Consider the following 144179-nt stretch of genomic DNA (forward strand, 5'->3'; position numbering starts at 1 on the left):
GGCAGCTTCGTAACCCAGCGCTCAACCGCTGCGCCACCGGGGAGGCCCTGTTTACCCACTCTTACTTTGTGACCCCTCCATGTTGTGATTCCTCCACCTGACCGTTAATTACCTCTTCTTTTTTCCTTCATAGGAGCTCCCGACCTGGGTATCTCCTCAGGACATGCATGGGGTTTCAAAGCAGAACCTGTGCTCCCTGAAATGCAGTACTTTGCCTTTTCAATAAACAGTGCATTGCCTTTTCAATGACTTCCTGAATTTTCAGGTTAACAAGCTTTTTAGGAAATTTTGTACTGTAGTAGACAACAGATGACTGTGGAGTCATACAGACTTAGAGTTAACCTTAGCTGCATTGTTTCAGAAATAACGGACCGTGAATAATGGTTTACATCACTCAGTCTCAGTTTCTTCTCTTTCAAAAAGAGAATAACAGGGCCTCCCCAGTGGCGCAGCGGTTGAGCGCTGGGTTACGAAGCTGCCCGCAGCCTCCGCAGCGCCGGTTCGATCCCCGGCTGCTCCCCGGCCACCGGAGGAGGGTCCCGCATGGCGCGCAGACCTCTCCTGCCGCCCGCTGCTCCCCTCAGCAGTGTACTTCGGTCCTTCTGCCTGCTCTGCTCCCCGCTCTGCCTCTGGTGAATTCTCTCACCCTCCCGCACTTCTGACTGTACCCAGTGCATGTATAAGCAAAAACAAACAAACAAACAAATAAATAAATAAATAAAACATGCCTCTATTAAAAAAAAAAAAGAGAGAGAGAATAACAGCTGCACACAAAGCAGGCTCCTTTTATCTTCCTGTTCTGCCATTATTCGTGTGTAGTTTTCACTTCTTAGGTTACATGGTGCTTATAGCGTCTATAATCATTGCTTCTGTGTTCTAGACAGGAAGAAGGGAAGAGAGTAGAGGTTTAAAGGCACTTGTCAGGTGAGTATGTCCTTTATCAAAATTCAATAGCTTTCCTAGAAGTCATACCTACTAGATTTTTGCTTATTGGTCATATTAACCATCCTTGACTGTGAGGCAACTTGGGAAATATTTTTTTTTTTTTAGCTGAACACATTCCATTCCATCTACTGATATACTACTGTGAATGGAACATTGACTACAGGGTTTTTTAAAAAGCGGCAATATCTGCCAAAATGTTTAATAATCCTAGATATTATGCTTTTATCTTAGCTGTTTTTTTCTTAGCTGTTTTTTTCCTGTATGTATCAATGTATGTATGTGTGTGTGGTTTGTGTGCATGTGAATATGTGGGCAATCTGATTTCTTGCCCACTTAAATGGTATATCAGAAGTATACTCTGCCTTGGTAGAGTTCATGAAAGGCTAAATTTTTTAAAAAGTATACAAAAAAAGTATCTTTGGTTTTGCTTTTTGCTGAAATTTGCTACAATAACAATACTATTATAATTATAATAATAGCTAAAACATTTACTGAGCATTTACCTTGTGTCAGACACTGGACAAAGTATATCGTTATACTCACCATAAAAATACTACAAGACAGGGCCTCCCCAGTGGCGCAGCGGTTGAGCGCTGGATTGCAAAGCTGCCCGCAGCCTCTGCAGTGCTGGTTGGATCCCCGGCTGCTCCCCAGCCACCGAAGGAGGGTCCCACATGGCGCGCAGACCTCTCCTGCCACCCGCTGCTCCCCTCAGCAGTGTACTTCGGTCCTTCTGCCTGCTCTGCTCCCCGCTCTGGCTCTGGTGAATTCTCTCACCCTCCTGCGCTTCTGACTGTACCCAGTGCTTGTATAAATAATAAATAAATCTAAAAAAAAAAAAATACTACAAGACAGACTCTATACTCCCTACTTTATCATCATATGGAAGAGAACTGATGCTGAAAGAAAATAATATGTTTAAGATTGCAAAATAAATACAGAGTGGGGTCAACATTTGGATTTTGATCTGATTGTTAGGGGAGGTGTCATTTTCGCCACCCCAACTTTACTGGACTTCCTAAGCTGGGAAACTACTGGGAATCAGTGGTGGAGCTAAGAGGCCAGGTGAAGCTATTCAATCTATAACACAGAAGGCAGGTGAGCCCTCCCTGGTGGCAGAAGGGGTTAAGTACTGCACTGTGAAGCTATCCGCAGTCACTGCACCACAAGTTTGATCCCCAGCCAATGAGGTAACCGATATGGCGCAGCAGACCTCTCCTGTCTCGCCCACTGCTCCCCTCAGCAGTATATTTCAGTCAATCAGCCTGTTCTGCTCCCCACTCTATCTCTGGTGAATCCTCTCTCCCTCTCTCTCTCTCACACACACACACACACACACACACACACACACACACACACCCATACACACACACACACCCCCCTACCTCTGGCCTGTACCCCAGTTCTTGTATGCATAAATAAATAAATTTTAAAAAAAAGAAGGCAGATGGGTTCTAAAAAGATAGGACTTTTGTTTTTCTGGTTTTGACTTAAGAGACACATAAGGGACACATGAAAGAGACATGTGGGTGACAGATACGTGGGGAAGTTGATAATAGCCGCCATTATCTTGATTTTTATTTTTGTGTCTCTCCTCTGTCCCGTACTTGCCTGGTCCTTTTCACCTGCTTCGTTCTGTTCCCCTCCATAAGGTATCTGAGACTTGGGCAAGATTTCAGGCCTCAGCAGCCCCACTGCAGACAGACCCTGTTTAGCTGGATATTTGCCCATGAAGGGATGTGTAAACTTTGGAAATTTTTAATTTTATTTTTTTTTTTTTTTTTTTTTTAATGTCACAGTTTTTCTTTTTTTTAAAGATTTATTTTTATTTATTTATACAAGCACTGGGTACAGTCAGAAGCGCGGGAGGGTGAGAGAATTTACCAGAGCCAGAGCGGGGAGCAGAGCAGGCAGAAGGACCCAAGTACACTGCTGAGGGGAGCAGCGGGCGGCAGGAGAGGTCTGCGCGCCATGTGGGACCTTCCTTTGGTGGCCAGGGAGCAGCCGGGGATCGAACCGGCGCTGCAGAGGCTGCGGGCAGCTTCGCAACCCAGCGCTCAACCGCTGCGCCACCGGGGAGGCCCTGAAATTTTTAATTTTATCAGAAAACTCTTATTAGGAAAATTCTCTCTTGTCTTCCCTCCATATGCACACCACTCTATTGAAGATATTTCATACTAAGAATCTGCTCTCTTTGTCTTTATGTGGCAAGTTGTAGGATCCCGTTTAAGATTGTGCACTTCTTAAGTTTGGGGTCCCTGTGTGCCCTCAGTCGTGTGCTAACACGATTGCAAAACTGCTCTTAGTCACCAGGTGTACTGTCAGATTGTCAAACATTTCACACCTGCTTCTGAGGATTCTTTCCAAATTTTATTTTAGAGTTCAAATCTCAGTCTCACTGTTTGGCTAGTGCCAAATGAGGGTAATTGCTGTTGATAAAAATTATGGATAGTAAAACTGTTAGGGGGAAAAGGATGTCCCAAAGCTAATTCCATATAGGCTTTGTGGACTCCACCCCCACCCCAGGTCAAAGTCAAAGACACTGGGAACTCCAAATCCCATCACCACCAAAGGGAAGGTGGCTGGGACCTGAGGGTGGGGTTAAGCAGCCAGGTGGATAGAAAAGGCAGACACGTGGGCTTTGGGAATCCCCCATTTTGGCTCTCTGCCAGCTCGCAGCTTCTGGCCAGCTCCGAGAGTGCCTTTGGGTTTCCAGGTCGGCGGATCGGGTAGGACGCATTAAAGACTTTATTTCCCTATTTTCTCCCTGAGTTGTACATTTTCCTTATTTCCTTTTCCCTTGTAAATAAACCTTTTATTAACCTTTTGTGTGTGCCTGTAGTGGAATATTAATAAGTCCTTTTTAAGCGCGCGGGTGAGGACCCACAGCCAGGAACCCGTTCAAGATCAGGGCTGCTCCGTAACAAAACTAGTGAGACAGTTTGATATGAAACAAGGTATATGCATATGTTCAAAGTATCTTCACGTGATACTTAATAACTATAAAGAGAATAAAGGTAACTTTATAGTGGAGACACTAGGCAATTATGGCCATAACCAAGAAATCAAAGTCAGCATCATTAACAAACAAACATCACATCACATGACTCTCGAAATGATGCACTGAGAAGGCCACAGTGTCGTTTCTGTACTGTTTTTGCCAAAAATGCATAATCTGAATTTATTTTTTTTAATTTTTTTAACACCGATTTTTTTAAAAGATTTATTTATTTATGCACACAAGGACTGGGGAACAGGCCAGAGATGCAGGGGGGTGAGAGGATTCACAGCAGTCTGACTGTTCTGCTCCACCCTCTGTCTCTGGTGAATCCTCTCACCCCCCCGCATCTCTGGCCTGGATTCTCTCACCCTCCCGCGCTTCTGACTGTACCCAGTGCTGGTATAAATAAACAAATAAATCTTTAAAAGAAATAAAAAATAATAATAAAGGGGGCCTCCTGGTGGGGAGGGGCAGAAGCCTCTAGAACCGTCCACTATTTGCAATGAGCTTAATTAAATATTTGTTAATAGGGTAGCTGCAATGACCAAGCTTTCCGTATGCCTTGTGGTTTTGTTATAGGACAGGGAGAGGGGCAGCCCAAACCCCGCAAACCTGCCTATTCTACATGGGTTCTGCCATCCGCCGCATCAACACAAAACATAGGAGACTTTAATGGGAAGGAACTTTAATTAAACTAGGAAACAGTACAGGTGAGGCAAAGAGTCTAGTTTCTAAATGAAGCACCCAAAGTTACCCATCCCCTCGTGGGTAAAACTCCATCCATATGGGGTCGGCCCAGAGCAAGGCCCCAAAGCCTGCCACAAGTCTAAAACATCTTCCAGTGGGGACCCACAGAAAAGGGTCACAAACAACCGGACAATCCCAGAAGGAAAAGAGCAAAATCAACATCAAGATAAAAGCTGCCATTGTCACCTCCCCACAGGTCTCACCCACATCTGTGTCACCCAGTCCACGACCAAAAGACAAGCGCAGTTTCTTCACGTGTCTCTAGGCTCCATGCGCCTCCTCCAGGTCTCCTTGCTCCATCCTGCTTCCTTCCTCTGTCTCTTCCTGCAGCTTCTTCTCTTGCTGCTCAGCTCCACCCTCCCTTGGGTGGGGCAGGGAACCTCCCCCTTTCCTGGGGACCACCCTGTTACAGTTTTATCATATAAAAGTAACAGAGCAGGGCCTCCCCCGTGGCGCAGCGGTTGAGCCCTGGGTTGCAAAGCTGCCCGCAGCCTCTGCAGCACCGGTTCGATCCCCAGCTGCTCCCCGGCCACCGGAGGAGGGTCCCACATGGCGCGCAGACCTCTCCTGCCTGCCGCCCGCTGCTCCCCTCAGCAGTGTACTTCGGTCCTTCTGCCTGCTCTGCTCCCCGCTCTGGTGAATTCTCTCGCTCTCCCGTGCTTCTGACTGTACCCAGTGCTTGTATAAATAAATAAATAAATCTTTAAAAAATAAAAGTAAAGTAATAATAAAAAAAAAACCTACCACATTCCTTGGGCCAGATGGCACCATGCTCAGTGGTGCCAGATCTAACAGCTATTTACAACCTAAAAAGCTTACATTTGTATTTTCATTATAATTTTCTGGCGAATGAAAGAAAGATGTTTTGTGCAAATAAAACCAATGTACTATGACATTTACCATCATATAGAATTATCTTGGGAAGGGCTTTTTTTTCTAATTCACACAAACTACACGCCGAAGCCATAGCACTATTCCATACCCTCCAAAGCCACTATCAAGGTACAACTTCTCTAGATTAGATCTATTCCCAGGCCATTTCTGGAAGTGTTGTAGAGCAACCCCGATACAAAACGGGGTGCCTGACTGTGGGTCCTCACCCGCGCGCTTAAAAGGACTTATCAATGCTCTACTGCAGGCACACGTGAAAGGTTAATAAAAGGTTTATTTACAACGGAAAGGGAAATGAGGAAATGTACAGCTCTGGGAGAAAAGTGGGAGACAAAGTTTTAAATGAGTCCTACCCGATCCGCCGATCAGGAATCCCAAAATGGCGCTCTCAGAGTTGGCCGCCAGCCAGGAGCGGTGAAGCCAGGAGGCAAGCGATCGCGAGCCAGAGAGAGAGCAAGGCCCACGTGTTTGGTTTTTATATCCAACCTGGCTGCCCAACTCCACCCTCAGGTCCCAGCCACCCTCCCCTTGGTGGTGATGGGATTTGTCTTTCCCAATGTCCTGATGGCTTTAGTCTGGAGTGGGGGTGGAGTCCACAAAGCCTGTATGAGATTATCTCAGGACTTCCTTTCCCCCTAACAGAAGGACGGATAACTCCTCCTCATCCCTCTTCCAGCAACAGAATGGAAACTTTATTTTAGATGTTCAAATGTTCTAAGAGCTACGTCCAACATGGCTGTAGGAAAATTACATTATGAGACAATGTATAATGAGGAATTATAGCAGGAGCAGTTTTTAGATTAAAAAGATAGGGGATTCTCAAAATTTCGCCCAAAGGGAAAGTCATTTCGTTTTTCCTCTCCCTTACATAACACATATAAAATGATTTGCGGTGTCTTGTTTTTTTCCATTTAAAAATTCTTTAATCGTGTTCTCATTCTGTTTCTGACACGCGGTGGCTTATGTAAGCATAAACCATGTGAAAATTCCAAGTTTAATTCAGATTCTGGCCTTGAGACACACTGTTTATCTCATTGACGTTAATGGACTGTCCTTCTGTAGGTGAAAGTTCTGGATTTGAATTATAAACTCGGTTAAGACTAAAGTCCCTGGATATCATCCACTTGGGGCCCAGGAGAAGAGTAACATCAGGTAGGATATTTGAGTTTTCAGTAACAGAAAACCCAGATTAAAGTAGCTTAAACAATGAGCAAGCTTATTAACAAGCAACCCAGAGCTCAGAAGTGCTCTGGACCTAATGCCATAAAGGCTGCGCATGGAGTCTCTGATATTCTCTTGGTCCAGCCTTCCTCTGTGTATCAGATTGTTTCCATGTAAGTGAAGACGCATTCTTTGTTCATGTTCTACAGGATTAAAAGAAAACCATTCACCCAGCCCCAGCTCTCAGCTGGAATCTGCAGCTGCCCCTCTCCCCTGCCCAGGGAAACCTGCCCCACAACATTTGGAGCTTGATCTAGCTCATGTGTTCTATTTGGGCGGTACACATGCAAGAAGAGTGTGAATCCTTGCTCCGCCTCTTACTACTGTGGTCTTTGGCTCTATGGTTATTTCATTTGGATCAAATGGTTATTTCATTTTTGTGGCAGAACAATGTATTGAGAAGTTTTCATATTCTCCATATCTTGTGTTCACCACTCCCTTTCTAGGAAGGAGACTCTCACCCTGGAATTCTCTTGCCTTGAAGTTTTTTGCACAAGGACAACAAATTTCCATTCCACTGAGCAGCTTTATTTTTGTAAAAGTTCACTCTGCCAGATTCTGCTAAGTGTTCCTAGAAGGAGAGGAGAAAGGGATACTCTTCAAGGGCATCAAGAAGGAAGAGAGAAAAATCTCCCTGTCACAAAAGTGGGGGGTACTAAGGTGAGAGGATTCCTGTGAGTTGAGAATTCTGGGTGTGCTGGCCAGAGAGGAGGGAGCCAGAACTAGAGAGCATGGCTGTGTGGTGAGATGGACTTGAGATACTGAATCATAGGGACAGGGACCTCATCCTCTCAAAGATGCTTGTTGTTAGACAAAGGAAGCTTTTCTGTTGCAGAAAATCCAGCAGATACTTGTGCAGGTGGAAGAGATGAAAGGACAGACTGTCTCCGAGCTTTAGCACCAGGCAAGACCAAGACCCCTGGACCAAGTCCTGGGACGGAAGCCCCCTGTGACTAAGATGACATTTCCTGACAATCAAGTAGAATCACAGAGGAGTTATTTTTAGTTACATTTAAGAAAATAAAATAACTGGACATTTCTCTCTTTTTTTAATTAAAGATTTATTTTTGTTTATGCATACAAGAACTGGGGGGTAGGCCAGAGGTGAGGAGGGTGAGAGGATTCACCAGAAACAGAGTGGGGACCAAAACAGGCAGATCTACTGAAATACATTGCTGAAGGGAGCAGCGGGCGAGACAGAAGAGGTCTGCTGTGCCATATGTGGGTAGCTCCCTGGCCGGGGATTGAACTCATGCTGCAATGGCTGGGGGTAGCTTGATAGCATTGAGACTTTAACCCCTGCAACACCAAGGAGACCCACTGGACTTTTCTTACACATTTAAATTTGTGCACATTCCTGCTATGTCTATCTGACCCTTGAATTTTTCACCATATTCTAGAGACCCAAACTCTTGACTCCTAAGGTCACATGAAGATTGAGTGAGGTTAATATGAGTGCCACGAAAAGTGCTTAGGCATATTTAATAGATGCTCAGTTGCTGCTAATTCTCTTTAAGTTACTTTTTTTTTTACTTCTTTCTCTCTAAGATGGGATTGTCAGAATAGCACAGCTGGTATCAGGACTTGAATTAGAGAAGGTCAACAGGCAATGTTGTCAATAGCAGTGATGATGATAGCTACCATTTAAAAGAATCTATTATGGGCCAGACACTCCTAAACTATAATCAGGTCAGTGGTTTTTTGGGTTTTTTTTTTAAAGATTTATTTATTTATACAAGAACTGGGGTATAGGCCAGAGGCACGGGAGGGTGAGAGAATCCACCAGAGACAGAGTGGGGAGCAGAACAGGCAGATGGACTGAAGACACTACTGAAGGGAGCAGCGGGCGAGGCAGGAGAGGTCTGCCAAGCCATGTGGGTTGCTCCCCAGCCAGCCGGGAATCAAACCGGCTCTGCAGAGGCTGCGGACAGCTTCACAGTGCTGTGCTCAACCCAGTTTTTATTCTGACTCTGGTCTCAGAGCCTGAAGAACGGAAACAGAAAGACTAAAAGTTCTCAGCTTCTGCTAGCTCCCATGGGCTGTTTGTTATAGGGAAAGACTGGAATGGTATTTTCTTTCAACATATAACATCCCCTCAGGTAACAGGGAGAGAGAAAGAGGTCATTTTGCACCTTAACTTGAGAAGGATGAGGATAGAAAAGGATGAAGTGAGCTAGACCTAGGCATCAGGGTTAAAAATTAGACCATATACTGAAGAATTTTGTATTTTTTTAAAATTGAGATACTACTGGGGTACCCCCATCAGGTATTGCCATTGTAGTGCACCCCACCAACTCACCCATATTCCACCACCATAGACCATTGTGCTTCCTCCCTTCTTTATAGGATTTTATATTTTTTTAAAAACTGGTTTTTGCTGACTACAAAACTAAAGGGGGTCAGGGGGGAGGGGTAAGAAGAAAGTCTCCAAGTATTCATTGTTTTTCCTGTTTCTTCTATTTGATTTCTAACTTTATGGAATTATGGTCAGAGAGACCATTTGGTATAATTTCCATTTTTGTAGTTTTATTGATGATTGACCTGTGTCCCCATAAATGGGCTATTCTTGAACTTGTTCATGTGCAGGGATTATGCTGTGAAATAAGTCAGAAAGAAAAAGAAAACTATCAGATGGTTTCACTTGTATGTGGAATCTAGAGAAACCTTACAAAGTGCCAGAAAAACATAAAATATGCAAGATCTGAGGCCTATAGCAGGGGAGAGGGAGGACAAGGGGTCATAAAAGGGAAAGGAAGAGCACAAGGAACTATGGTGATGGGTCTTGGGGCTGTGAAGGTGAGAACTACACACCCAAGGGAGAAATCAAATACTGTACAAAAATGAACAACGATGTAAGAAAATAAATTTAATTATGAATTTATTTATAAATTTATATGTGTGCATAATTTTTGGGTGAAGTGTTCTGCAGATGTCAGTCAAAGCTTTTTGGTCTAGCTCCTCATTTAAGGCTATTGTTTCCTTATTTTTTGTCTTCTTGATTTGTCTGTTGTTGTAAATGGGTTCTTAAGGTCCCTTAGTATCATTCTGTTGTTATCAATACCTCTCTTTAGTTCTGTTAATTTTTTTATGTATCTCAGTGTGTTATCATTTGGTCCATATTTATGTTACTTCTCATTTTATTAGACCCTTAATCAGAATATATGTCCATCTTGATCGCTTCCTACCTTTTTTCCTTTGAAAGTCTACATTATCTGTATAAGTATAGCTGTTCCTAAATTTTAGTGTTTGTACTTTTTTTACTTTTCATTTGCTTATAGGACTGTCTTCCAGTCTTGCATTCTTAAGCCTGTGCTTATCTTTGTTGGTAAGATAAGTTTCTTGTAAATAGGAGAAGGTTGGACTTTGTTTAAAAATCCCATTCAACCTCCCTGGTGGTGCAAGGGGTTAAGATGCAACCTATGAAGCTATCTGCAGCCACTTCAGCACGAGTTTGATCCCTGGTCAGGGAGAAACCCACATGGCTAAGCAGACCTCTCCTGACTCGCCCACTGCTCCCCTTAGCAGTGTATTTCGATCAATCTGCCTGTTCGGTTCCCCACTCTGTCTCTGGTGAATCCTCTCACCCACCCTCTGTCCTGTACCACAGCTCTTGTACACATAAATAAATAAATCTTTAAAAAATAAATAAAAATTAAAAAAAATAAAAATCCCATTCAGGCACTCTACACCTTTTGACTGATGAATTCAGACAATTCATGTGTAAGGTGATAACTGAGATATAAATGCTCATTGCTATTTTGTTATTTTTTGGTTTGGGGGCGGTTGTGGGTTTTTGGTTTTTCTTGTCTTTTTTCATTTTATTAAGTCTTCCTATTATGTTTTATTTAGGTTCCATTTCCATTGTCTTATGTGTTATACTTTTAAATTTTTGTTTGAAGGGTCTATAGAGGCTGGTATATGATGGACCATTTGTGGACCAGTAGCATGGCCTAGTCTCCAGCTTGTTCTGATGGGCTGCAATGTCACTCTCCTCTGTGTTAAGTAATTTGGTGTCCTTTACCTCTATATTTATTGTTCTCTTGCTTTATAATAACCCCTTTAAGACTTCTTTTGTTATAGGACAGGGAGAGGGGTAGCCCAAGCCCCGCAAACCTGCCTATTCTAAATGGGTTCTGCCATCCGCCGCATCAACACAAAACATATGAGACTTTAATGGGAAGGAACTTTAATAAAACTAGGAAACAATACAGGAAAGGCAAAGAGTCTAGTTTCTAAATGAAGCACCCAAAGTTACCCGTCCCCTCGTGGGTAAAAGTCCATCCATATGGGATCGGCCCAGAACAAGGCCCCAAAGCCCGCCACAAGTCTAAAGCATCTTCCAGTGGGGACCCACAGAAAAGGGTCACAAACAACTGGACAAGCCCGGAAGGAAAAGAGCAAAATCAACATCAAGATAAAAGCTGCCATTGTCACCTCCCCACGGGTCTCACCCACATCTGTGTCACCCAGTCCACGACCAAAAGACAAGCGCAGTTTCTTCACGTGTCTCTAGGCTCCATGCGCCTCCTCCAGGTCTCCTGGCTCCATCCTGCTTCCTTCCTCAGTCTCTTCTGCAGCTTCTTCTTTTGCTGCTCAGCTCCACCCTCCCTTGGGTGGGGCAGGGAACCTCCCCCTTTCCTGGGGACCACCCTGTTGCACTTTCTCATGTCAGTTTGTTTTTGAGTAAGTGATTCAAAGCTGGAAATGATTTTTTTTAAGAACTTTATAAATATCTCCTGTCAATCCCTCTAGGCTTACAATGGTTCTACTGAAAAGTCCACTGAGAGTCTGATTCATGTTCCCTTATAGGTTATCCTTTTATCTCTTGCTATTTTTAATGTTCTGTTTTTGTCACTGGCTCTCAACAGCTTTATAATAATGTCTCTTAGTATGTGTCTGGCTGATATAATTTTGTTTGGCACTCCTTAGGCCTCTGAATGATGATATCTGATATGGTTTTCAGTGATTATTTTTTTAAAGATTTATTTATTTATGCATACAAGAACTGGGGTACAGGCCAGAGGTGTGGGCGGTGAGAGCATTCACCAGAGACAGAGTGGGGAATAGAACAGGTGAATTGACTGAAATACACTGCTGAGGGGAGCAGCAGGCAAGTCAGAAGAGGTCTGCTGCACCATGTGGGTCACCTCCCTGGCCAGGGAGCAAACTTGTGCTGCAGTGGCTGCAGATAGCTTCATAGTGCTGTATGTTAACCCCTTGCGCCACCAGGGAGGCCCCTCAGTGATTATTTTTTAAACAAAATTTCTATGTCTTTCCCTTTCTGTTCTTTCTGGAACCACCTGATATGGCAGTTGTTTCTCATTAGGTTATTCCAAAGGGCTCTTATCTATTTTCAGGTTTTGATTGTTTTTTCTGTATGTTGTTCTATTTATGTGTTCTTTGACACTGTGCCTTTGAGGCTACTAATTCTCTCCATGGCTTGCATTTAAGCCCTCCACTGTATTTTTTTAATTTGACCATAGTATTTTTTAGCTCCACTACTTATAATTATTACCACCTAATATTTTCTGCCTTTATTCTGTTGCTGTATATCCTCCATTGTTTTTGTATTTTTTAAATTCCACAAGTGTTATCATAGCTGTTACCTTGAACTTCTTGGGCCTCTTGAATCATATTTGCTCCAGTGTTTTTGGTATGTACGTCTGTCCCTATATTTTTAGTTGATGGGTTGTAATAGGGATAGACTGTTGCCTTTGCTTCTATTGAAGTAATCGGAGAACTATTACCCACAACAGGTAGTAGGTAACAAAGAACCACGGCTGCAGGGCACCAAAGGATCACCTCAGAGAAGCATCAGGGCTACAAGCTTCCTCTTGGGCTGTGGGTACCAGAATTGTGCGGTGGGATTCAAAGATATCCCCTCCTCTGGGTAGCTCTTCAGTCTAAGTGTTTTTTTTTTTTTTTAAGATTTACTTATTTATACAAGAACTGGGGTACACGCCAGATGCGCGGGAGGGTGAGAGGATTCACCAGAGACAGAGTGGGGAGCAGAACAGGCAGACTGATGAAACACACTGCTGAGGGAAGCAGCGGGCGAGACAGGAGAGGTCTGCTACGCCACGTGGGATTCTCACCGGCTGGCTGGGATCGAAGCCACACTGCAGAGGCTGCGGACAGCTTCACAGTGAGGCGCTCAACCGCCTGAGCCACCAGGGAGGCCCCAGTCTAAGTGTTTCTTGTATTTATTCTCCTGTTAGCTTCCAGCTCTAGGCTATTTTTGAACACTCCATGCAGCACTGGGCACGGATTATAGCTGATATGGTGTCACATTCCAGAAGTTGTTCTCTTTTCTTTTCCAGCCCATTGCCTTTTTCTGTGGTGTTTGTGCTCCTTGTTAACAGGTGCTTAAACTGTAGTTTATTATGCAAATATTTCTTTATCTTGGCTTTAACCCAGAGGGAGGAGGGAAGGAGGGTTGGGGGGAAATGGTGTGTGGCATTGTTTTGAATATCTAGTCCCAAGTGTTGAGTAGTAGTTACCACTTCTATGAGGAGACACAGTTGACTCAGCCTTCCCCCTACCAGTTCATGCTCCAGCTGTTCTACACTGAAAGCCTTCTGTTCAAACCAGTAATCCTTACCTGCTCCCACAGTTCTCCAAAGTACACCCTCTGTCCTGGGAGCCAACTCTGTCATAGTGCCACCCTGTCATAGTGCCGCTCTTCAGGGTCCCCTCATGTTGGTGTGTGCCCCTGTGTCTGCAACTGCAGTGGCCTCCCTCAGTATCACTATGAACACAGTTACAGTTTCTCCTGCCACTTTGACTGGTACGTTACTCCTAGTTTGTGGTACGTTACTCCTAGTTTGTGCTGTGCTCATTTGTTTTTCATTCAGGGCAGTTTGACTTTGTAATGCGGCACCTAGATTCATCCAGATGCAAGCTTGGAGTCTTAAATCTGCCACCATCGTGCCAGGCTCCATAGGTCGACTTACTCATCGTCAAAAAGACCTTGACCCACATTTTATTGTTAAGAATATATCAGATAGGGGCCTCCCCAGTGGTGCAGCAGGTTGAGCGCAGTGCTGTGAAGCTGTCTGCAGCCTCTGCAGTGACGGTTCAATCCCCAGCAGGCCAGGGAGTTAACCCACATGGCGAAGTAGACCTCTCCTGTCTCGCCCACTGCTCCCCTCAGCAGTGCCTTCAGTCCGTGTTGAGGCAGGAACTGGACACTGAGCAGGTTTTCTATGATCCCATGCAGACTGGGTAAAGGAGGAGTCAGAGTCCTCAGTGGCTTTTGCAGGTCTTTTTTTTTTTTTAATGATTTTATTTATTTATTTATATAAGCACTGGGTACAGTCAGAAGCGCGAGAGGGTGAGAGAATTCACCAGAGCCAGAGGGGAGAGCAGAGCAGGCAGACTGATGAAGTACACTGCTGAGGGGAGCAGCGGGCGGTAAGGAGAGGTCTTCGCGCCATGTGGGACCCTCGCTTGGAGGCCGGGGATCGAACCGGCGCTGCAGAGGCTGTGGGCAGCTTCGCAACCCAGCGCTCAACCACTGCGCCACCGGGGAGGCCCCTGCAAGTCTTTTATTTAGATTTACCACGCAAATGGCAGGCAGGGGTGCTGGGGGGCCAGGAGGCTGGCAGTCCTCCCAGGCCCCAGCAAATCCTCACTCTATCTGGGCTCTCTGGCGTTCTCTTTGCTTCTCTTCTTCTCTCGGTTCTCTGCTTCTACCAGCGTCCCCATGATGACGCCATCCTTAAAAGCCCAGTCTTAGCCCAGGAGAATCCCATCTACCTATGCCCACACCCTACTCCAGGTGCCCGCCATCAGGCATGCATTCAGGACCACAGGGTACTGTCATCTATCCTAATGGCGGGAGGGCAGAAAAACCTGATACTTTTTACCTTACCCTACAGTCTGTCTGCCTGTTCTGCTCCCCACTCTGTCTCTGGTGAATTCTCTCACCTTCCCGCATCTCTGGCCTATACCCCAGTTCTTGTATAAATAAATAAATCTTCTTTTAAAAAAGAATATATCAGGGCCTCCCAGGTGGCGCAGCGGTTGAGCGCTGGGTTGCGAAGCTGCCCGCGGCTGCAGCGCCGGTTCGATCCCCGGCTGCTCCCCGGCCACCGGAGGAGGGTCCCACATGGCGCGCAGACCTCTCCTGCCGCCGGCTGCTCCCCTCAGCAGTGTGCCTTGGTCCTTCTGCCTTCTCTACTCCCTGCTCTGGCTCTGGTGAATTCTCTCACCCTCCCGCGCTTCTGACTGTACCCAGTGCATGTATAAACAAAACAAACAAACAAACAAAATAAATAAATAAATGAAAAACATGCCTCTATTAAAAAAAAAAAAAAAGAATATATCAGATAACCTCACTTATAAGGGGAATACAGGGAAACCTAACAGAGGATCAGAAGAAAGATAAAATTTGCAGGCAAACCATAGATGGGAGGCCTATAGCAGGGGATGGCTAGAGAGAGGAATTAAAATAGGCAAGAGGAGAGCACAAGGACTATGGTGACAGTTCATGCATGCTATGGTGGGGAGGTAGAGGAGGGAAGAATTATGGGGACTACACCTGAGTGGAGAAATTTTACAAAAATGAACAATGTTGTCAGAAAATTAAAAAATTATTAAAAATAGATAAATCATACTCCAGATATTGAAGTGAGTTGGTTTAAAACTCATTTTAACCAGTAACTTCGAACATGGTTGTTCTGCAACCATTCCAGGCCAGGTAGGTTCACTGTAGGTTCAGGCAGCTTTAAAGAGAATCTTGGAGTCCATGGCATCATCCCCACAGGTAAGGGGAAAATAAGCCAGCAGGGAGACAGCAACTTGGGCCCCCCTGTGAATCTCCATACGGTCTTTCCTCTTGTAGCTGCTCTCCACCACACTCCCTCTGTCATACAATCCACTGTGACACCGCCCTTACAGGCTACATCTCTCTGCTCAGGTGTGCCCACTTACACATGCCCACACCGTACTCCAGGTGTCCACCATCAAGCATTCATTACCCAAGTCCATGCTCCCAAGCGCCTGCTGCATTCAATACTGCAGGTGATAGCCACAGGCCAATGGCACAAAAGCCTGAGCAATCTTCATTTACCCTACAGTGGTATACATATAAACTCTCATTTAGAATGGTGCTTTGGTGGTGGGTGTGGTGTGGTAACATACATCTATACCTCTAAATCATAACAGTGTTTTAAACCAACATTATATCGATAAATACAATTGAAAACAAAATATAAAACAAACTGTAACCGTGTTAGTGGTGGCATTATAAAAATTTTAAAATGATAATAATATTGATAGAGGGGCTCATTGGTGGTGCAAAGGGTTAAGTCGCAGCATTATGTAGCTATCCACAGCCACTGCAGATTGAGTTTGATGCCCAGGGCTGGCCAGGGAGCTAACTCACATGGTGCAGCAGACCTCACCTGTTTCGCCCGCTACTCCCCTCAGCAGTATATTTCAATTTGCCTGTACACCAGTTCTTGTATGCATAAATAAATAAATCTTTTTTTTTTAATTTTTTTTAATAGAGGCATGTTTTATTTTATTTATTTGTTTGTTTGTTTGTTTGTTTTGTTTATACATGCACTGGGTACAGTCAGAAGCGCGGGAGGGTGAGAGAATTCACCAGGTTGGGGTCTTGCAGAAAGGGCAATAATCCTCCACGTGCTGGCAGCTCTATTCCAAGCGACTGTCCAGGTGTGACCCGTCCCTAAGGAAGTCACAGGCCTGGGTGGTGGGCCTGCGGCCTGCTCTGGGTCTTTTTTGTTTCTCAGATAGAATCCGAGCCCGCCAACGACCCCCCCCACTCCCCACCCCCTACCCCCCGAAAAAGCTACACACCGCGGCCGCGAGGAGAACCCTAACCAGCCCAGAGCTAAGAAAGCCCAGGTTCTCGCCCCGCCCACCCGTCCGCCTCCTCCCATTGGCCGCCGGCGATCCGAGACCCGCCCTCCCCAGATTTGAAAGCTTCTTCCGGGAGCGGGTGGGAAGCCCGCAGCTCAAGCCAGCTCGGCTCCCGAGCGTCGCCGCGGAGGCTCCGCCCACTCCCAGCGTTCAATGCGGCACCCGGGCCGCCATTGTTTGAATTTGAAAAAGACAACGCCGCTCTGCCGCTCGCTGGTCGGGCTGGCCGGGCAGCCTTCGCAGGTGAGGAGGTACCTTGGGTGCGGGTACGACGAAAGACGTGGGTGACAGTGCACTTTACCAGGTCCGAGGCTGGGAAACGAGTCCGGCTTGCGAACACCATCCTGTGGGACTGAGACGCTGCTGAGAGTCCCCGCAGGAACTGGGTCGCGGGGCGATCGCGGCGCCTGGCCTGGCCCCCGGCGCTCGAGGCAGGGTTAAGCCGGAGGCTTGGTTAAGGTGGAAATTACCTCTCCACCACTTTTAGCCGAATGACACAAGGCGACGGATTTAATCTCTGGGCCTCCGTTCCCTTGTCTGTTAAAAGAGGATAATAAATAATAGTACCTACCTCTTCCGGCTCTTGCAAAGATAAAATGACTATGTAAAGTCTTAGAAATAAGTGTCGGGATATGGTAAGCACTAAGTGTTTGCAATGTTTTTATTATTGTTGCTGCTGTTATTTTGTTGGGGTGCAGGCCTTTTGTCAAACCTAGGCTCCCGAGTCTTGGAGGTGAACAGTTTTCGCAGGTGACAAGCCCGCAGTTGGGAAGGGGACCCCTGTTCGGGCCATCTGTGCTTTTATTTACAGGCCGCTGCCAGTGACTGGCTCAGGAAGGTAGTAATGCCCTTCTTGGACTTCACGGTGCCAAGCGGAATGGGATTGGGGGTGGCAGGACTGCAGTAATTGCTGTCATAGTTTAGGAGGTGCACCCCCACCCCCCGCGCCCTCTCGTTTTACTCCCGGTTCAGCAATTCCTGCCTTACACAATTCTGTAATATTTATAATGTCTTGCTGAAGGATTGGTTGACTCAAGTTCATGCCTTATAAGTTAGCTTGTTTTTAGCCCTTATGGTGATCACATTCAGGTTCATTTTTGTTTTAAAATAAGGTAACATGCTTACCAACGTAGAATGCATCTTTGACTCATTTATATATCACCTGTGGATGCCCATTACTATCTTACTGAGCCCGGTGTAGGGGTCATTGATATGAGCATTTTATGATTTTGTCAAAAAACAGCAGCGTCCTCTTTTTCCCTGATACTATCCACCTGGTAGATGCTTGTAAATTATTTGAATGTTAGTATTTTTTCAGTTAAGGTTACCCCTAAGTTTTCCTTTAAGTTTGATGGCCTGATATTTAATTCAGTTGTAATATTTCATTGCAATATTCTGTATTCACCTTAGTTTAAAACCTTCAGTGTGTCAGGTACTGTATTGTGATAGTTTGGAAGAAACCAGTTGAAAGTCATCATTTATACAATTGAGTTTAATTATTAAATGCTAAAATATTGCATACAAAATAAGTAATATTCTTTTTTTTTTTTAATAGAGGCATGCTTTATTTATTTATTTGTTTGTTTGTTTGTTTTATACATGCACTGGGTACAGTCAGAAGCACGGGAGGGTGAGAGAATTCACCAGAGCCAGAGCGGGGAGCAGAGCAGGCAGAAGGACCGAAGTACACTGCTGAGGGGAGCAGCGGGCGGCAGGAGAGGTCTGCGCGCCAATGTGGGACCCTCCTCCGGTGGCCGGGGAGCAGCCGGGGATCGAACCGGCTCCTCGGGCGCGGGCAGCTTCGCAACCCAGCGCTCAACCGCTGCGCCACCGGGGAGGCCCAATAAGTAATATTCTTCAGAAACATGAAATAAGTAAAATAATACAAGCTTCTAATTTACTCCCCAATTTCTTTGCTATTTTATTTCAAACAGATCTATGTTTTCTACTGTCTGTATCTACAGATTGTCTTTACTCATGAAAATCCTGGATGAATGTACCCATAGGTTAGGTCATATGAGCAGTGGTAGTAGACTATAGTCAACATTTAATTCAGATTCTTTAAATAATTTAATATTTTGTCCTTTCCATGGATCATCAAATTACAAATGAAGCAGTCTACTGGTATTTCCCCCCTCTGGAAATCTGGTTATTGTATATGGTGGGAAGTAATGGGCTAGACTCAGACTTTTTAAACTGTAGGTGACTTATATGCTGATTTATTATATTTCTAAAGAAGTTGCTATTATTCTTGCAGAATGGAGTCTAATTTAAATCAGGATGGGGTGCCTAGACCATCTTACGTTTTTAGTGCTGACCCAATTGCAAGGCCTTTGGAAATAAATTTTGATGGCGTTAAGCTTGATCTCTCTCGTGAGTTTTCTTTAGTTGCTTCAAACACTGAGGTAAGTACAAGATAAGTTTGTTAATTTTCATGACTGAGTAGAAATGTGTACTTGTAGATACATACAGCGTTTGTCACACTGGGTTTAAGGCAACCGTCTGTCTTTTCTTGGCTCCCTGAATACATAACTGTCCCTTTTCAAGTAGTAGGTCCAAACAACTATTTGTGCCCTAACTTAGTAGTCATGTGGGGGAAAATTTTACTTAAAAGAAAAAATAAGTTTAAAATTTTGTTCTTCAATAAGTATAGCTGCTAATGGAATATGTGTGCCTTTTGGACACTGCATAAGTTCTTAAGCTTTAGGATCAGATTAGACATTGCCATCCTTATTTCCTGTTTCTCATTGTTTTCAGTGTAGTACTTTCTTAACACAGTAACCACAGAAAAATGCAACTTTACAAAGATACAACATCATCAAAAGAAATGATGTGACTGGGCCTCCCCGGTGGCGCAGCAGTTGATTGCTGAGTTGCAAAGCTGCCCGCAGCCTCTGCAGTGCCGGTTTGATCGCTGGCCACCGGGTGAGCAGACCTCTCCTGCGCGCTGCTCCCCTCAGCAGTGTATTTCATCGGTCTGTCTTTTCTGCTCCCTGCTCTGGCTCTGGTGAATTCTCTCAACCTCCCGCACTTCTGACTGTACCCAGTGCTAGTATAAATAAATAAATAAATATTAAAAAAAAGAAGAAGAAATAATGTGACCTAATGTTGAAACTATGAACTACTTGGAGCTAAAAGTTAATGGTGTTGAACATATATCAAGTACTGCTGTGTTTACCTTGAAAATGTAGACTACTCCATTATAACTCTTGGATTTTGCAGCCTTAGTTTAAAAACTAATAAATTTTCAAAAATTAAGATAACTCAGTCATGTTTAAGAAGTAAAAGTCCTTCCACCACCCTGTCTACCGCCACTATACTGTTAGGTGTCTTTTAGATTTTTTCTTATACATTTACTTTTTAGTTCATCAATATTAGTTTTGATGTCTTAGAGGGATAAATCTACTTTGTAAAGAATGATGGAAGAGGGCCTCCCCAGTGGCGCAGCGGTTGAGTGCTGGGTTGTGAAGCTGCCCGCAGCCTCTGCAGCACTGGTTTGATTCCCGGCTGCTCCCCGGCCACCGGGGAGGGTCCCACATGGTGTGCAGACTTCTCCTGCCGCCTGCTGCTCCCCTCAGCAGTGTGCTTCGGTCCTTCTGCCTGCTCTGCTCCCCGCTCTGGCTCTGGTGAATTCTCTCACCCTCCCGCGCTTGTGACTGTACCCCAGTGCTTGTATGAATAAATAAATCTTAAAAAAAAAAAAAAAAAAGAATGATGGAAGAGAACATGGGATTGGAAACCTACATAAAAGAATAATATTTATAACCAGCATTTGCTCCCAAACCTGGGAAAGGGCTCTTGAGACCCTCTGGTCGAGAGTGAAAAGAGGAGCCCGTAGACACCAGTGAGGGCAAGCAGGAGTCAGCATTTATTGTCAAAAGAGCAAGGAAAGAGCACTTCCGGGAGACCTCTCTGGGCATGAGAGATGTTTTAAGGTGCCTAAAGTAGGGATCTATTTAGGATTTAGGAATGGGGCTGAGAACAAAGGAATTAACCTTTACTGACTGAGAAAACAAGGACAGTGGATGTGGCTCTAGTCCATTCATCACTGCTGATTGTGGGTTTTAATCAGCTTCAGCTCAGCAGTCATGCAGGACAGATGACCACCTCCATGGTGTCTATCTCACAGAGGCTGTGTGCCTTCAGCTTCGTTTTGAACTGGTCTCAAGGTCTGTAACTTTTCTTCCATAGTAGCTAACTTGATAAGTTATAAAGAGATGACTCAGAAATGCTCAGACTAGGGAAAAATTAGTAATAAGAAGAATGACCCAAGGAAATTTATGGCAGCTGGTGTTCAGGCCTAGATTCCTCGGGACTGTTATACCACAGCAAAGTTTTGTCCTTGAGTCCTGTCCTGGTCCCAGGATTCTCCTTGTCTCAAATAGGTCTTTTTTAAGAAACTATCAAACTTTTCCAAAATGATAATAGCATTTTATATTCCCAGCAGCAATGTATGAGATCTTCAATACTTGAGCTAGTCATAAACTGTTTTAGAGCAGTTCTATGTTCACAGCAAAATTGAGAAAGTGTAGGATTTCACACGTACTTTCACACGTGAGGCCTCCCCTATTATCCACATTCCCCATCAGAGTGATACATTTGTTAGAATTGATGAACCCATATTGATGTGTTGTTATAACCCAGAGTCCATAATGTATAATAGGGTTCACTCTTAGTGTTGTACATTGTATGGGTTTGAACAAACACTATGACATGTATACAGAGTATTTTTCACTACCCAGAAAATCTGTGCTCCACCTGTTTATCCTTTTACCCCCACCAATCACTCATCTTTCAACTGTCTCTCTAGCTTTGCCTTTTCTAAAATGTGATATGTTTGGAATCATGTAGATCATAGCCTTTTCACATTGGCTCCTTTCACTTAGTCTCATAGGTGCTTAAGATTCCTCCATGTCTTTCAGAGGCTTGATAACATATTTCTTCTAAGTGATAAAAATTATTCCACTCTCTGAATGTACCAGTTTATCCATTTTGAGGTAATTTTTGTGAGGAGTCTGTCCGGATTAATTTTTTTTTTTAAAGATTTATTTATTTATTTATTTATTTATTTATACAAGCACTGGGTACAGTCAGATGCGCAGGAGGGTGAGAGTATTCACCAGAGCCAGAGCGGGGAACAGAACAGGCAGACTGATGAAATACACTGCTGAGGGGAGCAGCGGGCATGGCAGGAGAGGTCTGCCCGTCATGTGGGACCCTTGCTGGTGGCCAGGGATCGAACAGGCACAGCAGAGGCTTCGGGCAGCTTCACAGCCCACAGCCTAGCACTCAACCGCTGAGTCACCAGGGGAGGCCCTAGATTAATCTTTTTGCATGTGAATGTCCACTATTTCAGCACCATTTGTTGAGAAAACTGTTGTTACTCCATTGTCTTCTTTTCCTTCTCTGACACAGATCATCTGACTGTAGTCTTAGGGAGCTATTTCAGGACTTTGTTCTGTTCCATTGATGATTTTGTTCTTTTGCCAATACCACATTGTTGATTACTATTAGCTTTACAGTGTATCTTGAAGTCAGGTAGTGTCAGTCCTCTCACAATTTTATGTTGGATAGTCTTTTTATTTTTAGTCTTTCTAATAAGATTGTGTTGGTATCCAAATGGTATTTACATTTACCTGATGACTAAAAATGTTGAATGTATTTTCACGTCCTTATTTGTCATTTGTGTGTCTTCAGTGAAGTTTCTATTTAAGTCTTTTGCCCATTTAAAATTTTCAGTTTGTTTTCTTAGTGAATTTGAAGTATTCTTTATATTGCTCAGAAACATATTTATCAAAAATTCTTCGCAGATATTTTCTAACAGTCTGATTTCTCTTCATTCATTTTGAAGAGCATAAGTTTGTTTTGTTTTTTTTTTTCCCATGACTTGTGGCACGCCATTCTTTATGTGGTGTTCTCCGTGTGTGTGTGTCTTCATATGGTTTTTCTTTTCTTTTATGTATTTTTTACATCATTTTTCATTTTTGTACAATGTATGCATTTTCATCTTGATAATAGTCTCTGTGAAATTCCCATCACCCATTCACCCGTGTACCATCACCATAGTCCCTTGTGCTCTTCCCACCCTTGTTTTGATCCTACTCCCTTCTCCCTCCCTGCAGTATGTCTCTGGTTTATAGTTGCCTGTTGATTTTGATTTTTACTTTATCATAATTGTTTTTTTCCCCCTAATCCCTTATTTGGATCCTCTACATTCATGCTATAAGTGAGACCATCCGGTATTTTTCTTTTTCTTTCTGGCTTATTTCTCTGAGCATGATCCCTTCCAGTTCCATCCATGTTGCTGCAGATGGCATGAGTTTATCTTTTTTGATTGCTGAGTAATATTCCATTGTGTATATATACCACATCTTCTTGATCCAGTCATCTATTGGGCATTTGGGTTGTTCCCATAGCTTACCTATTGTAAGTAGTGCTGTAGTAAACATAGGTGTGCAGGTGTCCTTTTGAATTAATGTTTTTGTGTCCTTTGGGTAAATACCCAGGAGTGGAATTGCTGGATCATATGGAAGCTCCATTTTTAGCAGATTGAGGAACCTCTATACAGCTTTCTATAGTGGTTGGACCAGTCTGCACTCCCACCAGCAGTGCAGGAGAGTTCCTTTTTCTCCACATCCTCACCAACATTTGTTGTTGCTAGTTTTTTTGATATGTGCCCTTCTCACTGGTGTTAAGATGGTATCTCATTGTGGTTTTGATTTGCATTTCCCTGATAACAAGTGATGTTGAACATTTTTTCATATACCTCTTGGCCATGAGAGCATAAGTTTTTTAATGTCTCCATGAAGTCCATTGTATCCGTTTGTTCTATTGTAGAATGTTATTTTGGTGTCATAACAAAGAAATCTTTGCCCGACTCAAGACCACAGAGATTTTCTTCCACGCTTTCATTTAAAGTTATGTGGTTTTTACATTTGCATATAGGTCTATGATTCATTAATTCTTATATACAATGTGAAGTTTCTATCCAAATTACTTTTTTATTGTTACATATAGATATCCAATTGTTCTACTATAAGTTGTTTAAAAAACTATTCCACCTCCTGCATCTCCTTGCACCTGTGTAAGACAAAGCCCCCCTTTTTGTGGGGGCTCATTTCTGTATATTCTGTTTCATTGTTCTATTTATCCTGCCAATATCCCACTGTTTTTGTTTACTGTAGCTTTAAAGTACCTCTTGAAATCAATAGTATTAGCCCACCAAATCTCTTCTTTTTCAAAGTTGTTTTGACTCTTCTAGGCACTTTTCATTCTATGTTAATTTATGAGCTTGTTATTTTCTACCCAAAAAATAAGGGGATTTTGATTATAATTGCATAGAATATGCATCAGTTTGGAAGAACTGCTATCTTAATAATATTGAGTCTAACAAATGATGAACAATGTGAATCTCCATTTCTTTTGATGTCCTTTATTTTCTCTGAGTAATGTTTTCTAGTTTTCAGTGTATAGGTCTTTCACATCTTTTGTCATATTTAATCTGTATTTCATAGTTTTTTATCTATTGTAAATGGTATTGGTTTTGAAAATCAATTTTTGACTGTGCCCTTCTAATATATAGAAAAACAACTGATTTTACGTATTAATTTTGTATCAGGCTTCATAGCTAAATTCATTTAATAATTCCAGTAACCTGTTCTGTCTGATTTTTGTATACAGATGTTCAGTTGTCTGTGAATAAAGATAACTTTATTTTTTCCTCTTAATTCAGATGCCTTTTCTTTCGTACTTACTCTCTGCCTGGTTATATTAACTAGAACTTGTGGTCCAGTATAAATAGAGTGAGAGCAAAAATCCCTGTCTTGTTACTCCTCTCGCTACTCATCTTAGATTTGCTCTTTCACCGTTAAGTATAATGTTAACTGTGGGGGTTTTTTTGTAAATATATGCATATAATAGTATTTTGTGATTCTTTGTATTTCTCTGGCTGTTATAATTTTGCCTCTTTCGTTGCTGAGTCTTTTTATTTGTGTTTTTTCTTTGTGAGCCTTACTAAGAGTTTATCATTTTGGTTTATCCTTTCAGAGAACCAGCTCTTGGTTTCATTGATTTTTTTTTTTTTCAACATTTATTTTATTTATACAAGAGCTGGGGCACAGGCCAGAGTCGCAGGAGGGTGAGAGGATTCACCAGAGACAGAACGGGGAGCAGAATAGGCAGACAGACCGAAAGCACTGCTGAGAGGAGCAGTGGGTAAGACAGGCGAGGTCTGCCTCGCCATGTGTGATTTTCCCTGGCCGGCTGGGAATTGAACCAGTGCTGCAGAGGCTGCGGACAGCTTTACAACACTGCGCTCAACCAGCTGCACCACTTAGGCGGCCCTGGTTTCATTGATCTTTTTTCTTTCTCTTTGTTTTGTATTTCATTTACTTTCATTCTAATTTTTATTTCCTTCTTGTTTATTTCCTTGTTTTATTTCCTTCCTTGTTTATTTCCAGATTTTTTACATTGTGTGTTCTTATTTTTCTAGTTCCTTCAGCTGTAAAGTTAGATGGTTTATTTAAGACTTTCCTTGTTTATTGATGTGAACCTGTGGTGTTACATATTTTCCTAAGATGGAAGTAATATTACGAATATAACTTTTGCTGCATCCCATGGGATCTGGTAGATTGTCTATATTTGATTGTCTATATTGTCTATATTTGCTTATCTCCAGATACTTTATTATTTCTCCTTTGATTTTTTTGTTTATCTGGGAGCAATTTGCTTAGTTTCCACAGGTTTAGAGATTTTTCCCTCTTTTCTTATTATGATTGATTTCTAGCTTTATACTATTTTGGCTAACAAAACAAAACATGTTTGATATAATTTTGACTTTCACAGGCATTTTGAGGCTTGTTTTGTGTCCCTGCATATGATCTAGCCTGCACTTGAGAAGCATGTGTATTCATTTCTTTTTTCTTTTGCTTTGTTTTGTTTTTATTTCCTTTGTATATGTCTATTAAGTCTTTTCCACTTTTTCATTTAAGGCCATTATTTTCTTGTTTATTTCCTGTCTGGATTATCTATTCAGTGATGTAAGTGTTATATTGAGATCCCCTACTATTATTGTGTCGCTGTTGTTGTGTTGTGTTAGGGTTGTTAACAGTTGTTTTATGTGTTTGCATACAACTGTTGCTGGGTACATAACTTTTGATGACAGTTACATTTTTTGATGATTGTCCCCTTGATATTTATATTCTACCGGTCTTTGTCACTAATTAAGCTAATTAATTTAAACTTATACAAGAACCTGGGATACAGGTCAGAGGCACCGGAGGGTGAGAGAATTCACCAGAGACAGAGTGGGGAGCAGAACAGGCAGATGGACCAAATCACTGCTGAGGGGAGCAGCAGGCGAGGCAGGAGAGGTCTGCCGTGCCATGTGGGTTTTTCCCTGGCCAGCCGGGAATCGAACCAGCGCTACAAAGGTTGTGGACAGCTTCACAGCGCAGCGCTCAACCCACTGTGCCACCGGGGAGGCCCTAGTCTATATCTTTACATCTGATGTGAAACTCTTATAGCATAATGTAAATGAATGATTTTTTTTTTAATTCAACCTATCATTATATGTCTTTTAATTGGTGAGTTCAGACCATTAAAGTTTAAGGTGATTGCTGATATATGAGATTTACTTAGTGCCATTCTGTCTTTTGGAGTTTTGTTTTATCTTTCTATTGTTGTTTTTTAATGTATTTCTGCCTTATCATTTGTATGGCTTTCCCTATGGTTTTCTCATTTTTTTGATTTCTTAAGTGTGTCTATTCCAGGTTTTTGTTTTATGGTTACCATGAAGGTTATATTTAACTTTGTCTATCTAAAATGCTTTTTTGTACTGATATTGACTCATCATCATTTGAGTACATATAGAGTCTGTCTTTCCCATTTGTTTTGTTGTTTTCTCCTATTATTCTTGTTTATGCTTCTGATTCTGTATTACTGTTTATCATCTTGCTCAGAATTTTTTGTTCCTTTGCTGAGCATTTTTTGTAGGGTAGGTCTAGTCATGGTAAACTCCATTAGCTTTTGTTTTTCTGGGAAAGCTTTTATTCCTTCTCATATATGAATGATAATTTTGTAAGATAATTTCTGGCTGGCAGTTTTTATTTTTTAGAGTTGTAAATATGTTATTCCACTCCTTTTTAGATACCTTGAAGGGTGTCTGCTGAGAAGTCTGATGAAAAATTGACCGAGGTTTTTTCCCTAGCATCCCTTAATTTTTTTTCTTCATTGTTGACTTTTGATATTTAACAATGATGTGTCTTTGTTGGTGTGGTCATTTTTCTTTTTTTTTTTTAAGATTCTTTTTTTTTTTTATAGAGGCATGTTTTTTTTTGGTTTTTTTTTTTTATTTGTTTGTTTCTTTGTTTATACATGCACTGGGTACAGTCAGAAGCGCGGGAGGGTGAGAGAATTCACCAGAGCCAGAGCAGGGAGCAGAGCAGGCAGAAGGACCGAAGTACACTGCTGAGGGGAGCAGCGGGCGGCAGGAGAGGTCTGCGCGCCATGTGGGACCCTCCTCCGGTGGCCGGGGAGCAGCCGGGGATCGAACGGCGCCACAGAGGTCGCCGGCAGCTTCGCAACCCAGCGCTCAACCGCTGCGCCACCGGGGAGGCCCTGGTGTGGTCATTTTTCATTTAGAAATTTGGGTGTTGTTTTGACTTCCTATATATTCATGGTTAATTCTTTTCTTAGATTAGGGGAGTTTTTAGCCAGTTTCTTTGAGTAAGGTCTCTGCTGCCTTCTCTCTCTTTCTTTACAAAACTTTTGAAATATCCAGAGCCAGAGGGGAGAGCAGAAGGCAGATTGACGAAGTACACTGCTGAGGAGAACAGCGGGTGGCAGGAGAGGTCTGCGTGCCATGTTGGACCCTTGCCGGTGGCTGGGGATCAAACCGGTGCTGCAGAGGCTGATGGCAGCTTCGCAACCCAGCACTCAACCGCTGCGCCACTGGGGAGGCCCTATTTTGTTTTTTTTTTTTTTTTTTTTTTTAATTTTAATAGAGGCATGTTTATTTTATTTATTTATTTGTTTGTTTGTTTTTTGTTTATACATGCACTGGGTACAGTCAGAAGCGGGAGGGTGAGAGAATTCACCAGAGCCAGAGCGGGGAGCAGAGCAGGCAGAAAGACCGAAGCACACTGCTGAGGGGAGCAGCGGGCGGCAGGAGAGGTCTGAGCACCATGTGGGACCCTCCTCAGGTGGCCGGGGAGCAGCCGGGGATCGAACCGGCGCCGCAGAGGCCGCGGGCAGCTTCGCAACCCAGCGCTCAACCGCTGCGCCACCGGGGAGGCCCATCTATTTTGTTATTTTTTAATAGATATGTTTTTCTTTAAAAATAAAGTGGTTAAAAACAAAAGAATCACTGCTTCGAGATTCTCTATAATCTGATATTGTCGTGCAATAATTAGTTAATTAAAAAAAAGATGATTGGTGAAAACCTTTTTTTTTTAACATCCTTGTTTATTTTTTCTGCAATATAGGATTTTTCCTCTCCGGTGTGGTCACCACCAAAACCTCCCCTTTCTGATAGGTTTCCCACCACCAAAGTGCCCACAGTCATTCACCAACTCTCCTCCTCTTCCCCCAACCCCTCTGTGTTTCCCTTTCACCTCCCCTCCTGAGTCTCTCAGATCTACAGTCTGGAAAAGCCCTATTCTGTTTTTTTTAAGTACATTTTTTTTTTTTAAAGATTTATTTATTTATTTATACAAGCACTGGGTACAGTCAGAAGCACGGGAGGGTGAGAGAATCCACCAGAGTCAGAGCGGGGAGCAGAACAGGCAGACTGATGAAGTACACTGCTGAGGGGAGCAGCGGGCGCTGCAGGAGAGGTCTGCGAGCCATGTGGGACCCTTAAGTACACTGCTGAGGGGAGCAGTGGGCGCTGGAGGAGAGGTCTGCGCGCCATGTGGGACCCTTGCCGAGGGCCGGGGATCGGACCTGTGCTGCAGAGACTGCGGGCGGCTTCGCAGCCCAGCACTCAACCGCTGCACCACCAGGGAGGCCCCAAAGTACAATTATTTTTTTCTCCTTTTTAAGGCAAACAATTTGGAATCCAAAGATTATCTCCAGGTTTGTCTTCGAATAAGACCCTTCACACAATCAGAAAAGGAACATGATCCTGAGGTTTGTGTTGAATTTAATTGGGCTTTAATATTTTACCTTTTACATTTTGTGGGCAAAATGCCATTGTTTTTTAATTTACTTATTATGTGTTTATTTTTACTAATGTATGTGTTCTAGGGCTGTGTGTGTATTCTGGACTCACAAACTGTGCTGTTGAAAGATCCTCAAAGCATTCTTGGTCGAATAAGTGAGAAAAACTCTGGGCAGATGGCACAGAAATTCAGTTTTTCTAAGGTAAATACTTCGGAAAATATAACTGAATGAGTTTTTTTTCCCTTTTGAGAAAAAGAGACTTAGTTTAGGCTAAATTGCTGCATGATCATATATGATGAACATGTATATGTAGATATGTATGTATATCTTGTGCTTATGGAACTAGGAGGATAAGGCACTGGTATATTTTCCTCAAGCATAGGGCTCAAATTTTAAGCCTTTTAATGTATAATTGTTAGTGAATAATCACTAATAATTTTGTTCCCCTACATATTACTTCTATAATTAAAAAAAGAATATTTTTATAATTTAATTTTATATATATTTTACATCATTCTTCCTTTTTGTACAATGCATTTTTTTTTTAAGATTTATTTATTTATGCATACAAGAGCTGGGGTGTAGGCCAGAGGTATAGGACAGGTGAGATTTCACCAGAGACAGAGTGGGTAGCAGAATGGGCATAATGACTGAAATACACTGCTGAGGGGAGCAGCGGGCGAGACAGGAGAGGTCTGCTGTGCCATGTGGGTTAGCTCTCTGGCTGGGGATTGAACTAGTGCTACAGTGGCTGCTGATAGCTTAATAGTGCTGAGACTTAACCCTTTGTGCCACCAGGGAGGCCCAAAATTGAATCTTATAAAACAAATATTTTTTAGTTTAAACCATAAGAGGGTAGAATTCATTGTATGAACTTGAATTTTCTAAAAAGATTTGTTTTTAAAATGCCTATTTAGGTTTTTGGCCCAGAAACTACACAGAGGGAATTCTTCCAAGGTTGCGTTAGACAGCCTATAAAAGACCTCTTAAAAGGACAGAGTCGGCTGATTTTTACATATGGGCTGACCAACTCAGGAAAGACATATACATTTCAAGGTAAGTTGCTTTATTTTTTCTGGAAAGGAAAAAGCACTGTGACATTTAGTCACTTGTATAATAGTTGCATGTAGTTATGTTTCTATTACTTACTATTTTTACTGCACAATTTAATAATAAGTATTTTCTGCCAATGGCTTTTAAATCAGATTGGTTTAATTCATTTATGAGACTACCCATCTGACAGAAATAAATGATAAAAATTTAGAAAAATGATTGATATGACATAGTGTATTAAGTATGGATAACCAGGGAAACACTTTATTTCATTTTCCTTTTTTTTTTTTTTTTAAATAGAGGCATGATTTATTTATTTATTAATTTATTTGTTTGTTCGTTTATACAAGCACTGGGTACAGTCAGAAGCGCAGGAGGGTGAGAGAATTCACCAGAGCCAGAGTAGGGAGCAGAGCAGGCAGAAGGACAGAAGTACACTGCTGAGGGGAGCAGCGGGCGGCAGGAGAGGTCTGCGCGCCATGTGGGACCCTCCTCTGGTGGCCGGGGAGCAGCCGGGGATCGAACCGGTGCCGCAGAGGCCACGGGCAGCTTCGCAACCCAGCGCTCAACCACTGTGCCACCGGGGAGGCCCTCATTTTCCTTTTTTAATTTGTGATTATGGGTAAATGCATATCCTATGGCCTGGTCTGAGTGTAAAATTTCAGGTTTTGCATTAGAATAATAGTTGATAAAATGTCAGTGGTAACATGCAGACCAACATGATGGAAAAGTGAGTATTCCTTTAACTTCTCTCACTTTTGTCTTAGGTGTTTACCTTTTGGTGGTATAAAAGATGGCTTGGTTAGTCCAGGGATAGTTCATCTTTCCTAATACTCAGAGTATAAAACAAAAATTCTTTTCTCAGGCACAGAAGAAAATATTGGCGTTCTGCCTCGAACTTTGAACATAATATTTGATAGTTTTCGGGATAGACTATATACGAAGATGAACCTTAAACCACATAGATCCAGAGAATACTTACGGTTATCACCAGACCAAGAGAAAGAAGAAGTTGCTAACAAAAGTGCTTTGCTTCGGCAAATTAAAGAGGTATTTTAGAGTGTGTGTGAGTGTGTGTATGTGTGTATATATATAGATATAGATATATTTTGACCTTTATGAGCTCTTTCATTTATTGCAGCCTGTGTTGGTATGTTTTGTGGTAATAAGGGTTCTTTTCTTTTTGAGAAAAGTATTAAAAGCTATGTGAAGTCATCTTTTCTCTATATTGTACAAATAGCAGAAATGGTTAAAGCAAAAGGGTCCTGATTTTTTTTGTTGTTGTTGTACAAAGAAAGTTGTAGTTTGTATGTAATGGTTTTTAAAAATTCTTTTTTTAATTTTAGAACTAATATGTAGGGGAACTAAATAAGGGACCAGGAAAAAAATAATTATAATAAATTAAAAAAGAAAATTAACAGGTAACTGTTAATCACAGACACTCTTCAGGGGAGGAGAAAGGAGAGGGATCAAAATAGGTGAGAGAATTTTCGTAAACAAGGGACTATTGTGCACAGGTGAATTGGTGATAGGAATTTAGTGGGAACTACACCTGAAAGGAGAAAACCTGCATCATACAAAAAGGAAGAACAATGTAAAGTATATATAAAATTAAATTAAATTATTAAAAAAAAAGTAGTATGTATACACAAAATCTAAACAAGGGACTATGAAAAGTAAAAATTGAAAATTTCTGGTATTCCCATTCCCAAAGAAAAAAGTACTGGTACTGGGCCTCCCCTGGTGGTGCAGGCGGTTGAGCACAGCGCTGTGAAGCTGTACACAGCCTCTCCAGCTCCGGTTCGATCCCGGCCTGCTGGCGAAGGTCCCATGGCAGACCTCTCCTGTCTCACCCGCTGCGCCCCTCAGCAGTGTATTTCAGTCAGTCTGCCTGTTCTGTTCCCCACTCTGTCTCTGGTGAATCTTCTCGCCCTCCCTCACATCTGGCCCGTACTCCGGTTCTTGTATAAATAAAAAATAAATCTTTTAAAAAAAAAATACTAGTACCATATTGGAATGTATCCTTTTTGATCTCTATATGTAAAATCTATATATAAAGAACTTTCCATATGTTTGCATATATACACACATAATTATATATAGTTGCACATAGCTATACATTTTTTCTTTATATGTAGAATATAGTTTTTTAAAGCAAAATTAGATTTTACTATACATGTTTTGTTACTTGCTCTTTTAAAATATCTTAAGTCTCTGACTGCTTTAATTTTCTTGTCTGTAATCTACTGTTATGTATTTCCCTCTTCTCTTTTTTTAATTATTTTTCCATGAAAAAATGTTCTGTAAAGTCTATTTATTCTTCCTGTGCCTTATGAATTTTGTGTTACTTTTAGACATTCATTTGCTTTCAGACATAATTTGTTAATATTTTTAATAAATATCTTCAAAATATTGAGGTTTTTCTTTTATTAAGACATTTGAAGTCAGGGTTTTAAGGTAATAAAAGCTAATGTTTAGTAGAGTTGAAGGTTCAGAGCCCATGATTATGGTCTCTAAAATAGTGGCTATTTTAAAAAAAATTTTGAAGGTTTGGAGAATAATTGCATATTTAATTCATGGAGGAAATCATTAATAATGAAAAAAAATTCCCTAACAAGTTATCTACTTAACACAAGATATTTTTTTGCCTATGAAATTGATAAGATCCTTTTTTAAAAGTGAGATGAGTATTTTCATCAATTGTAAAATATGTTCCTAGAGAGCAATTTGGCAGTACAATATTAAGAGTAAGAACTTCAGTTTTTTTGCTTTTGTTTTCATCTACCAATTCAGAGTTAGGTTTTTATCCTAAGGAAATGAATAGGATATAGAAGAAAAAAAAAATAAGATGTTTGTTTTAGTAGTACTTTTGTTGACAGCATTTTGTAAATAAATAATAATAATAGAGGAATAATCAAGTGATATCACATCTGTTCAGTTAGGCTGTCATTAAGTGATTATAAAACAAGTTTATATAGAAAAAATATATAAAATGTAATAAATGGGGAAAAGAATATGCTGAAATATTAATCATTATTGCCTCTGAATGGCTGGGATTTCATATGATCTTTTAATACTCTGTAGTGTCCCAAATTTTCTATTATAAGTACTTTTTTTTTTTCCCCCTAAGATTGACTTATTTATTTATTTATTTATACAAGCACTGGGTACAGTCAGAAGCGCAGGAGAGTGAGAGAATTCACCAGAGCCAGAGCGGGGAGCAGAGCAGGCAGAAGGACCGAAGTACACTGCTGAGGGGAGCAGCGGGCGGCAGGAGAGGTCTGCGTGCCATGTGGGACCCTCCTCTGGTGGCCGGGGAGCAGCTGGGGATCGAACTGGTGCCGCAGAGGCCGCTGGCAGCTTCGTAACCCAGCGCTCAACTGCTGCGCCACCGGGGAGGCCCTAGGAGTGCACTTTTAATTATAAAAAAATAATAATAGGCAAGGTCACCGAATTGAATAAATTAAAGTTGTGATTTGGTTGGTGACTGATATGGGTAAGTAATTAATATACTAGCTATTTAACCTTAACTAAAAGTGGTTTTTAACTTTGTTTCAATGTTTCTTTTTTTAGGTGGTTATGTATAATGACAGTTACGATACTCTTTGTGGTAAGGTTTTCTTTCGCACCTTTAAAGTATTGATTATGTGAAATATATTTCAAATACTTTTGATTTTTAATCACTCCTAGTGTTTTGATTTCGTTAGTGACATGGTGTTTAAAAAATATAATTAATGTAAGAGGCTCCCTAGTGGTGCAAGGGGTTAGGCACCACACTACGAAGCAATCCGCATGCAGCCTCTGCATCACAAGTTCAATCCCTGGCCGGCCAGGGAGCAACCTACATGGCGAGGCAGACCTCTCCTATCTCGTCCGCTGCTCCCCTCAGCAGTGTATTTCAGTCAGTCCTTCTGTTTTCCTTCCAACTCTGTCTCTAGTGAATCCTCTCACCCCCTGCATCTCTGGCCTGTACCCCAGCTCTTGTATGCATAAATAAATAAATATTTTTTTAAAAGCATTGAGAAATCCAGAAATAAAGAAAACCTTTAAAATATATATATATATATAATTAATGTGAAATGTTAGTGTTTGTAAAGTATTTATATTTAATGTAGATATTCCTCTCACTACTTATAATTTTCATGTTGTATTCAGGAGAGCCACTTCCTTTTCTTTGTCCTTTACATTCAATTTCAGTTTGAGTTCTGGCATATTTTCTTTTTTTTTTAATTTTCTTTATCATTTTTTTTTAAGATTTATTTATTTATTTATGCAAGCACTGGGTACAGTCAGAAGCGCGGGAAGGTGAGAGAATTCACCAGAGCCGGAGCGGGGAGCAGAGCAGGCAGAAGGACCGAAGTACAGTGCTGAGGGGAGCAGCGGGCGGCAGGAGAGGTCTGCGCGCCATGTGGGACCCTCCTCCGGTGGCCAGGGAGCAGCCGGGGATCGAACCGGCGCCTCAGAGGCCGTGGGCAGCTTCGCAACCCAGTGCTCAACCGCTGTGCCACCAGGGAGGCCCTCTGGCATATTTTCAAAGAGAAAAGAAAGATAACAGCCAAATTTTGCTTAATACAGATATTATTTACATCTGTTTTGATCTAAAATATATTTGACATTGCTAGTCAAAGGATTAAGAATACTTAGTTTTACAGGTCCAGGAGTCTTGATCTATTCTGTTGTCTCATTTTTAGTCATTTGCTTAATTTTGTAATTATCCTTCTCTCTTTTTTTCTTTTTCTTTTTTTGTTAGGAAGTTCATCAAGCTCCTTAAATATTTCAGAATTTGAAGAATCCCTGAAAGATTGTGAACAAGCTAGCTCAAACATGGACAATAATACGAAATTTTCTGTATGGGTTTCTTTTTTTGAGATTTACAATGAATGTATTTATGACTTATTTGTTCCTGTATCATCTAAGTTCCAAAAGAGAAAGATGCTGCGCCTTTCTCAAGATATAAAGGGCTATTCTTTTATAAAAGGTATACAAATAAGTTTTTTTTTTATTTTATTCTCCAAAATCTCTTTCTAGGTTTTGTTATTGCTATAAAAAAGCAAACTGTAAGTTGAATTTTTTTATTCTCATTATTGACATTAAGATTATTAATAACAAGATGAGACAAGTTTGTGCTTTGGAAGTATGGTTTTCTGTATAAATTAAATCTGAATATTAAGGGTTTAGTTTTTCTTGAGTATCTTTGATTAAAGTCTTGAGTATCATTTATTAGATTTTTGGATGTAGGAAATCTATATGTATTGATATTCACATTGTACTGCTGCTTTGTAAGTTTCCGAACTTAGGAATGTTTCTGTTCTGCCGGTGGCAGAACTTTTAATACTACTCCTGCCAACCTTTTAATATTACTACTCACAGTAGGAAATAGAAATACTTATAACATCATGACCTAATACCTGAATGTATATACATGTATATATGTATTCATATTTGTGCATTAAGTACACTTAACCTTTACTACAAGGTATGTGTTTGGATGTTTTCTCCGTTCTACTTTATTTTTATAAAATGTGATTATACCTTAATACACTTGATTTAATTATTCACTGATAAATTGTAATCTATAATGTCTCACAGTTAGGTAATTTTATAAGTTTAATCTGTACTGTATTATGTCTTTTTTCTGGATATCAACTTTTAAGGAGTCTTACCTGTTTTTGTTTAACTTATACTGACATTATTATAATGGCCTCTTCTTGTGTATGCGTTTTCTAGTGGAATATGGAATAGCTATTAAAAGGAAAATTATTATAAGGAAAATTTCTGTTTGTGGCTTTGGGAAAAGAGATTGTGAGATATAATCTTTAGCGATTGCATTGTTATAACAAATGCTGTGTTTTTATAAATCAATATGTCCTCTATTTTTTAAAGACCTACAGTGGATTCAAGTGTCTGATTCCAAAGAAGCATATCGACTTTTAAAACTAGGAATAAAGCACCAAAGTGTTGCCTTCACAAAATTGAACAATGCTTCCAGTAGAAGGTAAGGAGTAAACTTATGGTATAAGCCTGAAGCACCAGAGTATTTTGTACTAATTTAAATACTAATTAAGATTAAAATGTCAGTAAGTTCTGGTATATTAAATGAATTCATAGGCATAAAACCATTGTAATATGAAGAACACTATTAATAAGATCATGAGGACTGTTTCTTTGTTTTACTTTGGATTTACTGCAAAGTCCCGGAAGTGTTTTTACTCTTTTTTTTTTTTTTAGTGAGGATATTAGTATCTTCAGAGATGTCTGTAATGGTGGACTTCTATGTGTCATCATCATTCACCCAAAGACAGACATTTTATGCATATTGAGCTAAGCCAAAATTTCAAGAGGTTAAAGAAGGATGATGTTACTGATGGAAGGGATTGTGGATAAGACACTAAAGGAAATAAATTTAAGCTGCAGAGTATTTAAAATAGGTTTATCTTACGGGAGAAAGATCCCTGTCCCTCATACTTAAGTATGAGAAGAGGATAAAATATGATCCAAATAAGCCTATATTTAAAGCAGATGTGAGCTTTGTTATAGACATATATCGAGAGATTAGCAACATATAATGCCATTTTATTATTCTTTTTTTTTTAAAAAAAAATAAGGGTTTTTTTGGTTTTGTTTTTGCTTAAGATTTATTTATTTATTTATACATACAAGCGCTGGGTACAGTCAGAAGCGCGGGAGGGTGAGAGAATTCGCCAGAGCCAGAGCGGGGAGCAGAGCAGGCAGAAGGACCGAAGTACACTGCTGAGAGGAGCAGCGGACGGCAGGAGAGGTCTGCGCGCCATGCGAGACCCTCCTCTGGTGGCCGGGTAGCAGCCGGGGATCATACCGGCGCCGCAGAGGCCGCGGGCAGCTTCGCAACCCAGCGCTCAACTGCTGCGCCACCGGGGAGGCCCCACTTTATTATTCTTGCAAGCAAGTTGAGATTTTATTATAAATGGCTCCATTAACAGAAGCAGTAATGTTAAGAGGAAGGAGTAGGTTCAATTGATTTGGGCTAAGTGAAAGGTGTTTGATTTTAAGCAATTGGGTATGTGGCACTGGAACAGTGGGTTAAAATATGGCTAGTATTAGCATATGAATAGATGTCAATTTTATCCTTGCTTCTATTGAGAAGAAATTAAAAATGAAAGATAACAATTGATCTTGGTATATTTCTTTTAGTCACAGCATATTCAGTATTAGAATATTACAGATTGAAGATTCTGAAATGCCTCGTGTGATGCGAGTCAGTGAGTAAGTTGAGCATTCTTTAAATTGTAATTATTTGGAATTGTTTATTTTGAAGAACTTTTAAAGTTCTGTTGTTGTTGTTAATTCAGATTGTCTTTATGTGATCTGGCTGGTTCAGAACGAAGTGTGAAGACACAGAATGAAGGTGAAAGGTTAAGAGAGACTGGGAATATCAACACTTCTTTATTGACTCTGGGAAAGTGTATTAATGTTTTGAAGAACAGTGAAAAGTCAAGGTAAGTCTGATTGAAATCATTATTAACATTAAGGATTATTACTTTTTTGTTTTACCTATTTCTTGTGTAATTGTTATGTATGGATTATGATTAAAATGCTTAGCGATCTTGGATTTTTAAAAATTCATAGAAATAAAAGACAATGTCAGTTGATGCTAGTGACTCATCAAGTGAAACCCAGCATGTTCCATTGCAAGTACATATCAACAGATTCTTAAAATAATCTTCTCATAATGCTGGTTTAGCATCTAAAACTACTTTATTGGGCTCCCCCGGTGGTGCAGCTGTTGAGCGCTGGGCTGCGAAGCTGCCTGCAGCCTCTGAAGCACCTGTTCGATCCCCGGCCGCCTGTGATGGTCCCACATTGCACGCAGACCTCTCCTGCCATGCCCGCTGCTCCCTGCTCTGGCTCTGGTGAATTCTCTCACCTTCCTGTGCTTCTGACTGTACCCAGTGCTTGTATAAATAAATTTTTTTAATAAAACTACTTTATTATTTATTTATTTGTTTATTTTTAAGATTGGTTTGTTTATACAAGCACTGGGTACAGTCAGAAGCGCAGGAGGCTGAGAGAATTCACCAGAGCCAGAGCAGGGAGCAAAACAGGCAGAAGGACCGAAGTACACTGCTAAGGGGAGCAGTGGGCAAGGCAGGAGAAGTCTGCAGCACCATGTGGGTTTCTCCCTGGCTGGTGGGGAATCAAACCTGCGGTACAGAGGCTGCGGACAGCTTCACAGTGCTGTGCTCAACGCGCTGCGCCACCGGGGAGGCCCTACTTTATACTTATTAATGCATGTGTTTTTCTAGATGTGATAGATTTTTGCTTTAATTAGCATTTTTGACTGAATAAATTATAAATCATGCTTCATCACTGATAGTTAAGGTGTTTCATGGCTTCTGTTGTATAATAGCTCCATATTAGAGAACTCAACCCTATCCAGTGTGATTTTCTTTACATTTTGCCTAATGGATTTATTGGTGGTGGTGGTGGTGGTGGAGGTATTTAGCAGCAGCAGCAGCAGCAGTAGTAGTATTTAAAGAAAACATAAGGAAAATTATTACAATTGGAATTAGTCACTAACCTAGAATTTAAGGTTGTGATGGTAGGTTAATAATTTCTTTGTACATCTATCAGCATTCTGACTTCATGGGATTTGTTTTAACTTAATGTTTGAAATTTTTTCCCATAGGTTTCAACAGCATGTGCCTTTCCGAGAAAGTAAACTGACCCACTATTTTCAAAGTTTTTTTAACGGTAAAGGAAAAATATGTATGATTGTCAACATCAGTCAGTGTTGTTTTGCCTATGATGAAACACTCAATGTGTTGAAGTTCTCAGCCATTGCACAAAAAGTAAATATATTCAAATTTCTATAGCATTTATTAAGCCTTTATTAGAATATTAGTGATTATCTTCCCTGGTAGTAAATACTAGATTTAGTTTCATTTTTTAAAGAAAAACAAAAACCGTAAACACCACTCATTAGACTCCATCCACCCTTCTCCCACCATCCCTTCCCACCCCTTTCACTTTTGGTGACTTCATTTTGGTTTTTAATGTCTACTGGATTATTTTGTTTTGTCCATTTATGTGCATAGTGGTTTGTTTGTTTTTAAGATTTATTTATTTATTTATTTATTTATTTATTTATTTATTTATGCAAGCACTGGGTACAGTCAGAAGCGCGGGAGGGTGAGAGAATTCACCAGAGCCAGGAACAGAACAGTCAGACTGATGAAGAAATACACTGCTGAGGGGAGCAGCGAGCACGGCAGGAGAGGTCTGTTGCACCATGTGGGACCCTCCTAGCGGCCATGGATTGAACCAGCGCTGCAGAGGCTGCGGGCAGCTTCGCAGCCCAGCGCTCAACCGCTGCACCACCAGGGGAGGCCCCATAGTGTTTTTTTTTTAATACTACACATGTAGATGAAATCATTCAGTATTTTTCTAACTAATTCACTTGACATACTCATTCTCCTTAAGTGTCTTCTATTTTGATGCAGATGGCAAACTTTCATCTTTTTTTATGTTCTTGAATAGTATTCTATTTTGTATGCATGCCACACTTTATCCAATCATCTAGCAGTGGGTTGCCTCCATATCTTAGCTATTGTAAGTAATGCTGCAATAAACATGATGGTGCATTTAACTGAGTTGATGCTATCCTATTCTTTGGATTGATACCTACAAGAGAGATTGCTGGATCATATGGTAGCTATATTTTTAGTATTTTTGAAAAAGACCCTTACTATCAAAAACAGCTGTGCAAATTTGCATACTCACCATTGATGTAGAAGGGTGCCTCTTTCTTCACATCCTCACCAACACATGTTATTAGCAGTCCTTTTGATGTAAGCCATTTTTCACAAGTGTGAGATATAAGTTTTTCACATTAAACTATAGTTTGGGGGAAGTAATTGAAAATTAAAACGGTCAATATTTGACAAGGGAGTATATGGAAAAGATTGAAAGTCATCTCTGCTTGGATTAAGATTACTTCAGTTAAAAGTGTTAATAATAAATCCCCCTTATAAATTATAAGTATTCTTGCAATATATTGTCAGCTCTGCCATCCATTTGGTTCATTTAGTGGCTAATTGGGCAACTCCCTACTTGGAATAGCACTAAGAACTGAACCCAGGAAAGTAAAATTTCCTGTGGAATACATAAATAATTAGCTCTTTCTTTCAGAAATACTTATTTGAGGATGCTAATTCTTGTATGTTTCTTTGCTTAGATTCTTTAAAAGCGCTCGTATTATCATTGGACTTAAATTTATAAGATTTATTTCATGGACAGTTCATGCTCTTTTCTATTTTAAAAGTCACATTGGATATCTTAACAGGTTTGTGTTCCAGAAACTTTAAATACCTCGCAAGAGAAATCATTTGAACCTACCAAATCATCTCAAGATGTATCACTGGATAATAATTCAGATAATAAAATATTAAATATAAAAAGATCCACAATTTCATGGGAAAGTAGTCTAGAAGATCTGGTAGAAGATGAAGATTTGGTCGACGATCTAGAAAACACTGAAGAAAACCAAAATGTGCAAACTGAACTTAATGATGAAGATCTGGATAAAACATTAGAGGATGATAAGTCTTTCATAAGCCACGAGGGAAAGAAAGTACGTATAAGAACTCACACTTCTAAACTTGTTTTATTATTCTGACATAAGGGTTAACAATTCTGAGAGCTTCCGGGAAAGAAAGTATGTATTGAGAACTCATACTTCTAAACTTGGTTTATTATTCTGACATAAGGGTTAACAATTCTGAGAGCTTCCATTTTTTCCAACAGTTAAATGTTTTATTTCTCGACTTCATATTTAATACAATGAGCACCCACTTACACTTCACCTGGATTTGCCAATTTTACCATATTACTTTTCTTTCTTTGGGTATGTGAATATAATTTTTTTTTTTTTTTGGCTTGTACCATTTAAAAACAAGATGCAGAAATGATACCTTACAACTGCATCCTATTATGTAATTGTTTCTTCAGTATAAATTGTTAGAAGTTAAATTCCTAAGTCACAATAGCTATAGAAATACTTCAGATATGATATTGAACATTGAAAGAGCTGTACTTTTGAGAATTGATTAATTTATTATTGAGAAACTTAACAGAAACCTTTAAAAAAAAACACTGACTGTGGGTGCTGGGGTAGTGGGTGTGGTATAGTAACAACAGCTGAAGGGGAAGATTCTATACCTCTAAAACACAAACAACTCTGTAAAATGATATTACTTCGAAAAAAATGAGTTTCAAGCTGTTTTCTTAATGCTGTAATTTATTTTATTGCAAGTCTGTGCTGTTATTTATTATATCTGTATCAAGTGTTATTTAAAAGCCCTTTAGGATAAGATAGTTCTGTACCATTTTGGATAGTGTTTAGGGATTCTTATTAACTACTCTGTTTAACACTTGGACTTTAGATTTTGACAGTTATTTTATTTTGTTATTTTTATTAGGGTAACTGGTTTATAACACTGTATGATCCAGAGATATAGGATCACATGTCCTCAAATGCATGTCACCACACTATACCTACAACCAAGGAACCCTTAGTCCTCCACCATAGTCCATTGGGTCAAACTTTGCTTTGCACCCCCTCACCTTCTGGTAATTTTAATTCTACAGACACTTTTCTAGTATTTTTTTTAATTGGTTTTGATCGATCTTTGTTTTCTTTCTGTCTCATGTATCAGTGAAACCATACAATATTTGTCTTTTTCCTTCTGATTTCTCTTCGCATGAGGTCTTTCAGTTCTGTTGCTGAAAATGGCAACTGTTTATTTTTATTGCTCAATAGTAGTCCATTGTGCATATATGACAGATGTTAATTCATTCACCTATTCTTAGGTACTTAGATTATTTTCATAACTTGATTATTGTATATGGTGCTACATTGAACATAAGCATGCATATATCCTTTCTAACTAGTGTTTTTGCATTCTTTTTTTATATCCCTAGGACTAGAATTGCTGGCCTGGATGATAGATTTGTTTTTATTATTTTGAGAAACCACCACACTGTAATATTTTCCATAAGGGCATTCCCAATTTACATTCCCACCAACAGTGTATGAGGTTTCCTTTTTCTCCACATGCTTGCCAACATTTACTGTTTGGGGGCTTTTTGATTTGATTTCACGTGTGTGAGATTGTATCTCATTGGGGTTTTGATTTGTAGCAAATCATGATAAATGATAATGAGCAATTTTCATGTTCCTGTTGACCATCTATGTATGTTCTTTGGATAGGAACCATTAGCTGGGGCCTCCCCTGGTGGCGCAGCGGTTGAGCGCTGGGCTGCAAAGCTGCCCGCAGCCTCCGCAGCGCCGATTCGATCCCCGGCCACCGGCAAGGGTCCCACATGGTATGCAGACCTCTCCTGCCATACCCGCTGCTCCCCTCAGCAGTGTACTTCTGTCCTTCTGCCTGTTCTGCTCCCCACTCTGGCTCTGGTGAATTCTCTCACCCTCCCATGCTTCTGACTGTAGCCAGTGCTTGTATAAATAAATAAATAAATCTTTAAAAAAAAAAAAAGAACCATTAGCTGTTCTGCCCATTTTTTCAAATTGAGTTTTTGTTATCTTCGTTGAATTGCGTGAGTTCTTCATAGATCTTTCATATCAGCCCTGGTCAGATATATGATGCACAAATATTTTCTGCCATTCCGTAGGGTGTCTTTTTTGTCTTCATGATAGTTTCATTTGCTATAAAAAAAAGTTTTTCGTAGTGCCATTTTTTTTATTTTTTTATTTTTTTTTTTAAAGAAATGCTTTTTTATTTTTTTTTTAAGATTTATTTATGCATACAAGAACTGGGGTGCAGGCCAGAAATGTGGGGAGTGAGAGGATTCACCAGAGACAGAGTGGGGAACAGAACAGGCAGATCACTGCTGAGGGGAGCAGCTGGTGAGACTGGAGAGGTCTGCTGTGCCAGTGGGTAGCTCCGTGGCCAGGGATTGAACTTGTGCTCCAGTGGCTGTGGATAGCTTCGTAAGTTGCTTCTTAACCCCTTAGTGCCATTTTTTTTTTTTATATTCACTTTTGTTTCTCTTACTGATGGGAGCAAATCCACAAAGATGAAGCCAACATCATGGAGTATTTTAGCTATTTTTTTCTTCATTGCTATTTATGATTTTGGGTCTTATGTTCTTGTCTTTAATGCATTTTGAGCTAATTTTTTTAATAAGGTATGAGATGGTGATCTAGTTTCATTCTTTTATATGTGGCTGACCACTTCTCCCAACACCACTTATTGAAGAGACTTTCTTTTCTCCAGTGTATATTCCTGTCTCCTTTTTGTAGGTTATCTGTGTTTATTTGTGGGGTTTTAATCCTATCCCATTGGTCTGTGTGTCTTTTTTTGTTCTGGTATCATACTGTTTTAATTTCTATGGCTTTGTAGTATAGTTGAAGTCTGGAATTGTGTTACTATCTCTTGTTTTTTTTTGTCAGGATTGTTTTGATTGTTCTGGGGCTCTTGTGGGTCCATATGAATTTCAATAATGCTTGTGCTATTTCTTTGAAGAATGCCTTTAGAGTCTTGATAGGGTTTGCATTGAATCTATACATTGCTTTAGGTGAGATCACCATTTTAATGTTAATTCTTCCAGTCCATGAGCAGGGACCATCTTTCCATATTTTTGTCTTCTATTTCTTTTACCAGTGTCTTACGATTTTTATCATACAGGTTCTTCACCTCATTTGTTAAGTTTACTACTAGTTATTTAATTATTTTTGATGCAATTGATGAGATTGTTTTCTTGATTTCTTTCTCTTCTAGCTTGTTTGCATATAGAAGCACAACTGGTTTTTGTAAATTTTGTAGACTGACGCTTTACTGTATTAATTTATTCAATTTTTATTTTAGAGAATTTTTTAAGTTTTCTATCTATATTGTCATGTCATCTGTAAATAGTGATAGTAGTACTTCTTTCCCAATTTGAATTCCTTTGTGTCTTTCCCTGATTACTTCCAATAATGTGTTGAATAGTAGTGGTGAAAGTGATCATCCTTGTCTTATGCCAGGTCTTAGAGTAAAGGCTTTCAGACTTACACCATTGAGTATTATGTTAGCCACACATTTGTCATATAGGGCCTTTATTATGTGGAGGTATGTTCCATCTTTCAGATTTTTTTTGAGTGTTTCTTATATAAATGGATGTTGATTCATATCAAATGCTTTCTCTGCATCTATTGATCTTGCCATACAATTTTCTTTCCTTTTGTTAATGTGAATTACATTGATTAAATTTCTGCTCTTGAACCATCTGTGTGTCCCTGGAATACCTCCAGTGTGGTTATGATGTATGATCCTTCTGATATTTTGTTGAATTCACTTTCCCAAGATCTTGAGGATTTTTATATCTGTGTTCATCAGGGATATTGGTCTATAATTTTTTTCTTTCTGATGTGTTTAGTTTTGTTATCAGAGTGTTGTTGGCCTCATAGACTATGTTTGAAAGCATTCCCTCTTAATATATTGAAAGTTTTATGAGACGAGTAGGGATTAGTTTGTCCTTGGAGGTTTGGTAAAACTCACTAGTGAAACCATCTGGTACTGGGCTTTTGTTTGTTGGAAACTTGATTACTACTTTTGTTTCCTCCCGTATAATTATTTCTACTTATTCCTTGGCAGATTAACTTTAGACCCAACTATAAGTAAAGACCTGGTCCTTACCTTCCCCACCTCTGAAATTGGATGTAGTAGTAACTAACCTCACAGAATATTATGTGAATTAAATAAAATGAAATATGAACTCAAAATAATTCCCAGTGGATAATATATGTTCAAATTTTCTTTTTCTTTCTTAATGTGACTAGCTTAGACATATGAATTTTATGTCCATTTCAAAAATTTAGAGTGGTTTTTTCCACCTGAGTTTTCAGATTAGTGAATGTCTACAAATTCAAAATTGTCAGTGAGACTATTGTTAGCTGCTATTAAGAGCAGATATAATTGCCTAAATAAACAGAGTTTTGCTTTTGAACATTTGGGCAGTATTTCTCTTGAGATATACTTGTTCTGTTACTAGAATTTGCATATGTATATATTATAGAAACTGCTGGACTTAATAGAAGACTTGAAAAAAAGGTTAATAAATGAAAGAAAAGAAAAATTAACATTAGAATTTAAAATTCGTGAAGAAGTTACAGAGGAGTTTACTCGATTTTTGGCTCAACGGGAAGCTGACTTCAAGTAAGTGATTTCTTTTATGTAGTGGCAAAGATTGAAATTTTCATTTACTTAAATATTTTTTAGCTTATTTATTTTAAATTAGATGGCTTGTGTATCTTATTTGTGATCTCTTATTCATGCATACCTGAAAATAGCTGTTACTAACTCCTGTGGTGATTCTGAATTATATGTGAATGACTACTTAAACCTGCTTTTAATTTATAATAGAATTGCTTCTTCAGCCTTTTGGCTAAGATCAAGTGTAATTTATAATGTACTTAATTATAGCCATTTAAAACAAATACAACCTGTACTTTCTCTGTTTCTTAATGGGATTGATTTGTGTTATGAAGGGAAACTCTCCTTCAGGAACGAGAGCTATTAGAAGAAAATGCTGAATGTCGTTTGGCTATTTTCAAGGAGTTGGTTGGTAATTTTGACATTCAAGAAGAACCATCCAATGAAGATCAGGCCATGAAAGTTGAAACCAAAGTATGTTAAAACCAATCCAGCATTTTGTATCAGGAGTTAGTTTACCACAACAATGATAAGAAACATGTAGTTTTATTGTAATTAAGCATGCTTTTCAGGAATGAACTTTAGATAGTTTAAATATAGCTGTTGGACTTGGGAAAAATTAATATTTGTTACTTTTATAGCATTTTTATGTTGCTTGAATCGTTATATTGCTTATCGGTAGGTAAATTTCTGTTTGTCTGATTATAAGGAACCTGAAGAGCAATTAACTTAATACTCTAATTAAAGCAAACTATTTATATGAAATGGGTTGCTCTTGTTGGCCAATTATCATTCCCTACTGTTGAGAACCGGTCCTTCTTTGCTACCTCACTGAAGTTGAAATTGACTATGTCTTTGGGAGGCGGATGTTCCTTGTTTTTGTTTTGTTTTATAATTACTCTGCAAGAGCCTGGAATGGATGATGCCCAGGTTCTTCCTATGTCCATCATTATGTGCCTGACAGGTTTGGGTCTTGTACTGAGTTTAAAAATAGAGGTTTGTTTCTTTGGTTATCCCAACAAAACCTTTTAAGACTCATTATATAACAAAATGTACCTGAACTAGAGAATCATAGTTGTTTGATAACCACTTAATACCATTTATGACATTTTTGTAGGAAAAAATTAAAAAGCAAATATCTTTCCCATAATAGTAGATTTAGACATGTTATTTTTTAATTGCAAATTATGAATTATTTTGTTAGGTGTTCTTAAAAATGTCTATAAATCATGATATACCATAGAGAAGTAGTAAAAGCCACTGTTAACATTAGTCATGTGGTTTTTGCTATTTTTAGGAGAAACATAATTATATAGGAATTGAAGATATTATTGAGTCTCTTCAAGATGATGTCACTGATATTAAGAAACAGGCTGAAATTGCTCACTCATATATTGCATCTCTTGCTGACCCCCAGGAAGCTATTGCTTATTTAGAACTAAAGTATAATCATGTTAAAACTGAATTAACTCAAACCAAAGAGGAATTAATCAAAGCCCAGGAAGAGTTAAAAAAGAGAAAAAATGGTAAGTAGATAATTTTACCTCTATCCAATTGTTACAAATGCATAAAAAACAGTTGGTGAGTATAAGAGATTCATGCAGCTTGTTAGGCCAGGAAATAGTGACCATAAAATTCTTTGTAGCTAACAATTTTAATATTTTACAGTTTCTATGAATTTGTAGTAATTTACTATTATAAGTATTTTTCCTTTAATTTGGTTTTAGACTAATATGAGGAAATGGATTTCTCAAAAAAGAAAACCACTATTAGTTTTTATCAGCAAATTTTAATATCTCACAGAAAATCATAAATCTGCAAGTTTTGTTCTATATCATATACAAACTCTCCTGGTATAGGAATTCTGGTTTAGTAGCTACTACTTGAGGTTTGCAAGTTTGGGAGACAGTGACTACTATAGGGTGGTCTTACAAACTGTTAGATTAGTGCCTCATTATAGCTCTGTGTGTGTATGTGTGTGTGTGTGTGTGGGTATATGTACAATTAGACGAAATGTGATGCCCTTTTCTGTTTTAAATAAGATGGTGGGAAGTAGCAGTTACTGTGCCTCTACATTTTTGAAAGTGAATTTTTTTCATGATCATTAAGCGATAAATGTTTTTGAATGTTTAAATCATTTCAATATTCCTACTTTTTCAGATTCAGAAATTAACTTAAATTCATTGACTGAAGAGCTTGAGAAATCTAATAAGGTAATTTTAAGCTTTATTTGTCTTGAAAAGGGACTTAATAAGTATTAAAGGGGCATGCATTATGACTGCATTTATTTTTAAAATAATTTAAGAAAAACTAATAAATGAAAGTGATTTAAAAACTGAAAAGTAAGTGCCTGTACCCTCATACATCTTTTCAAGGATGGCCATGAAAGTTTTTTCAGGGGCCTTCCCTGGTGACCTAGGGGTTAAGTCTCATCAGTATCACCACTACAGCCTAAGTTCAATCCCCGACCAGGAAGCTAACCCACATGGCACAGCAGACCTCTCCTGTCTCACCCCCTGCTCCCCTTAGCAGTGTATTTCAGTTAATCTGCCTATTCTGCTTCCCACTCTGTCTCTGGTGAATCCTCTCTCTCCCCCACTCCCCACCTCTGTCCTGTACCCCATTTCTTCTATGCAAATGAAGGAATGAATTAATTAATGTGTTTGGAACTTAAAAAACAAAAATTTTTCAATGAATGTGAAAATGAAATTTTATAAAATTGAAACATCTATTACCAAAAAAGTTTTTACATTTATTATTGCTTTATATATGTGAATAATCTAATTTTATTTTACTTTAGGATGAGGCTGGTATATCTTCTTTAATAATAAACAGTAAATTGGAATGTAATGAAACACTTGAAATGCCTAAGGACAATAAAACTGAAAATTGTTCAGGAAGAAAAAGATTAAGTGAAAATGATCTTCGACATGATGAACCACCTCCAAAGAAAGGTACTACTTCAGCCAACAGGAGGTTTCTAAGAAAGCTAATTACTAAACCAGTAAACAGAAAAGTTGTAAGTAGGATGAAATTTACTCGTCTGAGGAAAAAAACAGAAATCTAAGTGTCACAAAAATTTTGTGTCTAGAGGATAGTTATATTTAAAACTGCCCTTATTTTAATAATTTTTTTAGATATTGTACTTTTATCACTTTTGTATGCTGTTATCCTTTTACCAATGTGTTTACAATATTTAAAACTCAACACTTTCATTTTCATAATTGTAGTACCTTTTTCTGCCAAAATCTCTCCATATTGTTTTATTTCCTTTGCATTCTTTATATATCTCAAGAAAAGGGTACGGTCCAAATTGTATTAACTGTAGAACTACTGAAAAGGGCAGAGAAATACATGCTTATTTGATACTATATCTTCCTATTTATGTGAAAGAACATGTCACCTTTTGTGTTTTCACAAAGTTATTATTTCTTTTAGAAAACATTTGTAATACACTGGGAGATAAGGATTTCTATAGAAAAAATATATCAATTGGTTTTATAAAACCTCACTTGCTGCTTAAGAAAAATTGATGTCTTACTTTTCATCATTAGTGAAATAAAAATGCTTTCTGATTCCTGAATTTCTCAAGAATTGAGTAGTACACCAACATAATAAATCCTCATAGAACCCCAGTGAAATGAATGTTTTCAAAAGCAGATGCCTTCAAGAATAATATAGTGGAGACATGCATTTGAAGAGGTGTGAATCTGCCCTCCTAAAACACATACAGTATTGCAAACTGATGTTATCGCTACCAACACACGCATACACACACGATGTGTCATTTGCATGCTTGGTTTGTAGGATATACAGTGTATGTGCATGCTAACAAACTAATATGCATAATCAGCTTTTAGTTACCATTGAAGAAGGTACTTCAGCTACGGGAAGAATAACTTTGCTGTGATTTCCAGAGCACTGTTCCTCTCTTTCACATTGGTTAGTGCCATAAAGTAATTGGGAATGTAAAATCAATGAAAAGGAAGCAGAAGTCATCAGAAATAAGTGATCTACACATTATGACTAATCCCAAGGGTAACCCATTCAAAAGAAGTTGACTATGTTAGAACTATAGTTTTTAATACCATGAATAATTTGGATATGGGTAGCTTTAAGTAAATTTAAGTAACTTAATAAAATAGTTTTTCTCCTTAAATTTATAACGTTTGTGGTTATTTCTAAAATCTGTTTTTAGAGATTATAGAGATTACATAAATGATCATATAAAAATTATAAATATCACCACCCTCTTTCCCCTCTATCTGCTACAAAAAAATCTCCAGAACTAGATAGGAACTTCTGTATAATCACTGAAGTAGAGATGAGAGAGTTGTTAGTTTTATAAGATACCTGTTCTCTGTTCCCTATGAAAGTGAATTTACTTGTTTGAAGTCACTGTACTGTAGTTTGGGGAAGCTGGTAATCATGTAAACAGTATAAGAAAAAGCCTTCAGAGAGAAGACAGACCAGAGTTATGACATAATCTGAATACCTGTGATTTTTTTCAATCAAAATTATTTTCTTAAAACAAATATCGATAAGGAATATAAGTATAGGTTGAATGTAGTATAAATATTTAATCAACTTTTTACCATTCATTTCTACTGTTTATGTTTGCTCTTTGTAAATTAACATTGTAGATACTTAGAGTCTTTCGCCCATCTTTACTTGAATATGTTCTATAAATCTTAAGATGTAAAACATTAAATGAAAAGGAAAATGCAGTGCAAATTAATTTGATTTACCTTACATTATGTAGTCATCCTAGTGTTTAACATATAGCAGAATTAAGAGAACAGCATTATTTGATCACAAAATTGAATTTTCTTTATTCGATTCAGGATTTTAGGATTAGATTCATATAGTGCACAGAGAATTACATTAAATGGAAAGTAGAACAAAAGTCTGAATCAGTGGAGAAGACTTATTCTACTTTGAGATGACTTGCCTTTGTTAAGATGTTATGATGTTAGGAGACAATCTGATGAAGTTTGTTGTAAAAGTTAAATAAGGGTAAATCTTCAAGATTCCAGATTAGCTAGAATCCTTAGAATAATAAACCAAAAATCTTGAGGAAATAAGTTAAGAAAATAAAGCTACAAACAAAAGTCTCAAAAATAAATCAGCAATTTTTAAGAAAGTGAAACTTTAGAGCAGGGGTAACACGATGCTTCTTTCCTCCTCTTAGAGGCAAAAGACAACATGTACGTTACACATAATAAAAACTTACATAGTAAGTAATCCTACTCCAGAAGCTATCATTTTTTTATCTCTTTGCTCTTCTCATTAACTTTGGGGGCTTTAATTTATATATACAAAGCTTTATACCATCTTAGTTTTGCAACCTTTCTTTTTCACTCAATAAACTTATTTCTGTTTTTCATTTAAAAAAATTTTTTTCTTTAATTTTTTTTTTTAGCAGTTGCTACTTTTTTTTTTTTTTAAAGATTTATTTATACAAGCACTGGGCACAGTCAGAAGCACGGGAGGGTGAGAGAATTCACCAGAGCCATAGTGGGGAGCAGGGCAGACAGAAGGACCAAAGTACACTGCTGAGGGGGGCAGCGGGCGGCAGGAGAGGTCTGCGCGCCAATGTGGGACCCTCCTCTGGTGGCCGGGGAGCAGCTGGGGAACGAACCGGCGCTGCAGAAGCTGCGGGCAGCTTCGCAACCCAGCGCTCAACCGCTGCGCCACCAGGGAGGCCCTAAAAAAAAAAAAAAAAAAAAAAAAAAATTTGAGAGAGAGAAATCTTTTTTAAAAAAAATGTTTATATATTTCCTATGTATTAATGTTGGCTAGTATGGTAACTTTTTGGTTTTTTTTTTTTTTTTTTTTTTTAAATAGAGGCATGTTTTATTTATTTATTTTGTTTGTTTGCTTGTTTTGTTTATACATGCACTGGGTACAGTCAGAAGCGCGGGAAGGTGAGAGAATTCACCAGAGCCAGAGCGGGGAGCAGAGCAGGCAGAAGGACCGAAGCACACTGCTGAGGGGAGCAGCGGGCGGCAGGAGAGGTCTGCGCGCCATGTGGGACCCTCCTCTGGTGGCCGGGGAGCAGCCGGGGATCGAACCAGCGCCGCAGAGGCCGCGGGCAGCTTCGCAACCCAGCGCTCAACCGCTGCGCCACCGGGGAGGCCCAACTTTTTGGTTTTATTAAGATTTGTCAGATTAATACAAATTTTCTTATTTTTTTAAGGACCTATACATGTTAGTCCAACTATAACAGAAGAGCAAAGGAGTGAAGAAATACAACAGAGTATTTCAGAAGATAGGGAAGATATTAGAGTTTTACAAGAAGATAATGAAGAGCTGAAAACACGTTTACTCGTTGTTGAGAATGAACTTAAAAATGAAAAGGGAGAAAAAGCAGAATTAAACAGACAAATCATTCGATTGCAGCAGGAACTTTCTTTTTCTGAAAAAAAGAATCTTACTTTTAGTTTAGAGGTCCAGCACATTCAGTCAAATTATGACAATGCAGTTTCTGAATTACATATACAGAAGGGTATAAATCAAGAACAGGAGGAAAAGATCATGAAATTGTCAGAGGAGATAGAAGGCGCTAAAAGAAACATTACAAATAATGTTTCACAAATAAAATTAATGCAAGCAAAAATAGATGAACTACGTAAGCTGGATTCAGTTTCTCAAATTTCAAACATAGATTTGCTCCATCTTAGAGAACGGTCAAGTGGTTCTCAAGAGAGTAATTCCCCCAAAGCACACTTATACCTTGTAGATAACGATTATTTGGCAAATAAGCAGATTAAAGACGATCATATTCAAGAACTCGGTAGGGAAAGTTCTTTCCACTCTAGTATTGAAGCCATTTGGGAGGAGTGCAAAGAAATTGTAAAGACCTCCTCCAAAAAAACTCAGCAGATCCAAGAACTAGAACAACAAATTGAAATATTACAATCCGAATTAAAAGACTCTAAGGATGAAAACAATAGACTAAAAACAGAGGAGAGGAAGAATAAAAATCAAGATGACCTACTAAAAGAAAAAGAAAATCATATAAAACAGCTGAAGGAAGAATTGCAAGAAAAAATCGTTAGTCTTGAAGTTCAAGCACAGCTTGTAGTTGAAGGAAAGAGAGAACTTTCAGAACTTTCACAAGATGTCACTTGCTACAAGGTGAAAATAAAAGAACTTGAAGCAATCTTAGAAACTCAGAAAGATGAATGTAGTTTCTTACCCAAGTTAGAAAAAGAAATTTTGGAAAAGGAGTCAATAATTGTAAAGCTAGAAAGAAATCTGAAGGAATTACAAGCAGATCTTCAAGATTCTATCAAAAACACCAAAGATTTAAGTGAAAGGAAAGTCCAAATGAGAGAAGAAATCACACAATTGACAGCTAATTTGCAAGATGCAAAGCATTTGCTTCAATTAAAGGAAGAAGAAAAAGAAACCAACTGGCGGGAAACAGAAAAGTAAGCTAAATGTTTTTAAAATATGCAAAACATTGATTTTTTTTTTTATTTCCTATCTTTAAATTATTTAGATTGGCATAATTTAATATTTTGATGTATGTCACGTGTCTTTGGAACCAAAAATTTGATGCAAAAACCTGTTTATAAAATCTTGTGAATTCCTCTCTCATTCATGGTTTGACTAAGTTATAAAAGGATATAATTTATAGATTGATACTAGCTCAGACACATAAATCCTAAATGCGTAGTCATGTGTCAATATAGAAAAATAATTTGTGTTTTTTAGATTAAAGGAGGAACTCGCAGCAAGCTCTGCTCTGACCCAGAATCTAAAAGCAGATCTTCAGAGCAAGGAAGAAGAATATGCTGAACTGAAAGAGAAGTTGGCTGATGCCAAAAAGCAAATTGAGCAAGTACAGAGAGAGGTAGGTTTTTCAACAAGTTGTATGATCTGTTTAAATGATAAAAGCTATTTTCCTTTATGTATAAAATTTAACTGCTAACGTTAGGATTGGACAGAACGTTTCTCCACTCAACTTTTCTTAAAATGATGAGATCAGTTATTTCACAAAAGAAAATTTAGCCAGTGTAAACAAACCGAAACTTTTCCAACTTTAAGAAAAATATTCCGGGGCCTCCCTGGTGGCGCAGCGGTTGAGCGCTGGGTTGCGAAGCTGCCCGCTGCCTCTGCAGCGCCGGTTCGATCCCCGGCTGCTCCCCGGCCACCGGAGGAGGGTCCCACATGGCACGCAGACCTCTCCTGCCGCCCGCTGCTCCCCTCAGCAGTGTACTTCGGTCCTTCTGCCTGCTCTGCTCCCCGCTCTGGCTCTGGTGAATTCTCTCACCCTCCCGTGCTTCTGACTGTACCCAGTGCTTGTATAAATAAATAAAATAAATCTTTAAAAAAAAAAAAAAAAAAAAAAAAATATTCGGGATTTCATTCATAGCAGAGCAACTCCCTCACTGCGATCTATTGAAAGTCAGTCCTTGACATAAGTGTTTGAAAAGAAACAAACAAAAAAATAATGAAAAGAATAAAAAATACAAAAAAGGAAAAATATTGATATTTGCCTCATACAGTATTACTGTTGTTTTTTTTTCCCCTCTTCTAAGGACTGCTAAATTCAAGTCCCCACTCTCCCACCCCCAAAGGTAGAAAGCATGCTTTTGTTTGTGCATAGTGTTTAAGACTATGCAAGGAAATTGTAACAAGGTTTTATTACAATTTCTTTTTAAAATAGGAAACTCAATCAATCTCTTTAGTCCAAATTCAAACTATACAAAATTATACACAATGAGACAAAAACTCCTTCCCAGCCATCAAGTTTCTCTCAAAGGCATCAGATGTTACTAATTTCTTACTCTTCACTTTCCTCCTAACTTCTCTTCTATAAAAAATGGACAAATCCTATAAATGTTCTTTTTGTGTTTTTTTTTTGAATGTGAGTTTTTTTTACCCACTAGTATGTATTCACTGTCATTCTATATCAGGATATAAAGCATCTCCAAATGAGCTTTTTTATAAGTATATAACACACATATTTACTGTTAATCAGACCCATTGTTGGATAATTCAGGGTAGTTTACAGTCCTCTGCTGATTCCAATTATCAGTAGTGTCATTTTGAACATTTGCAAGTCTTTCTGTGGTACAGATTCCTAAAAGTGGAATTTATGGATCACTGGGTTTATACATTTGTAAGTTTTGTATTTATTGTACGCGTTAAAGATTATGCCTATTTTGGGCCTCCCCTGGTGGTGCAGCAGTTAAGCGCTGGACTTCGAAGCTGCCCGCAGCCTCTGTAGCACCAGTTTGATCCCCGGCCACCGGGAGAGGGTCCCACATGGTGCGTAGACGTCTCCTGCCATGCCCGCTGCTCCCCTCAGCAGTGTATTTTGTCAGTCTGCCTGTTCTGTTCCCCGCTCTGGCTCTCGTGAATTCTCTCACCCTCCCGCGCTTCCGACTGTACCCAGTGCTTGTATAAATAAATTAATTAATTTTTTAAAAAAAGATTATGCCAATTTACATGCTGGAACTAATGTCTGAAAGTAGGAAAGTATCTTTCTGTACACCTTTATAAAGTAGTAATCATACTTCTTTGAGATTTATTTATTTGATATTAAAATAGTATGGATCACTGTAATTCTAACTTGCGTTTCCCTATTTATGATTGAGCATCACTTTGTTTAAAAGACATTTTTTCCTGCATTCATTTTTTATTCTGCATTCATATTCTTTGCTTTTTTGGTTTTTTTTCCCCCCAAGAACTGCTTTAAGGGAACTTATTGCATATTCTTATGACTGCTTAATTTTTTAATCATATTCAGACTTTTTTAAAAACTGAAAGCTTTTTTATTACTTTGCATTAGTTACAGAAGGGTACTTAAATGTTTATGGTCTGAAAAATAATCATATGACAAATGCTTGTTTTCTTATCCCTACTCCAAATTCCATAACCCCCAAAGAAGTTACCATACTGAATGTTTTGTATTTATCTTTTTCTTTATAACTTTTAAAAAATGAAATTTTTATTTTGTTTTCCACATATTCCTGACATTCAGTTGTGTTTGCTTCCAATTAATTACTTTCACTGCTGTATTTAATTGTGTGACTATACTGCACTGCAGTTTATCCATTCTAGTGACTGTTTAGATTGTTTCCATTTTTTGATTATAGAAACAGTCTACCTATCTTATACATGCACAAAGGTTTGTATTCCCATGGGTGGAATTAATGAATCAGAGTATGTGAAGGAGGTATCTCTTTGTGGTCTTAAATTATATTCCTCTGATTATTAATGAAATGCATTGTTTATTCATGTTTTAATTAGCCATTAGTATATTCTAATTTCCACTGTGTAAAATCCATTTTTTTATGTTTTCTTTTGATTATACTGTGTGTCTCTCGATTCTTGTTCTTTGTTATTTAAATATATTGTAGATACTTTCTAATTGACTTGCTTTCGATGGTTGAAGTTCTTTATTGTGATTGCATTTATTTTTTACCATTCTTTTGAAGAATCACACTGCCTCATTCTGTGAATGTCCTCAAAACATAAACCAGCATGAGTCAGGGCTCCACTTCTTTTTTTTTTTTCCATTTAATTTTTTAGATTCTTTTTTCACTTAGTTTATTATCTCAGTATTTCTTACTTTCATGCCCAATTCCTTAGTACATTTAAAAAGTTAAAAAAATTTTAATCCAGTATTTTCTATTGTTTCCAGAAGAGAATTGCTTAGTTTGTTCTCAACTACTGAAGTTGACTTTGTGGAAAGAGTTTTTATTTAACATGAGAAAATTCCCACAATAATGTATGTAATGGTGGAGAAGGGTCTAAGAGAAACTCTTGTGTACCTGGTGCTCTCTGTCCCTCTCCTTTTTTTGTGACCAAGAGGTTCTTTGGTACATTTTTTTCTTCTGCCAGCTTAAGCACTCTAATATTTGGAAGCTTTGGACTCAGTTCTGTTGCTTCATTTATGGTGATTTGTAGAAATGTGCAAATTGCAAATCCCTTTATTTTATCCATGGTTCTCAGATTCATTCTTAATATATTTGGCAGGATTCTGATTTAAGTACTGTGATAAATACTAAACGTTAATACTTGCATTATAATGTTGATAGCCTATACCCACTTTTTTATATATATAATAATAGGGTTAAAGTTTTACTTGTTGCATTTATTAATTTCTTATAATGAATATGTATTTATTTATAATAAAGCAAATGTGATTAACTTTTTCTCAGTGGTATCTTGCCCCTGAATAGTTGTTACTTGTTTTTCTTGTGAAGGGAAGCTAAGTAAGGAATATCTGTGTCACATCTTCATGAACATACCTATTTAAAGTTTTTAATCAATGGGAGAAAAAATACTACCATAGAAAAAATGTAAATCTTATGTTGTTTCTGATAATTGTATGAAAAAAAGTTTCCAGACAATATGGCAAGTGCTTCAAAGTAGATTAGGTTAGAAATGTAAGACAGTAAGAATAACCTAAACTGTAATCAGGCAATAGGGAAATTTTTAGTCAAATCAGCAAGTTAAAAGCAGTGAACAGGGCCTCCCCGGTGGCGCAGCGGTTGAACGCTGGGTTGCGAAGCTGCCCGCAGCCTCTGCAGTGCCAGTTCGATCCCTGGCTGCTCCCCAGCCACCAGAGGAGGGACCCACATGGCGCGCAGACCTCTCCTGCCGCCTGCTGCTCCTCTCAGCAGTGTATTTTGGTCCTTCTGCCTGCTCTGCTCCCCGCTCTGGCTCTGGTGAATTCTCTCACCCTCCTGCGCTTCTGACTGTGCCCAGTGCTTGTATAAACAAAACAAACAAACAAGTAAATAAATAAAACATGCCTCTATTAAAAAAAAAAAGTTTAAAAAAAAAAAAAGCAGTGAACAATTTGGAAAAACACTTTGTCACAAAAAACTTAGATTGTTTGCTTTATAGGCATGTAATTTTGGCCAGTTCATCCTTTGTTTCCCCCTCATAAATTAGTTCCCTGTGGATTTAGTGTAGATCCTAAGCTTGTAAAATAAATGTAAAATAAAATTTAGGTTTTACTACCCCAGGATCAAGATTAGAGTTACTATTGGTAGTAAATAGGTTAAGAAGTTTTATAAATTCTGGGCAAATTACGGGTAAATGCATTTAAATACCTCAGACTATAACTGTAATCCTGGTAGTCTTTCAGTTCATTTCCTTTCATTCTGTGGAATCCTTTCACTTCAGTTTCAAGTAGTTTAGAAGAAATTAACCAATCCTCTATTGAAAACAACAGAAAATGCTGGTTTTAAAAATGTTTAATCCTTACCCTATACATCATTATTGCCTTTTATTATGTTCCTCTCTTCAGCTGTCTAGAAGAAATTTTAGATACATATTCCTATTACCAGTTTATTCATTGCTTATAGCTTCCTAATAGAATAAATTTAAGGACAGCATTAGGCTATATATATAACCTTCAAGCATTTTCCTCATTTCTATTAGGTAAAAATATAATGAGATTTCTGTCATTTCCTTTTGAACCACTGATTCAGAGATTTGGTTCACTTCTTTTCACTTTGCTTATAGGATGGTGAAGGACATAATTCATTAGCCTTATCTGATTATTTTTAATTTTTCATTAATTTTGAATTTTTGACTGATTTTTTTAATTTTAGGTCTTTTTTTCTATGTGATTTCTTAGCTGGAGTTTCTTGAGGTTATAGAAATTTCCTGGTTTAAAATAATGTGGTAGGGCCTCCCCTGGTGGCGCAGAGGTTGAGCGCTGGGCTGCGAAGCTGCCGCAGCCTCTGCAGCGCCAGTTCGATCCCCAGCCGCCGGGGAGGGTCCCAAATGGCACACAGACCTCTCCTGCTGCCCGCTGCTCCCCTTAGCAGTGTACTTCGGTCCTTCTGCCTGTTCTGCTCCCTGCTCTGGCTCTGGTGAATCCTCTCACCCTCCCGCACTTCTGACTGTACCCAGTGTTTGTATGAATAAATAAATAAATCTTTAAAAAAATAAAATAAAATAGTGTGATAATCAAACATGGTTTGATTGATTTCTGTTCACATGGAACCAGTTATTCAGCTCTTAAAAAATAGCTTTGTTTTCCAGTTGAAAGTATTTTATTATAATCCACTATTTGGAAATATTTTTAAGTGAAAAACCTTGTCCGCAATCTTACTTCTTGAATATGATGATTCTTGATATCCATCTCTGTTCTTCTAGGTCTTTCCCCCCACTCCCTCCCCTTTTCTTTCTTTTTTTTTTTTTTTTTTTTTGCATTTTTATTGAGGTTAGCATGGGTTTACAACACTGTATATGATTTGGGGATATAACATACCCTTCTTCAGGTGTATATTACCATGCCCAGCACACACACAAAAAAACAGATCCCCTACCATAAACCATTAGACTTCCGTCCTTGACACTCCCCCTCTTATAGCCCAATTCTATAGCCAAGATTTCCTTCTAGATCACTTATATGCTTTTTACATAATGTTTATAAATAATTGCTAAATCTAACTTGTATGTTTTTATTTTTATAAGTGGCCTCAACTATATATATTGTTTTTCAGTTCTTTTTTTAAAGAGTTTTTCATACTAACATTAATAGAGATATCTCCTAAGTATTATTGTTTTATGGTCTAGATCACCAACATTTTTATAAAGGTGGGTTTTGAGTGCTTTCTGTTTCTCAAACTAAACTATGTATATAAAAAAAAAACAATGTATAGTGCCACACAGTGCTATTTTATAATAGTAATTGCAGTGGTAGAAGCAGCAGATTACTCCAGATCAGTTAAAAACTCAGTTAATAAAACTGGATCAGTTAATAAAACTCAGTTCTGAGTTTTATTCAATTCTCACACAAATATTAGAGGTAGGCACTATTTTATATTTATAGTCTGTGAGTTAAGAATCACATTAAAAGATAAAACTTGTCCAAGTTCACTTATCTACTATATAATGGAAACTGTGACAGTCCTCATGTCCATCTGGGTGCACCAGTCTATTTATTATTGGTTGGTAGTTTATTAAGTCAATGAAGATGGTGTTTATTACTGTAAGTCCATTTTTTTAACAAAATAAGCAAATAAAAATAAATATTAGCATATGATTATAAAAGAAATATGTATGTATTGTTATAAATAATGGAACATAAAGAGAGCCTAAAGGAAGGTAAAATATCCCTGAAAACAAACCACTCATAGCTATTATTATTTATGACATCTCCAGGCTTTCTGTAAGAGGGAACTTTGTTAAGTTTCCATCAGTTTTTGAACTCTATAGAAATGGTATGATGGAAATAGGCTTAAGGATGTATGTGGATTGTGTGTGTGTGAGAGAGAATATTTGCATACTATATAGTTCATAGCACTTTTGCTTTCTCTAACAAGTTAGGTTACTAGTAACACCATAAATCATTTGACCCTTATTTGTGTGCGTGCCTTTTGATCTTGTATTTTCATTTTTACTTCTATATGCCATTATTAGCTTTTAAAGTATTTCTTGTATTACTGGATCACATTACTCAATAAATCTTGGCAATCCAAGTCAGTATTCTCCCCTAAGAATATCTCTTGATTATTCCATGATAATGATTTTGTTGTTGCAGGCAATGCCCTGTATTAATTCTTTTTTTTTAACATTTATTTTATTTATGCATCCAAGAACTGGGGTATAGGACAGGTATGGGGGGCGGGGGTGGTGAGAGGATTCGCCAGAGACAGAGAAGGGAGCAGAACAGGTGGATCTACTGAAATACACTGCTGAGGGAGCAGCGGCTGAGACAGGAGAGGTCTGCTGCGCCATGTGTGTAGCTCCCTGGCCAGGGAACTAACTTGTGCTGCAGTGGCTGCCCATAGCTTCATTATGCTAAAACTTAACCCCTTGCACCACCAGGGTGGGCCCGTCCTGTATTAATTCTTTCTTAAGTATGCATAAATAAATAAATCTTTTTTAAAATAAAAGTACTTGCAGACTTTGAGATTCCATTTATTATTATAAGAAAATCATCTCTATATACATTTTTCTTTAAAATAGTAAGAAATTTTCTGATTTTTTTTTAAAGATTTATTTATTTATACATACAAGAGCTGGGGTACAGGCCAGAGGTATGGGGGGAAGGGGGGGAATATTCACCAGAGACAGAATGGGGTACAGAACAGGCAGACTGACCAAAATACACTGCTGAGGAGAGCAGCGGGAGTGACAGGAGAGGTCTGCTGCACTGTGTGGGCTGCTTGCTAGCTAGCCAGAGATTGAACTCATGCTGCAAAGACTGTGGACAGCTTCACAGCACTGTGCTCATCCCCCTGCACTACCAACGAGGCCCTTCTGATATTTTTATTCTGTCATGTGATAACTTACATCTGTAAATTTTCTAAATGGCCATTAATTTTTAACAAAAAGCAGTTAGTGTTTTTTGAAATATTTAATTTGTTTTATGAACATTGCTTTGTAGGTATCTGTCATGCGTGATGAAGAGAAATTACTGAGGATTAAAATCAATGAACTGGAAAAAAAGAAAAATCAGTGTTCTCAGGAAATTGATATGAAACAGCGAACCATTCAGCAACTCAAGGTAAGTTTTGTTTTTTAAAGATGGTTTAAGTAGATTCTGTTGGATGTATTTTAATGTCTAATGCCAGTTAGGGTTTCCTGCAAGAACTTGATGTCAAATGAAATCCTTGATGCCCGGGATCTCCCTCATATTTTCTGCTTTTTGTCTTCTCCACCTTCAGTATTCTTTCTTTTTCTTGAACTTGGTGTAGGTATCATTGCATTTAGGTAATTAGGTATTTTTAGCTTAATGAACTTGTATATTTATTTTTTTCTCCAAGTTTCAGACGTTTTCCACTATTATTTCTTAGAATAAATTCTCTGCTACCTCCTCTTCCCCTTCTGGGATACCCACACCTTACCTAAAGCCTGTCCTAATGTCCAGATAGATCTCTAAGTGTTTCTTTATTTACTTTCTTCGTATTTTGTCTTCCTCCTGGGTTCTTTGTGTATTATAATCTTCAAAGTCACTGCCTCAGTCTTCCATTTGCTCTGCTTCCATAACTTTAAGCAGAATTTTTGTCTCTGTTGATCTTTTTTTTTTTTTAAATACTTTTTTTTTTTTTTATAGAGGCATGTTTTATTTATTTATTTGTTTGTTTTGTTTATACATGCACTGGGTACAGTCAGAAGCGCGGGAGGGTGAGAGAATTCACCAGAGCGGGGAGCAGAGCAGGCAGAAGGACCGAAGCACACCGCTGAGGGGAGCAGCGGGCGGCAGGAGAGGTCTGCGCGCCATGTGGGACCCTCCTCCAGTGGCCGGGGAGGAGCCAGGGATCGAACCGTCGCCGCAGAGGCTGTGGGCAGCTTCGCAACCCAGCGCTCAACCACTGCGCCACCGGGGAGGCCCTTTTTTTTTTTTTTTTTTAAAGATTTATTTATTTATGCATGCAAGAGCCTGGGGTACAGGCCAGAGGTGTCGGGGGTGAGAGGATTCACCAGAGTGGGGAGCAGAACAGGCATACTGAAATACACTGCTGAAGGGAGCAGCAGGCGAGTCAATAGAGGTCTGCTGCACCATATGGAGATCGAACTCGTGCTGCAGTGGCTGCGGATAGCTTCATAGGTTGCGTCTTAACCCCTTGCACCACCAGGGAGGCCCTGTTGATCTTTTTATATCCTGCAACTCCCTTAGCCTTACCTTTTGCTTAAATCTTCCATTTTTAATTTCTGTTCATTAATTATATCCCTGAAGTCCTTTTTCCCCTACATTGATGCATTTTCTTCCATTTCTTTGAATTTCTTTATCATCACAGTTTTGAGCTCTGTCAGATAGAAAGATAAGATCTTCCGTATCTTTGTGGTTGGACTCTGGAGAGTTGTTACCTCCTTGTGGCAGTGTACTCCCTTGAGGTCTCAAGTTGCTGTTTGTTGTGGGTTTTTTGGTATTAATCTTCTCCCCAGGAGTTCTGTACTCCCCAGCAGTATTGGAAACTTTTTGGGGAAGCCCAAGAGAACAGGCTGCAGTATAGGCAGCTACCACTCCTGACTCCCCTCACTGGACACCTGCAACCAAGCAGCCCTTTGTTTGCAGACTGTTCACCATGGCTACATGTACTTTCTGAGTACACTGGACACAGATTGAGAGGTCTTACCCTATAGTTAGGTGGGTGAGAATTGGGTGTGTACTCAGTCTTTCTGAAGCCCATGGTCTGGAAGCCCACTGCTGAAAAGGCTATGCAGATTCTATGCCTAGAGCTGCTGTGCTCTCCCTCACTATATTGCACCAGGATTACCACCTTTTCCAAGCCATCTGTGTGTCTGCCTCCCCAAGACTGCCACAGAAAAAGCCACTAGGCTGACTGACTTTCCTGTGGCCTCTTATAATTTCTCTAGGCATAGACCAGAAGCTCTCAGGGGGGGTATAGACAATCCTGGGAGCCCAGAGCCTATGCCAGGAACAGCCATGTGGCTCTTCCCACTACTGAGCCCAGTTCCCTACTACCTGGATTTCCTTTGTTGAAATGTATGCTCTTACTGAGATCTCTACATTCTCCTCCCCAGGCCATAGAAGAACCTCGGATCCTGGTTGGGGAGGTACCAGTATCCCTCCCAGTGAACTGGCACCATTCCTGACTTACTGTTTCTCAGACTTTACTACCTTTTCCCATGGTTTCTGGCTCTCCTTGCTAAGACACTGTTCCTAACTTCTCTAACTCCATTCCCAATGTGACCACTCCCTCTGGATGCTTATGCACAATATCAGTAAAGGAAACAAGGACTCAAGAATTCTGACTATCCACCACCTTCTCTCTCTCCTCGTTTCCTCCATATTTCACACTTACACTGAATTAAGACTTCTCTTGAAGTTATTTTGTTATGGCATTTATGATCATTCTTTGGACTCCTCATAATTAATTTTTATGGGTTTTAATAGGGATTTCCTTTTCTTATCTTGATAAATTGGCTTTATACTCCTTCTACAAGAAGCTGGTTATAATCCTAGGGGTTTTACCTTGGACCTTTAGGTATCTTTTATTTTTTTTCTTTTGATTGTTGGTGATTGTACTTTACTCCAGTGTATTTATCTATACTGTTTTACATCCATCCATACATTATATAACATATATCTGATGTGTTACACGTCTATTATCTCACAGGCTGCTTCCTTTACACCTGTTCAGATGGCTGTGGCACTGGTGCCAGTAAGAGGTAATAGGTAGGATGGAACTAGGGCAGTAGGACACCAAAAGATTGCCTACAGTTAGCATCAAGAGTTCAAACTTCCTGCAGTGCTGTGCTATAGGTAACCAAGTTGTGTGATGGGCATCCACAGTGTTTCCCCCCGGTAGGCCAACACTTATTTCAAAACATATCAAACGATATTGTTCCATCCTCAGCCTATAGACTGTGGTCAAGTGTAGCACTGGGTGGGTGCTATTGTTGAAACAGCATCATTAGCTAGGAATTGTTCTCTGCTTTTTGATTGTCCAGCCATATTCTCTGGTGCTTGTTCTTGTTAAGATCTAGGTACTTCAAACTTTGGTTAGTAAAAACATAATTGTCTAGATTTTGACTCTGAGTGGGGTAAGGCAAGTGTATCTCATGTCATAGCCACAGATAGAAAGTATTAAGCCTGTTCTGTGAGGAGATGCATGTGATTGATCTGACTCTCCCTGCTGATTTGGGAACCAACTAGCTTGGGAACCTCAGGCTCAAACCAGTAACCACCACACTGTACCCTTGCACCTACGGTTTTTCCAGTGGTACACCGTCTGACCTACACACTGACTATGCACTCCCTTCTCTATGTACTGCTTGGCTTTTAAAGTCCCTGATAGGGGCCTGTGCCCTTGAACTAACAACAGAGGAGCCCTGAACAGCCATTGTGTTTTCCTGCTCTTGGTTTGTACTCCCCACTGTCATTCTAAAATCACTTTGATTTTCTTCATCCCTATCCTCTGATTTGCTTTTGATGTATGTGTTAGTCCTTCATTTATCTTTCAGGAGTTGTTGTCTTTGTTCAGTTGTAATTTGGTTATGAATATGTGAAGGACGTGAGCCCTAGTAACTTCATTCTGTCACCATCTTACCGGACTCCTCAAGTTTACTTTTAATAAGGCAACTAATCGGGCCTCCCTGGTGGCGCAGGCGGTTGAGCACAGCACTGTGAAGCTGTCCGCAGCCTCTGCAGTGCTGGTTCGATCCCCGCCAGCCACAGAGATACCCACATGGCACAGCAGACCTCTCCTATCTTGCCCCCTGCTCCCCTTGGCAGTGTATTTCGGTCGGTCTGCCTGTTCTGTTCTCCACTCTGTCTCTGGTGAATCCTCTCACCCTCCCGCATATCTGGCCTGTACCCTGGTTTTTGTATAAATAAATAAATCTTTATATATATATATATATATATATATATATATTTTAAAAAGGCAACTAATCAGGTGTGCTTGCTATTTTAATTTTTTTTAAAGTTTTATTTATTTATGCATACAAGAACTGGGGTACAGGCCAGAGGTATGGGGGGTGAGATGATTTACCAGAGATAGAGTGGGGAGCAGAATAGGCAGACTGAAATACACTGCTGAGGGGAGCAGTGGGTGAGTCAGGAGACGTCTGTTGTGCCATGTGGGTCCACCTCCCTGGCTGGGGATCGAACTTGTGCTTCAGTGGCTGTGGATAGCTTCGTAGGCTGTGTCTTAACCCTTTGCGCCATCAGGGAGGCCCTATTTTAATTTTTAACTGAATATAACCCTAATGAAGCAATCTATGTTTTCCTAACAGGATTCAGAGATTTCCAGGTTCTATGACTTCCTTCTAAGATAAAAAGTGAGGATAGCACTGAAGTTAGATGAGATAGGGAGTGAATATTGCTTACCTGTCAGGTGAACTAGAATTGAAGGATTTCCAGTGCCCATGATTTAGTCTTGTCCCTTATAGCTCTTGTTATTTTTTCTTCTTTCTATACTAGCTACTTTCTATATTGGGGGGTTGTGGCGGGTAGTTTCTACAATTTGAGTCTAATGATAGGGAACTTTTTTGTATGCTTTTCTTTGTTCCTTCTATGTTAAATACATAATAAATCTTCATTTTCTCATGTCTACTTTCTGTGACGAGATCTGGGTAGCTTAAAAGCTAGAGTAAGCAAAATGACTAGGCAGTATTTTTGAGGTAGATTTAAGGTATAAAGTTTTATTTTTGTCTTACTGCCATCCTTTCCTACAAGGTGAAAGAAACTAGAAAGTTGGAAGCATAAGACTAGTGGTCATCTTTGAAGGGGACAGACTTCAAACTTAATATTGAACCCTGTTTTCAGGTCTCTATTAAATATTGTTGTATGCTTAAGTTACATCTGCATTTAATTCATATTCTTTCATTTTTCAGGAACAGTTAAATAACCAGAAAATGGAAGAAATCATACAACAGTATGAGAGAGCATGTAAAGGTCAGAAACTTTTTTTTTGAAAATTCTACAGTAGTATAAGGGAAACTTAAGAAATAATTTTATCAAAAGAGAAAAACATTGATTCCTAATGAGTAGCTTAACATAAAGTTTATTCTTGGAAAAATAAAGCATTAGGAAATTTTTAGTCAAAGCAACGCTGATTTGTAGGTAATGGCCAATATTTTGTGAAAAATAAAGTCAGTCATTGTTACTTAGGTCACAGTGAATAGAATAATTTCTAGGCAAATTCATAATGAATATACTTCTAGTAAAATATCTTTAAAATTAAAAAATATTTTTTTAAGTTTTTTAAGACCATTTAATATTTAAGATTCAAATCATATGTGCAGAATTATTTCTCTGCTAAAATTTTGTTGACTTTTTATATTAAAATATAAAATTTTTTTAGATATCATATATATATTTCTGTTTATGCAGATTTCTCTCCTCCCCATCACTTATTCCTTAACTTCTTTGTCAATTAATGTGTTAGAAAAAAGGATGAAACAACCAATTATTACTTATTTAGATGACTCAGACGTTTGAGGTATTGACTTGGCTTAATAACTTGGATTGAAAATATATCTCTTGTTTTTTTAAATTTTTTAAAATTAAGATATAGAATATTTGTTTTTAAATTTATCCTTTAAAATGTGTAACTTAGTAGATTTTTGTATATTCCTATGGTTGCACCATCCCTATCACTGTCTAATTCCAGAGCATTTTATCACTCCAAACAGAAAACCTGTACCCATTAGCAATCACTGCTCAGTGCTTGTCCCTGCTTTGTTTGTATGGATTTGCCTGTTTTAGACATTTTATATGAGTGAATGCCTGCAATTTTTGGCCTTTTGTGTCTACCTTCACGAATTACTTGGCATAATTTTTACAAGTTTCATCCATATTGTAGCATGTATCAGTACTTCATTTCTTTTTTATAGCCAAACAATATTCCATTGTAACTACCACATTTAATGTATGCATGATTTGATAGACAGTGGATTGTTTGCTTTTTCACTTTTATGAATATTTGTGTACAACTTTTTGGGTGAACATGTTTTTAATTCTCCTGGGGGTGTGTAATTAGGAGTAGAACTACTAGATAATCACATAGTAGTTAACTCTATGTTTAACTCTTACAAGAACTATCAAACTTCTCTGCAGGGTCTACGTGATTCTATTTCCCTACATGAATGAGGACTGCAATTTTTCCAAACTTTTGACGATACTTATTTTTTTTTCACTTTTAAAATTAATAGCCATCTATCAATATTGTAGTTTATTTGGGCTGCTGTAACAAGAACAAAGTACCACAAACTAAGTGGATTAAAATAACAAATTCTGTTACTGTTCTGAAAGTGGAGAGTGAAATAACAGAGTCTGATAGGGCCATGTTCCCTCTGAAGACTCTAGGGAAGAATTTTCTCTAATCTGTTTTAGCTTCTAGTGGTTGATGGCAGTTTTTTGTATTGTTCAACAATATAACTATAATCTGACTCTGTCTTAACATGGCCGCCTTCTCTCTCCGTGTGCCTTTATAATTGCTTATCCCTTTATGCCTCTGCCCAAATTTCCTTTTTTTGTTATTTCATTTTGTCTTAAGTCCCAAGTTCCTTTTTTTCTTTTTAATTTTATTTTAATTAAGTACCATTATTTTACATCCCTGTTAATTTTTTGAGAGTACAGGATTTTCTCCTCAGGTATGGTCACCATAGCTCTCCCACAACAAAAGCACCCATAGTCCTCCACCATAGTCCATTGTGACCCCATCTTTCACTCCTCCCCCTTTCTTCCCCCTCCTCTCCTGAATTTCCTTTTTTTTTTTTTTAAGATTTATTTATTCGTGTATACAAGAACTGAGGTACAGGCCAGAGGTGTAGGGGGTGAGAGGATTCACCAGAGACAGAGCGGGAAGCAGAACAGGAGGATCTAGTGAAAAACACTGCTGAGGGGAGCAGCGGGCAAGACAGGAGAGGTCTGCTCGCCATGTGGGATTCTCGCCGGCTGGCGGGCCGGGATTGAACTTGTGCTGCAGTGGCTGCGGACAGCTTCATGGGCTGCATCTTAATCCCTTGCGCTACTGGGGAGGCCCTGTTTTCTTGGTTTTAATGTACAAGTATTACACATCTTTTATTAATTGATTTCTAAGTATTTTATTCTTTGTAATACTACTGAAATGAAATTGTTTCCTTGATACCTCTTTTGGATTGTTGATTGCTATTGTATAGAAGTACAGTTAATTTAATTATGTTGCTCTTCTATCCTGCCACCTTGCTGAACTAATTTATGAACTATAATAAGATTATATCTGGGGCCTCCCTGGTGGCCTGGAGCTTAAGTCTCAGCCTGAGTTCGATCCCCAGCTAGGGAGCTAACCTACATTTGGCGCAGCAGACCTCTCCTGTTTCAACTGCTGCTCTGCTTAGCAGTTATTTCAGTAGATCCACCTTTTCTGCTCCCTACTCTGTCTCTGGTGAATCATCTCATGCCCCAGACCTCCAGCCTACACCCCAGTTCTATGCAAAAATGAAAAAATAAAGATTATATGTTGGTGTATGTGGGTGTGTGTATTTCTTAAGGGTTTTTTTTGTGTATAAGATCAGGCTATCTGCAAAAAGAGAAAACTTATTTCTTCCCTTCCATCTTATTTATCTCACTTAATTCCCCCAGCTAAAACCTACAGAACATTGTTCAGTAGAAATGGTGAGGGGAATGTGTTTTGTTCCTGACTTTAGAAGGGAAATTTTCATTCTTTTACCATTATGTGTAATGTTATGTGTGGGGTACCTGCCTTTTTCCAGGTTGAGAAAGTTCCCTTATGTTCCTAATTTGTTGAGTGTTTTATTATGAAAAGATACTGGATTTGATCAAGTACTTTTTCCAGCATCTGTTGAAATGATATTGTGTCTTTATTCTTTATTAATACAATGTGTTGTCTTGAGTTTAGAACTTGAGTTCCTAGGATAAATCCCACTTGGTCATGGTGTATAATGCTTTATATATGTTGACAGATTCACTTTGCTAGTTATCTATTGAGGACTTTATATATATATATATATATATAAATATATAAATATATATATATTTATTATATTTACAAGAGATACTGGTTTATAGTTTTCTTGTGCTGAGTGGTTTTGGTACCTATTCCATTTTTAAATTTAATGTCTCTTTCTGCCCAAAATATCTCTAATCTCTTTCTACTACAGATCTCTGCTGCTGCCACTATTTTAACCACAAGTTAGCAAGTGATCACCCTTTGACCAAATCTAGTAGCCTGTATTTGAGCTGTACTTTTTTAGGTTTATCACTTCTAACAGACAGTATTATTAAGGACTAGAAGTAAATATTTGGCTTTGACGGTTTTTCTAGAAAAATGCAGTTGTGATTAAAAAAATAACAGATTGGGGGCCTCCTCAGTGGCGCAGCAGTTGAGCGCCGGGTTGCAAAGCTGCCCACAGCCTCTGCGGCGCCAGTTCGATCCCTGGCTGCTCCCCGGCCACCGGAGGAGGGTCTCACATGGCGCGCAGACCTCTCCTGCTGCCCGCTGCTCCCCTCAGCAGTGTGCTTCGGTCCTTCTGCCTGCTCTGCTCCCTGCTCTGGCTCTGGTGAATTCTCTCACCCTCCCATGCTTCTGACTGTACCCAGTGCTTGTATAAATAAATAAATCTTTTTTTAAAAAAAAAGAATATATCAAATTGGGGGCTGAAGCTTTCTTCTTTTTTTTTTTTTTTAAGGAGGTTAAAGTTTTAGTTTTGATTCCAGAATATTAAACACTAAAGTAAATATATGAACAGATTCCTTTTGCATACATCCATTCATTCTTGCTTTTGTCCAAGCATCCATCTGTGTGCATCAAATAAGTACTTGATGCATCAGATGTTTAAGTACTGCTCTAGGAAGGAATGGAGGATAGCATCAGTGAACAAGACCAGATTTCTGCCTATATGGAACTCCTATTATAGTTAATAAAAGTGCACTTTAATTTTAAAAGAATTCAAAAATTGGGATATGGATGTTAGGAATTTCTAAAATGTTCTTCCTTAATTTTTTAGATCTAAATGTTAAAGAGAAGATAATTGAAGACATGCGAATGACACTGGAAGAACAAGAACAAACCCAGGTAGAACAAGAACAAGTGCTGGAGGCTAAATTACAGGAAGTCGAAAGACTGGCCACTGGTAAAATGAGACCGAAGTGTCTCAAGACATATTCTCATTTTCTCTTATTTTTCTACATTTCTTTCCTTTTTAAAGTAGTTTAATAATATAATTTATAATGAAAAGTTATTTGGTGTATTTGGAGAATGTTCTGTCAGTTGTCATTTTCCAGCGTGATGAAAATCGTTCCCGGTAGGTAAAACTGTATTTCATAAAGAAGAAATAAGGACACTGTCATAATAACTGAAAACTTGTGATGCTCCCCAGACACTGAGGATGAGCTTTCAACCGAATTTCACTATCTTAATACTATCTTAGTACTCTCTTGTATGTTTATCTAAATAAGTAATCTGGGGCCTCCCTGGTGGCGCTGTGAAGCTGTCCGCAGCTTCTTCAGCGCCAGTTTGATCCCAGCCAGCAGGCCAGCGAGGGTCCCACATGGCATTACAGACCTTTCCTGTCTCTCCCACTGCTCCCTCAGCAGTGTATTTCGTTAGTCTGTCTGTTCTGTTCCCCGCTATGTCTCTGGTGAATCCTCTCACCCTCCTGCGCATCTTGTATAAAAATCCTCCCAGTTCTTGTATAAAAATAAATCTTAAAAATAAATAAATACTCCGATTCCATTCTTCAAAATACTATCAGAGGGTTTTTGTTTTGCTTTGGGATTTTTTGAGAATTACATGAAGTTTCCTTTATAATTAATATTGATATGCATTTATATAGTATACTGTAAATGCTATAGTGGGTTTTCTTGGAAGGTCCTTAGAGTTAGTTCCCTCTTCTGTAAAAATTTGGTAAGGATCTTTAAATGAGTGCAGCTCTTAGAATAGTCTCATTTATATCTTAGTCTTCGTTCTTCTGGGATTTGCTGATTCTTGACTGTATTCTATGCCATGTGCTCTACATAGTATAACTTTTTACATTTTCTTTTAAAAATAATTTTGTTTTTAAATCAGAATTGGAAAAATGGAAGGAAAAATGCAAAGATCTGGAAACCAGAAGTAATCAAAGGTCAAATAAAGAACTTGAAGACAACGAAGATGTCCTTACTAAAAAGCTCAGTAAGCTTCAAGATGAGTTACAGGTATGATTTTATCTATGACTGCATATATGTATGCATTATATTTGTGATAAGCAAAGAACTCAGTAAATATTTAATAATTTAGATATGGGTAAAATAGTACCATGGAAATGCTAATATATAGATATAATTTTTCAATACACATTGAAATGATATGAAGAGGGAATTCCTTTGCAAACTATTAGTTGCCCCCAAAATGCAGTGTTTTCAAAGTTTAATTAAGTTGGAAAAGAATTCAGTTAATATGTCTGAATACTATCATATAATTGAAACCATACTATATAGAAGATACTGTTTTGTGTTTATAATTTTTTCTCAAGTTCAGCTCTAACATCCTATATATAGAAGACAACATATGAAGGAAATTTTTTTGTGGAACTTACCAAATAATTAAAATTTTGTGCCTTTTATTAAGTTGCATTCATTGCAAATCAAAACTACAATGAGATACCATCTTACACCAGTGAGAATGGCACATATTAAAAAAAACTAGCAACAACAAATGTTGGCGAGGTTGTGGAGAAAAAGGAACTCTCCTGCACTGTTGGTGGGAATGCAAACTGGTCCAACCACTATGGAGAGCTGTATGGAGATTTCTTGACCTACTAAACATAGAGCTTCCATATGATCCAGCAATTCCACTGCTAGGTATTTACCCAAAGGACACAGAAACATCAATTCCAAAGAGCACCTGCATCCCTATGTTTATAGCAGCACTATTTACAATAGCTAAGATTTGGAAACAACCCAAATGCCCAAAAAATAGATGACTGGATCAAGAAGATGTGGTACATATACACCATGGAATATTACTCAGCATTCAAAAAAGATAAACACATGCAATGTGCAGCAACATGGATGGCTCTGGAAGGGATCATGCTCAGTGAAATAAGCCAGAAAGAAAAAGAAAAATACCAGATGGTCTCACTTGAAAACTTAAATAAGGGACCAGGAAAAAGAATAACTATAAGAAAGAAAATATCAAAATCAATAAATAACTATGAACAAGAGACTCTCTATGGGGGGCGGGGGGCAGGGAAAGGAGGGCTTGGGGTAAAAATAAGGGGGTTGTAATTGTATGGGGAATATAAAAATAAATTTTAAATTAAAAATAAATTTTAAAAAAGAGAAAAAATAAAATTTCACCTTAAAAAAAAAAGAAGTTGCATTCATAACTAATTCTGAAATTGAAGAAAATATAATAATGATTTTTGAAAATTGGCTGCCTCTAAATTTTCTTAAATTCAGGCTGCATGTAATCAAATTACACCTATTAAAAATTTAGTTATTTTCTTTTTTTTAACTATTATATATTATAGGATTTCTTTTCTATTGTGAAAACCTAAAAGCCTCTAGAGAATAGTAAATACTCAGTTAATTATGAGATAATAAATGAACTCTAATGAAATGTTCATATTAAGGAGTATTAGTGTGCTTTGTGTTAATACAAAATGATATAATCACGTATCTTAGGTCATACATTTTGTAATCTTGGAATGGACTGCTGTAGTTTAAACAGTACAGTGGTTTTAGAACTTTTTTTAAATAGTGGGAGATAACTATATTCTCGGTCCAGCTGTACTTTAATAAATATTTGTCCTGTTGCACAAGTTATTCTATATTTGACATCTTGTATACCCAGAAGTATTTTATTTTTGGAAACATGTGATTAGTAATGACCACCATAAACCAAGTTACTTTTTCCTGGCATTTAAGAAGACTTGGGTCTCTATAATTCTTTTACAAATTTTAATATTAATTTCTTCTTAGCAAAATTCACTGATGAAGGAAAGTCCATAAGTGAACGTAGCGACAAAATTAAGTTTATAAAGGAAATACTGTTTAGGAAAGCAAGCAAGCAGTGGTCTTTTTATTACCTGAAATAAACTCTTGGTCTTGTCATTATATAAAGAAAAACACTTAGGTTTTTTTAAAAGGTAAAAAGTGATGGGTTGAATGAAAGTGTTATAAAAAGATTTATTCTTTCTTAAGCATGTGATAATTGTACTATTTATGCATCCAGGAATCTGAACAGATATATAAAACTGATAGAAAGAAATGGATAGAAGAAAAAATGGTGCTTATCGCTCAAGCACAAGAAGCTGAGAATCTACGAAACAAAGAGATGAAAAAATATGTGGAAGACAGAGAGCGTTGTTTGAAACAGCAAAATGAAATGGTTGGTAACAATTATACCTTATCTTTGATGTATTTTATCTGCTTTTTGGGTTTGTTCAAGTTACCCCTGCAATTCCTAGTCTCTACATGGTTGAGAAAAGAAAACTTTTTTAAGGCAATCTGTTTATTTGTAAGATGGACTTTTCTGTTTATCTTGAAGTTCACTTACGTTCTTATTTAACTTTTTTCATTCATTTAGCAATTTGGAAAATACCTAATTACATCTCAATGTCTAGATATAGAACTTAAAATATTTTCCTTTTGACTGCCATATTACTACAATATTAGTAAAACTTCATATTTTGAACTATATATTCTACTAATGTGTATAAGGTCATTTTATTAGGAATTGTTTTCCTCCGCCCCTTCCCCAGGAATTGTTTTCTTAGGTCAACTAAATAGTTTCTAGATTACAGATAGACATAACCTTTAGGTTTACTAACTGTAGCTCTTACAATGAGCTTGGAAATCATATGTTTTCAGTAATAACTTGGCACTATCACATTGTCATCTGTTAGCATTTCCGATGTTTATGACAGAACTTTACTAATATCTTATTAAAAAGAGATATGTCAGTTTTTTCAGTAAGTAAAGGATGTTTTTCCCATTGATTTTTTTTTTTTTTTAATAGAGGCATGTTTTTTATTTGTTTGTTTGTTTGTTTGTTTTGTTTATACATACACTGGGTGTAGTCAGAAGCGCGGGAGGGTGAGAGAATTCTCCAGAGCCAGAGCGAGGAGCAGAGCAGGCAGAAGGACCAAAGTACACTGCTGAGGGGAGCAGCGGGCGGCAGGAGAGGTCTGCGCGCCATGTGGGACCCTTCTCCGGTGGCCGGGGAGAAGCCAGGGATCGAACCGGCGCCGCAGAGGCCACGGGCAGCTTCGCAACCCGACGCTCAACTGCTGCGCCACCGGGGAGGCCCCTTCCATTGATTTTTAAATACATTTTTGCCTTTTATTTTTTAAATATTTTATTTTATATAATTCTTACATCATTTTTCATTTTTGCACAATATATGTATGCATTTTGGTTATATTGTTGATTTTGATTTTTACTTTGTATTAATTAGTCTTTTTCCTGGTCCCTTATTTAGATTTTCTAAATTCCTGCTAGGAGTGAGACCATCCGGTATTTTTATTTTTCTTTCTGACTTATTTCGCTGAGCATGATCCCTTCTAGCTCCATCCATGTTGCTGCAAACTGCATGTGTTTATCTTTTTTGATTGCTGAGTAATATTCCATTGTGTATATGTACCACATCTTCTTGATCTAGTCGTCTATTTTAGGGCATTTGGGTTGTTTCCATAGCTTAGCTATTGTAAATAGTGCTGCTATAAACATAGGCGTGCAGATGCCCTTTGGAATTACTGTTTCTGTGTCATTTGGGTAAATACCTCGGAGTGGAATTGCTGGATCATATGGAAGCTCTATGTTTAGTAGGTCAGAAAATCTCCACACAGCTCTCCATAGTGGTTGGACCAGTTTGCACTCCCACCAGCAGTGCAAGCGAGTTCCTTTTTCTCCACATCCTCGCCCACATTTGTTGTTGCTAGTTTTTTTAATATGTGCCATTCTCACTGGTGTAAGATGGTATCTCATGGTAGTTTTGATTTGCATTTTCCCTGATTACAAGCGATGTTGAACATTTTTTCATATGCTGCTTGGCTATTTGCATTTCCTCTTTGGAGAAGTTTCTTTTTAGCTTTTCTGCCCATTTTTTGACTGGATTCTTTTCTTTGTTTTTATTGAGTCTCATCAGCTCTTTGTTGATTTTTGTGATCAATCCTTTATTATTAGTGTTGTGTGTGAAAATTTTCTTCCAGTCGGTGGTGTTTCTCTTTGTTTTGGTTATTATCTGTTTTGCTGTGCAGAAGCTCTTTAATTTGATGTAGTCCCAGCTGTTTATCTTTGCCTTCACTATCACTGCTTTGGGTGATGTGTCTCACCTCTCAAAGATGTCTTTGAGGTTTAGCCTTTTTATTTTAATTACTGAAAAGTTGCAAAACTAGTAGACAGTTCCTGTATATTAGCATCTTATGTAATAGTATGGTGATCAGAACCAAGTTAATGTTATTTTAGTAGTCTTAGCTAAATTATAGACCATATTAGAATTTCACCAGTTTCCTCACTAATGTCTTTTAGGTCCAGGATCTTGGCATTTTATTCAGTTGTTTTGTTTCTTTAAAGTCTTGACTCTTCCTGTCATGTGCCAACTCATGTGAGACTAATTCTTGTCATTACAACATTTCCAAGGGGAGAGTATCTTTCATTTCATGTGTCAATTCTAAGTGCATGAGAGATACCATCAGGAAGTGTTGGGTTGAAAAGAATACTGAAGCTGCATCTCTCTTAATAGAAAAGGTTGCAGCTGGTTCCCTGATCCTGTTCCATAGCCCATCAAATTTTCTGGGGCAGTAGTAAGGGGCAAGAAGTGAAATCTAGGACTCTGGCAGATTATCCGTGCTTTGGGGGTGGGTGTGGTGGTAACATACTTATGAAGAGGTATAAACCTACACCCCTGAATCATATACTGTGTTGTAAAGCAATGTTACTTCCACTCAAAAAAAGATACAGTTTGAAAAGAAAGAAGTGAAATCAGTACTGTTGGTTGCCACAGTCACTCCAGTTCTATACTAAGAATGAGGTTGGGGTCTGAAGGGGAAGGGGAAAGAAAAGGAGAAGGGGAAAAAAATGAGGTTATTTTCTTTTCCTAGTCCCTCTAATAGCAATGCCTGCAAATAAACCTATTTTGAGTTTCTAATCCTAGAGAAAGCTCCTTTCTCCCGTGTGTTTCTTTGCAGTCATACCCACAATGTATATCTGTCTGCCATATGTAAGAAATAAATTGTTGGGTTTTGAGCTTTTCAAATTATAATCTCTAACACAGTAATTAAAACAAATATGTAATTCAGTAAATTCTTGTAAAACTGATAATACTTATTTACAGCACCCTGGAGAGCCCCCTCTTCTACTTCTTTCCCAATGACAATAACTATTCTGCCATTAATGTTATATTTCAGTTTTGCCTGGTTTTTAATTTTACATAAATGGAAATATACAGAATGCATTTGTCTGTACTTGGTCTCTTTCACTCAACATTATGTTTGTGAGAATCATCATGTTTTTGCATATACTTGAGTTAGTCCATTTTCATTGTTCAATGTTATATGAACATACCATAGTCAATTTATTTTAATGTTGGATTGTTTCCTATTTTGAGTCAATTCTCCTATTAATGTTTATATACATTTTTTTGGCACATGTGCATGCATTTTTGTTGTGTATATAGCCAACCACAGAATGGCATATGTAGGAATCTGGTAGTATGTCAGACTGATTTTCAAAGTAGTTGTACCAACTACTACAACTAGTATTATAGTTGCTGTATATTCTCACAAACATACAGTAATGTCAGTCCTTTTTTATGGTTTTAATGTTCTTTTCCTTGATTACTAATGAGGTTAAGGATGGTTTTGTTTGTTTGTTGGTTCTAGTCTCTACATGGTTGAGAAAAGAAAACTTTTTTAAGGCAATCTGTTTATTTGTAAGGTGGACTTTTCTGTTTATCTTGAAGTTCACTTATGTTCTTATTTTAACTTTTTTATGCCCTATATATGCCCCTTCCCTAATTCTTATCAAACTATACATCTGTTTTTCATTGCTGTATAGTTGTTCCTTATACTTTTTCTTTCGGTAGGAATCCTTTATCTTTGGTGTATTCCAGCTAACTCTTTTGATCTCTAGTTTACTTTTTTCACTCTCATTGCCACTTTATGAATAGAAATTCATGATCTTATTTTAGTTCATTTCCCCAGTATGATTTCTTTATAAATGCCAAGGACATAAAGATGTTGTTCTCTATTATTTCTTTTTAAAAAAAGAAAGATTATTTGTTTATGCATACAAGAACTGGGGTACAGGCCAGAGGTGTGGGGAGTGAGAGGATTCACCAGAGACAGAGTGGGGAGCAGAACAGGCAGATTACACTGCTGAGTGGGGCAGCAGGCAAGTCAGGAAAGGTCTGCCGCGCCAACCTGGCTGGCCAGGAAATGAACTCGGGCTGCAATGGCTACAGACTGCTTCATAGGTTGCGTCTTAACCCCTTGCGCCACCAGGGAGGCCCTCTATTACTTCTTAAAAGTTTTGGATTTTACCTTTTATGTTGAGATCCTAGAATTGATTTTTATTTGAAATGAGATAGTATAGGTAAAGATTTTTTTTCCCAAACGTGCATTATCAATTGCCCTGGCAGTATTTATTGAAAAATGTGTTTTTCTTTTTCATTGCTCTGTCACTTTTGTCATAATTAAATTGTCCAATAGTTAATTTGTATATATGATATGATATTAGGGTGGGGTTCTTGTTTTAAAATTCAGCTCTTCAGTCGTTTCAGCATCATTTGCTTTAAAGACTGTCCTATCCTCCGCTGAATTTCTGGCATTTCTGTAGAATGCCAGTTGACTGTCCATTTGTGGATCTTCTCTTCTGTTCCACTAATCTCTATCTATCCTACCCTTTTGCCAGTGTCACATGTCTTGCACACTAAAATAGACCTGAAATCATATAGTGTGATTGCTCCTATTTTGTTCCATGTTTTCAAAGTGATTTTTACTATTCTAGATCATTTCCATTTCCAAATAAATTTTAGAGTTCTTTCATTTCTGCGTTATGATTAAAATTGCCTTGATTGTAGAGCAATTTGGAAAAAACTAACATGTATTTGAATACATAGTCTCTCTTCATTTATTTGTTTTTTAATTTCTTTCAACAGTGCTTTGTAGTTTTTCATGTTTAGGTTTTGCACATATTTTCTGTAAATTACCACTAAATATTTCATGATTTTTTTTTTTAAAGATTTATTTATTTATGCATACAAGAACTGGGGTCCAGGTCAGAGGTGTGGCGGGTGAGGGGATTCACCAGAGACAGAGTGGGAGCAGAACAGGCAGGTTGACTGAAAACACTGTTGAGGGAAGCAGCAGCGGGTGAGACAGGAGAGGTCTGCTGCGCCATGTGGGTAGCTCCTTGGCTGAGGATCGAATTCCTGCTGCTGAGGCTGTGATAGCTTCATAGTGCTGTGCTTAACCCCTTGTGCCACCAGGGAGGCCCAGTATTTCATGATTTTTAACCCAGTGAAATTGGTATTTTTAATTATTTCTCTATATTGTTAGTTTTGTTTTAATGTTACCCTTTCATTTCCCAAATATTGGGGGGAACTCTAAAAGAAGTGATCAATAAACTGTTTTGGAAGGATGGGAAAAATATAGCACATAGTCTTATTTCGCTTTATAAGTAAATATTTTCTCTAGACTTGACTTTGTAATTTATTACACCTTTTTCACAGTTATGTTTATGATGTTATCTATAATAAATTCAAAAATTCTTAGATTCATGCTTCAAGGTTTACTTTAATAGTTTCCTGTATTTTCTGGTTAGGAACTACTAACAGCACAGCTGAAAGAAAAAGACAGTAACCTTCAAAAGTGGCGAGAAGAACGGGATCAACTGGTTGCAGCATTAGAGATACAGTTGAAAACACTGATCTCCAGTAACATACAGAAAGACAATGAAATTGAGCAATTAAAGAAGATTACATTGGAGGATTCCAAAATAGTTAGTAGAATTTTGTTCTTCCTATACCTTTTTTTTTTTTTTTTTTTTTACTGAATATAGAGATTGTTCAAAATTATTTAATTAACTCTTAAATGTTAAAAAAAAAAAAAAATGTAAGTTCTAGTAGACCAGAGAGAAACTGGAGCTTGGAATCATCTTTGGATATTTCTCATGAATTTTGAGTTTCCCCAGTTTATATACTAGTATTGATTTGTTGATGACTAAGAAATACCACTTTGTGCAATATTTTGATCATATTTCCCAAGTAGGGTAATTAGAAAACAATTTGTTATTTAGCCCCTAATTTACCTTTAAAATGTTTCAGCTTCAGCTCTTGGTGATAATTAAATCTTATGTATGCCTTTAGTTTACTGCGTAAATATGCAGCTTATTTTGAAAATAAACACAATGGTGAGGTATAGGATGTAATTCAGGAATTACTTTTGTAAAATTAAGTCTGAATCCTGGATGGAGAGAGGATTACATTTCACAGATAGCTACTTCCCAGATAAATCAAATCAAAGTACATCTAAAGCTAGTCTTTCCAGAATAATTGATCTGAACTTAAAAATCTGCTGATCTAAAGACCTCAAAGAATAGGAAAATAAATTGTGTGTCCAAAGTGAAAAGGTTTCATGATTCTAAGAGAAATTATGTCTGCTGAAAAAAGTAGTAGCAGCATGTGGTATAAATAGGCACAGACTGCAAATTTATAAAGGTATATTCTGCTGTCACTGTGATTTTGGGACTTTTGGAGAAACTACTTAACATTTCTGAACTTTGTTTAAAACATGCAATGTTTCCCTATGAGCCTCCCTTGTGGCACAGGCGTTGAAGTATCAGCACTGTCAAGCTATTGCCAGCCACTGCAGTCTGAGTTGGATCGCCAGCCAGGGAGCTAACCCACATAAGGTGTAGCAGACCTCTCCTGTCTGGCCCGCTGCTCCTCTCAGCAGTATATTTCACTAGATCTACCTGTTCTGCTCTTGTGAATACTCTCACCAATGCCCCACCCCCGCACCTCTGGCCTACACCCCAGTTCTTGTATGCATAAATAAAAATAAATCTTTAAAACATATAATGTCTTCCTAATAGAATTGTGAAAATCAAAGCATTTATAAAACAGTATAACATAGTTTTTACCATAGGAAGGTCCGGACACAATCGTTGCTTTTCCCCATAATGAATTCTCCCTATTTCATAATAATGGTAGGTGTCATGAGAGTTGTATTTGACTTTTGATTTTGATGGTATTTATAAGAAAGGTCCATGTTTGAATTTTCATCAGGTTGAAAAATGTAGTATGATATTTCTTTCTAAATCCTTTAACCATTAGGGTTTAGGAATAGAGCATACTCTGTGACTGAGAAGTTCAAGCTACAATACATTATGTAGACTTTGGCATTGTCATTTAATACTGTAAATCACTGTTTCCTCATCTGAAAAGTAGAATTAAGGACACTTGCCACATCTAACTCAGAGTTGCAGTGAAAGTAAAATGAAAGGATATGTTGAAAACATCTTGGAAGTTGATTGTGTTAGGGTCTAAGAACCTTCTAAATAAATTCTCTAGATAATTCTTACATTCATACAAATTTGGGAAATCCTCCAATGTTAACATACCATGTATAAACCTGGAAAAGGTAAATGATAAGACTCTTTCTGTCCTTGTATTGGTGAATTTTATGTAGCACACGTTTTTATCCTTTGCAATTCATTGCCTTTAATAGGTTTTTGTAAAAGTTAATTCTTTGCAATTTATAAATTCTTTCCAGTAAATAAATTCGGTAAATACTTTTTTTCTTTTTAATTCTGTTGTAGGATGGGTCTGTAGTCCTTGACTCTTGTGAAGTGTCAACAGAAAATAATCAGACTTCTCGATTTCCAAAGCCTGAATTAGAGATTCAGTTTACACCTTTAAGGCCAAACAAAATGGCAGTGAAACACTTTGGTTGTGACTCACCAGTGACGGTTAAGATTTCCAAGGCCCGGAAGAGAAAGAGTAGTGAAATGGAGGAGGAGGTAAGTACTTAACTGAGGAATGAATTCAATAAACATACGTTATTGTTATTAAACTCAGTTTAGGGGCCTCCCCAGTGGCGGTGGCACAGTGGCTTGAGCGCAGCCCTGTGAAGCTGTCTGCAGCCTCCGCGGCACTGGTTCAATTCCCGGCCAGCCAGGGAGATTCCCACATGGCGCAGCAGACCTCTCCTGTCTCATCCGCTGCTCCCCTCAGCAATGTATTTCAGTCAGTCTGCCTGTTCTGCTCCCTACTCTGTCTCTGGTGGATTCTCTCACCCTCACACGCCTCTGGCCTGTACCCCAGTGCTTGTATAAATAAATAAATCTTTTCAAATATATATATATTTTAAAAAATACAGACCTCAGTTTAACATGTAGTTAAACTCAGCTACGTTGTTGAGACTAAAATCATAATTCATGGCATATTTTATACTCTGTAGTTTGATAGTCCTCAAAGAAAACAGCTTGTGGACATTAAAATAAATAACTTATGCCTTATTTTATTGAAGTTGTGATAGGTTAAATGGTGGTGAATTTTACTGGATTACCTATTTTAGTATAGCAGTCCTATTCAAACTTAGTCACAGGTCTCCCTAGTGGCCTAGGGGTTAAGTCTCTCCACTGTCACCTCCGTGGCCTGAATTCGATCCCTGGCCAGGGAGCGAACCTACATGACACAGCAGACCTCTCTCCTGTTTTACCCAATGTTCCCCCTTAACAGTGTACTTCAATATATCTGCCTATTTTGTCCACCACTCTGTCTCTGGAGAATCCTCTCAACCCCTTTATCTCTGGCCTGCACCCCAGTTCTTCCACATAAAAATAAATAAATGAAATCTTTCAAAAAAAAAAAAAAACTAGTCCCTTTCCCTCCAATAGGAGAGATAAGGAATGATAAAGAAATTAGAGAAACTGAAATGACTAACTTTGGTTTAGCATAATCTTTGTCATTTAACTAAAAACTAAGGTCTTTATGGTGGTAACAGATTTTAGAAGAGAAATATTCCTTTTCTGTCAGCCAGTATTAAAATTGGGGCCTCTATTTAGTGGTAGACTAAACACTGCTGGGCCTCCCCGGTGGTGCAGCGGTTGAGCACTGGGCTGCAAAGCTGCCCACAGCCTCCTCAGCGCTGGTTTGATCCCTGACCACCGGGCGAGGGTCCCACATGGCACGCAGACCTCTCCTGCCGTGCCCACTGCTCCCCTCAGCAGTGAATTTCGTCAGTCTGCCTGTTCTGTTCCCCACTTTGGCTCTGGTGAATTCTCTCACCCTCCCGCACTTCTGACTGTACCCAGTGCTTGTATAAATAAATAAATAAATCTTTAAAAAAAGAAAAAGCACTGTTCATTTCTTTCTGTAGTTTTCTAATTGTAGGTACACCAAACCTTCTACCATATCTTATCCATGTAGTCACAAAACTTTCTGATCCTCATTTTCTTCCTTTCAGTAATAAAGAATTTAGAGATTTTTTTTTTTTTTTAAAGATTTATTTATTTATTTATACAAGCACTGGGTACAGTCAGAAGCACGGGAGGGTGAGAGAATTCACCAGAGCCAGAGCGGAGAGCAGAGCAGGCAGAAGGACCGAAGCACACTGCTGAGGGGAGCAGCGGGCGGCAGGAGAGGTCTGCGCGCCATGTGGGACCCTCTTCCGGTGGCCGGGGAGCAGCCGGGGATACAGCCGGGAATCGAACCGGCACCGCAGAGGTCGCCGGCAGCTTCGCAACCCAGCGCTCAACCGCTGCGCCACCGGGGAGGCCCAATGCTGTGTTTTAATGATGGGATTCGAGTAACAGATACTATCCCTTCAGTTTTTCATCTATCTCATGTAATTTCATTACTTATGATATGTGTAAAAAAGCTTCAGTCATTTCACTATAGATGCATATTACATCATCATGTTGTATACTTTAAACTTTATATATGTTACTTGTCAGTAACATCTCAATAAAAATGAGGGGGGGTGTGGAATTTATGTCTTCAGTTAGGGTTTATCAATTTCAGCACAGTTGAAATTTTGGGTCAGATACTTTGTTTTTAGAAGGCTCTCTCCTGAGTGTTGTAGGGGTATTTAGCAGCATTCCTTGCCTTTATCCCCCAGTTGCAAATAACATCCCTTTTCCACCCAGCAACGACAACCAGACTACCTCCAGGCATTGTTTCCTGAGGTTAAAATCATCCCAACTAAGAACTATCATTTTGTTTTAAGTCTAGTGATAAAAATGCTGTCAAGAAATTAACCAATGCTAACTAAAATTCATTACTTTCAGGATTTGGTGAAATGTGAAAATAAGAAGAATGCTACACCTAGAACTAATTTGAAATCCCCTATTCCTGAGCATGGAAATTCTTCTGTCAAAAAGGAACAAAAGGTTTGTCTTTTAATTGGATTAAAATTGACCCTTTTTCATGCTTCATATTTAAAAGTTGAAGATGAAAAAATAAAGATATCAAATTTGATTAGTAATTACCCAGAAATCCAGTTCTGTCCAATTATAACTTTTTTGCTTTCATTTCCTATTGATCTAACTCGGCTTGATGAAATGAAATCTCTAGCATTTGGCTAGTAGCAGGCACTTATTGATGTGTTTGTTCACTGCTGACCAACTGATAGTACTCCACCTGTCACACTCATTTTGCCATTTTCTGGCCCCTTTATCCCTTTCCTCACGTGCTTAATCACACTTTCCCTGCCTGAGAACTCGCAACCTATCTCTGGCCTTTTTAACTCACCTGTGTCAGTAAGTATTTCCTTCTAACATTTCTCATCAGCAATAACACAAAATATTTGTTTATCAGGTTTTCACACGTCCGTCTTCTAAGAAAACGTATTCTTTACGGAGTCAGGCATCCACGATTAGTATAAATATGGCAGCTAAGAAAAAAGAAGGAACACTACAGAAATTTGGAGACTTCTTACAACATTCTCCAACAATTCTTCAATCAAAAGGTTTGCAGATTAATTAAATGACATTTTATGTTAGGTGTAAGGTGTTTTCTAATAATATCTTATGAGTATATAAACTCAGCTACTGATTATTACACTTCAAACAGGCATTGTCCTATAATAAGTACTTTGGGAAGAAAGATGAAAGGATCACTATGCCTAGATGTTCACTTTGGAGTGGAGGATAAAGATCTTCATTTAAGTAATTGATCCAGAGCAGACTGCTTAATGTAATAGCACATACATCAAAGTGCCATGGTAGTGTTGGAGAGAAAAGGGATATGCTGATTATGGGACCTTAGGGAGAATTTCCAGAATAGGTAGGGTTTAACTTGGGTTCTAAATGTTGGCAAGATTATATCTTCTGCAGATAATCACTATTGGTCTTATGGTATATATTCTCTCAGTGTTTTTCTCTATGCATAAAAACATTGCCTATTCATTTATGTGAAAAACATACTTCTATAAATATCTGTTGAACTTGGTTGAAAATATAGTATGTGTAATGCTATTTTCTTTTTAAATATGTAGACATTAATACCATGTATTAGTGTATGTTAAGATATATACTATATAGAGATGTACATATAACATTCATGGGTACACACACTCTAGAGGGAATGATTTTTAGCACAGGTAGAGGATCAGGAAATTGTAAAGAATGTTCAGTCAGTTTCAGGTAGCAATATACATCTGATGTGTAGAATTTGAAGATAATTATTTGAGGGTGGAGGCAGGTGTAGCAGTGGGTTTTTGTGAGATTGCCTGAGTTTATAGCAACAGAATGTATTTAAGACCAGATATGGGAAGAATGAGAAGGAAGAGAGACTGAAAGCAGGGACATTTGTATTAAGTCAAATAGGTTGTATAAAAATTCTGTAAAAACTTACCCAGAAGTTTTTCTTGGTTTAAAGTGCTTTTCATATTCAGTGATTGTTTTCATTGTGTCATTGCACCCAAAGAAACACCTAAAGTCGTCTCCATTACTTAAGGTCAAACAACTGCTGAAAATTCAGCTTCTGAAAACCAGGTTACAAAGAAATGTCATCATCAAAAGGAATGTAATAAATGCATATTTCAGCACAACTGCCTTGAGCTCTCCAGTGTCACCTTTTTCCTCAAAAATGTAAAATGTCTCAAGGTGCTCCTGTGAACTTATTGTGGCATGTCTTAGTGCACAGTTTGGGAATTTCACACCTATCAGATCCATCTATATATATTTTTTTAATTATTAACATTTTTTAATGTATAGTTTGTGAAGTGTAATAAATATTTAGAGGGGGGCCTCCCCGGTGGCACAGCAGTTGAGCGCTGGGTTGCGAAGCTGCCCGCAGCCCCTGCAGCACCAGTTCGATCCCCGGCCACCGGGCAAGGGTCCCACATGGCGCACAGATCTCTCTTGCTGCCCGCTGCTCCCCTGAGCAGTGTACTTGTCACTCTGCCTGTTCTACTCTCCGCTCTGGCTCTGGTGAATTCTCTCACCCTCCTGCACCTCTGACTGTACCCAGTGCTTGTATAAATAAATAAATAAATCTTTTAAAATGAATAGAGAGAGAGAGAGAGAGATGAATAAATGAATATGTAGAGGGACAGACAGCAAACTGGTAATGTCTAAATTTGATGAGAAACTTAATGATTTTAAAGTCTTACGTATTTTATTACAAATATATTTATTTACATTTATGTAATTTATTTATATCTATTACAACTATATTTATATTTCTTTAAAGATTTATTTATCAATACAAAGACTGGGGCACAGTCAGAGGCGCGGGAGGGCGAGAGAATCCACCAGAGACAGAGCAGGGAGCAGAACAGGCAGACGGACCGAGGACACCGCTGAAGGGAAGCAAGGGGCAAGCAGGAGAGGTCCGAGAGGTCCGCTGCGCCATGTGGGTCTTTCCCTGGCCGGGAATCGAACCCGCGCCGCAGAGACTGCTCAACCCGCTGCACCACCGGGAAGGCCCCTGTCACATCTGTATTAAAAGAAAATGTGTTTTCAAGGAAAGGGAGGTACTCGTACTGTAATGCCTCCCTTAACTTGGTAGACTCAACTCTTTTCTTACAAGTTCAATCCTTGGCTGGGCCAGGGAACTACCCAAGCATCCAAGAACCCTGGTACAGGACAGAGGTGTGAGGAGTAAGAGAATTCACCAGAGACAGAATGGGGAACAGAACAGCAGGATTGACTGAAATAAACTGCTAAGGGGAACAGCGGATGAGTCAGGAGAGGTCTGCTGTGCCATGTGGGTAGCTCCCTGGGCAGGGATCAAACTCGTGCTGCAGTGGCTGCAGATAGCTTCATAGGTTGTATCTTAACCTCTTGCACTACCAGGGAGGCTTTGCAGTTAGAAAATTAGTTCAGGAATTAACTAGTGTTTTTTATTTTACTAGCAAAGAAAATCATTGAAACAATGAGTTCTTCAAAGCCCTCAAATGTAGAACTAAGTAAAGAAAATGTGTCTCGGCCAAAACGGACCAAACGGAAATTATACACAAATGAAATTTCTTCTCCTATTGATATATCTGGCCAAGTGGTAAGCTACTATTTCACTTTTCTTAAATGTAAAAATGCCCTTGTTTTTAATTCTAAAGTATTCATATCAATTTGAATTCCATAATGTTTTGAATTTTTATTCTTTAGATCAAATCTCTTAAACCATGTTTAAGTGCTATACTTTTGACATCTGATGTGTTAAATTTATAGTGATTAAATATAAGTGATGCATTAATGTATAAAAGTGCTATATGCACTTATATTTGTGATTCATCGGAGGAATTTTGATTCCATCAGTGGAATTAATATTTAGATATGCATGTATTTCCAATACCTATTTATATTGTTATCACAAGAATTGTGAAAATCTGGGCCTCAGTGTGTCTGGTGAAAATGTAGGCATTCAGTTGTTTCCTCTTACCTTTCCTCTAAACTTTCCAGGTTCTATTAAGAAAATACTGTTGTTTGTTACCCTACCTCTTATGACTCATTCTCCTTATTCAGAATAAACTATGCTTTTACAGGGAGAGATTTAATTTTCTATCATTCTTACATTACCTAGTAGGTCAAAATAAAGATAGAAAAGAATTAAAGGAAAAAGCTAGGTATTTGTTGCTGCAAAAGATCATTTGAGATACTTGTCTCCAAATATCTTGGTAATTATTTTAAGCTATACATGTATTTAATTCAGTATAGAATGTGGATTATTCGTTGTAGAATGAGGTAGTTTGAAAGAATCTTTACTAAGGGTATGCTTTTATATAGAAGACACTATACCTGTGGTCTTAGAGGACAAAAAAATCTTATAATGCAATTTTTTCAGATATTAAGCACATGAACATATATTGATATAAAAAAATTCATTTATAATTTGTATAAATTGTGTTAATTTCAGATTGTGATTGACCAGAAAGTAAAAGAAAGTGATCATCAGATTCTCAAACGAAAGCTTCGAACTAAAACAGCCAAATAAATTACTTATGGACAGTATTTTAATATACATTATATATTCGTAATCACTGTAACTTGCGTCTTGACCTTTTAAAAGATAATTGTGTATATATATATGATGTCTTAAATCCCTCTGTATACACGTTACTATTTTATACGTAGTATAATTTTAATTCAATAAAGAAAATAAGCCAAAATAAACTTGTCTGCTTTTAAGGCTTTCTACTTCTTTTCAAATTATGTGTATTTTCTGTTGTCCCAAACAGGTGAAGACCCTAGGAAAGATGCTTTTATCTTGCTTTACTACATGTAGATGTCATTGATGAGATATTTAGTTTAGTAGTATCCTGTGAATTGTTGTTACTACATTTGTTAGAAAATACAACTGACATAATAGGAGTTGGTTTTCTGGTTTCTTCAAAACACAGATCAGAAAGAGAAAGTTAAGAGAAGATTGCATCTAGAGGCTAAACCACTGGCAACCAAAATAGATAGAATTTTGGCTTTGGAGAACTTTAGAAATGCATTTTGTTCATTTTATAAATGAGAAAGCTGAGACTCATCAAGTTTACTTAATTTCTTGAGATCTTGCAGCTAAAGTACATTAAGCTATTTAAAAATTAAAAACCAGGGCCTCCCTGGTGGCACAAGGATTAAGACACGACCTATGAAGCTATCCACAGCCACTGCAGCACGAGTTCAATCCCCGGCCAGAGAGCAACCCATATGGCGCAGCAGACCTCTCCTGACTCACCCACTGCTCCCCTCAGCAGTATATTTCAGTCATTCTGCCTGTCCTGTTTCCCACTCTGTCGCTGGTGAATCCTCTTACCCCCCACACCTCTGGTCTGTACCCCAGCTCTTGCATGCATGCATAAATAAATCTTAAAAAATAAAAAAATAAAAAATCAGGGCCTCCCTGGTGGCACAAGGGGTTAAGACACAATCTATGAAGCTGTCTGCAGCCACTGCAGCATGAGTTCAATCCCCAGCCAGGGAGCTTCCCATATGGTGCAGCAGACCTCTGCTGCCTAGCCTGCTGTTCCCCTCAGCAGTGTATTTCAGTCAATCCTCCTGTTCTGTTCCCCACTCTGTCTCTGGTGGATCCTCTCACACACACCTCTGGCCTCTACCCCAGTTCTTGTATGCATAAATAAATAAATCTTTAAAATAAATAAATAATTTTTTTAAAAAACAGATAAAAAATAAAAGAAAGAAAAAACGAGCTTCAAGAATTGTTTCCAGCTGGAACATCTAAGAGCATATGTTTATATAAAGTCTAAAAGGTGTCATTGGCTTTTAGCATTACTTTAATGATGTGCTGAGTCAGGAAGATAAGTTATCTTGTTTATATCTTGTTTAGGAAACATATATAGGGAAAATTTCTATCAAAATAGTTTATAAACACAACCTCTTTAAAGCACTAAAATGTTTTTATTTTGCAACCTGGTTTCATTATACAAACTATATACAGAATTGATCTTCATTATTCATGAAATCCTTATGTGCAAATTTGCTTACTTGCTAAAGTTTATCTGTAACTTCCAAAGTCCATACTTACTGCATTTTTCTGGTCATTCTCAGACACATGCAAGTTAAAAAAAATTAAATCACCTAACATGTATGTTTCAGCTAAGGGGGGACAAAGTGGTGCTGCCTTATTTCTGCTCTCATATTATAAACAAGTGTCCGCATCCTAGAATATAGACTGAAGTCCCAACAAGATCCACAAGGGTGACCATTTACCAGATTAGAAGGGATTGAAGAAACACCTTGGGTTTTCCATAGATTATTCTAACAAAGCATAAAACCAAGCCTAGGTAAATAAAACCAAGCCTAGGTAAATACTGTTTAATAAACCAGTAATCAAAATGCCTCCTGGAACAATACTCAGAGAAAGATAAAATGCAGATTCTTTTTTATAATGTGGTATAGCAAAAAATTGCATATGAAAAACAGGAAAATGAGTCCCATAGTAAAGGGAAAAAAAGCAGTAAAGAAAAACTTCACATAGCCCAGGTATTGAATTTTGCAAAAACTTTAAAAGCAGCTATTCGTGCTGTTAAGGGGGAAAAGGATGTCCTAAAGCTAATTCCATACAGGCTTTGTGGACTCCACCCCCACCCCAGGCCAAAGCCAAAGACACTGGGAACTCCAAATCCCATCACCACCAAAGGGAAGGTGGCTGGGACCTGAGGGTGGGGTTAAGCAGCCAGGTTGGTATAAAGCCAGACACGTGGGCTTTGGAGGGGCTCCCCCCATTTTGGCTCTCCGCCAGCTCGCAGTGTCAGGCCAGCTCTGAGAGTGCCTTTGGGTTTCCAGGTCGGCGGATCTGGTAGGACGCATTAAAGACTTTATTTCCCTATTTTCTGCCTGAGTTGTACATTTTCCTCATTTCCTTTTCCCTTGTAAATAAACCTTTTATTAACCTTTTGTGTGTGCCTGTAGTGGAGTATTAATAAGTCCCTTTTAAGCGCGCGGGTGAGGACCCACAGGCACCCCGTTTGTATATCGGGGCTGCTCCTTAACAGTGCTGCTTCAAGGATTTAAGAAAATGTCATCTTTTTTTTTTTTTTTTTAAAGATTTATTTATTTATTTATGTAAGCACTGGGTACAGTCAGAAGCGCCAGAGGGTGAGAGAATTCACCAGAGCCAGAGCGGGGAGCAGAGCAGACAGACTGACAAGGTACACTGCTGAGGGGAGCAGCGGGCGGCAGGAGAGGTCTGCGCGCCATGTGGGACCCTCCTCCAGTGGCCTGGGAGCAGCCGGGGATCGAACCGGCGCCGCAGAGGCTGCGGGCAGCTTCGCAACCCAGCGCTCAACCGCTGTGCCACCGGGGAGGCCCCAAGAAAATGTCATCTTAAAGGGTGAAGTCATAGGGAATCTCCACAAAGAAATGGGAAGTACAAAGGAAACTGAAATTGTTAGTAAAGAAAATAACAAGAGAAATTTATATTTAACTGCAGTTAGAGAAAAATGTGTCAGAGAAAAATGTGTAGTGAACTTGAAAATATCAAATCACCCATCTGATGAGAGAAAAAGTGAAAGTGTTACAGGGCAGGGAGAGGGGCACTCCAAACCCCGCAAACCTGCCTGCTTTAAATGGGTTCTGCCATCTGCCGCATCAACGCAAAACATGAGACTTTAATGGGAAGGAACTTTAATACAATTAGGAAACAATACAGGAAAGGCAAAGAATCTAGTTTCTAAATCAAGCATCCAAAGTTACCCGCCCCCTCGTGGGTAAAAGTCCATCCAAGCAGGATTGGCCCAGGGCAAGGCCTCGAAGCCTGCCACAGGTCTTCCAGTGGGGACCCACAGAAAAGCATCAGAAACAACCAGACAAGTCTGGAAGGAAAAGAGCAAAATCAAAATCAAGATAAAAGCTGCCATTGTCACCTCCCCACGGGTCTCACCCACATCTGTGTCACCCCGTCCACGATCAAAGGCAAGCAGTTTCTTCACATGTCTCTCGGCTCCACGTGCCTCCTCCAGGTCTCCTTCTGGCTCCATCCTGCTTCCTTCCTTCTTCAGTCTCCTCTGCAGCTTCATCTCTTCCTGCTCAGCTCCACCCTCCATTTGGGTGGGGCAGGGAACCTGGAACCTCCCCCTTTCCTGGGGACCACCCTGTTACAAAAGAACAGTCTCAAGTTCTTATGAAACAGCATCAAACAGACTAACACATGTAGTGAGGGATGTAGAAGGATAAAAGCATAAAAATAAGGCAGAAAAAAATATTATATTAAGTAATGGTCAAACATCTTACAAATCTTATGAAGAAACATTGACTGAAATTCCAGATCCCAATTAAAATCAACACAAAACAGGGCCTCCCTGGTGGCGCAAGGGGTTAAGACAACCTATGAAGCTATCCACAGCCACTGCGGCACAAATTCGATCCCAGGCCAGGGAGGTGACCCACGTGGTGCAGCAGACCTCTCCTGACTCGCCCGCTGCTCCCCTCAGCAGTGTGTTTCAGTCATTCTGCCTGTTCTGTTCCCCACTCTGACTCTGGTGAATGCTCTTGTTGCAGAAATAATCTAGCCTTTTACAAAGGCAGGGGAAGAACAAGCATTACTTTAGGAATGGTGAGGCCAGGAAAGCTTTATTACTCATGCATGAGGTCTCAGACCTGGGTAGTCCCATAAGGTCTTGTTATAGGGCAACCCCAATATAAAAATGGGTTGCCTGGCTGTGGGTCCTCACCCGCGTGCTTAAAAGGGACTTATTAATACTCCACTACAGGCACACACAAAAGGTTAATAAAAGGTTTATTCACAAGGGAAAAGGAAATAAGGAAAATGTACAACTCAGGCAGAAAATAGGGAAATAAAGTCTTTAATGCATCCTACCCAATCCGCCGACCTGGAAACCCAAAGACACTCTCTGAGCTGTCCAAATGCTGCGAGCTGGCGGAGAGCCAAAATGGGGGGAGCCCCTCCAAAGCCCACGTGTCTGGCTTTATACCAATCTGGCTGCTTAACCCCACCCTCAGGTCCCAGCCACCTTCCCTTTGGTGGTGATGGGATTTGGAGTTCCCAGTGTCTTTGGCTTTGACCTGGGGTGGGGGTGGAGTCCACAAAGCCTGTATGGGATTAGCTTTAGGACATCCTGTTCCCCCTAACAATTCCCCCCCTTCACTTTTTGCTACCATTTCCATGGTGATGAAGATCGAATATATGGATGTTGGGATGCAGTCTCAGATGAAAATTTTTTACCAGGTTCCAGTGTGAAAGAAAACCAGTCCCTCCAGGTATTGTCCATTGTGGAAAGCAAAAGTCCTCCATTCCTGGAAAAACAATTCATCAGTCCCAGCCAAAAAAAAAAAAACATCTGGAGGCATTAGCCAAAACAAGACAGCAAATACGTCAAAATCACAGGAAAAAATCTTAAAATGGTTCAACTAATGTAAAACACAAATTTTCTCAACCTTGATCTCAAACTTTTAACAGCATAGCAAAAGTTTGCAAACTAAATCACTTTTAAACCATTTTTCCTATTTTTGCATAAAATCACAGGGCAGAATAACTAAACAGCAATTTTTAGCTGGCTTTGTTGAAATACTCCATACAGGATCAGAGCGAACCGGTGGCATCCGGTCGATGTAGGCTTCAGGAACAAAGTTGGTCTCATCAGACTCCACCTGGGCTTTCCTCTTCTCGAGGGTACCAGGGCTTTTTCGTTGGCCGGGTTGTCCAGTCCTGCCAATGGAGGCAAGCTTCCTCACCTTCTTTGGAGGTCTCTGGAACCCTACAAACAAGGCAAACAGGTTCTCCTCTTCTTGGTTCGGCTCTTTTTCAACTTTCTGGAAGAACTCCATGCAAAGCCACACAATCAAACTCATGTCCAGTTTTTTTGTTTAAGCAGACAAAATCCCTATGGAAGTTATGCAAAAACAGACTCTGGGATAAGTAGCAAAAAAAATTACTACCACTATTTGTATGCTGTGTTGGTATCAAAGGGAGAGAAAATGTGACAAGTTAGCTTTGCTGAAAAAAAAAACGCAACCTTGCTGCAGATCCTGGTTACCGAAACAAGAAAACTTTGTGGATTCAGAACAAAATGCAAAAAAAAAAAAAATTATCAGTAGTTTGTCAAAGAAAACTTAGTAAATATCAGGTGTATTTCCAGGTCTATTCAGTCCTTTGTAGGAAAGTTTTACCCTCAACAGTTCCATCAATAGGAATCTGTTGAGACCTTTTCTCCCTATATTTCCAGAAACAATTTCTGTAGATATTAAACAACTGAAGTATACAATATTACAAGGTGACAATCACCATTGACAATTTACATCCATATCAGGTACTGAGAGGTTTTATACACATTTTAGAAAACCACTGTTAACATTTCTGTACATGCCAAAGTTTTACCATTTTCCCAAGTGACAATGCTTCCCTTCCAGTTTTACTTCATTAGGTAAAAGCCAAATAGAACAAATTCATCTAATGCCTTTCCCTGGAGGAAAGGGAGAAACTTTGTGGAGTGTCCCAGGAGCGCTACTGAGGTTCCACAAAATTTCCGTTCATCTGCCAAATGACAGGCTACCAAATTTGCACTTGAATTTAGATTTCTGAGAAGCTTTGCCATAAATATCAGAAAAACAACAGAAACAACAATATTCAATCTCTATGAAGGCACCGGCTTAGTTCAGTAGTACAATGTTGACAATCAAACCATAACCTTAAGTTTTTTTATAACTGGAGACTTTTTTTTTTTTTTTCAACATTTATGGGTACCATGTGTACCAATTTGCCAACCACTGGAGGCCAAGACAGACACAAGGACATACAGAAATACAACCTATAGACACAAAGAGCTCTTTAGTTACCATTTATCACGCGTGGGAGATCTCAAACAACTGCAGTTTCACTGATGGGCCAAAATAACAAAAAAAAAAAAAAAAAAAACAAGCAGAGGAAAAAAAAAACCTAAAAGTTAAAAGGAAATAACAAAATCAAGATTGAAAACCTTTCCATGTAAAAAAAAAAAAAAATACTGCCATGATCCTAGATGTTATTTCACGCTCCTAAACTTTGAAAGGAAGAAGATTGGTTAGAGCATGTTAGTTTTTTTCTCAGGGTTTCTTCAGAAAAAAATGAGTCCTTGGGTATCCTGCAACAATAACTGGAAAAGAAGTCAGTAACATTCAAGTTTTTTCCTGTTTCTTAAACAATTATCTCAAGTCCTCAATGGGTTCACAAGACCAGTGGGACTTCGTCTCTGGGTCAGTTCCTTCTGGTGCAGTTCCTTCTGCCTGCAAGTTTCAGAGAGGTATGTGTGCTCAACAAGACATCATAGGGACCAGTCCATTTTTCTGACAGCTGGTTTTGGGCATCCCCGCTCTGCCAAGTCTTCGGTAAGACCTGATCTCCAGGTCTGAAGGGATGCAATGGTTGATCAGGAGGCATAGAGATCCTCGAGGTTGGCAAAGTTGTGAATTACTGCCAGAATCTCCTGGATGTGATTCACATATTGTGTGATCCGGCAATCTTGTGCTATTTCCGGACTGGCTTTCAGAACTGAGGCCTGGAAGGGTCTTCCAAACACAGTCTCAAAGGGGCTTAATTGTAGCCCACTTCGAGGTGCCACTCTTATGCGGAGGAGGGCAAGGGATAGTACCTGGTCCCAACGAAGTTGTGTTTCTTGGCACAATTTTGCCAAGGATTTCTTCAAGGTGTGGTTCATCTTTTCTGTTTGCCCAGAAGACTGCGGTCTCCATGCAGCATGCAATTTCCAGTTGATCTGTAACGCACTGCTTACTGCATGGGTGACGTCAGAGACAAATGCCGGCCCATTATCACTCTGGATAGAATCCGGCAACCCAAAGCGAGGAATTATCTCCTTCAGCAGCTGTTTTGCAACCTCGGATGCTTTTTCCGTCTTTGTGGGAAATGCTTCCACCCATCCCGAGAACGTGTCAACAAAAACCAACAGGTATTTGAAGTTGCCTGTTGTTCTAGGCATTTGTGTAAAGTTCACCTGCCAGTCCTCAAAAGGGCACTTGCCCCGATATTGAACCCCAATGGCTTTAGGGTGGGAGTCAGTCTTGGGGTTATTCCTGGCACATAATTCACAACCTCTGGTGATCCGTTGTGCTATTTTGTGTAAATATGGTCCCTTCAAATATGGGCGCACAGTGCCTAATAAGGCATCTCTCCCATAGTGAGATCCCTCGTGAAGATGTTTTAGCACCGGATATACCGGGGCCTCCGGGAGGAGTATCATCCCATGGGAGTTTACTCTCCAAGTGGAGCTGGGGTCAAACTCAGTGAATCCCCATGCACGAGCTCTCTCCTCATCCCGCTCGGTGTATTCAGGAGCATACTGAGTCAGGTCCACAAGAGGGATGAGTGCACCCTGGAGGGCAGAACGGGCAGCAGCCTTAGCCTCCCGATCGGCTGCCCTGTTGCCCTTTGCCAAGTCAGACCCACCCTTTTGGTGGCCAGGACAGTGCATCACGGCAACAGCTGATGGTAAAGCTACTGCCTTTAACAAGGCCAGGATTTCCAATGGGTGTTTGACGTCCTTGTTACTAGCGGTAAGAAGTCCCCGCTCCTTCCAAATGGCCCCATGCATGTGGAGAATCATAAAAGAGTATTTTGAGTCAGTAAATATATTGACTCTTTTACCTTTTGAGAGTTCCAAGGCACGGGTCGGGGCTATTAATTCGGCTTTCTGTGCTGATGTACCTGCCGGAAGAGTCTTGGCTTCCACAGTGTTCTGGAGCGTCACCACTTCGTATCCTGCACATCCAAGGCATATCCCGCCTTGGTCCATGAAGCTGCTGCCATCTGTAAATAGCTCCCACTCTGGGTCTGGCAGAGACTGGTCAGTCAGATCTGGTCGGCTGGCATACACTGTGTCTATGGTTTCTAAACAGTTATGGATTAAAGTGTCATCCTCAAGTCCGTCTGCATTGCCTGGAAGCAGTGTGGCGGGATTCAGGGAGTTAGAAACCTGCAGCTTCACATTAGGATTGTCCAACAGAGCTGCTTGATATTTTCCCATTCGCCCAGCAGTCAACCAAAGTCCACCCTTCTGCTCCAGCAATGTCAAAACCTGATGTGGCACACACACAGTGATGGGCTGACCCAATGTAAACTTCTCCACCTCATGTAGGAGGTCACAAGTGGCAGCCACAGCACGCAAGCATGGAGGCCATCCCTTAGTGGTGTGGTCCAGTTGTTTGGACAGATATGCAATGGGTTGCATTTCTGGCCCCAACAATTGGATCAGTACTCCTAGGCCAACCCCCTGTCTCTCATGTACATAAAGTCTGAATGACTTCCTAAGATCCGGAAGCCCTAATGCTGGTGCTGAGATCAACTTTACTTTTATTTCATCAAAGGCCTTTTGACATTCTGGACTCCAAGACAAAGGTTCAGAGTCCAGGCCTTAGAGAGCATCATATAAGGGTTTTGCTATTAGTCCAAATTTAGGAATCCAAATCCTACAAATCCCAGCCATACCCAAAAATCCGCGCAACTGTCGCCGGTTGCTGGTGACTTTAAGGGCTGAAATTACCTGGTTTCTTTCCGTCATCAGGCTCCGTCTGCCTTTCTTAATTTCAAACCCCAAATATGTCACAGTTTGTTTGCATATCTGTGCCTTGTTAGGTGACACCTTGGAGCCACATTCTGCCAGGTGGTTCAGTACCACTATGGTATTTTTCGGACAAGATTTGTAGTCTGGACTTGCAATCAATAAATCATCTACGTATTGCAACAAGACGCCCTGGTTTAGTTGAACCTTCCTGAGATCCCTGGCCAGTATTTCCCCAAAAATAGTTGGGGAGTTCTTAAATCCCTGTGGAAGCACGGTCCAGCAATACTGGAGAGTGCTCTTGGACTTAAGGTCCTGCCACTCAAAGGCAAAAAGCAGTTGATCCTGGACATCAATTGGGATACAGAAAAAGGCATCCTTCAGGTCTAATACTGAAAACCACCCGAAGTCACCAGGTATGGCAGTTAATAGGGTGTACGGGTTAGGCACAGTGGGATGTAAATCTTGAACAATGTCATTAATAGCCCTTAAATCTTGGACAAAACGGTACTCGCCTGTATGGGGTTTCTTCACTGGCAGAATCGGAGTGTTGTACGGTGAGCGGCAGGGCTGAATGAGCCCAGATTGAAGGAACCTTTTCAATACTGGCTCAATTCCCCTCAAGGCCTCCTCCTTTAAGGGGTATTGTTTCCTTCTCCGGGTTTTGCTCCCCTCTATCACTTCTATCTTTACAGGCTCTGCATTTTTCACACGTCCTGGGGTTCCATCAGCCCATACCCATTTACTTACTCTTTCAACAGTTTCTGGAGGCAAAATTTCACCTTTTGGTGGAGCATCTTGAGTAAGCAACATCTGGAACCGCAGAGCATGCTCTGGAGAAACCTATAGGTGAAGCCTCTGATTTTTGGGTGAGAATATAATTCGTGCGTTGAGCTTACTTAAAAGGTCACGACCAAGTAGAGGGATTGGACACTCTTCCATGTATAGGAAGCTGTGCTGGAGCTGTGTGGTGCCCAGCTGGCACTCCAAAGGTTGTAGGAAGGCTTTCTATTGTGGCCTTCCCGTAATCCCAGTGACTGCTACAGTCTCTTTGCTCATTTTAGTTAATTTCAAATTTAAAACTGAGTATGTCGCTCCAGTGTCCACCAAGAAACCAATCAGATGATCTCCCACAGCGAGGGTCACCCGGGGCGCCAAGGGGGTTATTTTAATGTGCTTAAGATCTAGTGGAGCCCCCGGGCACCCCTATTCTTCATCTGAACCTTCTCCATGAACTATCACGTCTCTTTTCCTCCACACTTGGCTCCAGATTTCTCTACTGTCTATATTCCCTCCTATCTTCACCTGAGACCCTACTCTGTGCTGTCATTTGTCTCCTGTCCTCTGTGCTGGGCTCTCGATTCCTTCTCTGTCTGTATTCCCTGTCATCATCTGAGACTCTACTCTGTTTTAACATTTGTCTTCTTTCCTCTCTCCTTGGTTCCTGGTTCTGTGTGCTCCTTCTATATTCCCTCCTGTAACCCCTGCGTGAATCATCCTGTCGTGGTATCCTCCGTCTTCTATCCTGCCTTCTGTAATTACTGCGTCTGCCGCTTCCCTGTAACCTGGGACAACTGTACTTCCAATGTCCCTCTTCCCTACAGAAAGCACACTGATCTCTTCCCAGGGGTTCACGTCTCTGTCCATTACTGTTTCCCCGAAACTGTGCTCTCTTTGTATGAAAACAGTCTCAGGTTTTGGTCCCCTGTCCTCTCTATTATTATAAACCTTAAGTGTTAAGTCCACTACCTGGGACGGACTCATCTCTGTGACGCCGTCCACCTTTGCTAACTTTCTCCTTATGTCTGGAGCACTATTTGTGATGAACACCATAGTGATCAAACGAGCATTTTCTGGGGCATCTGGATTTATATCCGTGTGGTTTGTATACGTCTGAATAATCCTCTCAAGGAACTCTGATGGATCCACATTAGCCCCTTGTGTAAGTTCTAATATTTTGTTAAATTTTTTTTGTTTGGGGATTCCCTGCTGCAGTCCTACTGTTATAGGACAGGGAGAGGGGCAGCCCAAACCCCGCAAACCTGCCTATTCTACATGGGTTCTGCCATCCGCCGCATCAACACAAAACATAGGAGACTTTAATGGGAAGGAACTTTAATAAAACTAGGAAACAATACAGGTAAGGCAAAGAGTCTAGTTTCTAAATGAAGCATCCAGAGTTACCCGTCCCCTCGTGGGTAAAAGTCCATCCATATGGGATTGGCCCAGAACAAGGCCCCAAAGCCTGCCACAAGTCTAAAGCATCTTCCAGTGGGGACCCACAGAAAAGGGTCACAAACAACTGGACAAGCCCGGAAGGAAAAGAGCAAAATCAACGTCAAGATAAAAGCTGCCATTGTCACCTCCCCACAGGTCTCACCCACATCTGTGTCACCCAGTCCACGACCAAAAGACAAGCGCAGTTTCTTCACGTGTCTCTAGGCTCCATGCGCCTCTTCCAGGTCTCCTTCTGGCTCCATCCTGCTTCCTTCCTTCCTCAGTCTCCTCTGCAGCTTCTCCTCTTCCTGCTCAGCTCCACCCTTCCTTGGGTGGGGCAGGGAACCTCCCCCTTTCCTGGGGACCACCCTGTTACAATCCCCCCTTTTAATTTTTATTCCACCATATCTATGGTGGCAGAGATCTCATGGTGCAATCTTAGGAGACAGTCTTTTTTTCAGGGTTACAATGTGTGTAAGAGAAGCAACAATTAGTCAGCAGCATTGTCCATGAATGTCCAGTATCACAGTTTCATTACTTAAAAATAGTCCATTATCCAAGCCAAAAGAAAAAATTTGGAGCATTGGCTAAAACAAGATAGCAAATATATCAAAATCACAGGGAAAAAATGTTAAAATGGTTCAACTGATGTAAAAAACCACAAATTTTCTCAACCTTGATCCCAAACTTTTAACAGCAAAGCAAAAGTTTGCAAACTAAATCTACTTTTAAACCATTTTTCCTATTTTTGCATAAAATCACAGGGCAGAAAATAACTAACAGCAATTTTTAGCTGGCTTTGTTGAAATACTCCACACAGGATCAGAGCGAACCGGTGACATCCAGTCGATGTAGGCTTCAGGTATAAAGTTGGTCTCATCAGACTCCACCTGGGCTTTCCTCTTCTCGAGGGTACCAGGGAATTTTCGTTGGCCGGGGTTGTCCAGTCCTGCCAATGGAGGCAAGCTTCCTCACCTTCTTTGGAGGTCTCTGGAACCCTACAAACAAGGCAAACAGGTTCTCCTCTTCTTGGTTCAGCTCTTTTTCAACTTTCTGGAGGAGCTCCTCACAAAGCCACACAATCAAACTCGCGTCCAATTTTTTTGTTAAAACAGACAAAATCCCTATGGAAGTTATGCAAAAACAGACTCTAAGATAAGTAGCAAAAATTACTACCACTATTTGTATGCTGTGTTGGTATCAAGGGGAGAGAAAATGTGACAAGTTAGTTTTGCTGGAAAAAAAATTACAACCTTTCTGCAGATCCTGGTTACTCAAAACAAAACAAAACAAAACAAAAACTTCGTGGATTCAGGACAGAATGCATAAAAAATTTCCAGTATTATGTCAAAGAAACCTTAGTAAATGTCAGGTGTATTTCCAGGTCTATTCAGTCCTTTGTAGGAAAGTTTTTTTACTCTCAACAGTTCCATCAATAGGAATCTATTGAGACCTTTTCTCCCTATATTTCCGGAAACAATTTCTGTAGGTGTGAAACAATTGAATTATACAATATTACAAGGTGACAATCACCATTGACAATTTACATACATACCAGATACTGCTGTTAACATTTTGTACATACCAAAGTTTTACCATTTTCCCAAGTGACAATGCTTCCCTTCCAGTTTTACTTCATTAGGTAAAAGCCAAATAAAACAAATTCATGTAATGCCTTCCCAGGAGGAAAGGGAGAAACTTCGTGGAGTGTCTCAGGAGCTCTACTGAGGTTCCACAAAATTTCCTTGCATCAGTCAAATGACAGGCTACCAAATTTGTACTTGAATTTAGATTTCTGGGAAGATTTGCCATAAATATCAGAAAATTAACAGAAACAACAATATTCAATCTCTGTGAAGGCACCGGCTTAGTTCAGTAGCACAACGTTGACAATCAAACCATAGCTTTTTGTTTTTCTCATAACTGGAGACTCTTTTTTTTTTTTTTCCTTTCCAACGTCTATGGGCACCATGTATATCAATTCGTCGATCACTGGAGGTCAAGACGGTTAGACACAAGGACATACAGACATACAACGTATAGACAAAGACAGTTTTTTTTTTTTTTGTTATGCCACGTAGAATATGTTATGTAACTGCAGTTTTACTCCATAGGCTCAGAAAAAAAATGTGGAGTGTTGCTGGCAGAAAAATTTCCGGTTGTCATCCTACAAACCTAAGACTTTGGAAATAGGAAGGAAAAGTTTTATTAATCACAAGAGTTACATGACCTTGTTTATCACATTAGGGTTTTCAGTGTTGAAGACTTTTTGTTAGAAGTCAATCCTGGGGTATTCTGTACAGCAACTGAAAGAATAAAAGTAACAGTTAACTTTTAAGCAAAAGGAGTCATCTCTTGTTAGCCACCAAGCAGGCACTCCTTGGGTTTCCTGGAATAGAACCTGAAAAAAGCAAAATCAAATTATCAGTAATTAACTTTCAATTAAAAGGAGTCATCTCCTTACTTCTGTTAGCCACTCTGGGACAGAAGCTGAAAGAGCAGATTAAACATCTAAACACAGATTACACCTCCCCCACACTAGGGAGGGACAACAACAACACAGGTATGAAAACCTGGTACAGTTACATGATGCACCCTAAAGAGTGCTTTCCACAACAGACCTTCCTCAGTAGGAAGCAGAAACTTAGAATCTTGTCTTACACCAGCAATTGAACAAATCCAGGATTCAAAATGGCAAACATGCCCAAAACAAATTGTGTAGACAAAATTCACAGCAGCAAATCCTTTCAGACTCAGACAAAATCTTGTTAATTTTTCTGATCCAGACTTTGCAAAAATTCAAGTTATCTCCAAGAATCCATCAAGGATACCAGCGATTACCAGTTACTGCTTAAGGCTACTGTTTCCTTAACACCCAGGCATACATTTGCTAATTTAAACACCACTGCTCCACAGTTGGCTTGCAAAATCCATCAGGCAGAGAGCAGGAAGTTGCCAAAGACAAAGCAACATACCACTGAAGAACCATTATTGCCTTTAGAAATGCTAATGAGACAGCAGAGATTGCAAAAAGAAGAAAAAAAAAGTTCCAAATCCTAGCAACAAGAAACTCTGAATTTTACAAGAGCCAGCCAAGTGGCCTCAGACGCCATCTTTGATCTGGCCACATGGTCCAATGTACTGCCTAATCTTTTGAGTAAAACTGGCACAGAACAATTTCCACAAAATCAAATGTCTTAGAAAGTCACTACAAACAAATTACATACAGACACACAGATCTTCACAAAGCCCAAGCCAGTTTTTCAACAGCAAATTGACATATGAAACAAACACACCGGAGAAACCAAAAATCACATTTGCGCTTATGGTAGCCAGTGCCATAGGGAAGCCCAATTTCCCCATGGGGCTGACTAACCACGGATGGCTCTGTCCTAAATCACGTTGGACGCCAAATCTGTTATAGGACAGGGAGAGGGGCAGCCCAAACCCCACAAACCTGCCTATTCTACATGGGTTCTGCCATCCGCTGCATCAACACAAAACATAGGAGACTTTAATGGGAAGGAACTTTAATAAAACTAGGAAACAATACAGGTAAGGCAAAGAGTCTAGTTTCTAAATGAAGCATCCAGAGTTACCCGTCCCCCTCGTGGGTAAAAGTCCATCCATATGGGATTGGCCCAGAACTGTTAGGGGGAAAAGGCGGTCCCAAAGCAAATTCCATACAGGCTTTGTGGACTCCACCCCCACCCCAGGTCAAAGCCAAAGACACTGGGAACTCCAAATCCCATCACCACCAAAGGGAAGGTGGCTGGGACCTGAGGGTGGGGTTAAGCAGCCAGGTGGATACAAAAGGCAGACACGTGGGCTTTGGGGGGCTCTCTCCATTTTTGGCTCTCCACCAGCTCGCAGCGTCCGGCCAGCTCTGAGAGTGACTTTGGGTTTCCAGGTCGTCGGATCGGGTAGGACGCATTAAAGACTTTATTTCCCTATTTTCTCCCTGAGTTGTACATTTTCCTTATTTCTTTTTCTCTTGTAAATAAACCTTTTATTAACCCTTTTGTGTGTGTCTGTAGTAGAGTATTCATAAGTCCCTTTAAAGCGCGCGGGTGAGGACCCACAGCCAGGAACCCGTTTAATATCGGGGCTGCTCTATAACAGCTTGGCGCCCAAACGTGATTTGCAAGTTTCACCCATGGCTGACCAGCCCAAAGTAATTTTTCTTGCGTTGGTCACCATAAAAGCGCATTAGGTCTGCAGGACTTGCAGTGAAACTCTTTGTTTCACGTCTTGAAAAGTTTTTTTTTTTTTCTCCGCATACGGCTGTTGTGGGTGTGGTTTTGACCCAAACGTGGCCTCAACCATGAACTTCAGCAGTTTAATCCCTAACTTGAGTTCTTTCAGTTTTTTTCCGGCCTTGAATTTAAGTAGCCTTTTTCCATTAAATATTACCACCAGTTTGATAAGTGTAAATAATTGGATTAGACCTAGCTTATGGCACATGATTTTAATTCTGTATACATATGTGAATGGTTTCCAAGCCATCCCTTTGCAGTCTGTGCTTCTAAGTGTTTTTTTGGTAATGTGCATAGGTGCCATGTGCTACATTCTTGTTTCTATGAGAAGTAGTGGTGGTACTTCACATACTGAGAATGTGCTGCAACAAATTCAAGCTCTTAACTTAGCGATGAAACAACAAAATCAGGCTTTTGAGTCAGCTTTTCAACGACAAAATCAGACTTTTGAGTCAGCTTTTCAAAGCATACAGGATCAAGTGCAAGGACAAAATCAGGTTTTTGATTCAGCTATTGGCAGTGTGAGGGACGAAAATCGTAACGTTTTTGAGTCCGCCTTTAAAAGTGTGCAGGACCAGATACAGGCCTCCCTCCATGAATGGGATATGACTCAGAAGAAGGCTAGAGTAATGATGCAGAGAAGAGATAAATGTTCTCCTTCCCATGAGGACTGCAGAAAGGCAGACTTAGAAGAGGAGGAAGAGATTCATATGCTAAATACCTTAAACTCATCGGGACAAAGGCTTTCTCCACGTGAAGTGGCCCCTCCCGCACAGAGTCCTGAGGCTTCAGGACGAGGGCCTTCACCACGTGACCAGGACCCTCCTGAGGCCCCTCCCGCACAGATTCCTGAGGCTTCACAGCCTCCATTGCCCTCCAGGGAGGTAGTTATCATGGCGTCTCCTCCCCACACTAGGAGCGGCACCCATTTTGGCAGTAACTGTTAGGGGGAAAGGATGTCCTGAGATAATCTCATACAGGCTTTGTGGACTCCACCCCCACTCCAGACTAAAGCCATCAGGACATTGGGAAAGACAAATCCCATCACCACCAAGGGGAGGGTGGCTGGGACCTGAGGGTGGAGTTGGGCAGCCAGGTTGGATATAAAAACCAAACACGTGGGCCTTGCTGTCTCTCTGGCTCGCGATCGCTCGCCTCCTGGCTTCACCGCTCCTGGCTGGCGGCCAACTCTGAGAGCGCCATTTTGGGATTCCTGGTCGGTGGATCGGGTAGGACTCATTTAAAACTTTGTCTCCCACTTTTCTCCCAGAGCTGTACATTTCCTCATTTCCCTTTCCCTTGTAAATAAACCTTTTATTAACCTTTCGCGTGTGACTGCAGTAGAGCATTGATAAGTCCTTTTAAGCGCGCGGGTGAGGACCCACAGTCAGGCACCCCGTTTTGTATCGGGGTTGCTCTACAACATAACGACCGCTCTGTGGCAGGACAGTTTCCTCTTCGCCAGCTGCCGATAGGTGGCGTGAATGAAGAGGGGAGACCTGCTGGGTACTTTTGGTCGCACCGTCCTTTTTGCACCGGGGACCTCCAAACTTGGAAGAACTCTGTTCCCCCGTACCAGCAGGCTCCTAAGAGGATGGCGGACTTGTTTGCCTCCGTTTTTCTCTCCCACCGCCCTAACTGGGCAGATATACAGATGATGTTACAAGTTTTACTAGGTCTAGATGAGCGGAGGATAGTAGTGAGGAAAGCCAGGGAGGAGGCTGCACGTCTCCGCCAACAGGATAGCCAATCCCCAGAGCCACAGATTGCTGTCCCAGAGGTAGATCCTAAATGGGACCCCAACAATGGAGGAATGGCAAGGTTGGATCTGTATAAAAAATGTTTATTGGTAGGACTGGAGCAGGGAATCCCCAAACATAAAAATGTTAACAAATTATTGGACCTTACACAAGGGGCTAATGAGGATCCATCAGAGTTCCTTGAGAGGATTATTCAGACGTATAGAGACCACACGGATATAAATCCGGATGCCCCAGAAAATGCTCATTTGTTCACTATGGTGTTCATCACCTATTGTGCTCCAGACATAAGGAAACAGTTAGCAAAGGTGGACGGCGTCACAGAGATGAGTCCGTCCCAGGTAGTGGACTTAGCATTTAAGGTTTATAATAATAGAGAGGACAGGAGACCGAAACCTGCGACAGTTTTTGTACAAAGAGAGCACAGGCCAGGGTTTCGGGAAAACAGTAATGGACAGAGACGTGAACCCCTAGGAAGAGATCAGTGTGCTTTCTGTAGGGAAGAGGGACATTGGAAGTACAGTTGTCCCAGGTTACAGAGAAGAGGCAGACGCAGTAATTGCAGAAGGCAGGATAGAACACTGAGGACACCACGACAGGATGATTCACGTAGGGGTTACAAGAGGGAATATAGGAGGGGTACACAGAACCAGGAACCAAGGAGAGAGGAAAGGAGACAGATGTTAGCACAGAGTAGAGGCTCAGATGATGATAGGGAATACGGACGGAGAAGGAATCGAGAGCCCAGCACAGAGGACAGGAGACCAGTGATAGCACAGAGTAGGGTCTCAGGTGAAGATAGGAGGGAATATAGACAGAGTAGAAGGAATCGGGAGCCAAATGTGGAGGAAAGGAGACAAATGAAAGTTTATGGAGAAGGTTCAGATGAAGAATAGGGGTGCCCAGGGGTTCCACTAGATCTTAAACCCATCAAAATAACCCCCTCGGAGCCCCGGGTAACCCTCGCTGTGGGGAACCGTCTGATTGATTTCTTGGTGGACACTGGAGCAACATACTCAGTTTTGAATTTGAAATTAACTAAAATGAGCAAAAAGACTGCAGCAGTCATTGGGGTTACAGGGAAGTCACAACAGACACCCTTCCTGCAACCTTTGGAGTGCCGGCTGGGCACCACACAGCTCCAGCACAGCTTCCTATACATGGAAGAGTGTCCAATCCCTCTCCTTGGTCGTGACCTTTTAAGTAAGCTCAATGCACGAATTATATTCTCACCCAAAAATCAGAGGCTTCACCTACAGATTCCTCCAGAGCATGCTCTGCGATTCCAGATGTTGCTTACTCAAGATGCTCCACCAAAAACTGAAATTTTACCTCCAGAAATTGTTGAAAGAGTAAGTAAGTGGGTTTGGGCTGATGGAACCCCAGGACGTGCGAAAAATGCGGAGCCTGTAAGGATAGAAGTGATAGAGGGGAGCAAAACCCCGAGAAGGAAACAATACCCCTTAAGGGAGGAGGCCTTGAGGGGAATTGAGCCAGTATTGAAAAGGTTCCTTCAATCTGGACTCATTCGGCCCTGTCGCTCACCGTACAATACTCCAATTCTGCCAGTGAAGAAACCCCATACAGGCGAGTACCGTTTTGTCCAAGATTTAAGGGCTATTAATGACATTGTTCGGGATTTACATCCCACTGTGCCTAATCTGTACACCCTATTAACTGCCATACCTGGTGACTATGGGTGGTTTTCAGTATTAGACCTGAAGGATGCCTTTTTCTGTATCCCAATTGATGTCCAGGATCAACCGCTTTTTGCCTTTGAGTGGCAGGACCCTAAGTCCAAGAGCACTCTCCAGTACTGCTGGACTGTGCTTCCACAGGGATTTAAGAACTCCCCAACTATTTTTGGGGAAATACTGGCCAGGGATCTCAGGAAGGTTCAACTAAACCAGGGTGTCTTATTGCAATATGTAGATGATTTATTGATTGCAAGTCCAGACTACGAATCTTGTCTGGAAAATACCATAGTGGTACTGAACCACCTGGCAAAATGTGGCTACAAGGTGTCACCTAACAAGGCACAGATATGCAAACAAACTGTGACGTATTTGGGGTTTGAAATCAAGAAAGGCAGACGGAGCCTGATGACGGAAAGAAAACAGGTAATTTCAGCCCTTAGAATCCCCAGTAACCGGCGACAGTTGCGCGGATTTTTGGGTATGGCTGGGTTTTGTAGGATTTGGATTCCTAATTTTGGACTAATAGCAAAACCTTTATATGATGCTCTCAAAGGCCTGGACTCTGAACCTTTGTCTTGGACTCCGGAATGTCAAAAGGCTTTTGATGAAATAAAGTAAAGTTGATCTCAGCACCAGCATTAGGACTTCCGGATCTTAGGAAGTCATTCAGACTTTATGTACATGAGAGACAGGGGGTTGCCCTAGGAGTGCTGATCCAATTGTTGGGACCAGAAATGCAGCCCATTGCATATCTGTCCAAACAGTTGGACCACACCACTAAGGGATGGCCTTCATGCTTGCGTGCTGTGGCTGCCACTTGTGACCTCCTACACGAGGCAGAGAAGTTTACATTGGGTCAGCCCATCACTGTGTGTGTGCCACATCAGGTCTTGACATTGCTGGAGCAGAAGGGTGGACTTTGGTTAACCGCTGGGCGAATGGGAAAATATCAAGCAGCTCTGTTGGACAATCCTAATGTGAAGCTGCAGGTTTCTAACTCCCTGAATCCCGCCACACTGCTTCCAGGCAATGCAGACGGACTTGAGGATGACACTTTAATCCATAACTGTTTAGAAACCATAGACACAGTGTATGCCAGCCGACCAGATCTAACGGACCAGCCTCTGCCGGATCCAGAGTGGGAGCTATTTACAGATGGCAGCAGCTTTATGGATCAAGGCCGTCGATGTGCTGGATATGCAGTGGTGACGCTCCAGAACACCGTAGAAGCCAAGGCTCTTCCGGTAGGTACATCAGCACAGAAAGCCGAATTAATAGCCCTGACCCGTGCCTTGGAACTCTCAAAAGGTAAAAGAGTCAATATATTTACTGACTCAAAATACTCTTTTATGATTCTCCACATGCATGGGGCCATTTGGAAGGAGCGGGGACTTCTTACGGCTAGTAACAAGGATGTCAAACACCCATTAGAAATCCTGGCCTTGTTAAAGGCAGTAGCTTTACCATCAGCTGTTGCCGTGATGCATTGTCCTGGCCACCAAAAGGGTGGGTCTGACTTGGCAAAGGGCAACAGGGCAGCTGATCGGGCAGCTAAGGCCGCTGCCCGTTCTGCCCTCCAGGGTGCACTCATCCCTCTTGTGGACCTGACTCAGTATACTCCTGAATACACCGAGCGGGATGAGGAGAGAGCTCGTGCATGGGGATTCACTGAGTTTGACCCCAGCTCTGCTTGGAGAGTAAACTCCCATGGGATGATACTCCTCCCGGAGGCCCCGGTATATCCGGTGCTAAAACATCTTCACGAAGGATCCCACTATGGGAGAGATGCCTTATTAGAAACTGTGCGCCCATATTTGAAGGGACCATATTTGCATAGAACAGCACAACGGATCACCCGAGGTTGTCAACTATGTGCCAGGAATAACCCCAAGACTGACTCCCACCCCAAAGCCGTTGGGGTTCAATATCGAGGCAAGTGCCCTTTTGAGGACTGGCAGGTGGACTTTACACAAATGCCTAGAACAACAGGCAACTTCAAATACCTGTTGGTTTTTGTGGATTCGTTCTCGGGATGGGTGGAAGCATTTCCCACAAAGACGGAAAAAGCTTCCGAGGTTGCAAAACAGCTGCTAAAGGAGATAATTCCTCGCTTTGGGTTGCCGGATTCTATCCAGAGTGATAATGGGCCGGCATTTGTCTCTGATGTTACTCATGCAGTAAGCAGTGCGTTACAGATCAACTGGAAATTGCATGCTGCATGGAGACCGCAGTCTTCTGGGCAAACAGAAAAGATGAACCACACCTTGAAGAAAACCTTGGCGAAACTGTGCCAAGAAACACAGCTTCGTTGGGACCAGGTACTATCCCTTGCCCTCCTCCGCATAAGAGTGGCACCTAGAAGTGGGCTACAATTAAGCCCCTTTGAAATTGTGTTCGGAAGACCCTTCCAGGCCTCAGTTCTGAAAGCCAGTCCGGAAATAGCTCAAGATTGCCGGATCACACAATATGTGAAACACATCCAGGAGGTTCTGACAGTAATTCATAACTTTGCAACCTCGAGAATATGCCTCCTGATCAACCATTGCATCCCTTCAAACCTGGAGATCAGGTCTTACTGAAGACCTGGCAGAGTGGGGATGCCCAAAACCAGTTGTCAGAAAAATGGACTGGTCCATATGACGTTTTGCTAAGCACACATACTTCTCTGAAACTTGCAGGTATAAAACCCTGGGTACATCATTCCAGAGTTAAGAAAGCGCCAGAAGGAACTGACCCAGAGACGAAGTCCCATTGGTCTTGTGAACCCATTGAAGACTTGAGATATTTATTTAAGAAACAGAAAGAAACTTGAATGTTACCGACTTCTTTTCCAGTTATTGTTGCAGGATACCTAAGAACTCGTTTTTTTTTTTCTGAAGAAACCCTGAGAAAAAAAACTAACATGCTCTAACCAATCTCTTCCTTTCAAAGTTTAGGAGATGTGAAATAACATCTAGGATCATGCATATGCTGACAGTATTTTTTTTACATAGAAAGGTTTTTAATCTTGATTTTGTTATTTCCTGTCAACTTTTGTTTTTTTTACTTTGAAGTTTTTTTTTTCTGCTTGTTTTTTTTATTGTTACTTTGGCCTATCAGACAAACTGCAGTTGTATGGGATATCCCACGCGTGATGAATGGTAACTAAAGAGCTCTTTGTGTCTGTATGTTGTCTGTCTGTATGTCCTTGTGTCTAACCGTCTTGACCTCCAGTGATCGACAAATTGGTATACATGGTGCCCATATAAGTTGAAGAAAAAAAAAAAAAAGAGTCTCCAGTTATGAGAAAAAACAAAAAGTTATGGTTTGATTGTCAACATTGTGCTACTGAACTAAGCCGGTGCCTTCACAGAGATTGAATATTGTTGTTTCTGTTAATTTTCTGATATTTATGGCAAATCTTCCCAGAAATCTAAATTCAAGTACAAATTTGGTAGCCTGTCATTTGACTGATGCAAGGAAATTTTGTGGAACCTCAGTAGAGCTCCTGAGACACTCCACGAAGTTTCTCCCTTTCCTCCTGGGAAGGCATTACATGAATTTGTTTTATTTGGCTTTTACCTAATGAAGTAAAACTGGAAGGGAAGCATTGTCACTTGGGAAAATGGTAAAACTTTGGTATGTACAAAATGTTAACAGCAGTATCTGGTATGTATGTAAATTGTCAATGGTGATTGTCACCTTGTAATATTGTATAATTCAATTGTTTCACACCTACAGAAATTGTTTCCGGAAATATAGGGAGAAAAGGTCTCAATAGATTCCTATTGATGGAACTGTTGAGAGTAAAAATCTTTCCTACAAAGGACTGAATAGACCTGGAAATACACCTGACATTTACTAAGGTTTCTTTGACATAATACTGGAAATTTTTTATGCATTCTGTCCTGAATCCACGAAGTTTTTGTTTTGTTTTGTTTTGTTTTGTTTTGTTTTGTTTTGTTTTGAGTAACCAGGATCTGCAGAAAGGTTGTAATTTTTTTCCAGCAAAGCTAACTTGTCACATTTTCTCTCCCCTTGATACCAACACAGCATACAAATAGTGGTAGTAATTTTTGCTACTTATTTCAGAGTCTGTTTTTGCATAACTTCCATAGGGATTTTGTCTGTTTTAACAAAAAATTGGACGTGAGTTTGATTGTGTGGCTTTGTGTGGAGTTCTTCCAGAAAGTTGAAAAAGAGCTGAACCAAGAAGAGGAGAACCTGTTTGCCTTGTTTGTAGGGTTCCAGAGACCTCCAAAGAAGGTGAGGAAGCTTGCCTCCATTGGCAGGACTGGACAACCCGGCCAACGAAAATGCCCTGGTACCCTCGAGAAGAGGAAAGCCCAGGTAGAGTCTGATGAGACCAACTTCATACCTGAAGCATACATTGACTGGATGCCACCGGTTCGCTCTGATCCTGTATGGAATATTTCAACAAAGCCAGCTAAAATTGCTGTTAGTTATTTTTACCCTGTGATTTTATGCAAAAATAGGAAAAATGGTTTAAAAGTAGATTTAGTTTGCAAACTTTTGCTTTGCTGTTAAAAGTTTGGGATCAAGGTTGAGAAAATTTGTGGTTTTACATCAGTTGAACCATTTTAAGATTTTTTTTCCTGAAATTTTTACATATCTGCTGTCTTGTTTTGGCTAACGCCTCCAGATTTTTTTTTGGCTTAAACTGATGAACTATTTTTCCTGGAGTGGAGGACTTTTGCTTTCCACAATGGACAAATACCTGGAGAGACTGGTTTTCTTTCACACTGGAACCTGACAAAACGTTCGTCTGAGACTGCATCCCAACCTCCATATATTTGATCTTCATCACCATGGAAATGGTGGCAAAAAGTGAAAGGGGGGAATTGTTAGGGGGAAAAGGCGGTCCCAAAGCAAATTCCATATAGGCTTTGTGGACTCCACCCCCACCCCAGGTCAAAGCCAAAGACACTGGGAACTCCAAATCCCATCACCACCAAAGGGAAGGTGGCTGGGACCTGAGGGTGGGGTTAAGCAGCCAGGTGGATACAAAAGGCAGACACGTGGGCTTTGGGGGGCTCTCTCCATTTTTGGGCTCCCCGCCAGCTCGCAGCGTCCGGCCAACTCGGAGAGTGCCTTTGGGTTTCCAGGTCGGCGGATCGGGTAGGACGCATTAAAGACTGTATTTCCCTATTTTCTCCCTGAGTTGTACATTTTCCTTATTTCCTTTTCTCTTGTAAATAAACCTTTTATTAACCCTTTTGTGTGTGTCTGTAGTAGAGTATTCATAAGTCCCTTTAAAGCGCGCGGGTGAGGACCCACAGCCAGGAACCCGTTTAATATCGGGGCTGCTCTATAACAGAACAAGGCCCCAAAGCCTGCTACAAGTCTAAAGCATCTTCCAGTGGGGACCCACAGAAAAGGGTCACAAACAACTGGACAAGCCCGGAAGGAAAAGAGCAAAATCAACGTCAAGATAAAAGCTGCCATTGTCACCTCCCCACGGGTCTCACCCACATCTGTGTCACCCAGTCCACGACCAAAAGACAAGCGCAGTTTCTTCACGTGTCTCTAGGCTCCATGCGCCTCCTCCAGGTCTCCTTCTGGCTCCATCCTGCTTCCTCCCTTCCTCAGTCTCCTCTGCAGCTTCTCCTCTTCCTGCTCAGCTCCACCCTTCCTTGGGTGGGGCAGGGAACCTCCCCCTTTCCTGGGGACCACCCTGTTACACTACCAATAAACATTTTTTATACAGGTCCAACATCGCCTTTCCTCCATCGTTGGGGTCCCATTCAGGATCTTCCTCTGGGACAGCAATCTTTGGCTCTGGGGATTGGCTATCCTGTTGGCGGAGACGGTCAGCCTCCTCCCTGGCTCTCCTCACTACCATCCTCCGCTCATCTAGACCTAGTAAAGTATATAACATTGACTGAATATCTGCCCAGTTAGGGCGGTGGGAGAGAAAGATGGAGGCAAACAAGTTCGCCATCCTCTTAGGAGCCTGCCGGTACGGGGGAACAGAGCCCCTCCAATTTAGGAGGTCCCCAGTGCTAAAAGGATGGTGCGACCAAAAGTACCCAGCAGGTCGCCCCTGTTCATTCAAGCCACCCATCGGCAACTGGCGAAGAGGAAACTGTCCTGCCTCAGGGCGATCCTTCCTGCTAAAATGGGTGCCGCTTTTAGTGTGGGGAGGAGACGCCATTTTAGTTTCCTCCCCAGAGGGCAGTGGAGGCTGTGAAGCCTCAGGAGTCTGCGCGGGAGGGGCCTCTTCACATGGAGAAGGCCTTTGTCCCGATGTGTTTAAAGTATTTAGCAAATGACACTCCTCTTCTAACTCCGCCCTCCTGCAGTCCTCATGGGAAGGAGAAGGTTTATCTCTTCTCTGTGCCATCAAGCGAGCCTCCGCCATATCCAATTTATGGAGGGCGGCCTGTATCTGGTCCTGTATACTTTTTTTTTTCCCAAAGATTTATTTATTTATTCATTTATTTATTTATGCAACTGGGTACAGTCAGAAGCACGGGAGGGTGAGAGAATTCACCAGAGCCAGAGCGGGGAGCAGAGCAGGCAGAAGGACCGAAGCACACTGCTGAGGGGAGCAGCAGGCGGCAGGAGAGGTCTGCGCGCCATGTGGGACCCTCCTCCAGTGGCCGGGGAGCAGCCGGGGATCGAACCAGCACTGCAGAGGCTGCAGGCAGCTTCGCAACCCAGTGCTCAGCCGCTGCGCCACTGGGGAGGCCTGGGTCCTGCATACTTTTAAAAGCTGACTCAAAAACGTTACGATTTTCATCCCTCGCACTCTCAATAGTTAAATCAAAAGCCTGATTTTGTTGCTGCACTTGATCCTGCATGCTTTTAAAAGCTGACTCAAAAGTCTGATTTTGTTGTTGCACATGATACTGCATGCTTTTAAAAGCTGACTCAAAAACATTACTGTTTTCATCCCTTATACTCTTAATAGTTAAATCAAAAGCCTGATTTTGTTATTGCGTAGCTAAGTTAAGAGCTTGAATTTGTTGCAGCACATTCTCAGTATGTGTAGTAGAACATTTACCTCTCATAGAAACAAGAATGTAGCACATGGTGCCTATGCACATTACCAGTTCATGGTTGAGGCCATGTTTGGGTCAAAACCACACCCACAAGAGCTGTATGCACGGGGGGGGGGGGGGGGGGGGGGGGGGGGGGGGGGGGGTGGGGAAACAGACTTTTCAAGACGTGAAACAAAGATTTTCACTGCGAGTCTTGCAGACCTAGTGCGCTTTATGGTGACCAACGCAAGAAAAATTACTTTGGGCTGGTCAACCACGGGTGAAGCTTGGAAACCACTTTGGGTGCCAAACTGTTATAGGGCAACCCTGATATAAAAACGGGTTGCCTGGCTGTGGGTCCTCACCCGCGCGCTTAAAAGGGACTTATTAATACTCCACTACAGGCACACACAAAAGGTTAATAAAAGGTTTATTTACGAGGGAAAGGGAATTAAGGAAACGTACAACTCAGGGAGAAAATAGGGAAATAAAGTCTTTAATGCGTCCTACCCAATCAGCCGACCTGGAAACCCAAAGGCACTCTCCGAGCTGGCCAAATGCTGCGAGCTGGCAGAGAGCCAAAATGGGGGGATCCCCTCCAAAGCCTACATGTCTGGCTTTATACCAAACCTGGCTGCTTAACCCCACCCTCAGGTCCCAACAACCTTCCCTTTGGTGGTGATGGGATTTGGAGTTCCCAGTGTCTTTGGCTGTGGCCTGGGGTGGGGGTGGAGTCCACAAAGCCTGTATGGAATTAGCTTTAGGACATCCTGTTCCCCCTAACAGTCTGAGCACTGGTCTAGAGACAGAGTTTGTTCTATACACAACCACTTTACATTGATAAAGTTGGTTAGCTAGCATACAAATTCTTGACACAAGAAAAGAGGAAGGATGCAGATCTTCCAGGATGGCCTGGGAGATCAATCAGCCCAGCAGGCTGCCAGACCTTGTTTAGATATGCTTATGAAGGAAGCAAACTTATTATGTACTTTACATTTCCAGGTCTATGACTCTTTAACAGGAAAAGATTTCTTTTTCTTAGTAGCTCCCTTTCACTCTCATCCCACTCCCCAGCACCGATGGCCTATATCCTGGTTCTTACATACATAAATAAATGAATCTTTAAAAAAAAAAAACACACAAAACAATACCTAGGAAGATAATATTCAAACTATAGTTATGAGTCCCTTAATGACATTTTTGGCCAATAAATTTGTTACAGGGCAAGAAGAGGGGCAGTCCAAACCCTGCAAACCTGTCTATTTTATATAGGGTTTTGCCATCCGCCACATTAACACAAAACATGAGACTGTAATGGGAAGGAACTTTAATACAATTAGGAAACAATACGGGAAAGGCAAATAATTTAGTTTCTAAATCAAGCACCCAAAGTTACCCATCCCCTCGTGGGTAAAACCATCCAAATGGGACTGGCCCAGAGCAAGGCCCCAAAGCCTGCCACAAGTCTAAAGCATCTTCCAGTGGGGACCCACAGAAAAGGGTCAGAAACAACCAGACAAGCCCGGAAGAAAAAAAGCAAAAGCAAAATCAAGATAAAAGCTGCCATTGGGCCTCCCCGGTGGCGCAGCGGTTGAGCGCTGGGTTGCAAAGCTGCCCGCAGCCTCTGCCGTGCCGGTTCGATCCCCAGCTGCTCCCCAGCTACCGGCGGAGGGTCCCGCATGGCGTGCAGACCTCTCCTGCCGCCCGCTGCTCCCCTCAGCAGTGTACTTCGGTCCTTCTGCCTGCTCTGCTCCCCGCTCTGGCTCTGGTGAATTCTCTCACCCTCCCGTGCTTCTGACTGTACCCAGTGCTTGTGTAAATAAATAAATAAATCTTTAAAAAATTAAAAAAAAAAAAGCTGCCATTATCTCCTCCCCACGGGTCTCACCCACATCTGTGTCACCCAGTCCACAACCAAAAGACAAGTGCAGTTTCTTCACGTGTCTCTAGGCTCCATGCACCTCCTCCATGTCTCCTTCTGGCTCCATCCTGCTTCCTCCCTTCCTCAGTCTCTGCAGCTTCTTCTCTCCGTGCTCAGTTCCACCCTCCCTTGGGTGGGGCAGGGAACCTGGAACCTCCCCCTTTCCTGGGGACCACCCTGTTACAAATTGACATTTACAATGTTTGTCCCAATAGGATATGCCCTTCTAGGTTTAATATTTGACCATATTGTTATAGGGCAGCCCCGATACAAAATGGGGTGCCTGACTGTGGGTCCTCACCTGTGCGCTTAAAAGGACTTATCAATACTCTACTGCAGGCACACACAAACGGTTAATAAAAGGTTTTGATACCGGAATTGTCAGGCCTAGTCTCCCAGCCAGGAACAGATGCCAGGCTGCAGGGGCAGCACTAAGTCCCAGCCACTAGACCCCCACGGGTTGGTGTCTCACGAAGCCGCAGCAGGAACTTCGCAGACGCTCAGGCAAGCAAGCGAGAAGAGGCAGGTTTGTTTAGAGAAAGAAAGTTTATTGAGGAGAAAAGGAACAGAAATAAAGTGGGACTCCCAGGCCAGGAAGCCAGGCCTGGGAGGGGCAAGGAAGCCAAAGCGGAGTCTTGTCCCAGGGAATATAGACCTTCTTTCCCTAATTATCCTAAAGCTCCACCAGTCTCTCTGTGATTGGTTAGTTCTCGGCTGTCTCACTTAATTTGCTACTGAGCAGGGGATCTTCACATTCCTTATCTAACAGCTTTCTCTTTCCCCATTTGTTACTTCTTTATCTTTATGGCCCAGTCCTGGATGAGCATCTCTGCATTAAAGCTAAACAGCTGCCCTTTTAAGTTGTCCATAAATTAAATCATTCTCTATTTCTCCAATCTCCGCCTCCCTTTACCACCTGAAGGAAACCAAGGCCAGCATGTTGTCCTTGGTCCTGGGATGTTTGTTTTCCAGGTGCAATTAGTTACATTCCTCTTGCTGCCCTTATCTCTGAAGCCTTCCTCAATTCTCCGAGATCCCCTCCTGCAGTGTCCCTAAAACTGCCTAATTACCCTAACTTGCCCTATGTCTCAGTTTATTTACAAGGGAAGGGCAAATGAGGAAATGTACAGCTCAGGGAGAAAAATGGGAGATAAAGTTTTAAATGCGTCCTACCGGATCAGCTGATCTGGAATCCCAAATGGCACTCTGAGAGCTGGCCGCGAGCCAGGAGCTGTGAAGCCAGGAGGTGAGCGAGAGAGCGAGCCCCCCAAGGCCCACGTGTCTGGTTTTTATACCCAACCTGGCTGCTTAACTCCACCCTCAGGTCCCAGCCATCTTCCCTTTGGTGGTGACGGGATTTGTCTTTCCCAATGTCCTGATGGCTTTGGTCTGGAGTGGGGGTGGGGTCCACAAAGCCTGTATGGGATTAGCTCAGGACATCATTTCCCCCTAACAATATGACATTTGTACAATAACAAAATTGTCTAACAAATTTCTCAGAATATATCCATGTTGTTAAGTGACCCATATCTACTGAAAATACAGAAAAAATCTTGAAAATAAAATCTTGAAAATCCAAAAAAACCCCACATTTCATATATGTTGTTATTTTTGGAGTCACTGGGTTTGGAGTGCGGGGTCCTTGGGTTCACTCTGGGAAAGGTTTCACCAGAGCTCCCATTTCAGCAACTTGCGTCAAGTTTCCAGGCAAGTTTCTCCTCAAGACAGTTTTATTTAAAGGGCAGGTTTATTAGGGAAAGGAACAGAAAAATAAAGGACACTTGCATAGACACAAGGGGGCAGTAAGAGCTGCCCTGAAAGGGACAGGTTTGCTGATTTTGAATAAATATCTAGAATCTGAAAGGGAGCAGAGATTCCATAATGGGCTCAATCTCCATAGCTTTACCTTTGGGGTCTGTTGGGCTCAATCTCCATAGCTTTACCTTTGGGGTCTGTTGGGCTCAATCTCCATAGCTTTACCCTTGGACCTGCGCTCTAGACACTCCCTACAGCAGTGTGATACCTGCTTGGATCTTATGGTTTATAATCTAGGCATTGGCGCCTAAGGATCTTGGTTTCTGTAGCTGGGTCAATGACTATGCTAATCTCTTCTATCCCCACCTCCAGCTCTTGACATTTTGTGAGCCTTTCCACAAGAGCCAGGTTGCTGGGCTTATGCCCACTTCCTTTTCAGTTTTTCTATTCCTGTCCGCCATCAAGAACACTACCAATAAAAATCTGGTAAAAGACTTGAGTAGGTTACATGCCCTAGGGGAGATTATTAGTCAAGGGAATTTTATTGTGAAGCCTTTTGTAAATAAAAGTTTTAATACTTAAGGGCCTCCCCGGTGGCGCAGCGGTTGAGCCCTGGGTTGCAAAGCTGCCCGCAGCCTCTGCAGCGCCAGTTCGATCCCTGACTGCTCCCCGGCCACCAGAGGAGGGTCCCACATGGCACGCAGACCTCTCCTGCCGCCCGCTGCTCCCCTCAGCAGTGTACTTCGGTCCTTCTGCCTGCTCTGCTCCCTGCTCTGGCTCTGGTGGATTCTCTCACCCTCCCGCGCTTCTGACTCTTCCCAGTGCTTGTATAAATAAATAAATAAATAAATCTTTAAAAAAAAAAAAAAAAAAAAAAAAGTTTTAATACTTAAAATGATCACTTTTTTTTTAGTATACCACAGTTCTTTTTAATTTTTTTAATTGAGGTAATACTAGTTTACATTGTTTAATATCTGAGGAGTATAGGATTCCCCCACTTCAGGTGTTATTTCCATTGTCCACCTGTAAGAGGGTGGGCTACAGGAAAAGGGGAAGTTCCAGGTTCTCTGCCCCACCCAAAGGAGGGTGGAGCTGAGCAAGCAGAAGATGCTGCAGAAGGGACTGAGGAAGAGAGGAAGCAGGATGGAGAGCCAGAAGGAGACCTGGAGGGGGCATATGGAGCCAAGAGACATGTGAAGAAACTGTGCTTGCCTTTGGTCGTGGGCTGGGTAACACAGATGTGGGTGAGAGACCGTGGGGAGGATGACAATCGTAGCTTTTATCTTGATTTTACTCTTTTCCTCCCAGACTTGTCTGTTGTTTCTGATCCTTTTCTGTGGATCCCCACTGAGAGGGGCTTTAGACCTGTGGCAGGCTTTGGGGCCTTGCTCTGGGCCAGTCCCATTTGGGTGGACTTTTACCCACAAGGGGATGGGTAACTATGGGTGCTTGATTTACAAACTATATTCTTTATCTTTCTGTATTGTTTCCTAATTGTATTAAAGTTCCTTTCCATTAAAGTCTTGTATGTTTTGTGTTGATGCTGCGGATGGCAGAATCTGTTTGGAACAGGCAGATTTGGAGTTTTTAAATTTGGTTTTATCTGACCTTTATATGGTTCTTTATATTTCACCTACAAGTGATACCATCTGTCAATTGTCTTTCCCCTCCTGACTTATTTTATTAGAATTATCACTTTCTAATCCAAGTTTCTATGAAATTTAACATTTTTTTCTTATAGACGTTACATCTGACTTTTTTTTAAGATTTATTTATTTATGCATACAAGAGCTGGGGTGTACAGGCCAGAGGTACAGGGGGGTGAGAGGATTCATCAGAGACAGAATGGGGAACAGAACAGGCAGATCGACTGAGGTACACTGCTGGGGAGCAAGGGGGTGAGCCAGGAGAGGTCTGCTTCGCCATGTGGGTTGCTCTCTGGCCAGCTGGGGATCGAACTCGTGCTGCAAAGGCTGTGGATTGCTTCATAGTGCTGTGTTTAACCCCTTACTCCACCAGGGAGGCCCATTACATCTGATTTGTGAATACCAATCAATCTAGTAAATTCTGCTTATCAAAAATTAAATGATAGAATTATAATGTAAGCTTGAAACATCATAAATCAATGTTAGCACAATAAAAATCGATCAGTAAGTGCTATGAATAAAAAAATCATAGCAGTAAAATTGGACAGGATAAAAGTTTAACGTATGGTGTAATTTCAAATTTTATTGCAGTAGTTATCTTTGCATTAAGACGAATATTATATATGTAGAATGCTAGATCAAACCCTTTCCCCCTTTCTGGATTACCTAAGACTCCTTGCCTAATTCAGCTTTATTCAAACTACTTCTGAGATTAATTCTAACTATCCCACCAATGGTCCTCTAATTGCATCACCATTGTGCTTAAACGAGGCCCTCATTTCTACCTAGACCACAGTAACCACATTTTGTATTTCAAAAATACAAGTTTTGTCATCTTTCCACCGATAAATTAGACAGTTATTACTTTGTTAAGATCCTACAGATAAAATGTTGGAGAGAATTCCATACCAAGAATGGAAATGATATATTGATGGGCTAACTTCGTAGGAAGCTGAGATTCCAAGGTGAGAAATGGTTTGACAGTGGACCAAATGAAAGGAGTCAGTTCTATATACAAAGGGAGAAGAAAAATAACGATGATAACATCTAAAAGCAAATGAAAGTCAAATACTGTACATCTGAAAATGGAAAGGCTATATGCTCGAGTGCTCTTGATGACAATTTGTCTTCAATAGCACTCAAGAGTAGTTAGGACTACTGAAGTCAGGGAGACAACTTCAAAAAAAGTTGGGATATCAGAAGCCACGTTAGTCTACAATGTTCGGCCTGCGGAGCATCACCAAGCACCCCCCGACCCTCCCCGGCGGCCCACGGACCGACGCCGGAACTATGCGCCGGAAGTGGGCGTGGCGGGCCGCCCGCGGCTTTCTGGGGGTTGTAGTTCCGGGCCCGCAGCGCGGTTGTGGTTCTGTATCTGGAATCGTGCGTTTCCAGGTATGGGTTTCCACGTGGGCGGTGAGATGCGTCTGGCTGCCCGCGCGGTTGGCAGAGAGGCATCCCGCCATCGGGATGTGGAAGTGGCGCGGGGAAGGCGCCAGGCCGCCGCGACCCGTGAGGCTGGTAGGACTGCCCGGGGAGGGCGCGTGACCCGCGGAGATGCGACCCGGGGCCACACGTGCGTCCCGGCGCCGCCGCCACGCGCCCCGGACCCGGGGGCGGCCCCCGCCGACCCGGGAATCCCGCAGCTCCGAGGGGCCTCCTCTCCCTTGGCTGAGCTCCGGCCTTAGCGGCCTGGGGGCGTCACATCGTTGGCCACATCGGCCCTTTCCGCGCCAGTGACTAGCCTTATTCCAAAGAGGTTTTCAGGGAACTTCGGGCGACCGCAGCGGGCTCCTTGTGAGCCCCCGCCGCACAGCCTCGCTGAGAAAAGGTCGCATTTGAGCCTTTGCATTTGAGCCGGGGACCAGTCAGATCGCGGAAGGCGTCGCGGGCAGTCGAAATCCATCCCGAGAGGTGACACATCCGAGCGGAGAGCACCTACTGCTCTGTGCACTTTAGGGTAGAATCGGAAAGCCTGAGGAAACAGACTTAATCTTAGAGCTGCTGGGCGCGGCGGAATTTACTTTACCCTCGTGGGCTGGTGGGGAAGAAGGGGCCTGTTTGCTGCAAAGCGCTGTAGAGAGGGGAGGGAGGTGAAGCATGGGGAGACCGTGCGCAGGATTGTGACAGGGGCTAGTGGAGGAGCTCAGGAACTGTTCTGCAGTCTTGCTGGACTGACTAGTCTGTATCCTGTAAGGTAGCCCTGGTTTTCATGACGTTTTTCTCTTTCCCTAACTACTTTTCCAGGACTCTTTCCTGTGAGGAAGAAATAGCCAGGTTCCAGGTGAGTTGACGTTTCTTCCCTCCAAATACACCATCTCTGAAAATGAACATAACCTGCTTGGCACAAAGAAAGCACATCAGCATTAACTGAGTGCCTGTCGGATGGCAGGTCCTGTCTTTGTTCTCTGTGTTGTTTATCTCTATTGTAAGACTTAAGTGTGGGATCTACACATTTTATGAAATGGCCGTGAAATACTAAGGGCATATAGCTCTCAATTGGTGAGACCAGGTCTGCACAGATACCTGCTGACTTTAAATTCCCCATCAATTTTCCCTGAACCACCTAGCCTGGATGAACTTGGCCCACTCCCAGGAGCACGGGCTGTGCCTTTATTGAAAGACACCCTGGAGCATCTTTGCCTGTCCTCTCTCTCTGTCTCTTTTTTTTTTTTTTTTTAAGATTTATTTATTTATTTAAGCACTGGGTACAGTCAGAAGCGCGGGAGGATGAGAGAATTCACCAGAGCCAGAGCAGGTAACAGAACAGGCAGAAGGACCGGAGCACACTGCTAAGGGGAGCGGCGGACGTCAGAAGAGGTCTGCGCGCCATGTAGGACCCTCGCCCGGCGGCCGGGGTTCGAACCGGCGCTGCAGGGGCTGAGGGCAGATTCACAGCCCAGCGCTCAATCGCTGCGCCACCAGGGGAGGCCCTGTCTGTCCTCTCTCTTAAAGCTCACTTTTTGCAGCCAGACATTCCACTCAATGAAAGTCATTCAAGCCGTTCAAATATTACATTCTTAGTTGTCTCAGAAAAACCCAGAATTGTAAACTATGGTACTTTTCTTCATGAGCAGAGTTTGTATACAGGAAGGGTGTGCACATTAACAATAATCATTTATTAAACTACATTTAAAAGTTAAAATCACTAGGAAGTTTGTTAAATAGCAACACAGTAGTTGCCAGATCACTCTCAGAAATGCTTCTCGGGCCTCCCCGGTGGCACAGCGGTTGAGGGCTGGGTTGTGAGGCTGCTCGCGGCCTCTGCGGCGCCGGTTCGATCCCCGGCTGCTCCCCGGCCACCAGAGGAGGGTCCCGCATGGCGCGCAGACCTCTCCTGCCGCCCGCTGCTCCCCTCAGCAGTGTACTTGGGTCCTTCTGCCTGCTCTGCTCCCCGCTCTGGCTCTGGTGAATTCTCTCACCCTCCCGCGCTTCTGACTGTACCCACTGCATGTATAAACAAAACAAACAAACAAATAAATAAATAAAACATGCCTCTATTTAAAAAAAACAAAAAAAAAGAAATGCTTCTCAACCAGTCTGTATTTCAGAATAATCTGGTGGGATTTTTTTTTTTTTAAGATTTATTTTTTATTTATACAATAGCTGGGGTACAGGTCAGAGCCGCAGCGTGGGAGGGTGAGAGCAGTCTGCCTTTTCTGTTCCCCACTCTGTCTCTGTCTCTGGTGAGTCCTCTCACTCCACAGACCTCTGGCCTGTGCCCCAGCTCTTATATGCATAAATAAATAAGTCTTTAAAAAGCAAAACAAAAAAAAATCATAGAATGTTTGAAATGGAAGGGCCAGTCAGCCACTCTGGCTTTGTGCTGATTTTTTTTTTTTTTTAATAGAGGCATGTTTATTTATTTGTTTGTTTGTTTGTTTTGCTTGTTTGGTTATACATGCACTGGGTACAGTCAGAAGCGCGGGAGGGTGAGAGAATTCACCAGAGCCAGAGCGGGGAGCAGAGCAGGCAGAAGGACCCAAGTACACTGCTGAGGGGAGCAGCGGGCGGCAGGAGAGGTCTGCTCCCCTCAGCAGTGTATTTCGGTCAGTCTGCCTGTTCTATTCCCCACTCTGCTCTGGTGAATCCTCTCACCTCTCACCCCCCACACCTCTGGCCTGTACCCCAGTTCTTGTATGCATAAATAAATCTTTCAAAAAAAGAAAGAAAACTGGTCCTGGGAAAGCAAAACAGTTTGGAATGAAAGAATTGGAATAATGAAAAGGGCCCTGGTATCAGTGGAGCTAATAAACCAGCCTGAGGTGGAATTCATGCTTACTCTGGGGAAATGGACTTTAGATCCCAAAGACCAACATAAGCAGAAGGTGGTAGGACCAGCAGTTTCTTGCCCCACTCCATAAATGTCAAACTTCTCAAAACTACATCCATGTGGGACCATGTGGGACCCTCCTCTGGTGGCCGGGGAGCAGCCGGGGATCGAACTGGCGCCGCAGAGGCCGCGGGCAGCTTCGCAACCCAGCGCTCAACCGCTGCGCCACCGGGGAGGCCCTGTGCTGATTTTTGGCAGAGTAACGCTTTCGTTCCATGGGAGCTGGAGGGGGCAGCATGCCTTTGTTACAGAGAGCAGCAGAGCTAGAAGAAAACCCACAGTTCGTGACTCCAGTCTGTTCATTCGCCTTATCTGAACACTGCACATTTGAATAAACTATCAGGTGGTTTTTAAGGAAAAAATAATTGGATCTTAAGAAGACCCCCAGCAAGACCATCTTTTTCTTAGTGAATACATACTTCGTAAGAGATCATGAGCTCTTAAAATATCCACTTGAGCCTGGCCCCTCTCCTTTAGAACCTTATAGCCAATTCGGGAGACAGATGTAACAGCGAGAGTAGGGGTACGTAAAAGACAAGATGAGAACTTGGAGGAGGACACTAGCCCATTCTCTTGCTTTAGAAAGGAGGTTTTTGATTGTCCTGAAACTAAAAAGAGTTCCAGAACAGACAGGAGAAATGAGTCAGGGCAGAGGCAACGTGTAAAGGGCTGCTTGGTCTAGAGCACGGTGTTTGAACAACTGCAGGTACTAGTTGTAGATGGCTGGTACACCATTGTTTCTTGGGATTGGGTAATTGTGCCAGATGCCCCTAAGTAAATCGTTGCATCTGGCAAGGATGGGCTCTGGAAAGCCACATGATGGATGTAGTTTTGAGAAGTTTGACATTTATGGAGTGGGGCAAGAAACTGCTGGTCCTACCACCTTCTGCTTATGTTGGTCTTTGGGATCTAAAGTCCATTTCCCCAGAGTAAGCATGAATTCCACCTCAGGCTGGCTTATTAGCTCCACTGATACCAGGGCCCTTTTCATTATTCCAATTCTTTCATTCCAAACTGTTTTGCTTTCCCAGGACCAGTTTTCTTTCTTTTTTTGAAAGATTTATTTATGCATACAAGAACTGGGGTACAGGCCAGAGGTGTGGGGGGGTGAGAGGTGAGAGGATTCACCAGAGCAGAGTGGGGAATAGAACAGGCAGACTGACCGAAATACACTGCTGAGGGGAGCAGCGGGCAAATCAGGAGAGGTCTGCTGCGCCATGTGGGCAGCTACCTGGCCAGGGATGGAACTCCTGCTGCAGTGGCTGGCAATAGCCTCATAGATTACATACAGACTTAACCCCTTGCGTCACCAGGGTGGCCCAGGACCAGTTTTCTTTCCCTTACTTCTTTCCCTTTTCATGCTGATTGCTTTCACTTGGTCCATTGTCATGCCATTTCTCATCTTAGAAGCATCTAACCTGATTCTCAGTTTGTAGTCCATTGAGCCTCAGCTTTCTCCACAGACCAGAGACCTACCAAGCTAGCTCCTGGAACATTTGAAAAAGGACTCTTCTTTCATGGATTAGCCTGGCCTTCAGACTTTCCTCCATAATGCCTAGCTGCTTCCTTTGGAGTCCATTCTTGCTTGCTCCAGCTAAGAACGAAGAGCACATTTGGGAAACACAGGGACTGGATGATTGTGCAAAAAGCAAAACCAGTCCAGTCTGATTTATAGAGGAGGAGCCAATATGATTTCTAAGGCAATTTCAGTAGAATCCCCACTAATTCTTTCTCTTTTTTTTTTAAGATTTATTTTTATTTATTTATGCATACAAGAATTGGGATGTAGGCCAGAGGGTGCGGATGGTGAGAGGATTCACCAGAGACAGTGGGGAACAGAACAGGTGGATTGACTGAAATACATTGCTGAGGGGAGCAGCGGGTGAGAAAGGAGAGGTCTGCTGCGCCATGTGGATCAGGTCCCAAACTGGGGATTGAACTTGTGCTGCAGTGACTGCCCATAGCTTGATAGCTCTGTGTCTTTAACCCCTGCACCACCAGGGAGGTCCCTGAATCCTTTCTTTTCTGAAAAGTTTTTATTCCTTCTGTTTAGAATGCTGTTTTCACGATCACATTTCCTCCAAAATTAAAAGGAATTTTGCTCTATTATCTTCACATGTCCAGTATTGCTGATTAGTAGTTCAGTGTCAGTATAATTCTGATTTTTTTGCACATAACCTGGCTTTTCTGTCTAGATGCATTTAGTATTTTCTGGAATTTTTTCCCCTTGAAGTCCTAGTTTAACACAATCAGAATCCTTCTAAATTAGAAGTAATATCCTTTCAGATTTCTCTGAGGCTTTACTTATGTATGTTTTAAATTGTTTCTTGTGTTCACTGTTTCTTGAGTTGGTGCCTGTCTTTGTTGATGTTACTTTTCAACTTTTTTTTTTTTTTTTTTTTGGTCTTTTTTTGGGGGAGGGGGGTGGCGGATCTACCTCTCTTTTTCTCCCCCTCCACCCCCAAAAGTCTTATGTCCAAAGTGTGATACCTGAGAATATATCCTATGCTAATGTTTGCCCCTCTTTGGAACATGTATGATACACTTGTAGGAGACTTCTGCCTACTGGGCTTGGGAAGCATGTAATGAGAATCCCAGTGGTGGGCGGTGTAGCAGACATATTTGCTTTTTTTTATATATATATATTTTATTTTTATATTCCCCATACAATTGCGACCCCCTTATTTTGACCCCAATCCCTCCCCTCCCCGCCCTCCACTCCCCACAGGGTGTCTCTGGTTCATAGTAGTTTGTTGATTTTGATTTTTTTTTTCTTATAGTTATTCTTTTTACTGGTCCCTTATTTAAGTTTTCTAGATTCCTGCTATGAGTGAGATCATGCGGTATTTTTCTTTTTCTTTCTGGCTTATTTCGCTGAGCATGATCCCTTCCAGCGCCATCCATGTTGCTGCAAATGGCATGTGTTTATCTTTTTTGAATGCTGAGTAATATTCCATGGTGTATATGTACCACATCTTCTTGATCCAGTCATCTATTTTGGGGCATTTGGGTTGTTTCCAAAGCTTAGCTATTGTATACAGTGCTGCTATAAACATAGGGGTGCAGGTGCTCTTTGGAATTGATGTTTCTGTGTCCTTTGGGTAAATACCTAGGAGTGGAATTGCTGGATCATATGGAAGCTCTATGTTTAGTAGGTCCAGAAATCTCCACACAGCTCTCCATAGTGGTTGGACCAATTTGCACTCCCACCAGCAGTGCAAGTGAGTTCCTTTTTCTCCACAACCTCGCCAACATTTGTTGTTGCTAGTTTTTTTAATATGTGCCATTCTCACTGGCGTAAGATGGTATCTCATGGTAGTTTTGATTTGCATTTCCCTGATTACAAGTGATGTTGAACATTTTTTCATATGCCTGTTGGCCATTTGCATTTCCTCTTCAGAGAAGTTTCTTTTTAGCTCTTCTGCCCATTTTTTGACTGGATTATTTTCTTTGTTTGTGTTGAGTCTCATCGGCTCTTTGTAGATTTTTGTGATCAGTCCTTTATCATTAGTGTTGTGTGCAAAAATGTTCACCCAGTTGGTGGGGTTTCTCTTTGTTTTTGTTATTGTTTCTTTTGCTGTGCAGAAGCTCTTTAATTTGATGTAGTCCCTGCTGTTTATCTTTGCCTTCACTATCACTGCTTTGGGTGATGTGTCTGTAAAGATGTCTTTGATGTGCATATCATGTAGTGTTTCACCTATATTTCCTTCTATGTATTTTATGGTTTCAGGTCTTATGTCTAGTTCTTTAATCCATTTTGAGTTGGTTTTTGTGTATGGTATGAGGTAGTGGTCAAGCTTCATTCTTTTGCATGTAGCGACCCAATTTTCCCAGCACCCTTTATTGAAGAAACTTTCTTTGCTCCTTTGTCAAAGATTAGTTGACCATAAATCTGTGGGTTTATTTCTGGATTTTCTATTCGATTCCATTGGTCTGTGTGTCTGTTCTTGTTCCAATACCATGCAGTTTTGATGATTAAGCAGACATATTTTCTTAAGGCACCTTTTCAGGTCAATAAGTTATCTAGGTTTGGGCCTCCCTGGTGGCACAGGAGTTAAAGTCTCAGCACTATCAAGCTATCGCCAACCACTGCAGCATGAGTTTGGTATCCCTCTAGGGAGCTGACCCACATGGCACGGCAGACCCCACCTGTGTCACCCACTGTTCCCCTCAGCAGTGTATTCCACAAGATCCTCCCCTGCTCCCCACTCTGTCTCTGGTGAATCCTCTCATCCACCCACCCCCGCATCTCTGGCCTACACTCCAGTTCTTGTATGCAAAAATAAATAAATCATTTAAAAAAAAAAATAAGTTATCTGGGTTTTGCCCTGTGACTCAGTCTCTGGGCTATCGGTCTTGTCAGAACCCCACTTCAGGGGTGATCTTGAGGTTTTATCTTGGCACATGTGGGCTTAAATATTTCATTTTCCTGCCATTGTGCAGTTTCAGCATTACCCCAACTTCTGCTTCTCTTTTCAACCCAAATACTATAATGAGAGGTCTTTGGCAGATCATATTCTTAAGGTTTTGTATGGGGTTGCTGCTATTAATCACCCAGTATTTCATTCAGGGAAAAGTGAGAGTTGGGTAAGTGGTGATAATAATTAGAAATGCCACTAGAAATGCTTAACATGAATTATTAGACCTGTTTCCATGATAAACCTCTTACCTTAAAATTGTTGATTCTAAGTTTGAAATTTGAATCTAGGACTTCTTGAGAAGATCTCCTAACTCCTTCAGAAGTCTTCTCTGTGCATGACTTGAGCTGTGCATTTTTGTTTTCTATTTTCTTCTCATCCATCTGTTCTTTATCATCTAGGAGATCCTCATTTGTATTCTCATGAAGGGGGCCTATATATTTTTTCCCAAGACTATTAGGGATTTCTTTATTGTTATTTCATTGTAATATTAGGATAGCCACTCTAATTGTTTTGACCAGCGTGCATACTTGTGAGTCTAAAATCTATATTCCTCGTACAGTTCTCTCCCAGGACTTCCAGAACCACATGTCTCACTGCTTACTGAAGGCTGATCCAGCACCCAACATTAAACAAGTCAGACTGAGCTTTTTATATGTACTCCTCCCCTGCTCCAGCCTTTTCCTGTTGCATTTCCTCTCTCTTCATATAGCATCCCCACATCTAGTCACTTAAGCAAAGACTTGGGGATCCTGCTTGGTGCCACCTTCCCCTTCCATGTAACTTAGAATCAATCTCTCCCTTCCTCTCCCTGTCATCCTTACCACTTTTCTTTTGATTTGCTGCAGCAGTTGTCTCTCTACCTAAAATCCTCTTTATTTCTCATAGTGTTTCAAACTATGAGGTCAGTTGCTTTATGCCCAATTGGAATAATTTAATAGCCTTAAATCCCTATGATATTAACCCTAAATCTTTAGTAGTACATGCCAACGCTTTGTTATGACTCCTGCCTTTCTCTCCAGGACATACTCTTTTCCACTATTACCTGTTTTCTTGAACATAATCATTTTCTCACTACGTTTGACTTTTATTTTTTCCTCAGATGTACTCCCAGATATTTTCCCTCCAACCTGAGGTTTGGGTTGAATGTCCGCACTCAGCTCCTGTGACGGGCTGTGGACACACCTGTTGTAGCACTTCCATGGTGTTAGCACTAATGACATATTTGTCTTTCTGCCCACTAGGTTCTAATATGTTAAGAAGGACTTCTGTTTTCTTCTTTGTACCCCCAATACCTAGTTAGGTGAATTGCCAATTAAGTGCAGATTTAATTAAAATAAAACAAAGTAAGGGCCTCCCCGGTGGTGCAGCGGTTGAGCACTGGGTTGTGAAGCTGCCCGCGGCCTCTGCGGCGCCGGTTTAATCCCCGGCTGCTCCCCGGCCACCGGAGGAGGGTCCCACATGGCGCGCAGACCTCTCCTGCCGCCCGCTGCTCCCCTCAGCAGTGTACTTCGGTCCTTCTGCCTGCTCTGCTCCCTGCTCTGGCTCTGGTGAATTCTCTCACCCTTCCGTGCTTCTGACTGTACCCAGTGCTTATATAAACAAAACAAACAAATAATAAATAAATTAATTAATTAATTAAAAATAAAATAAAGTAAAATGTGGCAAGGATGTGGGATTTATAGGCTTCTGCAGGGTTAGGGGAGGAATACCCTAATCGGCAATGCTTAAGGGATAGAAATTTGGTCTTCTTCACCACATTCTTTCTGACATTAACCCAAAGGACATGACGATAATAAGAACAAAACAACTTTTTGCTAGTTTCTAAATCTTCAGGCTTTGATGAGTTACTCCAGTTCTGAAAGCTTGGCAGCTACACTTTGTTATTCTCACTGAATTTTCTTTGTTCCTTAGTTTCTATGGAAACTCTTCAAGAGAACGGACTGAGATTCGGTTACATGAAGAGCTTTCCTGCTGGCTTATGTTGGAAAAGATGGCTAGTACAGTAACTGGGAGTCAGGATTACATTATGAATCTTCATGGGGAAGTGTATGGGAATCCTGAGCTAGATCTTTCTCCTTGTCCAAAGTGGGGAGAAGCATCTTTCCTATTTCCAGAAAAAAGAGCAGTGTGATGACTCTTCAAAGTGATGGTTTTAAAAACATGGAAAGTGAGGAATATTTGTCTGTGAAAACCACAAGCCAAATGGCTACCCAAGACTCTTCTGGGACATTCTGTAAGAATGAGCCCCAGGATCCTCAAGAAAGCCAAAGTCTCCTTGTAACTAAAGAGTGTACTGACAAGAATATAATAGAGGGGGGAAGTCCTTCCGTGGACCATTGTTCAGAAAATCTTCAAACTCAACTTGTGTCTGTTGTAACAGAACCAGTCTCACCCTTGTTCAGTGGTGAGGCAGTTTGCCAAAATGGCCAGTTGAGAGAATCCTTGGGTCCCCCAGACGGTACAGGCAATGACATCTGTGATTGGAAATCTCTGAGTCCTCAGAGAACTCCTACCCAGGAGAAAGCATGTGGTCTTTATGACTGTGGGAAAACGCATACCACCAGCTTAGATGGTCAGCCCTGTGAGGACGTTTGCCTGTGTGTTCAGTGTGGTAAGGCCTTCAGTGAGCACTCAGCACTACAGCGTCATCAGCAAGACCACAAGGAGGAGAAGCCCTACAAATGCGAGCAGTGTGGGAAGGGTTTCACCAGGAGCTCGAGTCTCCTCATCCATCGAACCGTCCATACGGATGAGAAGCCATACAAGTGTGACAAGTGTGAGAAGGGCTTCACGAGGAGTTCGAGTCTGCTTATTCATCACGCGGTCCACACAGGTGAGAAACCTTATAAGTGTGACAAGTGTGGGAAGGGCTTTAGTCAGAGCTCCAAACTGCATATCCACCAGCGGGTACACACTGGTGAGAAGCCCTATGAGTGTGGGGAGTGTGGAATGAGCTTCAGTCAGCGCTCCAACCTGCACATCCACCAGCGGGTCCACACTGGGGAGAGGCCCTACAAATGCGGAGAGTGTGGGAAGGGCTTCAGTCAGAGTTCGAACCTCCACATTCACCGGTGCATCCACACAGGGGAGAAGCCCTACCAGTGCTATGAGTGCGGGAAAGGATTCAGCCAGAGCTCAGACCTCCGCATCCATCTCAGAGTCCACACTGGAGAGAAGCCTTATCACTGTGGCAAGTGTGGGAAGGGATTTAGCCAGAGCTCCAAACTCCTCATCCACCAGAGGGTGCACACTGGAGAGAAGCCCTATGAGTGCAGCAAGTGTGGGAAGGGCTTCAGCCAGAGCTCCAACCTCCACATCCACCAGCGGGTGCACAGGAAAGACCCCGTGAAGTGAGACCTTCAGTCACGGTGCTTTTATTCCAAAGACCATTAAGTATTTTTAACATCACTTTTACGTTTATCTTCTGTAAAGGAAAGAGATAGTAAGAGTTAGTCTGATGCGTTCCCTCACTGAAAAATCATTCATTTAAAGTATTTAAGTACCAAGCACTTTGTTATACTACACAATGAATTGACAGTTCTGTTCCTCAGATGGGTAGAATAAAAATGTCTGTGCTTAGCAGTTTAGCCAGTGTTATGAGAAATACATATCCCACCCAGCATTTTTAACTGCAAGGACTTTATATTTATCCAGGCAGAACATGTTTCCCTTTGTTCACATTCTCTGAGAAATTGAAACTCTGGTTTCTCTTAAAATCATGTGCCTTGTGTTTTTCATACTTCTTCCAGCCCTCGACAGGCCTCTAAACTATGACTGTATGGTGTGTTCGTTTTAGATATTCGCAATATAATGGACATGAAAATCTGCTATGCTTGTTGCCAAAATACTCAACAGTCTGTGGCCACACAATCAGAAGGTAGAGAAGAGCTGCTCTCGTAGTGCACCCCATAAACTTTTCTACAGGATCTTGTGCCCCTTTCCACCTCCCCCCCAAGGCAAATGACTGTTTGGGAACATCAGTTCTCTTTCCTGAATGCGGCTAGTCTGGGGTTCCCTGGATCTCACCACCTCAGAAAACCCTCCACATCAAGACAAGTATGGTATATATGTACACTGTTGAAACGTGACAGTGAAGTGAGAATATATTTACTTCTTCTCAACTACTAAGAAAAACAAGAGTTAGGAGAGGAAAGTTCCTGATATTTTTCTCTTCAGACTTGTCTCTTGTTTTAATATTTTATATACCTCCCGGGCCTCCCAGGTGGCGCAGCGGTTGAGCGCTGGGTTGCGAAGCTGCCCGCGGTCTCTGCGGCGTCGGTTCGATCCCCGGCTGCTCCCCGGCCACCAGAGGAGGGTCCCACATGGCACGCAGACCTCTCCTGCCGCCCGCTGCTCCCCTCAGCAGTGTACTTCGGTCCTTCTGCCTGCTCTGCTCCCCGCTCTGGCTCTGGAGAATTCTCTCACCCTCCCACGCTTCTGACTGTACCCAGTGCTTGTATAAACAAACACAAACAAAAAAATAAAACAAATAAATAAATAAAACATGCTTTAAAAAAAAAAAAATATTTTATATACCTCCCAAAATGATTTGCTTTTGTAACATTCCCAGCCTCTTTAGACCTCACGACAGACATCTGACTCTAACATTATTATAATTATATTTGATTCAGAGAACTTACAGATGGCTATATGAGCGGTTTTTTGTTTGTTTGTTTTTTAAGATTTATTTATTTATACAAGAACTGGGTTATAGGTAAGAGGCGCGGGAGGGGTGAGAGGACTCACCAGAGACAGAGTGGGGAACAGAATAGACACTGCTGAGGGGAGCAACGGGTGAGTCAGGAGAGGTCTGCTGCGCCATGTGGGTTTCTCCCTGGCCGGCAGGGAATCAAACCCGTGCTGCAGAGGCTGCGGATAGCCTCACAGTGCATTGCTCAACCCGCTGCGCCACCAGGGAGGCCCCTATATGAGCAATTTTTTTTTTTTAAAGATTTACTTATTTATACAAGCACTGGGTACAGTCAGAAGCGTGGGAGGGTGAGAGAATTCACCAGAGCCAGAGCAGGGAGCAGCGGGTGGCAGGAGAGGTCTGCGCGCCATGTGGGACCCTCGCTGGTGGCCGGGGATCGAACCAGCGCTGCAGAGGCTGAGGGCAGCTTCGCAACCCAGTGCTCAACCGCTGCGCCACCGGGGAGGCCCTATATGAGCAATTTTTAAGCCATACTTCGAGGACGTTTGGGATAACCAGGCTTAATATGCACTGTCATGTGTAATTACCTTGAGGTGTGGGTGAGGTTGGGTGTGGAACTAGGATACCTTTAGAGTTAGGCAGCCATATCCTAGGAGTTCATACAAGAAGCTTGTATAATAGTTGAGAGTAGAAAATTGATTGCAAATACATAACTAAATCACAAGTTACTATAAAATGAGCTCATGATTGCAGCCCAGATTTTCACACAGTGATTAATGATTCCTCAAGCATTGCTCAGGAGGCTGCCCGATGTTCTGTATCAATTTTTTTTTTTTTTTAAGATTTATTTATTTATACAAGCACTGGGTACAGTCAGAAGCACCAGGAGGGTGAGAGAATTCACCAGAGCCAGAGCGGGGAGCAGAACAGGCAGAAGGACCGAGGTACACTGCTGAGGGGAGCAGCGGGCGGCAGGAGAGGTCTGCACGCCATGTGGGACCCTCCTCCGGTGGCCGGGGAGCAGCCAGGGATCGAACCGGCGCTGCAGAGGCTGCGGGCAGCTTCGCAACCCAGTGCTCAACCACTGCGCCACCGGGGAGGGCCCTCTGTATCAATTTTCCCCCAAAGACTAGTATCCATATATGATAGTGGGATAGTGGGGATAATAGGAATGCGCTTTTTTTAATGGTGATTTTTTTTTTTTTTTAAGATTTATTTATGCTTATAAGGGCTAGGGAATAGGCCAGAGGTGTGGGGGGAGTGAGAGGATTCACCAGAGACAGAGTGGGGAGCAGAACGGGCAGATCTACTGAAATACACTGCTGAGGGGAGCTGCGGGCAAGTCAGGAGAGGTCTGCTGTGCCATGTGGGTATCTCCCTGGCTAGGGATTGAACTCATGCTGCAGTGGCTGTGGATAGCTTCGTAGGTTGCATCTTAACCCCTTGTGCCACCAGGGAGGCCCAATATGAATGCTTTCTTTATTGGCTTAAGAAGGTGGGATTCTACTTGATAGATTCAGACCAAAGGTAACCTGAAACAGTTAACTGGACAGAGGTAACAGGGAGGTGTACATTAATTCAGGGGAACATAGCTAATCTCTACTAAGAAATGAAAGAAGGTAACAGATTAAGGTATTGGCTTTCCTTCAAAAAACTTTCCTAGAATCCCTGACTCCAATCCTGAACAGTTGTATGGCAGAATTAGGGGGTGGTGACTGAGCACCTGCCCTGTGCACTGGATAATAACCATCACCAGTCTGGATACCGTAAGACATCACAACTCATGTGACTGTTTTAGCACTCTAGAATGATAAATACCTCCCACTCTCATAACCTCATAAGAATAAGCCTGAGCATCTGTTGCTTTTGACTTTCCTTTTGTCGCGTGTTTTCTAATTGGCTGATGTCTATAATCTGAGATTTTGACCCAAAATAACAAGAACCCACATGCAGTGAGGCCAGCCGGTAAATCTGAAGTCATAGTCTCAATGTGGTATAAAATAGCCTGTTCTTCCAAATTCCCCTTAATACAGACCTTAAATTATAGTGTTTTAAAGATTTTTTTATACATACAAGAACTGGGGTACAGGCCAGAGATGCGGGGGGTGAGAGGATTTACAGAGACAAGAGTGAGGAGCAGAACAGGCAGAACGACTGAAATACACTGCTGAGGGGAGCAGCGGGCAAGTCAGGAGAGGTCTGCTGTGCCATGTGGGCAGCTCCCTGGCCAGGGATCGAAATGCTGCAGTGGCTGCGGACAGCTTCATAGGTTGCGTCTTAAACCCTTGTGCCACCCGTGAGGCCCTCAGTGTTTTAAATTATGTTTGGTTTTTACTATTCTCTTTTAAATATTACCTTCCTTGATACAGTTAAAATATGATCAGAGTCTTTGAGAACCTTTTTGCTATTGTGGAAAGGAAACTTAGGGAAAACTGTAAATTTGAAAAAAGGGACTTGTGCATGAAAATGCAGGAGGAAAAATGGATATCACACTTCACTTCATCAGATTGTAAACTGCTATCCATGTAGGAAAAATACCAAATAGGTGAAAAAGCACTCTAATTTTTAAGTATAAGTATTTTTCAGAAATGTGAAAATGAAAAATGTGTCTTGGGAGAGTTGCAAAGTGGTTCTTCAGGTTTCAAGGATTGGCCTAGGCTTGATGCTTTATTAGTACTTAATGCATATTTTAAGTTTTTTTTTTTTTTTTTAAGATTTATTTATTTATGCATACAAGAGCTGGGGTACAGACCAGCGTTGTGGGGGGTGAGAGGATTTACCAGAGACAGAGTGGGGAACAGAACAGGCAAATCTACTGAAATACACTGCTGAGGGGAGCAGCGAGCGAGCCAGGAGAGGTCTGCACCATGTGGGTAGCTCCCTGGCCGGGGATAGAACTCAGGCCTTAAAGGGTGACAGTGCTAAGATTTAACCCCTACCTACGCCACCAGGAAAGCCCAACCTCATCCATTCTTAAAAGGAAGTCTCCGCCTGTGTGTCCAGGATTCAGCAGCCTCATATGTTAACCTACATCTTGGCAATTCCTGTTCTCTCCATATCAAATCATAGTAACCACTGTCTTATTAATTACTTAATGCATTTAGGAAGATTTTGTTCATTGTTTGTTCAGTTTCCTTCAGTGCACAGCTTAGTCAAAATGATCTATGTCTGATGGAAGACATCCCCATCAGGAACAAAAATAGAAACTACGGAAATAGCCAAAAGATAGGATATGAGAACTGGGAAAACTATTTGGCCATTAAGGCCATTTGTTGAGACAAAATAGAAACATGGAAGAATTCACAGCATATCAAAAAAATTTAAATGCAAGTTGCACACAAATATGTAAGGTATGATCTCATTTTTTTCAAATGATGCACATATTCTAAAATCTGACTTGAAATATAAGAAACAAAGAAAAAATTCAAGCAATACAAAGCAATCGATGTAAATAGCAATCCAGAACAGTCTGCACCAGAGATATTATGCTTAAGAGGTTTAAAAATATTGTTAAATGAGGGGCCTCCCTGGTGGTGCAAGGGGTTAAGAACCGCACCATGAAGCAATCCACAGCCCCTGCGGCACGAGTTCGATCCCCGGCTGCCTGGGGAGCAACCCACATGGCACAGTAGACCTCTCCCGACTCGGCTACTGCTCCCCTCAGCAGTGTACTTAGGTCAATCTGCCTGTTCTGTTCCCCACTCTGTCTCTGGTGAATCCTCTCACCCCCCGAATCTCTGGCCTGTACCCCAGCTCTTGAATGCATAAATAAATCTTTTTTTTTTAAATTGTTAATGAGGGCCTCCCCGGTGGTGCAGAGGGTTGAGCGCAGTGCTATGACGCTGTCCGCAGCCTCCGCGGCGCCTGTTCAATTCCTGGCTGGCCAGGGAGAGTCCCACATGGCGCGGCAGACCTCTCCTGCCTTGCCCGCTGTTCCCCTCAGCAGTGTATTTCAGTCATTCTGCCTGTTCTGCTCCCTGCTCTGTCTCTGGTGGATTCTTTCACCCTCCCGCGCCGCTGGCCTGTACCCCAGTTCTTGTATAAATAAATAAATCTTAAAAAAAAAATTTTTTTAAGTTTAAAAAAAAAATTGTTAATGACATGATTACATACCGGTTTTCCCCAAGGGACTAAATAAAACCATGAGGATATATTTATGTTAAGTATAAATAAACCCACTCCAGCATATTTTTTAAATGCTGCTTTATATTTTCTAAGCATTACTCAATAAATCAATGGAACTATATATCATGATGTTACTTAAAATTTCTTTTCAGCCCTCTGGTGGTGGATTATCTTCTAGATTGTCTGAATGCTAGGGTGGCATTTTTATGGGATTTTAACAATGAATATTTGATAAAAGGCAAATCAAATCCAAATCCTCCAAAACATGCAAATGACAAAATAGTTCACTCTTAACATATTGACATGATAGTTCTTCTTTACTAGCTGAAGTGCCACTACCACACAGCAATAAGCACATTTATAATTCACTAAGCATGAGCGCATTAAGCCTTGTCATACCGAACAGTTATAAAATAATTGGGGGAATTCTATTAGTTAAAATTTTACATACAACTTAAAAGTGTTAATTTTTAGGGCAGATTTCAAATTCCCAGAAAATTTCACTACTGTATTGTACATTTGGTATTTGTAGTATTTTTGAAATTAAAAGAAAAACGACATAAGATCTGCCACCCAATTACATATCTGCATATTTCAATTTTAGGCGAGTGGGTGAAACTAACCTTTCTTTTCTTTGGAATGCTTTAAGAGGCAGTTCCTATCTCCCATCTTTATCCTTTTAATTTTTCTCACAGGGACACCAGTCTCTATCCAGCGCAGCAAAATTGGAATTGGAGCATCCTAGCACAAATCTGGTACATTGTAGTTATTCAAAAAATGCTCTTAGGTACCTACCACTTTCTAAAGACAGATGGAAGTACTGAGGTGGCAGATTAATCTAAGATCTAAGATCCCCTTGAGGTCATCGAGCATGACTGCATCTGGGCAGAGTTGCAACTGAGCTGTAAGATCTGCCGCCCTCTCCTCTACATCCTGGCTGGGAGGCCGGGGATGCTTTCTTAGTGTATAAATGAACGTTGATGTACAGGTTAGCTCCACCCTTCCACATATGTTTAACTGTACCCACTTTTAGATGAGAATGTTACAGGACAGGGAGAGGGGCAACCCAGAACCCCCAAACCTGCCTTCTCTAAATAGGTTCTGCCACCCACAGCATCAAGACAAAGCATAAGACCTTTAATGGAAAGGAACTTGAATACAATTAGTGTGCAACACAGAAAAGACAAAGAATATAGTTTCCAAATCAAGCACCTGAAGTTATCCATCCAATGGCAGGCATCTGTTATGGAATGAGATGTCTTTGTTCCCCCATGTAGCTGACCCGAAATTAGATGAAAATCTGCCCCACCCGCAATCTAACTGAATTTGGAGAACTTTTTTTTTTTTTTTGAAGATTTATTTATTTATTTATACAAGGGCTGGGGTACAGACCAGAGATGCGGGAGGCAGCAGGAAACAGAACAGGCAGATGGACAGAAGTACACTGCTGAGGGGAGCAGTGGGTGAGGCAGGAGAGGTCTGCCGCGCCATGTGGGTTTCTCCCTGGCCAGCCGGGAATCAAATCCGCGCTTCAGAGGCTGCGGACAGCTACAAAGCGAGGCGCTCAACCCGCTGCGCCCCCGGGGAGGCCCTGGAGAACATTTATTTGAAATGTATTTAAGCTTGAATGTAATTAAGCTTAAATGAGGTCTTTTTTTTCCCCCTACAATTAGGTTTTTCTGTCTTTTCATCTCTATTCGCTTATTTATCTAATATATTTTTTTGAATTGCTTATAACAAAATTTTATTTATTTTTCACAATTGTCCAAAATTTTATTTTATTTTTTTAATTTTATTTTTATATTCCCTATAAATTTGTAAAAAAAAAAAACCCTTTTTTTAAGATTTATTTATTATTATTTTTTTAATACAAGCACTGGGTACAGTCAGGAGCACAGGAGGGTGAGAGAATTCACCAGAGCCAGAGCGGGGAACAGAACAGGCAGACGGACGAAATACACTGCTGAGGGGAGCAGCGGGTGTGGCAGGAGAGGTCCGTGCACCATGTGGGACCCTTGCCCGGGGCCGGGGATTGAACCAGCTCTGCAGAGGCTGCGGTCAGCTTCGCAGCCAAGCGCTCAACCACTGCGCCACCAGGAGAGGCCCTTAAAAGATTTATTTTTTTTATTTATTTATGCATACAAGAACTGGGATGCAGGCCAGAGGTGCGAGGGGCGGGGGTGAGAATATTCACCAGAGACAGAGTGGGGGAGCAGAGCAGGCAGAGCCACTGAAATACACTTGATGTTGTTTTTGGAATCAGTGGGTTTGGAGTGCGGGGTCCTGGAGTTCACTTTGGGAAAGGTTTCACCAGAGCTCCCCTTTCAGCAGCACGCGGCCAGTTTCCCAGGCAGAGTTTCCCCACGAGGCAGAGATGTTAGTTATATTTGAAAGAGCAGGTTTATTAGAAAAGAAGAGAAGAGGCGCCCGGTGGCGACGGATCGCGGGAGCGCTGCCGGCTCCGTCAGGCTCTTCCCTTTAGGCCACGGAATGAGGGACTTTTAGCGGCCAGACGAACGGCGAGACGCGCAGGTGCAGGACGCGGGGGCCTTGCCCTGGGCCTCCGTCTCTCGCTCAGGCACGCCCAGGGCAGCCCTGGCGGGGTCCTCGAGCCCCGCCAAGATGGCTGCCCCCGCGGTGAGGGCTGCGCGAGGCTGGTCCGGCCTGGCGCTGGGCGTGCGGAGCGCTGTCCTGCGGCTTCCGGGGCTAACCCAAGTGAGGTGGAGCCGCTATGTCCCGAATACAGGGACCCCCAGACTGACAAGGAATATTACCGCAAGCCCTTGGCCGAGCTGAAGGAGGAGAAGTATGAGCGGGAGCTCAAAAAGACTCAGCTCATCAAAGCTGCCCCAGCGACCAAAGCAAGTTCTGTGTCTGAAGATCCAGTGATCAGTAAATTCACCGACATGATGATGAAAGGTGGAAACAAAGTGCTGGCCCGCTCCCTCATGACAGACTCGAAGCCGCGAAGCGGAAGCAGTTTGAGAAGTACCATGCTGCCTCTGCGGATGTACGGGCAACCATCGAACGCAAGCCTTACACCGTCTTCCACCAGGCTCTGAAAAACTGTGAGCCAGTGATTGGGCTGGTACCCATCCCCAAGGGTGCCCATTTCTATCAAGTCCCCGTGCCTCTGGCTGACCTGCGCCGCCGCTTCCTGGCCATGAAGTGGATGATCACTGAGTGTAGGGAGAAGAAGCACCGGCGGATGCTGATGCCAGAGAAGCTGTCCCAGGAGCTAATAGAGGCTTTTCACAACCAGGGTCCTGTGGTCAAGAGGAAGCACGACATGCACAAGATGGCTGAGGCCAACCGGGCCCTGGCCCACTACCGCTGGTGGTAGGGGAGGGTGGCGCTCTGGGAGGGTCCAGGGCCCCAGAGGACACCATGGGCGCTCTGCCCCATGCACAGTACCTGGGGGCCAAGGATGAAGTTCCGTTGTCAGGAGGACTGCCTGCCCTGGAGCAACATTTGCTCCTTAGTTCTTTCTTTGGGGACTGAAATTGCTTTCATGCCCCATCTCCCTGCACAAAGGGAACCTAGCAACTTGGGTTTCCCCCAAGAACCTTGGGGCCCACTCAGTATTCTCTTCCCTTGGCTTGGGATAGACCTTGGGGTGACAGGCGAGGAAGTTGTTTTAATAACAAATGGTTTATTAGAAAATCTCACCCCGAGTGGGTGTGGCACTGACGTGGCTGCCATTCATTAAAACTGACGAGATCACAAAAAAAAAAAGAAAAGAATAGAAGAGTGAAGGACACTTGCATAGACACAGCAGGCAGGAAGAAGTGCCCCAAAATGGACAGGTTTGCTGAGAGAATCCTGCATGGTCGCAAGCAGGCGGCCTTGAGGAGAGCTGCCTCTGCTGAGGGAGGTCAGTGAAGAGAGGTCCCAGCAGGGTACAAGTTAGGGCAGGCAGAAAGCTGCTGCCCTGTGGAGGGACAGAGTTGGTGAAAGGAAGCACACCTGCATAGGCACAGGTGGGCAGAAGGACTGCTGCTCCTTTGTGGGGGCAGTGTTCGGTTTTATCATCTTCTTTCTGTAGGGAGGGGCTCTTCTTTGTGCGTGCATGGTTTGTTCCTTAATCTCCATATCTTCATCTTCAGGTCTGTGCTCCTAACACTCCCTAGAGCAGTCTGATAGTTTCTGGGTTTTGCACCTCCTGATCTGGGCTCTGATGCTAAAGGTTTGCTTTCTGTTAACTGGGTTAATGTCTTACACTAATCCCTTCTACCCCCCCACCATGTGTGAGTTAGGTGCTAGTCTTGTGATGCCTCCTTTAGGTTTTCTATCCTTTCCTCCAATACACTGCTGAGGGGAGCAGCAGGCGAGACATAAGAGGTCTGCTGTGCCATGTGGGTTAGCTCCCTGGCTGGGGATCTAACTCATGCCACAGTGGCTGGCAATAGCTTGATAGCACTGAGACTTTAATGCCTGATCCACCAGGGAAGCCCTTAAATGAGGTCTTAACGGTGAACCCACAATCAAATAAGATTAGCATCCCTATAGACACCAAAAATCTCCCTCCATCTATCTCTCTCTGCACTTTCCCCGACATACACACTGATGAAAAGCCACATGAGGACATACTGAAAGGGTGGCCATCTGTAGTCTCTCAATGCACTAGCAAGCAAGCACCCTTCTCTTTTACATGTTTTCTTCCCCCCTTTAAAGAATTTACTAGTGGGGGGCCTCCCCGGTGGTGCAGCCGTTGAGCGCTGGGTTGCGAAGCTGCCCACAGCCTCTGCAGCGCCGGTTCGATCCCCGGCTGCTCCCCGGCCACCGGAGGAGGGTCCCACATGGCGCGCAGACCTCTCCTGCCGCCCGCTGCTCCCCTCAGCAGTGTGCTTCGGTCCTTCCGCCTGCTCTGCTCCCCGCTCTGGCTCTGGTGAATTCTCTCACCCTCCCGCGCTTCTAACTGTACCCAGTGCTTGTATAAATAAATAAATAAATCTTTAAAAAAAAAAAAAAAAAAGAATTTACTAGTGGGCCTCCCCTGGTGGTGCAGTTGGTTAAGCACCGCACTGTGAAGCTGTCCGCAGCCTCTGCAGCCCCGGTTCTATCCCGGCCGGATGGCGAGGGTCCCACATGGCGCGACAGACCTCTCCTGTCTTGCCCACTGCTCCCCTCAGCAGTGTATTTCGTCAGTCTGTTTGTTCTGCTCCCCACTCTGTCTCTGGTGAGTCCTCTCACTCTCCCACGAATCTGGCCTGTACCCCAGTTCTTGTATAAATAAATAAATAAATCTTTAAAAAAAAATAAAGAATTTACTAGTGTACCCATATATGGCATTTCCTATATTTTCCCCCACACTGGAGCACAGCATGGCCCAAGTAGTGTCTCCCAGATTGCAATCCCCAAAAAACCCCAAATAAAAGCTTTGTTCTCACTTGCAGATGAACTTTGACTCATTGTTGGATTATAGTTTACAAGACTCATTCATATTAGATTTAGATATCTAAAAGTCATTTACTTGAAGGTGATGTTAAAATGAGCTAAGACTTGGAACTACTGGACTAGAAAAGATGTAAACTGAATGTGAGAAAGAAATGAATTTTGAGGGGCCAGGAGCAGAATGCTATGAACTGAATGTTATCGCCTCAAAGGGCGGGCGACAGAGGTGGGAGAGGCGCAAGAAGAAGGAAAGACAACTCTTAAGTCCAAGTGAAAAAGAGAGGCCAAAAGGGGCATACACCAAAAAAGTGCAGCCCCACTCCAAGGGCAAGCTCATATTTATTAGTACAAAGGCGTGTACATAGGGAGTGTACATATATGGGGAATGCATTATCTGGTTTGTCAACTAGGGTGGAGAGACCAGGGACTATTGCCCAGGAGGCTCCGTTGTTCCTGCTAGTCAAAGCATATTGTCTTTATTCTAGTATCTGCCTGCTATTTTCAGCAGATACTGGTTTCTTTTTTCTTTTTTTTTTAAGATTTATTTTTATTTATACAAGAACTGGGGTACAGATCAGAGGCACAGGAGGGTGAGAGAATTCACCAAGACAGAGCAGGGAGCAGAACAGGCAGACGGACTGAAGACATTGCTAAGGAGAGCAGCGGGCGAGGCAGGAGAAGTCTGCTGTGCCATGTGGGAATCTTCCTGACCGGCCGGCAATCGATCCCACGCTGCAGAGGCTGCGGACAGCTTCACAACACGGTGCTCAACCTGCTGTGCCACCAGGGAAGCCCAGATACTGGTTTCTGAGTATGTTCCTTATACGAGGACTTTTGCCCTTGGTGTGAGGCCCCTGCATGACCCTACACCTACCTGACAAGCAGGAACTCTGAACACCAAGACAACATCCCTAAGAACAAGAGGGGCTGGGGATCCCACAGAATGTCTCTCCAATTCATATGTAGAAGCCCTGACTTCCCCCAACCTTGTGTGGCTATATTTGGAGATGGAGCCACTAACACAGTAATAAAAGGTAAATGATGTCATATGGATGGGGCCCCAACCCAAGACGCTAACTGTTCTCATAAGAGACAGCAGAGAGCTCTCCACAACCCTCACCCCACATGCACACACTGCATCTGTTATAGGGCAGCCCCGATACAAAACGGGGTGCCTGTGGGCCCTCACCCCGTGCGCTTAAAAGGACTTATCAATACTCTACTGCAGGCACATGCGAAAGGTTAATAAAAGGTTTATTTACAAGGGAAGGGGAAATGAGGAAATGTACAACTCAGGGAAGTGGGAGATAAAATTTTAAATGTGTCCTACCCGATCCGCCAATCAGGAATCCCAAATGGCACTCTGAGAGCTGGCCGCAAGCCAGGAGCCGTGAAGCCAGGAGGCAAACGACAGAGCGAGAGAGCCCAAGGCCCACTTGTTTGGTTTTTATACCCAACCTGGCTGCTTAACTCCACCCTCAGGTCCCAGCCACCTTCCCTTTGGTGGTGACGGGATTTGTCTTTCCCAATGTCCTGATGGCTTTAGTCTGGAGTGGGGGTGGGGTCCACAGAGCCTGTATGGGATTAGCTCAGTACATTCTTTCCGAAAGGTCAATGAAATGGAAGAAATGGAATTTGCTTGCATCTTCATCATCAACTTCTAGCCTCCAGAACTCTATGAAAATATATTGGTTTAAGACACCCAGTCAGGGCCTCCCCCTTGGCACAAGGGGTTAAGAACAACACTGTGGGGCCTCCCCGGTGGCGCAGCGGTTGAGCGCTGGATTGCGAAGCTGCCCGCGGCCTCTGCCACGCTGGTTCGCTCCCCAGCTGCTCCCCGACCACCGGAGGAGGGTCCCACATGGCGCGCAGACCTCTCCTGCCGCCCGCTGCTCCCCTCAGCAGTGTACTTCGGTCCTTCTGCCTGCTCTGCTCCCCGCTCTGGCTCTGGTGAATTCTCTCACCCTCCCGCGCTTCTGACTGTACCCAGTGCATGTACAAACAAATAAATAAATAAAAATACATGCCTCTTAAAAAAAAAAAAAAAGAACAGCACTGTGAAGCTATCCGCCTTTGCAGCACCAGTTCGATCCCCCACATGGCGCAGCAGACCTCTCCTGTCTTACCCACTGCTCCCCTCAGAGTGTATTTCAGTTAGTCTCCCTGTTCTGTTCCCCACTCTGTCTCTGGTGAATCCTCTCACCCCGCCCCCACCCTCGCATCTCTGGCTTGTACCCCAGCTCTTGAATGCATAAATAAATAAATCTTTAAAAAATAAATAAATGAAGACACCCAGTCAGCGGTGATTTTTAATAGCAACCTTAGAAGGCTAACACAGCATCAAAAACATCCTCAGCTCTTGTCCACTGGCAACAAACATATCCTCGGAGGTCTTCAAAAACCATACCAAAAGGGGAATAATTTGTGAATTTAGGGTCTGAAGGAGAGGTCTTGACCTCCTCCTTGGATGGAATTATTCTCTGCTCTGTATGTACTCTGGGAGTTGTTTTTGAGTTACCCAATAATTGTTTCTTTGCCAAAAGCTGGTGTTGCAAGCTTCAGAGTCTCGCCCTCTGCATGTGCAGACTGGTGCTCTGATTACTCACGCTCTTTTGCGGGAAGTCCCCTCTGCAGCATCCCACCCTATCCATTACAATTGCCTTAGGTTCCCTGGACTCTGAAATCTCTCTTCATTGAGTAAGGGTATGTTTGAAGTTATCCCTGCCTATGACATGCATGGGCTGAAAATTTCCCCCTGACAGTAAACTGGAACAAGTGTAGGGCTAATAATGTTTGCTTCTTTTCTCTCAGGAATCATGGCTGTGTAACCCCTAATGTCCAAAGGCTTAGAACAGATGTGTTTTTGTTTTGTTTTGTTTTTTCATTTTCCTGGTTATTTCATATTATCTTGCTCAGTTTCTGGATTGTTTACAGTGGGACAGCAAGTCCTGAAGAAGTTCATGGATGGAAGCAAAAGTCCTTGAAATAATTTTGCAGTTAACTATTGCATGGTTTATTCTATTTAGCTGATTCTGAATTAGGTGGAAAAATTTACAAAATCATGGTTTGGAATA

The 144179-nt window shown here is 41.2% G+C and overlaps 2 protein-coding genes and 1 pseudogene across 5 annotated transcripts; all 3 read left to right on the forward strand.

The window, feature by feature from the left end:
• The first annotated feature begins 13534 nt into the window (after nt 1-13534).
• On the forward strand, nt 13535-87107 carry KIF20B (kinesin family member 20B). 4 transcript variants are annotated; one of them, XM_054689952.1, is made up of 31 exons: nt 13535-13592; nt 18951-19098; nt 28736-28822; nt 28940-29056; nt 29773-29911; nt 30774-30958; nt 33482-33518; nt 34659-34886; nt 35792-35903; nt 37079-37150; nt 37237-37383; nt 38574-38736; nt 40230-40517; nt 44963-45102; nt 45435-45573; nt 46397-46625; nt 47260-47312; nt 47900-48053; nt 51299-52535; nt 52822-52960; nt 60473-60592; nt 65392-65452; nt 69508-69633; nt 70569-70696; nt 72717-72872; nt 78308-78484; nt 80306-80506; nt 82778-82879; nt 83307-83457; nt 85849-85991; nt 86847-87107. In XM_054689952.1, the coding sequence occupies exons 2-31, from the start codon at nt 18952-18954 to the stop codon at nt 86922-86924; spliced, it is 5256 nt and encodes a 1751-aa protein (XP_054545927.1). In that variant the 5' UTR covers nt 13535-13592; nt 18951; the 3' UTR covers nt 86925-87107. The 4 variants fall into 4 exon arrangements, with proteins under 4 accessions (XP_054545927.1, XP_054545928.1, XP_037351602.1 ...); XM_037495705.2 differs by lacking the exon at nt 13535-13592 and adding an exon at nt 16901-16936; XM_054689954.1 differs by lacking the exon at nt 13535-13592 and adding an exon at nt 16901-16936 and having other exon boundaries at nt 46517-46625.
• Nucleotides 87108-119866: 32759 nt separating this feature from the next.
• On the forward strand, nt 119867-131305 carry ZNF239 (zinc finger protein 239). The gene is given in 4 exon segments (XM_037496928.2): nt 119867-120095; nt 120429-120465; nt 128847-129034; nt 129037-131305. Coding segments are annotated over 2 exon segments (1374 nt in total). The 5' UTR covers nt 119867-120095; nt 120429-120465; nt 128847-128913; the 3' UTR covers nt 130290-131305.
• A 7028-nt stretch (nt 131306-138333) lies between these two features.
• On the forward strand, nt 138334-140516 carry LOC119233693 (28S ribosomal protein S7, mitochondrial-like; annotated as a pseudogene).
• Nucleotides 140517-144179: the final 3663 nt, after the last annotated feature.

This window comes from Talpa occidentalis, unplaced genomic scaffold (genome assembly GCF_014898055.3).
Source record: "Talpa occidentalis isolate TD23 unplaced genomic scaffold, MPIMG_talOcc4v2.1 talOcc4.8, whole genome shotgun sequence".
In the NCBI taxonomy this organism is placed as follows: Eukaryota; Metazoa; Chordata; class Mammalia; order Eulipotyphla; family Talpidae; genus Talpa; species Talpa occidentalis.

Coding starts and splice junctions, on each gene's coding strand:
- KIF20B (XM_054689952.1), top strand. CDS start 18,952: ATGGAGTCTAATTTAAATCAGGATGGGGTGCCTAGACCATCTTACGTT. Junction 60,593..65,391: donor GAACCATTCAGCAACTCAAG/GTAAGTTTTGTT, acceptor TTCATTTTTCAG/GAACAGTTAAATAACCAGAA. Junction 80,507..82,777: donor GTAGTGAAATGGAGGAGGAG/GTAAGTACTTAA, acceptor CATTACTTTCAG/GATTTGGTGAAATGTGAAAA.